Source organism: Mustela nigripes, chromosome 3, assembly GCF_022355385.1.
Source record: "Mustela nigripes isolate SB6536 chromosome 3, MUSNIG.SB6536, whole genome shotgun sequence".
NCBI classification, from domain to species: domain Eukaryota; kingdom Metazoa; phylum Chordata; class Mammalia; order Carnivora; family Mustelidae; genus Mustela; species Mustela nigripes.
Window position 1 is genome coordinate 102891316 of NC_081559.1, and position 142269 is coordinate 103033584.

At 47.4% G+C, this 142269-nt stretch overlaps 4 protein-coding genes across 7 annotated transcripts in view; 3 read left to right on the forward strand and 1 right to left on the reverse strand.

The window, feature by feature from the left end:
• The window catches only part of EPB41L5 (erythrocyte membrane protein band 4.1 like 5), a 141261-nt gene extending 134388 nt beyond the window's left edge, over positions 1–6873 (forward strand). For all 4 annotated transcript variants that reach the window (XM_059394462.1, XM_059394464.1, XM_059394466.1 and 1 more), the window contains one exon: positions 2072–6873. In XM_059394462.1, coding sequence (XP_059250445.1) covers positions 2072–2138 — 67 coding nt within the window. In that variant the 3' untranslated portion in view covers positions 2139–6873. The remainder of the gene's footprint in view (positions 1–2071) is intronic.
• A 20564-nt stretch (positions 6874–27437) lies between these two features.
• Positions 27438–29306, reverse strand: TMEM185B (transmembrane protein 185B). The gene has a single exon (XM_059394469.1). The coding sequence runs from the start codon at positions 29211–29213 to the stop codon at positions 28161–28163; it is 1053 nt and encodes a 350-aa protein (XP_059250452.1). The 5' UTR covers positions 29214–29306; the 3' UTR covers positions 27438–28160.
• LOC132014506 (uncharacterized) lies at positions 29218–38381 on the forward strand. The gene is made up of 4 exons (XM_059395499.1): positions 29218–29338; positions 29481–29710; positions 30638–30774; positions 36731–38381. Exons 1-4 carry the CDS (start codon positions 29218–29220, stop codon positions 36912–36914), a joined length of 672 nt encoding a protein of 223 aa, XP_059251482.1. The 3' UTR covers positions 36915–38381.
• Positions 38382–54494: 16113 nt separating this feature from the next.
• On the forward strand, positions 54495–98064 carry RALB (RAS like proto-oncogene B). Its single transcript, XM_059394470.1, has 5 exons — positions 54495–54687; positions 77806–77971; positions 86590–86798; positions 90580–90757; positions 96502–98064. Exons 2-5 carry the CDS (start codon positions 77858–77860, stop codon positions 96619–96621), a joined length of 621 nt encoding a protein of 206 aa, XP_059250453.1. The 5' UTR covers positions 54495–54687; positions 77806–77857; the 3' UTR covers positions 96622–98064.
• The last annotated feature ends 44205 nt before the right edge of the window (positions 98065–142269 follow it).

A 142269-nucleotide genomic window follows, 5' to 3' on the forward strand; every position in this document is an offset into this window, starting at 1 on the left:
ACACTTAAACGACTGAGGTACCCAGGCACCAAAAAGTACTTGAGTTTTTAGATTGAGTGGGCCTGAGTACCTAGCACAAAGAATGAAAATAGCCAACGCCAAGGACCATCATAAAATTTCAGAATATCAGAGTTAAGAAAGGATATGCAAGTCTTCAGAGAGGGAGGTAAAAAAGATTACATGAAAGGATTGGTAATCAGAATGAACGCATACTTCTCTGAAAGCAGGAAGTTAATGGAACAATGCCTTCAGAATTCTGGAGGAAAATTATTTTTTATCTAGATGTCCAGACTGTCAGGTAAGTGTGAGATTAGAATGAGTAGACCTGGAGTTTCTCTAAAATATATACTTCCCATGCGGTTTTACTCAGGCATTTACCTACTAGAGGATGTGTTTCATTAAAACAAGGTGATTATCCAAGGAGGAAGACACAGGAAACAGGTATAGGAACTGACCAGGAGGAAGGTAGAAGAAAGTTTTGAGGCAGCAGCTTCCCCACCGGTCTAGGAACAATTCTGTACAGATTTGAAGAAGGGGTACATAGTTCTAAGAAGGATATTGCCAAGAAAAAAACACAAATATGTGGTCTACCCCAGTTTTTGAAAAGTTAAATTACACATCTGAATGTACTATGGTGAGGTCCATGGTTCTAGCTGCAAGCTTAAGGACAAATTAGAAATAAGTACAGAAAATGGAACAAACAGTGAAAAAAAGGAAGCAGTTCTTCAATCCAGGAAGAGCGAATTATATAAGAAAAACTATAATATGCTTATATCAGTTGTGAAAATATTTGCATAATTACAACAAACACTGAATATTAACATCTTGAAAATTGTTCATTTAACTGTGTTGAAAAGGTAGGAAGGAAGGATTGGGGAGCTGGTAAGTGGGTTCTAAGAATGGTAAGCTTTTATAGTCCATGGCAGGAAGTCACTAGGAAATAGGCCCCTGGACTTTTGCTAGTTGTACATCAGAATCACCTGGAGGGCTTGTTAAAACACAGCTTAGGGGGTCCTGGGTGGTGCAGTTGGTTGAGGATCCAACTCTTGGTTTCAGCTCAGGTCGTGATCTCAGAATTATGAGCCTGAGCCCAGTGTTGGGCTCCACACTTAGCACTCAGTGGCTGAGTCTTCTTGAGATTCTTTCTCCCTCTCCCTCTGCCTCTCTCACTCATGCACATGCACTGTGCATGCGCTTTCTTAAATAAATAAATCTTTAAAACAAACACAGCTTACTGGGTCCCATCCTCAGAGCCTACTATTCAGTTTGTCTGGGATGGTGCCTAAGAATTTGCATTTATAACAAATCCCAGAGACAACACTTGAAGAAACAGAGATACAGAAAAGTGAAAGAAAATGCCGGAAACAAAAACAAAAACAAAAAACAACTGTTGAAAAAGTATTTGTCTCTATGTAGTAGAAATGGAGAGGGCTGTTACACATGACGGCTGTTTCAACTATCAAGCTTGTTCGTAGTTTTGACATGTTAAATTCTGTCCTTTGTATTACATATTTTGATATTAAGTTTTAATGAAACCAAGATAGATGATATTACATCTTTGCCTCCGTTCATGCTCTTCAGCTATGGCAGAGACTCTTGGGTGCTCATGCAAAGCCCACATCCTTTTATTTTTCACATAACTCTGACAAAGCAGATTAACTAGGTGGGAACTCAGCCACAGCCATCTGGGACTATCTGTGTAAAGCACAGAACAGTGTTCCCACTGACCTTGGTATATCTTGAGCAGATTTACTGTCATGCTCACCACAGTACTGTTCTTGCCATTCATAATAATAACCCTGACATTAGGAAATGATTAAGTGTTTGGTATGTTTTATTCAAGGCAGTAGGGGAAATTGATATCTTTTAGATTTCATTGCAAGATGAAATAAGTATCATTTATCTAGAAAATTCCCTTCTGTAAATATCTCATTGGTAAATTAGGTGTTGCATAGTCATTTAGGTCTGTAATTTACTCTCAACGTGCTCCACTTAGCACTGGTGAAGAAATGCACATTGCTCCCACCCCAGTGGTTTCACTGAATAATTATTCCTTCTTTCTTCCTTTCAGCTCTCTTCCAACATTGGCGGAAGAAACAGTCTTGAAGCAAAAGTGTTTACTGACAACTGAGCTCTGAGGGACTGGCTCCTTCTCACCTGTAACTGGAATATTCAGCGCTCTGCAGCTGTCCGTCCTTGAATCCATTTCTGTTGGAATGTTCAAATTCAGGAGCTTGTCCTTAGTTGTGAGTAAAAAAGCTCACCCAAATTTGACTTCAATTCAATGAAAATCATTTTCCGTCCAGCTGGAAGGGTTAAATTACACTACATATTTGCCCAAATGAGGGCATCTGGTCTTTACTTTCTATAATTGTATTTAAGTTGTATATTCTGAAACAAGGCAATTATTTTTCCCTGTTGTTTCTTCGAACTCTTGGCTCCATCTAGTGGTTATAATTGTTCATAACCCCTCCATAACCAGGCTGTCTCTGGTAGTCAGTAATAGCCTTTTGAATGTTATTTCTCTCTCTAGTATCAGGATGAGTATCCTTGATCTGAATGCCTGTAAGCGAAGTTCCCCTTATCCATGCAGTACTGGAAATCAGGAGTTTAGGAAATTAATGAGGACACCTTGTAGGTAGTTTGAGGCCTCAGTGTTTATAATTACTACAGTACTAAGAGAAGTTTAGAGTACAGAAGGTTTTCAGGTGTCTCCTATACTTTTGGCTTCTTACTGGCTATCTTAGTACTCCTAAGTTTACATTAAGGTAAGCTAAACCTTGAGAAGAATACAGAGAAATCAGTTGTGCATATTTTGCATCCTGGTTTGTTGGTTTTTTTTTTTGTTTTTTTTTTTTTTTTTTAAGCCTTGCTTCCCCACAGGAAGCCCTCACATGCACCACACACATACTCTCTAACTTTTCAGCTGGATGGAGACAACAGTCACTTCTCCACACTGGCACTGATTTGGATATAGACTTCATTTCCTTTTAATATAAGCTGAATCAGTTTAGAATTTATAAACTAAACTAAACTAAACAAAACCAAAATACCAAGACAGAAATAGGCAATTGGGAGTTGAGGGGGTTTTGTTTCTTGAACACCTATTCTGAAACTGTACTTAGCATACTGTAAGAACTGGTATCTCACCTTACATTAGGAATTTTGTGTTAATTTTAAAAGGTCTCTAATTCCTAATCACTTCGGGTATAAAAAAAAAATCTGTATGTATGTAAAAGTAGCACATTTGCATATAAAAAATGAAGAAGAGTATAAAAATAACCTCCTGCCATCCTGACTTCCAGAAGAACACTTGTTTTAGCTTTAAAAATTCAGAATGCAGGAGGTAAACTGCAGTTGCTGTTGGAAATGAGGATGAGGTAGAAACCATATTGGTATCATTGTTGTTAATCCCTGTGATCAAGGATTGGTGTCAAACCATACCACCTCGAATTTGATGTTTAGTTTTATGCCCTGTATTATGTATATAACTGGGTGTTAATTTATGTTGCTCAGCACAAGAGAACATCCAGTTGTGTGATACTTAAAACTCCATGGTTTGGACTGTCCTGTGTTCCCTGTAGCATAGTCATGTGCTAGGCAAACACACATTAGTGTCTGGAAAGCTCAGGAATTTTAATCTTGTGCTGTTTCCCAGGGAGCTGTAGAGTTTGGAAACCACTTTTGCACAGAACAACTTTGCTGAAGGAAAGAAAATTGGCACTTCTTGCTGGCTGCTTCCCCTTAGCCATTGTGCCGAGCTTGTGAATTTCATTGGTGGAACTCTTGCCAATTCTTAATTGTAAAACAAATTTTCTCACAGCTGTAAGTGACACGCAGAACCAAGGACTTGACCAGGGGCCTGACCCAAAACATGCGGGACTGGACATCTAAATTTTCAGGGTGCTGACAATTGTAGATGTACTGGAAGGTTGAAGTTGTGCATCTAACCACAGAGCAGCTAAGGTATTACTAGCTTGGAAGGCCTAAACTTCCCGTCCAGTTTAGGAGGCAGCACCATCCTTATTTTAAACTTTTTACAACTTAAGAATAAGTTCCTGAATATATTCTATAATCTTTGTGTCTTTGGGTACCCATATTCTTGCCAGTTGGCATATTGAAAAGGACTTTCTTAAAATTTACTTTAATCTCAGGCTAAAAGGAGGAAATTTTGTCTTTTGTCCTGACACAAACTGGTGAACATGGAAATTAATATTTTAATGATGAATTAGCCCTCGCAGTTTAGATACCGGTCATGTATAACTTCCCTGTCATGACTGCTGCTGGTGCCTTCCCCAGAGCTGCTGTCACACTGATCCTGTTCTTGCTCATCTGAGAGTGGAGGGGAGAGAGTGGCAAGGCTCAGGATATCTGGTGAATGTGTCTGAGAGGGATGGGAAAAGTCTGTCCCTGTGATGAGAGAGAAGTTGATATATGTGCGTCAGTAAAGAATGTGAGCAGAGTGAGATTTGAGATAATAGTGCATAAGAAGGCAGGTCGGTTACATCAAAGTGGGAGGAGGGACAGCTCTGGTGGCATGACCAGCTGTTGACCTTCAGGGCATAGTCCTCCCCTACAAAGATTAAAACCCACCTGCACATCCGAGAATCATCTGATTAACTAAAGTTCTGATCCTCAGATGAGATGAAAGAACCTTACTGGCTGTTGAAAACGACAGCTAGTTGGACAGGAAGTTTTTCTCTACAGTGAGGTTCCCATGCACCTTAGTAAGTGTAGCTAAAAAGAAATATTGGCAACATTTAATTGAGTCAGAAATAATGAGAACTCGTTTGAAAAGAGAACAAGAACAATAGTTGATTTGAGGGCTCCAGCTAGAAAGCTGTTCGCATTCTTCCGTTTGAAGGTAGTTTGGAGGTGATTTATAGCTGAGATAACTGAGCCAGATTGGCAACAAATAACAGAAGGCTTTTAGCCACAGGTTCAGCTGCTCTGTGGTTACTTTCTTCCCAGATTTTCCAGTACCAGATTTGCCTGTGGTAACTCATTAGGATCAGTGATGATGGAACTTGTGACTGGGAGCAGATTCGAGGCTGGTGCTGAGAGAGTGGCAGGGCTTCTTTTGTTGTCTTGCCAGGCCTTGTGGGTCTGTGGGGCTTGCAAGGACTAGGTTGGTGCTGCTGCCCCTGTGTCACGGCTCCCCGTGTGCTCTGCCCCAGGAACACTTAGTACAGTGCCACGTGGTCAGCATCTGCTACAGGCCTTGGGGGCGCGGAAAGGAGAGGAACCTCAAATCAGGCTGTTTGATAGCCTGGGTAGGGGAAGGAACAATTGGCATGATGGTTTAAAATAAGAGTGGTAGGTTTCAGCTCTCTGCCCTTGACTCTTCTTTTAAACTTGTGAAATGATAAATGAGATCCTACTTCTTAACTGTTGTTGGTAGTATCACCTTCGTATACTCTGGAGGGGCTCATTGTTCTTCCATGCCTGCCCTTTGAGAAACACTGCTGAACAAAGCAATAACTGGGTTCCTTTGGTCTTGATAAATTTAGACATACCATTAACAGCTTTCCTAAAAAGTTTATATTGTTTTAAGAAAAATTCTGTTTAAAAATATTTCTTACAGCCTACTGTTTATCTTCACCTTTATCTGTTTTTGCACAATCACAGATGCTCTGTGGGCAGTTAAGGGTGAAAGCTCTTGGGTGGTTGCTTGCATCTTGACTGCTTGTTCTCTTATGCTTCCCAATTCTGGCTAAAACCAGCACCCCTGTCTTCTCTTGCAAAAGCTCCAGAATGAAAGCTCAGGGGTCACATCAGAGACTCTGTTAGAGCAGAATTATTTGGCATCACTTACACTGAGAAAAATCTTCCATTTTTTTTCTGTAAGTAAGGGTCTTGAGAAGCAAAGCTCTTGTCTTCTCACTTAGAGCAGGGATGAGCAAAGGTTTTCTGTGAAGAGTAGAGACAGTTAGTACTTCATGGCTCAGCTGCACTGCCGAAGCATACAAGTGGACAGACAATAGTACACGCATGGGCTGGCTGTGCTCCACTCGGTGCATTTACAAAGACAGGTGCCAACTCCCAAGTCCACACTTGGTGGTGTGGCAGCGTGGCTCCCTGGGAGGCAGAGGAGTACTCACATAGGTTCTGCAACAGCAGCTGTCACGTGGAGGCACCTGACATTTCTAGACGTTGCCATCCTCATTTGCACATGGACAAGGTACAGTCCTGGGTCTCCCAGCTCTGAGAGTGTTTGGGAGGCCTCACCAATTTCTAATCAGTCTTGCCCTCAGCCTTTCAGTTGCTTCGAAGCCTGGAATCTTCTGCAGACCAAAGAAGGTGTATTTCTTTATTATTTGTCCCTATTTCCTCTCAAAAATGTAAACACTCTGGGTTTTCAATGATCAGAAGAAAGTTGGAATCTTTTCCTATCTGTCAGCCTTCAGTGAGATGAAGAAGTTTGTTTGGATTATAGAAATTTGTCCTGAGCCAAACTCTGTCTGCTGTGTTAGCATATTGGTAGAGCTGTAATTATTTCCAGTTCTAAGGTAGGATACGCGAGTCTCTTCATCATGCTGCTTGAAACAATGATTCAGTCACTTCCCAGAATTTCTTTTTATCAGGGAGGTGTTTTAGTACAGACCCCTTGCTCTTCTTATTTTTGTGAGTGTATTTTCTTTTCTGGATATGATAGTTGAAAGGACCTCACTAACTATTTTGTTTACTTTTTATATGTGTGACGCTTTGCAGTAGCTTTTAAAGTGTAATTTATTTTTATATCAAGTGCACTATTCTTCATTGTGTTCCACAGTTTTATATGACTTATATTAGAAGCACTGCACTGAACTGACTGTCTATATACTGACATGAGAACTGTAGATGCAACCACAAATAAAGCTTTTGTGAAACATTTATGTTCTTATGAACTGTTTTCAGTTTCTTGGAAGTGTAATACCTGCACTTTTGTTAGGTCAGGGTTGCTATTAATAAGAACACAAGAGACCAAGTGGAAGCCATGATCAGAAGCAGCACCAGTTTTCAGTGTCCGTTTTGGTATGTGTGGTACAAATTTGGAAGTAGAGGCATTTTCAAGGTTTAAAAAACCTCATTGGTCATTCCCAGCATATCCTAGAAGGCAGAGTGGTTGTTCCCAGGAGCAGCGTGGCACAGCAGAAACATAGCTCTACTACTCAGTACCAGGAGACCTTGAATAAATTGCTTAACAAACCTGCACCTCCGTTTCTTTGTCTGGGATGGGATGGTGTATTGCCTGTGGTGCAGTGTCTGGTAGAGAGCAGTAGCTGTCCTCCGTCATACCATCCCTGTGAAGAACATTGCTTCTGGACAGAGTCATACACAACACAGGAGGTCAGCAAGGTTTCTGAGAACAGCCTGTTTCCTGCTCCCCTTCCCCTCCCACCTGGAAAATAGATGGCAATGGGCTTCGAAAACCAAAGAGCTTTTCTTCAGCTCTAATGCATGTACAGGGTGAGGCAGGAACCTGGGCTCTGTCAGCTATGCTGGAAGTTCTCCTCAAAGAGATTTAGCATTAAGCAACCAAAGCACTCTAACTTGAGCACAGTGACTCACTGGAAAGATATGGGAGCTCTCTGAACAGAGAGGATGGATGCAAGTGTGGACTTTTTCTCTGGCACCAGCAGGAATGGTCTGGCTGTTCCCTGCTGCTCACACTGACTGTTATTTTGAGTTGGAGAGGGCAGGACACCTGAGAAGGCTGTGGGTTCCCAAAGGGAGGGGAATGGTTAATGGGCTACCAAGACAATCACAGATTTCGGAGAAGATACTATATATTACAGTTGTTAAAATCTGAAGAAAAAGAACAGAAAATCCAGGAAAGTGGACTGTAGTTGGGTAATTGTTCTTTAAGCCTTGGGAGATAGGGCTTGCACTTTTTTTTTTTTTTTTAAAGATTTCACTTATTTGAGAAAGAAAGCACAAGCAAGGGGAAGCCACAGAGGGAGAGGGAGAAGTAAGCTCCCTGCCAAGCAAGGAGCTGGATGCAGAACTCAATCCCAGGACCCTGGGGTCACAGCCTGAGCCGAAGGCAGACGCCTAACTGACTGGGCCACCCAGGTACCCCAGGGCTTGCACTTAAAAAAAAAAAAAAAAAGTATGTTGGGGCACCTGGTTGACTCAGATGGTTAAGCACCTTCCTTCAGTTCAGATCATGATCTCAGGGTCCTGGGATTGAGCCCCATGTCAGGCTCCCAGCTCAGCGGGGAGTCTGCTTCTCTTTCTCCCCCTGCTTGTACTCTCTCTGTCTCTCTCTCAAATGGATAAATAAAATATTTTTTAAAAAATGTATGTTGATACTCCACAAACATTTATTTTAATGTTATTTCTGTTCTTAAAATATTAAATATTTAAAAAATGAACCCTAAGAAAGGGCTTTTGTGGTCAGCACCAAGAAAAGGCAGGAGGGGCAAAAAGGGAGCTCATGTCAGTAAGGCCCAAGAAAATTTGCTCATTGTTGGTTTGAGAGCAGTGTAGTGGGCTTAGGGTGATTTGTCCCAGTAGACATTCAGCCCCACTGTGCGTTGGTTCCAAGATTCATCCCCAGAGCAGAGAGCCAGAGGGGTGCAAAGGGACTTTCTCTCCACAGCAGAGTTGCCAGTACCCATGTGGGCCCTGGCGGCCACTCCCTAGCCCTCTGTAGTTCACCCCTCATACCTCCAAGTGCATCATGCAAAGATCAGAGCTAGTTCATGCTCTCAAGCTAGGAAATTAGGATGTTAGGGTGGGAACTAGAATTTTAAGATGACCTAATCCCAGGTCCTCAGTTCCTAGATCACAAAAGAGGTCCAGAAAGGGAAAGGAACTGGCCCTAGTCATACGGCGGGGGTAGGAATTCATCCCTTTCCTCTCTCACTTATTTTCCTCAGCACTGCTAGTCTTGGATCCCTCAGTCACAGTTGCCACAGATCATACATAGTCTTACTTTTCCTGCAGCACCCTTGAGGTCCTTCCTCCCTGGGTCTAGACTTCCTATGGGAGAAGCTTACCCATTTCAAATCTCTGGCTCTAAGCAAAGCCTCCTCAGAAGGAAACCACAACATGGAGCTCCGGTCAGTCCTTAACAACTACCATTCTACTCTTCCTGAGTTAGCCTTTTTAAGATTCTACTATTAAGTGGTAGAATTCAGTATGTGTCTTCCCTGTCTGACTTATGTCACTTAGCATAATGTGGGTAGTTTTGCATACAATTCCGCATGCTCTGTGATCCCTTAGGGATCCTCAGGTTGGGAGTTGGGTTAATGATGGGACTGTCTGGCCAGGGGAGGTATTAGGGGTGGAGGGGGTTCTCCTGGGCAACTGCTGGCTCCTCTCACCACTGTCAGCAGCACTGGCCAGCAGCACAAGCTCAACAGATGCTTGTCTAACCAGGGCCTGAAGGCTCACAACGTTCTTAACCTAGAGTAGTTAAGAGCACAGAACTTTAGGCCAACTGTTGAATTGTAAGTATATAAGTATAAATACTTATATAAGTAAAAATATATAAGTATATATAATATAAATATATAAATATAAGTATAAAATATACCTTTCCAGAGTCCTGTCCATCAGCCTGTCTGCCTTGGGCTTGAATGTGGGCGTGAGACCATGCCTACCTCACAGTGTGGTGAAGGTGGTGAAGGTTCTGTGAGTTAATATCAGAACCCCTCTGTGTGCTGAAACCCCCCGGGTCTCTATCTCCAAGCCAAATCCTTGCCTGCACTTCCTCCTGCCTCCATATGGGTATTATATAAGCACCTGAGGCTCAGCGTATCATAAGCCAGACTCCTGGTCCAACACCCACTTCCAGCCAGACTTCCTGGTTCTTTGGGAGACCACAGAAGTTGCGGTAAGGAGTAAAAGTGAAAACCTAAATTAAGGACATGATGGGGTCTGTGGAACACAGTGGGTGCTTAATCAGTTCAGCGTACATTCAACAAATACATATTTACACTGTGTAGCCAGAAGGCCTGAAACCAGGTTCTCTCCTTCAGTTCACAGTCTTCTGAGTTGCTGTCGTCACTAAAAAACCAATGACTGAGTATCCTGTTAGTGATGTCTGGGGGTGTGTGTGTGTGTATGTGTGCGCGCGTGCGTGCGCGTTGGGGGTGTTGGTAAGCAGTGTGTCTGGGCCATAGATGGTACACTTGTCACAATCAGGATACGAACCCAGGTCTGCCATGGCCTGTCTCAGGCAGAACCAGAACGCAGGCCCAGGTCCTTACCAAGACCTGGTTCATTTGGGCTAGCCTTGGAACCATCTGTTGGCTCCCTTCCCAATCAGAGTGCTGAGAGCTTATGCCTTGAGCCTTTTCACCTCTGCCTTGACACTTCTAGTCATCCAAGAGCTGCCTGCAGTCTAACTGGCCCTCCACACAGGTCCCATCCCTGGAACAGGGTGGAGGGCCCTACTGGGTGAAAATCACTCAAAGCTAACCCATTTGCAGCTCAGCATCAATGTGAATGCATGTAGGTTTGCAGTGTTCTCTGACTTCTGAGCGGAGCTGGGTTTAGAGTGAGGTGGGTGGGGGTGCCTACTCTCAGGATCACGAAAGTGCCCACCCAGCACTTGCACAAACTGGCAAGGAAGTCTCTCCTTACATTTTACATCTTGTACACCTCACTCATTTCCCCCCAGTTCGGCTCTGCTTCTGAGGACTGGATGCTGGGCTTTGGATCTTAAGAAGCATCTGAGGATGGGCTTGGGTTATGAGCTCCAAAGGCAGCCCCTTTCAGCACTGCCATGCCAGTCTCTGAATCTGACTGCAGAGCCTGGAAGTTGGGGTGAGTATACTGACCGGCACAGAGCCCCTCTCAACAGTCACAGCAGCTGTTGTTCAGAGCAGAGCAGAAGCCCAGAGATGCTTAGACGGCCATCAGAACAGGCTGGCCCTTGTGAGCAGCGGCCACAACCAGGGAAATCCCCGCAACCACTGGGCCGTGATGTCCTCATTGACCACAGGGGGGCGCTGCAGCACCGCAATCAAGAAATAGAACTCTGGCCGCCCTAGCTGGTTCCCCTGGTCGTTCCCAGCCTCTTGCACAAGCCCAAAGGTAACACAGTTCTATATATCCCTGAACAACAGAGTCTAGATTTGCCAGCTTTTGACCCTCACGTAAACAGAATCATACTGGATGAGTTCCACCTGTGTTCATCAACTCATTCCACAATTATCGATGGAGCATATACTATGTGCCAGGTTCTCTATTAGGTGTTCAGGACACCTCAGTGAGCATCCTCCCCAACAGTCCCGTCTGCACAGAGATTCCACACCACCAGTGCCCTCCCAAGTGGTCCCCGAGGCCATGCTGACCTGATGGGGCTGACAGTTCTGCCTTCACATATTCTGGAACTGCCTTCTTGGTTCTGCTCAGAATTTTGGAGCTCCTTTCTCCATTGCCCCCAGATAAAGATATCACAAGAAAAGACAGTTACAGTCCAATGTCCCTTATAAATATAGGTGCAAAAATCTTTATCAAAATATTAACTGAATCCAACAGCATATTAAAGGATTATATACCATAACCAGGTGAGTTTTATCTCAGGGGTGCAAGGGGGTTCAGCCCCCAAAAATCAATGTAATGCAAAACATTAATAAAATGAAAGAAAAAACCACGATCATCTCCATTAACACAGAAAAAGCATTTGACAAAATCTAAGACCCTTTCATGATAAAAAACACTCGGGAAACTAGAAGTTCGGAGAATTGTCCCAACATGTTAAAGGCCATATAGGAAATAACCACAGCTCACACCATACTGAGTGGCAAAGCACTGAAAGATTTCCTTCAGAGATCAGGAACAAGGTAAGGATGCCCTGTTTCACTACTACTATCCAACACATGCTGGAAGTCCTAGCCCAAGAAATTAGAGAAGAAAAAGAAACAAAAGCCATAAAATTGAATTGGAAGAAGTAAAAAACCATCTCTATTTGCAAAGGACATAATCTCATATAGAAAATCCCAAACTAGCCACAAGAAAGCTGCTAGAGCTAATAAGTGAATTCCTCAAAGTTGCAGGGTACAGGCTCAACACACAAAAATGTATTGTGATTCTGTACACTTGAAAAAGCAACCCCCAGAAAGATACTAACAAGACAATTCCATTTACAATAGCATTTAAAAAATTAAATAACTAGGAATAAATTTAACCAAGAAGAATAAAAATTTCTACACTGAAAACAACAAAACAATTGTTGAATGATAAAGAAGACCTAAATAAGTGGAACAAGATAGGTTGACAGATAGGGAGACAATATTGTTAAAATGTCAAAACCACCCCCAAAAGATCTACAAATTCAGTACAATCCCCAAGATCCTAGCAGGCATTCTTGCAGACATGGAAAAGCCTATCCTCAAATTCATGAGGAATTTCAGACTTCCTTGAGTAGCCAAAACAGTCTTGAAAAAGAAGGACAGAGTCATTTAACTGATTTTGAAACTTACTACAGAGTGGCAATAATCAAATAGTGTGGTACTGGCCTAGATAGTAGACATGTAGACTAATCAAATAGAACTGAGAGTCCAGAAATAAACCATATGTCTATGACCAATTTTTAATATTTTATTTACTTATTTCTTTGACAGAGAGTACAAGCAGGGGGAGCAAAAGAAGTAGAGGGAGAAGTAGGCTCCCCCACTGAGCAGGGAGCCCGACTCAGGTCTCTGTCCCAGGACCCTAGGATCCTGACTGGAGCTGAAGGCAGATGCTTAACCAACTGCCACCCAGGTGCCCTGACGAACTGATATTTGATGAGTATACAAGACCATTCAGTAGGGAACGGACAATCTCTTAAATGATGCTGGGACAACTGAATTTCCACTTGCAAAAGAATGATGTTGGATCTCTACCTCATGACGTACACAAAAACTAACTCAAGTGTATCAATGACCTAAATATAAGAATTAAACTATACAACTTCTAAAAGAAAACTTAGGTATATATTTTTCATGACCTTGGATTTTGCAATGGAGTTTTAGATATGATTCCAAAAGCATGAGCACCAAAAGGAAAATGGATAAATTAAACTTCATCAAAATTAAGAACGTTTGTGCATCAAAGAATATTAACAAAAAAGTGGAAAGATAACCCAGAGAATGGGCAAAAACATTTGCAAATCGCATACCTAATAAGGAATTAATACCCAGAATGTATGAAGAACTAAAATTCAGCAATATCAGGGTGAGCAACCCAATTAGAAACTTGGCAAAGGACTTGAATAGACATTTCTCCAAGGAAAATATACGTATGTCCAATAAGCATAGGAAAAGCTGCTCAATACAGCTGTCATTAGGGAAGCAACCAAAACCACAGTAAGATACCATCTACTGGGACGGCTATCATAAAAAAAAAATAAATGCATTGATAAGGATGTGGAGAAGTTGGAAGCCTTGCTTGTGGGAATGTACAATGGCACAAATATTGTGGGAAATAGTCTGGCAATGCCTCAAAAAGCTAAAGAGAGTTATCATATGATCCAGCCATTTTCCTTCTAGGTATACACTCCAAAAAAATGAAAATAATGACTTGAAGAGATCATGTGTGTTGCTGTTTGTTGCAGCATTATTCACAATGGCTAAAAGGTGGACACAGCCTAAATGTCCATGAGGATACATGGATAGACAAATGTGGTCTACCCATACGATGGACTATTACTCAGCCACAAAAAAGAAGTGAAATTCTGATAGAAGTTATAACATGGATGAACCTTGAAATAATGCTAAATGAAATAAGCCAGACACAAAAGGATACATATCCTGTGATTCCACAGGATACCTGAACTATCTAGAATTGGTAAATTCATAGAGACAAGAGGTAGAATCAAGGTTCTGGGGGAGTAGTGGAGAGAAGAGAATGGGGAATTGTTGTTTGATGACTGTAGAATTTGTGTTTGGGACGATGAAAATGTTTTGGAAATGGATAGAATTGATGGTTGCACTACCGTGTAAAAGTAAGGAATGCTACTGAAGTGAATACTTAAAAATGGTAAAACTGGCAAATTTTTGTTCTGTTTATTTTACTACAATAGAAAGGAAAGAAGGAAGGAGGGATGGAAGGAAGGAAGGATGGAATGTAGGGAGGAGAAAGAAATAAAGAGGGCGCCTGGGTGGCTCAGTTGGTTAAGCATCTGCCTTCAGCTCAGGTCATGATCCCAGGGTGCTGGAATTGAGTCCTACAGGGAGCCTCTTCCTCTCACAAAAATAAATTTTAAAATATATTTTTTTAAATGGGCATGTTGCCCAATTCAGGCTAATAATGTGGAAGGAGAAACCTGCTGGAGGAATTCTGGAGAAGGTTTGGGGGCAAGCCAACAGATAAGATGCTCTCTTTCTTTTCTCCGGATCTGCTATTGGCCATCTTGCTTTCCAGGCTGAAGGGTGAAGCCACTAGGAGAGCAGTGACAGATGGAAAGATGTAGGTCCTGAATGATGTCATTAAGCAACTGAACCAATGGGCCATGGAGTCGATCCTCTCTTGGGATTCATAGTTATGTAGGATAAAAACTTTCTTCTTGTTAGAAGAGGAAACACCAACCCTCAAGACAATAAATAGGTAAAAAATGCCAACTCTTTACTAGAGCTTAAAATAGGGAATTTTGGGGGTTGCCTGGGTGGTGCTGTAGGCTAAGCGTCTGACTCTTCTTTCAGCTCAGGTGAAGATCTCAGGGTGGTGGGATCGAACCCCATGTCGGATTCCATGCTCATCGAGGAGTCTTCTTGAGAGTCTTTCTCCCTCTACCCCTCCCCACCCCCCTCTCTCTCTCAAATAAATAAATCTTGATTATTTTTAAAAAGATGTTATTTATTTATTTGGCAGAGCACAGGCAGGGGGAGAAAAAGGCAGAGGGAGAAGCAGGCTCCCCGCTGAGCAGGGAGGCTGACCCGGGATACAATCCTAAGATCCTGGGATCATGACCTGAGCCGAAGGCAGATGCTTAACCGACTGAGCTATCCAGGCACTCCAATAAAGAAAATTAAAAAACAAAAATAGGGAATTTCCCAAAAGACCTGAAAGATGAGAGATGGAGATATTCAGTTAAGTTGGAGTGACCGCTTAGCTCTACCTAAAAGATTAAGAAAATGGAAGATAACACATCACCTTTCAAATAGCTACAACTAGAACAGCCCTCACAGTCCATGGAAGGAAAGAACAACTGTAGAGGACAGTAGAAGATGTTTTGGAGGACAGTTGCCCCTTTGGGGAAGCAGAAGGAGCCACAGGATGGAGAGGATAGGAGCAAACTTGGGACCCAGGAGGGTGAGGTGGTGGGAACCTGGGTGCTACTATGGAGACCACCAGGAAGTTGAAGCAAATGCAGTTTTAGAGAAATGAGTCTATGCAGCTGGGTTCAATTCTTATTTGAAAACTGCTGAAAGAAGAAAAAAATGAAAAATATAGTTGTCACACCAAATTAACTGAAGAAGGTAAAACGGTGGCTTCCCTTCAAGATCACAGTAAAAATCTCCAAGCTAAGAAATCTGCCCTGCCATCAGGAAACTCACAGTTCAAAAGGGAGAAGCAGAAAAGGCTCTTGCAGAAACTTAAGTCCTTCCTGAACTCACCCAGAAAAAGATGAATTTAAACGCAGAACCCGTCTTTCTCAGGCAGCGGTGCCTGCCTTCCCAGAGCCACTGTGGGGGAAGTGGGAAACCAAAAGTGCTTATGGTCATTGTGGGGAGTCTTTCATAGCGGAGCTCAGGGGCACATCGAGGTAGGGGAGGGAAAAGGCCCTCCCTCTTGGAACTGCCAGCTACAGTGGGGATTGAAGAGACATCAAGGTCATGGGCGATTACAGGGACTGGGCACTCAGATGGGGCTGGAGTGGGAGGGTTGGCACCGGGCCCGCCCCCATGCAGAACTTGCAGGGACGGGAAGTCACAGGGGCAGTGAGAGCTGTACACTGACCTGCCGCACTTCCTGCCTGGGCCTGCGTTTCAGGGTGGGCTGGCCTCTCCTTCCCCTTCAAGGTGCCGGCCATCACTTTCCCACGCTCTTCCTGGGCCTTTGACCTGAGTCTAGCTGGCATGTATAAACCCGGCAGGAGGGAGCCTGAGCCACAAGAGGTGCACTGGGTCTCCTTGGGGTAGCATGGAGGGGTGATAGGGAGGACTGCGCGGCTGGTCCAGCTTCCCACACTCCTGCACAGAGACTGGGCACATGGCAGCACTCTGCTAAGCTCAACCTCTCCATGCTGCTGGGATGAGAGGGCCGCTGAGAAGTGAAGGCGCTGGGCCTGCCGGGGTGCCCCTGGGTGTCTGCTGGTGTCCACTATGGAGAAGGAGGAGGGCAGACAGACCCCTCCCACCCCCCCGCTGAAGGCCGCTGAGGAGCCCTGGGTCTGGCTTGTCCAGAGGGTCTCAGCCATGGCCCGTGGATGGGACAAGTATTTGGGAGGAGCGGGCTGCCACTCCAGATGGGCTCACGGGCTCGGGCAGATGTACACTGTGGTCAGAGCCCTCTGGGAAAGGCTCTGTGTCCCTGTGGTGGGAGCTGCTCAGTCCAGGGACCTGAAGGTCCAGGACACTCGGAAGGGGCACAGGACTTTGTTGGGCTGCTGGGGCCTGCAAGAGAGCTTGCAGTCTCTGGCTGGCCTCTCGGGAGTGGCAGCGGCAGGTGCAGGGGTCCAGGCCCACACCTCCTACGGCTCGGGGCTGCCCTCCCACCTTAGGGTTGAGCACGAGCCGGGGGCCACACGCATCCTGGCCCCGTACATGTTGCTGGGTCAAGTCTGGCCTTCGCCTGGCTCTCCCGTCATCACTCCTCCTTTCCCTTGGTGGCCCTGTCCTGGCTGGTGGCCCTGGCCTGGCTGCTGGCCACCCTCTCTGCCTAGTGGCTTGGGGTACTTCCCACCTCTGCTCCCCCTTCCCTCCACTTCCCTTCTCTCGGGTCCAGCTTCTCACTCTTTCTGCCTTCAGACCATCCAGTCACCCCGGCACAGATACTCTCATTCACTCCTGTGTTTATTCTTCTGCTCTTTGGTTTTGTGTTCTGCGTTGCAGCCCCATGGCCATACCCTGTTTATTTTATAACTGAAAATGTGTACATTTTGATGCCCTTCGCCCATTTCGCTCAACCCTACCCCACCTCCCAATATCTGGCAGCTACCAGTCTGTTCTCTGTATCTGTGAGTTTGCTTTCGTGTTTTTCATTTTCCTCTGATTCCATCTATAAGCAAGATCATGCGGTCTTTGTCTTTCTCTGTCTGACTTACTTCACTTAGCATGATGCCCTCTAGGTCTGGTTTATTCTTAAACTGACAATGTGCAGGCCCCTTAGAGATCCAGGGATGACTAACGATGGTTCAGGACCTGAGGAGATCCCTTTCCTGGAAAGAGTCAGATACAGGAACTGACTGGGCTCTTATTCATGTAGCGGTCAGTGGGGCAAGCATGTCCAGGAAAACTTCCTGGAGGAGGTGGCGAGCTGAGGCTAAGACATGAAAGAAGAGAGGGAATTTTACCACTGGCTGACCTTCAATGGCCCTAGGCAGATTGTGCCATATGTGAGGACAGCCTGTTGGGCCAGATTCTGAGAGTGGCCAGCAAAATTAGCATCACCATGAATGATAATACAGAGAAAGAGCTCTGAGGGTCCCTCCTCCCTCTGCCTGGCCAACGGAATGATGGAGATTCTGCGTAGCAGAAGGGCCCCAGTATGGTAGGACAAGCAACACAGGCCTGTCTCTTACCCCACCCCCCTTCCCATGCCAGGGAGAGACATGCTGAAAGAGGATCCAGAGGCTCCCCAGACAGGGAAGGAGGGAGGCTCTTCTGGTTGAAAAAGTCTCCCCCAGGTGGCAGAGAACTTGCTGCTTACCATTCGGGCTCCCTCACCCTGCAAAGAGGAGAGGCCACCTACTCCTGTGACCTTTCCTAGGGTTGAATTGTGTCCCCCACCCCCCCAAAAAAAGACGTGTTCAAGTCTTACCCCCCTACACCTGTGATTGAGACCGTATTTGGAAATGAAGTCTTTTCAGATGTAATCGAGTTTAGGTGAGGTCCTATGGGATATAGGGTTGGCCCTGATCCAGTGATGGAGGTCCTTATAAAGGAAAGCAGAGGGCGATGCAGACACAGAAATGAAGACACACAAGAATAAGGTCACATGATGACAGAGACAGAGATTGGGGTGATGCACTCACAAGCCAAAGAATGCCAACGATGGCTTGAGGCCACTGGAAGTAAGGAGAGCACCAAGGACAAATTCTTCCCTAGAAACTTCAGAGGAAGCATGGCCATGTGGACACCTTGACTTTGGATTTCTAGCCTCCAGAGCTGTGAAGGAGGCCATCCGGTTTGGGGCACTTTGTTACAGCTGCCGGAAGGAACTAATACACACTCACGTCTGGAGTGAGCCACCTCTGGCTTCTGCCTCTACTATTGGACCTGAAAGCCAGTTTGGGGTGCGTCTGTTGCTGAGTCACATAGGGAGACAAGCTGGGGCCCCACCCCTAAAGTTTCCTCCTCTCTCTCAAGAACCATTTGTTGATCACCTGTAAGGCTCCAGGCCCAGTGGGGTACAGACGGGGGGTGGGGGAGAAGAGCGTGGGAAAGCCTGTGAAGTTCCTGGCCCAGGCCATAGCCAGCCATGTGGGGTTCCTATGAGTGGAGCAGGAGTATTCTGATCCAAGGTGGGAGGGACCACTCGAGCAGCTGCAGGCAGAAGGCCAGCAAGCCTTGGGGGTGGGGGGCATCCCAGAGCTGGTGAGGGTTGTGCATGGGAAACTTGCTGGGCATTCCAGCCCCATTCAGGGACACAAGAGTCAAGCTGGCTCCTTGTGCCTCAGGCCACTGGTCCTCACCACTGGTCAGTGGTGACCAGCATGGTTACATGTGGCACCCAGAGGCTCAGAGGGGGAGGTGGCTCTCCTGGGGGATTTAAGTCCAGGTCTCTGACCCCTTCTTTTCCTCAGAGACTTTGTGTTTTGTGTCTGGCTCTGGGATGGTGGAAATGAGTTCTGGTAGCTGCACTTGGGTGAATACACAGTGCCAAAGCGAAGGGAGGCAAACCAGTCAGTGTGCTGGAGAAGCTTTCCACCCTGGATTCTTGCTGATGCCTGGAAACTTCTCAGAACCATCGGGGCCCCTTCCTCCAGAGCCTAAACAGACCCTGATCCGGGGACTCAGGGTCAGTGTCTTTTGGGGTGGGATTGCCATCAGAGTGGCCTGGAAGATTTCGGGCTGCTCAGGGTGGGCTGGACTTGGGGTCCAGGAAGTGATGGGGCCGAGGGGAAGACCCTCTCTCCTTAGTACTTAACATGGACTGCACTGGGAGGCTGGCCGTCTCGGGTACAGTGCAGGTGACTCAGTGGAAGGAAGGCTTGGCGGGGAGCGGGAGTGGAGGCCCGATCCAGGGACCCATGGCCTGGGGCTCTGGGCAGCGGCGGCTGCTGCCCTCCACCCTGCATGAGGAGGCCGCTGCCAGAAGACCCCTTTGCTTCCCACACCAGGAAGGGGTTCTGAATTGTGTTCCCGCCTCACCACTGGGGTCACATCTCAGACTCAGCATGCCCTCCATCCGTCCCAAAATTCTTAGCAGAGTTTGCTCATTAATGCCTCTCATACCTTTTCCTTCCCCTTTACTCATTGTCCCTAGAACAGTTATACTTTGTCAAAACGCAAAATGACTCCCAAAGGATTCCCCTCTCTGAATATCTAAGTTAAACATGTTCACTGTAGGAAAATGATTACATAGGGAAAAATAGAAAAAAGCACCTGTACCACTTGGGTTCATTTCCTTTCAGTCTTTTTTTCTATGGATATTTTAACATTGTTTTTATCTTCAATTTCCCTCCCTGCCCTCCCCCAACTTAGTATAATACTATATTTTCATGGACTCTGAAAATTCCTTATATTTATTTTATAAAATATTTCTATATAAGATATTTGTTTTATGACATTTCTTTATGAAGTATGTATTTAAGAGACTGCTTAAGGGCTGCCTGGGTGGCTCAGTCAATTAAGCAACGCCTTCAGTTCAGGTCATGATCCTGGAGTCCTCGGATCAAGTCCTGAATCAAGATCTCTGCTTCGTGTGGAGTCTGCTTCTCCCTCCGACCCTCCCCACCCCCTGCTCTCTCTCTCTCTTTCTCCCATTCTCTCTCTCTCTCAAATAAATAAAATCTTTAAAAAAGAGAGAGAGAGAGAGACTGCTTAAGATTTCAGTGTTTGGGGATGCCTGGGTGGCTCAGTCTGTTAAGTGTCTGCCTTCAGCTCAGGTCATGATCCCAGGGTCCTGGGATTGAGTCTTGCATTAGGTTCCCTGCTCAGCGGGAGCCTGCTGCTCCCCCTGCTTGTGCTCTCTCTCTTTCTCTCCCTCTGACAAATAAATAAATTAAAAAAAAAAAAGATTCCAACCTTTGTAACCACGAAGTATTTAACTAATCCACAGTTCTTGGGCATTTAGGTTCTTTTCAGGTTTATTTATTTATTTATTTATTTGCTGTGATAGAATGATCTTTTAAAACATAAATCTGCTTAAATCCTTTGGCAGTCTCCATGATCTTCTGGGTATTAAAATTCACCATTCAGCTCTCAAGGCTAGTGATGACCTGAGACCCGCTTCCCTTCCTCTCCTGGATCCCTCCCTCACCTCCTGTATCCCTCCTAGCAGACTCTGGACATCTGGTTCCCTGAGTGCTCCTCTCCTGGTGGCTTTCTCTAGAACTAAGAGCAGCCTAGGGTACTGCTGGGATTCTGGCCTCAGGCCTCTCTCCATATTGTGGCAGCGATGCTATTTGCCCTCCACAGCCCTTCTGAAGGGCAGTTGTGTTGGCTGTGCGTGGTGATCATGACCTCCAGGGGACTGTCCCCAGGCTCACCTCCACAGCGCAGATGGTGATCCTCCACCCCCTGTCAGGATGGGGATCAGGGCAGGTCTATGCCCTCACAGGGTCTACATCCTAATCCCTGCCTCTTGGAAGGAAGGAAGGGTCTTGGGACTCTGGGGAAGCTTTCCACTCTGATGAAAAGAGACCTTCGGGAGAACTACCATTTTTCTGGGGTGACCATAACTTCACATGACCGTGACACCTGCAGCTGTGCCTGCTGACCAGGAGGCAGATGTCCCCCGGAGCTGAGGCTGCGAACGGCACAGCAGCAAGATGGAAGGCCAGCCTTCCTTGATGAAATGTGGAGCAGGGCACCTGAGACACGCTCGTTCTGCCTCTGGATTTCCTGTGATGTTCCTTATTGTTTAAGTCACCATCAATTATCGCCAGGGCATCCTGACTGAGCTTTCCTCCTTCTTGCCGCGGCCCTGGGCCTGCCTGTGCTAAGAGACCTCCACATCAGCAGCGGGTGGGCCCCAGTCACACTCCAGCACTGCCCCACTCCTCTCTCCTGGTGCTGCCGTCCCAAGGACCCACTGGGCATCAGTGTCACTCACCTGGACACTCTCAGGCCTTGGGTGACTGGCCATGTCTCATTTGCGGTGAGCCCCCTATGCTTGGTACACAGTAGGTCCTCATGAAATGGGAGCTGAGTGAATGTTAGACTTGGTTCCCTGCCTTTGGGCCTTTTGGGCTTAGTGTGCATTGTGGACTGACTCGTGTCCCCCCAGTGCCCCCCAAATTCACACACCGAACCTCCCAGTGGGACAGTATTTGGAGCTGGGGTATTTGTTAGATCCTTAGGCTCTGATGAGGTCCTGAGGGTAGTGTCCTTTTAGGAAGAGATAGGTGGGACTTTCTTTCTCTCTCTCTCTGCCATGTGAGGACCCAGCGAGAAGGTAGCCATCTGCAGGCTGCAGAGAGAGTTCTCCCAAGAATCTGATCACGCTGGCTCCCCAGGCTTGGACTTCCAGCCTCCAGAACTATGAGAAATACATCTGTGTTAGGTCATCCGGTTTATAGTGTTTGGTTATGCAGCCTGAGCTAAGACTGTGTTTTTGGCCATGGCCAATCTTGCTTGACCTTGTGGTGTGGGAGTATGCCGTCCTCCTCAGGGTGAAGGCTGCATCTTCTTCCTTTCTGGGCCTCTCCCTCCCATGGACCTATGGGGCTGGCCCAGGCCACCAGTGGGCCACAGGATGGCCCCCATGGTCTCCTCTGACATGGCCCTTTCCCCGCTGCTAAGGGTCCTCCACTGGGGTGTGTGGGTAAGACAGGGCCTCAGTGACACCCCAGGTCAGCCCCCTTCTCCCCACTTGTGATTTCTGCCTGAAGTCTCTTGGGAGGACAGTTACCATCAGAGACAATCCCAGATGGTCCCTGTTTGGACTCCCGAGGACTGGGCCTGGGCCAAGGTGGTCACAGCCCTGATCTCCCAGCTCTTGGGCAAGTGCCCAATGTTGTTAGAGTCCCTGTGAGTCACAGTGAGCACCCCCGGACTGGGAAGAGCCTGGCCTGGTCCTCAAGGTGAGCCGGAAGTCCAGGCTCAGGTGTCCTGTGCAAAGGGACAAGGATCTCTCAGGGACCAAGGACAGAGTGGGAGGCTAAGTGAAGGTGGACTGAGGAGAAGGACAAGCCAGGCCTTAAGCGATGTTCAGATGATCAGGACAGCAAGGCCCCCCTCCTGCCGGTATGTCATTAAATATGCTGCACAGTGGGAAGTGGAGGTGCAGGGCAGCCTGAGGGGCAAGTCGGGGCTGCCCCAGCTAGACATCGGCACAGGCCTGGGGCACCTGCCACCAAGAGTACGGGGGCCCAGACTTTGTTCTCATTGGTGGCAGGTTACCCAGGGTGCATGGGGGAGGGGGCTGGGGCTGACTTCCTGGAATGGAGAGGCCAGCTGGCAAGTCTTTGAACTTCCCACCCTACCCACTGCCGATGGGTAAAGACTGGAAGGGCAATGTGGAAAGGTCAGGGTGGCTACAAGGGGTGGAACTTTGGCCGCCTGTGGCTGGTCACGTTCCAGCTCTAGAGAGTGTCTTGGGCCAAGGGGAGGCCAGAGGGAGGAGGTCATGGTTTGGAGAAGAGAAAGGAGGGCTGGTGTCACCCCAGGGAGGCACCTGTCCGGGAGGGCAGGAGTAGGGGTTTGGGTGAAGCAAGAGATGGGATGGACACAGGGCCCAAAATTTGGCACAAGAGTGTCGCTTATGTCCCAGTACAGTGCTCCAGACCCTGGGTGGCTGTGTTTGAGGCCTGGTGCAGGGGTGAGAGGCGGGAGACACACACACAGGGCAGGGAGGAGGCAGAGCTGCGGTGGAGAAAGGCTTCAAAAGCCACTTCCCCTGCCCCGCCCTTCCGCTGGCTGTTTAACAAACAGGATATCCTGCAAACGCAGACGGAAGGTGACCTGCGAACCCTGGGGGGTGGCCGTCCATCTCCACTTCTTCCTGGAGGTCATTATCAGCCACCCCAGCCAACACAACTGCCCTTCAGAAGGACTATTGAGGGCAAATAGTGTCGCTGCCACAATATGGAGAGAGGCCTGTGGCCAGAATCCGGGCAGTCCCCTAGGCTCCTCTTAGTTCTAGAGAAATGAAAGCCACCAGCAGGACCAGCAAATGGCTCAGGCCCTGCAGGGGCAAATGTGAGTTACCCCACTGGGCTATATAACCCAACTAAACCAGAGGCCTGCCGAGGACAAAGCGAGCATGGAGAATTGCAGAGGGAGGAAGCCATCCTGTGATCCACTGCAGAAAGGACATTTAGGGGCGCCTGGGTGGTGGCTCTGTCAGTTGTCTGACTCAGTTTTGGCTCAGGTCCTGATGGCAGGGTTGTGAGATGGAGCCCTGGGCCGGACTCTTGGTTCAGGAGTTCAGGACAGTCAGCTTGAGATGCTCTCTCCCTCTGCACTTTCCCCTGCAGAGGGGAAATTTTTAATTTTAATTTTTAATTTCTCTAAAATTAAAATATGTGTATATATATATACATAGGTACATACATATGTATATATATTTTTTAAAGGACAGTGTGTTTTCTTTTGCAACCCTGCTGTGTTGTGCTGATTTTAATATATTTCATCCAGTTTTAATTTTTTTCCCTCTTTTCCCCACTGTAACATAAGGCAGCTGTTCTCAAAGTTTGTGCTCACAGAATCCCTTTCACACTCTTAAAAATGGTTGAGGACCCAAGAAGATTTGGTTTAAGTGAGTTATATCAATATTTAGCATGAAAGAAATCAAAGCCAGTAGGTTTGAAAATATTAATTCATGTAAAAACAACTAAGTCCATTATATTAACTTCTTTTAATGCAAAATAACTGTATTTTCCAGGACAAAAAAAAAAATGTAGATGAGCAGGGGGGTGATATTGATTTTGCATTTTGCAAACCTTTCCTGTTTGGTTGTGTGGAAAGAAGGCAGCTGCTCTCCCACATCTGCTCCTGTGCTCCGTCTGTGGGTGCCATGATGGCTGGGTGGGAGAGAGGAGATGGGCTTCTTCCAGAGGTACCGTTGGGAAAGGGGGGACGCTGTCGTGGTCATTAACTTCAATCCACACCTTCTAGAACAGATGGAATCATGACAAACTAGAGGATGGCGAGATGGCTCCCTGTATCCTAGATGAAGGCTTGGAAGAAGAGATGGGTGAAGCAGCTGGGGATCGGGGATTGGGATCGGGGACCGCCTCTCATCTCACAGGGAAGGGGGAGCCACTGCTTTGCTGGGGGACACAGACAGAGCAGGCTAGGTGGAGGCTAGGTGGGGCTGGGAGTCCTGCAGTGTAAACATGGGGGAGGGTGTATGTCACCCCCCACCCCAAGGGATTGGTGGATTTTGGTCCTCATCTTTGGTGACCCAGCATCTGAGCCCCTCCCTTCTTGGGCAAACCCTCTACTGCATGAGTTCTGGCAGAGGCCTCCCTCCTACTAAAGCTAAAGGGGCCAGAGAGTCGCTGAAGGAGAGGAAAGCCATCACCTCCCTCCTGGCATTTTCATCTTGAGATCCCGACAGACAGCCGAGGATTACTTGTGGCAGTGAGGAGGTGGCGGGGGGAGGTTGGTGACAAGTACTGTGTTGGTGGCCATGTCAGGTGGCCCACACTGGGGCATCCCCACCAAATAAGCCCCATGTGCACCCCGGCCTGGGTTTGGGGCAGCACAGCTTCTCTTGACCCCCATGCACTGGCTGACTGGATCCCGAGCCTCCAGGCGGTGTGGAACTACTGCATGCTCTTGAGAGTACCCTTCCCAGAGTCTGTCCTGTCGCTGTTTGCCACCCAGAACTCAGGAGCGGGCCAGTGGGGAGGCCCATCTAGACTCTGCTTCTTCCTCGTTTCCTAGCACCTCCCGCCTGGCCCCTTCCAAATCACCTTCCAGGAGCCCCAGGGCTGTCCTCCGAGGACAGCGAGGTCACCAACCCGTCCTGGAGGGAGCTTCCAGGACCTCGCCCTAGTTTCCGGGCAGGTCTGCACAGGGTCTTCTTGTGGCCCCTCAAATCCCTTGTCACCCCCCTCTCCGAACAGATTCCCTCATTCTTATTAGAAACCACGAGCTTTTGGATATTATAGGGATGTTTGTAAAACAGCGGAGGAAAATCATTCATGATCAACTACAGGTGTTGATTCCTTTCCAGTCTTGAAAATCGATCTTTCGATAGCAGGGCAGCCTGTCCTGCTTCCACTGGCATGTTGCCAGCCCACCCCGCCAAGGGTCGGGCTTGGCTTTGTGCTTCGGCTGCGGAACGAGTATCCCTGACAGACACCATGCGTGGGCAGGGGCCATGCGGTGCTGGCAGGGGTTGGCCTGGCCTCTTGTACTTCTGCCAGGAGAAAGAAGAATGGGCCACAGGGAACACTCGACGACCACCCACGAAGCAGCACGGAATCCCAGATGCACTGTGGAGCTGACACCTGCCATCAGACCCACACCCTGCACTGTCACCACTGCAGCGGACTCATAGGCTGGTGAGCAGCAGTCTGAACTAGGAAGCCACCGAGATTTCCAAGCAAGAGTGAATCCATCATTCTGTAGAAGAAACTGCCCTTACAGTACTGGACACATGCGGTGTTATTGTGGCTAGTCCACATTACAAGGCAATTAGCAAGTCCACAGGCACAGCTGAGAGATTTGTTTTTTTTTCCAAACTTTCCACACCTGTCATTCCCACTGGTTTTAGCTAAAGCTTTTGAGGCCAGCATGACAGGGGATGGCCCACCTTGGGGTGAGGGGTGCTGATCACTTTCAGACCCTGGCTCTCTAAGGCTGGGTGGGGCAGGGCGGTGGGAGTGTGGAGAGGACACATCACTGTCTGGAGGGACAAGCCTCTAGCCTGAGTCCGGAGCCAGGAGGGGCTGGGATCCCCCAAGCCCTAACCTGGATTCCTCCAGCATCCTGCTCCTCCACTCCCAATCTTACTTGGGTCTTCTAGCTAGTGCCTGGCAGTGGAGGGGTGATCAGAGGCTCTAGGCTCCTGGAAAACAAGAGGGGCCTGAAGTTCCCAGGGGCATTTTGCATATCCTGTTCTTGGCTTGTTCCCTCCCACAGATAGGGTGCTGAGATGACCCTGTTTTTTCATGGTCCCTTTTGACTGTGTACTTTGTGGGTACGCAGAGGGCCTGCATTTGGATCATGGCTGGCTCAGTTAGGTCCTCAATAAATATTTGAGAAATGAATGAATCCTTGTTGATGAAATTTACTGTTGCTCAGGCTGCTTCCCACATTCTGAGGGCTGGTGTCATCTCAGAGGGTGTCTGTGTGCGTGTGCGTGAGCATAGCTAGCACAGTCCTAGGTGACCGAACTGAGCTGTGGCGTCCTCAGGATTTCAGGAAGCCAGGCTCTCAGGACGAGCTTTTGGTGCTGGCACGGTCTCTCACTGGGTAAATCAAGTTACTGACTTGCAGTCCTGGACTAGCAATTCAGATCATTTTTACTAAGTTGGTAATGATAAAAATGGATTCCCTCCTTCCTTTCCTCCAGTAATAGTATCATTACACTTTTCTATTTCAACCTTTTTTTGAAAGTATTTATTTGTTCTCAGAAGAGTATTATTCTCCCAGAATGTGGCTTCTACCTTTCTGATTCCCTGGTGTACCTCTAGTACCTAAATAAAGACCCTGCACTTAACTTTACAATCAACCTCAACTCTTCTTTCCTTGTGGCTGACAGATCAAAAAGTCTGGACCTTAAAATAATAACTGATCTTGTCAGCTGTGCTTTGTTTAAGGCTATTCCTTCCAGCATTCAGATGACAAGTAACTTTTTTTTTATTATAACCAAGTAATATTCTAAGACTCTTAGCAATGAACAAATCACTTGTTGCTTATTTTGGTTGTTTCTGAAGAGATGTTATTACCTGTGTTGGAAAAGTCTAGGTGCTAAATGAACAGTATCACTTTATGGCCTGGTTATCACACTAGAGCATGTCACCTGTTCCCAAAGGACGGTGGCTCCTCCCTCTACTAACAGAGACCTTAAAACTGTGTAGATTGAGTCATTTAACACCTAAATATTAAGAGCCATGGGATTTTCAATCCCTATATTTATGCCTGGTACTTTGAGAAGATCCTATACTGCATACATATTAATGTTTTAAGGGCAGCCACAACAAACACATATCTTCACGTACAAACTGAAAAAAATACTGTAACGTAATACATTGTAATGCACAGAACTAGAATCCAACAAAATATGCTGCTAAAATAGTCACATAAATATCGTATATGCATGGATCCATTTCATTAGAAAAATTCACTTTTTATGATATTAAAGACAAGTATCAGCAAAGCCCAAAGAAAAACTATTTCAGCAGGAGGAACACTAAAAATAACAACTCTAAGGCTTATGAACAAGTGGAGGGAAAGAGAATTCTTTACATTTGCTATTATGTCACAACAAGTACAATCTGAAATACTTTACACTAGCACTGTATAAAAATACTTTTAAACGATACTTTCCATAGGCATAGTACCATTTAAAAAAAAACAAACTCAGCTGTGTATTTATTTCGTTTGAGGACCTACTATTCAACTGAACGCTCCCAAGCTAGCTTTTAAAACACTAGCCTGGAGTACAAGTTCTCTCACATGTATACACCACACACACACACACACACACACACACACATCCCACACACGCATGTACGCACACGCAGAGCCATGTATTAAAATGACCTCCTACATCTACCATGCATACTGATGAATGACTGACAGGCATCAATCTCAAACGAGGCATGAGATGATGGTGTTTGGCGCCTATTTTCAGTTCCAAGTTTGGGACAGATGAACAAAGAGGCAAAAGTAAGGTGGATTTTGCGTGTGTATATGGTTCCCGACCCACAGATGGGTGCTCTCCAGAAGAGGAGTTTAATCCGGCATATCGATATTTAATTTGGGAGGCGGGGGAACGTATTTCCCAGGACTCTGGGTTATAACTACCCTGGCCTTCTTTCCAAACATTGGAGCAATTTTAGGAGCATCTGGGACTGATGTTTCTTCAGCATCTTCACTGTCTTCATGATGTAGATCATAGGAAATGTTCCCATATTCTCTTAAAAACGGGAAAATTTCAAGCAGAAACTGACAGAAATCTCTGCGAATACCAAACCACCAATGGTTGCCTCCTTTTCGCCTAAATGTCGTGGCCATTAAAGTTATTAGAGAAAGCCAAAGGGGGACAAATATGGAGATGTGAGAGAATGTATTGTGGCCATCTAATCTGTGAACCAGCAGAACCTCAAAAGTGAGCAGGGGCACGACGATCGTTATCCAGCTGATGGCCATGGTCACATGGGTCCTCCGCTGTTCCGCGACCACATCTAAGGAACGCAGGAACAGGAGGGACCAGACGATGTAATAGAGGACGACTAGGCAGAGGAATGACATGAGAATCCACAGGGGCACGAACACCACAAGCCACGGCCAATGGATAATCCTGTCCAGCCTCAGGGCGATGAAGATGAACTGCAGGATGTTGACTGAGCACAGGATCTCCAGCTCTAGCGACCTGTCGTGTCGGAAGCCCCAGACGCAGGCGGCCACGGACACTGGGGATACGAAGAACAGTGGCATGAAGACCAGCAGCCAGAAGTGGGTCCCCCTCTCCACCCGGTCGCAGACCAGGACTTCGAACATGAGCAGCAGCAGGTGGATGGCCACGGCGATCAACATGGCTTTGAACTCCACGCAGGCCTCCCCCTCGGTGCGGTAGCGAGGGTTGCGGGCCCAAACGCCCGCACCCACTGAGGCGCCGGCGATGACCAGCAGCTTCCACAGCCATATGGGGGCGAAGACGGCCCAGTAGCTCCACTGTATGATGCCGTCCAGGCGGAGGGGCAGCAGCACGGAGAAGAGCAGCAGGCAGGCGTAGATGAGGAACTTACTCGGGTTGAAGTCCTGGAACAGGCCCCTGGGGTTCATGGCGATGCCGCCGTCAGCGCCGCCGCCAGCCCCCCACCCCCCGGCCCGTTGCTCCGCCGGACTCGGCAGGCGCCGAGTCTCCGCCGCTTCCCGGGCCCGCCGCCTCCCCGCCCCGCCTGCCACAGGTTTAGCTGGGCAGTGGCCCCGACTGACAGGGAGGAGGTTCCGACCCGCGGCGCGGAGCGGCCGGAACACGTGCGCGCGCGGTCACGTGGCCCGGCCGGAAGCGCGGCGGGGGTGGGCGTGCGCGTGCGCGCCCGCGCCCAGCCCGCGCGACCCGGGGGTCCCGGACGGCGCGGCGTCTAGGAGTGTGGCCCTGCCTCGGCCCCGCCGCCCGCCTTCATTCCGTACCCATCCGGAAAACGGCTACTGCGTGTGGCGCCGGGAGCGAAGGGGCCGGGCGCGCCGGGGCCGGGCGCGCCGCTGACACCCCGGCCGGCTGGTCGGCTGACTTCGGGCGGACGCTTCCTGGCGGCGCCGGCAGAAGGGAGGCGGGAGTGAGCTCATATCCTCTCGGCCGGCCCAGGGGCCGGGCCAGGCGGGGCGGGGCCGGGGGCGGGGCGGGGCTCGCCGGCGTACCTCTCTTTGCCGGCAACCGACCCCGAGGCTGGGGAGCTGTCCTGAGGTCCAGTGTCGGGAGCGCCCAGGGGCAACGGCGTGGGCACGAGCGAAGGCGCGTGGCCAACGGGTGTGGGAGTGTGGGAGTTTGGGAGCAGGGGGCGGGTGGGTGCCGGTAAGTATGAATGCACATGGCGGGGCGTGCCTATGTGGAGTGTGTGCGCGCGCGCGGGTGCGTGCAGAGAGGGGCTAGTTTGTTTACCCAGTGCCGACCGAGGGGGGCCCGGGCGGGGTGGGGTGGGGAGCTTTACCTGGACAAGATGACCTCCAGGGCTGGATTCTGCCTGGAAGGGCAATGGCAGTCCTCGCTGCATGAGGAATGGCTGAGGCACAGTGCCCAGGCGACGGCGGCGGGGACCTCCTATTACCCCCTTCACTCCAGAGGTGGAGGGCAGGTGCTGGGGGGGGGGGGGGGGGGGTGTTAGAACCCTGTGGGGGCCACCGGGCAAAGTACCCGCGAGCAGGTGCTTCCTGCCCCAGGTCACCCGACAGTTTCAGAACAGAACGAAACTCGGATTGAGGGCTCTGGGCTTTTAAGTCCTGAATCCTCAGGTTTACTTTTTGAGCCTGCCTAAATGTGAGCCTCTCAGAATCAGACTGGGAAAGGGCACTGGAGCAGAGAGGTCAAGAAATTTGGGTACTAGTTTAGGCCTTGCTACCCAGCAGCTGAGAGACCTCAGCAGATTCACCCTGGTCTATCCCGGCCTCAGTTTCCTGGGCTGTTTCCAAGGTGGTTTCCAAGGGCCAGCCCTGTTGCAGCAGGTCTGTGATTTGAAGTACTCCTCTCTCTCTTGCCCACTGGACAGACCCTGGAGTACTCCTTCCTGTCTTCTCCACTTGTCCCCTACCCAGCGGAGTCCCGGTTGCTCATCCTGCCTGTCTTTCAGATCCCTGCCCGTCCCATGCAGTCCATCTGCAATGGGAATGGAAAGTCGATGCTAAGGTACGGGACTCCGAGGAACATGCCTAGTGTCAGTCAGGGTCTCTGTGGGGTAACAAGGAAGGGCTTCCCGAGAGAGGTAGGGGCCACGGTCCACTGCAGGAGCTGGCTTTTCCAGGTCAGCATTAACAGGATGCTCGTGAAGCATGGTGTGATGTGGACAATCCTAGCTCTCAGAGATCTCTCTACAACTTCCCCCACACCTCAGCTAGGAGAAAATGGGTGGTCCTGGGGAAGGGACTTACAACCAAGTGAGCCCTGCCAGGCCTTCTAGATGTGTCTTCAGGGCCCCTGGTTTCTAAAGAACCCCTTGGGAATCATTGTTTGGCGGGAGGATGTTAGTTAAGTGGGGCTCTAGCCTTTGTCCCATCCAGAGTTGCTCTGCTCTGTTTTTTCATGTTGGTTTGTCTTTTACTATTTCCTTCCAAGAAGGGATTTGCTGGTTAAAACAATTTAAAATGCAAAACCTTGGTACTGGTCCCAACTCTGAAATGGGCTAAGAAAAACATGGGTGATTGTTTTGAGGATCGCATGAATCGAACATGGAAAGCACTTTGCATTTAAAGAAATGGGAGCTGTTAATATTACCACGCTGGGGAGTGTAAAGCCTGAGGAGGGGACGGCTTGCCAGCAGCTGGCCAGGAAGTCCTGCTAGAGCCACTGCCTCTGGACCCCTTTAGAGCAGTCAGAAATCCTCCTCAGCCCACTCCCTGTAGCTAGATGACCTCAGGGCCTCTGCAGCCCGCTCTGTGGCAGACAGGAGCTGGGAATGTTTCCCATCTCTAGAGCGCCTCCTTTAGGACAAGCACCTGGTTTTCATCCAGGAAGGGAGTTTGGAGGTGGCCCTGCCACATGTGGCCACTGCCCCGTTCCTGGTGGACGTCAGGGCCTGCTTCCCGCTCTGTGCCAGAGCCGCAGGTGGAGGGCTGCTGCCTGCTGTCCCTTCAGCTGGCTTTCCTGGGCACTCAGGCCCAGACTCCCAGTGCTGCTGTTTTCCCTGATGTGGTCAGTCTCTCAGAGGCTTGCCCTTGTCTTTAGGTTCACCTCGAAAGATAACATGGCTTGTCATGTGCCAGGTACTCATAGCATAGCCACCTGGGAGGCTGGTACACAAAGCAAAGTGTACATTCATTCATTTACAGAGGGCACATGGGTGCTTTAGTCCATCCGCTCAGGCCTGCCTATCCCAAGTCTGGGTGAATGGAGTCCTGAGATGTGTGGTCCTCCCCTGCCCCTGCCATGGTCTTCTCCCTGCTTAGCATCCTCAGTCCAACTTCCCTTTTTGACCTCGGGGCCCTCCTGTGCTGCAGCCCACCTCTTGGCCAATTCCTTTTCCCGTGGCCTGCCACATCCCCGGTCCTTCCCGAGTGTGCCCGGCATGACCTCTCCATCCCGTGGCCTTGCTCTTCTTTTCTCAGGGCGGTCCACCCCCACCTAACCTCTTACCCTCCTGACCGCCAAGACCCAAGAGGGCTTCAGGACTTGGGAAAACTTGTCAGCCCCTGGGGGACTGGTGATTCTTCTCTGATCTCCCACAGCATCGGGAACTTTGTTCCTGCCACAGGACTCATTTCAGTGGCTTGAGTCTGGTGGGCCATCTTTCCCCTCGTGAGAGTTCCAGACACCCGGCCAGTTCATAGGTCATAGCATGGGCTTGAGAAAGGCGAGCTGAGTGAATGAGTGAATGGCCCTCCTGGTGACCGTGCCTCCCCTGGCCCAGATCCGGTGGTTCCCTTCTTCTCTTTCCTCAGAGCAGTGTGGAGGTGACAGCTGTAGCCCGCCCGTCATTGCCTGCATGCCGGGCCCTGTGCCATCCACTCCTGGGCCTGGGCGGTCTGTCCTCAGATAGCTCCTGTATTTATTAGTCCTTGGTTTCCATTGCTGTCGAAAGAAATTGCCACAAATTTAGCAGCTTACAAAGTGCCCATTATCTCACAGTTTCTGTCAGTCAGAAGCTGGGGCATAGGGTGGCCTGGCAGGCTCTTTGCCAGAGTCTCACAAGGCCCAAGGCAGGATATCAGCAGAGTGACATTCCCTTCTGGAGGCTTCGGGGGTGAATCTGCTCCCACGTTCATTAGGCTTGTTGGCAGAATTTGTTCCTATGGAGTTGTGGGACTGAGGCTCCCATGCGCTCGCTAGCTCACGGCCGGGGACATTGTCAGCCACCTGCATTTCCCAGCGTGTGTCCCCCTTCAGAGACACTGACGGTGAATGGAGTTCTCATGCTTTCTGGTCTCTGACTGGACCTCCGGCTGTATCGCTCTTCTGCCTCCTTTTTCTGTTTTTAAGAGCTCATGTGATTACGCTGGGCACCACCAGATACTCCGGAATAATCTCTCTATTTTAAGGTCGCCGTAGTAGTAAACTTGATTCCATCGGCAAAGTCCTCTCACAGCAGCACCCCGGTTAGTGTTTGCATGAGCAGAGGACCCACGGGAAAGCTGGGGGGGTTCTTAATTTTTTTTTATTTTTACTTTTTTTCAAGTAGGCTCCACACCCCATGACTTGAACTCACAACTTTGAGATCAAGAGTCACATGCTCCACTGACGGAGCCAGCCAGGGCCATCTTTGGAATTCCATTCAGGCCAGCGTGGCTCTTCCTCCTCCGAGCTCCAGGAAGGGTCCCGCAGCACACACAGACCAGGAGACGATGCTGCGCTCCCGGGTTGCCCTTGGCGACACCTAGGTGTGCTCCCTGGCCCACTAGGCCAGTTCCCCCTGAGCATCTGGAACAGGGGTAGGATTCAGGATTTGGCCACTTGCTGAATATCCTCTGAGTGGGCCGCTTAGGGCAGGGGGGCGACCTCTACAGAAAGCCCAGGGGGCATTTCACTTTCAGACCCCTTTGTGAGTTTGCTCTCATCAGCCCTTTCACGAGAAAGCCACGGCACACCTGACCCTCCATGTCCCTCCAGTGCCCGCCATTGCCCCTTGGCCTTTGGTCCCTAAATGTGGCAGGGTCTCCCCTCGGCCTGCAGCAGCCTCCTGCCCCCTTCTGCCTCCTGCCCCCGCCACCACCCCGGCAATACACATGTGCACACACACTCGTCAGCATGCTAGTGGGCTAGGGGCCCAGACTCTAGAATCCCGCCGGCCAAGACAGGAGTTTTTGCTGGGCTGGTTCCAAGCTCCAGGACCTTGACAACTAACCAGTAGAGCCTCTGGCCCCCATCTGTGAAATGGTGATAACCTCATAGCTTGGTGACGACAAAATGAAAATGTACAAAAACCTAGAGTATGCTCAATTCTTGCTCCCTCCCCCCAAATGTCTGCTATTGTTTTTACCTGAGCAGCAGGTGCAGGGAGCCTCCTTTGGCTTGTTTTCCCAGCTGCACTGTCGGTCACATGCCAGGGGATCATGATCCCCACTCATCTGGTGGCCCCAGGTGCGCTGTGCCTCTCCCAAGGGCAGGGCCCCATCTCTCATCTCTGGATCTGCAGCATCCAGCTGGGCTGGCACAGAGTAAATGCATCCAGGAAAGCACAGGCGGACAGGAAGGCTGGAGCTGATGTGGCATCTTTTACCCCCTGACCACGGAGCAAGGTTAGCTGTGTGCAGCAGAGCAGCTGCCGGGAGGTGTCACTGGGCTCTTGCGAAGACCTAGAACATGGCAGCCCCTCGTGCTTGCACTGGGCTCAATATTTCAAAGACCTGTGTCAGCTGAAGCTGACTTTGAGCCCCCGTGGCAGCAAAGGCACTCACCTCATTTCGTAGGTGAGGAAACAGGCCCAGTGCCATGACTTCAGTTCTCTGCTGAGCTTTGCCCTTGGTCTCGTTGGTATCGTGGCCCTGTTCGTCAGCTCAGTCTGGTGAGAATGGCCCCACTGAAGAGACTGCAGACACTGGTGGGGACCCCTTGAGAGTCAGCAACTATTCCTTAATTCCTGTATTCATTTAACAAATGTGTTTCAGGCATCTGCCCTGTGATCCAAGCCCCATTCTGATATGGGAGGCGGTGGTGAGCAGTTCCTACAGCTTCTCCCATGCTGCCCCCTTCGTTCAGTGTCACCTCCTCCAAGGTGCTCTCCATGACACCCCACCTAAAGTCACCCCCTCCCTCCTTCTATCACCCTGATTTATTTCTCTTATGTTTCCTATGTGGTCACTTAAACACGTGGTTTCTTCAGGAAAATGTCATTTAAAGAAAAAGAAAGTTCTAGTCTTACAGCTACAGAAAACCACAGTTAACATTTTAGTGTATTTCCTTCTAGTTGGTCACCTCTGCAAAGACATATCATTGCCCACGTGCCATTTTATTCTGCTCTTTAGCTTAATGTTAATTCTAAGACTGGCTGATCTTCCCATTCTAACATCACAGCTGATGGCTTTCCAGCTGCCGTCAGCCTCTCGAAATTCACCTCTTCCAAACCGGGTTCCTACTGCTTCTGACAGTCACCTGGGGGCACTGCCAACTTGAGAAGACTTTACATTAAATTTAAATTCAGTTTCAGCCTTTGCTGGAGGTGTTTGGAGACCATGTCTGTAGTGCAAATTCAGACTCGGACTGTGTGAGTATGGGTTTCCTGTTCTCAAGTGATCATGTTCCCTCTCTGCACCCAGGGACAGGATGAGACATACTTTCTGCCCAAAAGGGCTGTTTTTCATCCTCCTTGCATTTAGGGACTAGCCCTTCAAGGTCCTAGCTACTTAGATGCCTCTTGTTAGATCACCCATCCTGGATATGTTTTTTTCCTTCCTGATACATGAAATTGTGATATGTCATATAATCAATGGTGTCTTAAATGTGATGATACACCGTCATACACCATCACTAGAAACATTCCTCAGATTACCATTAATGCATTGTGAGCATCTTTTTTTTTTTTTTTTTTAAGATTTTATTTATTTGGGAGAAAGCATGAGCAGTGGGGAAAAGGGGAAGCAGGCTTCCTGTGGACGTGGAGCTCGCTCCTAGAACCCTGGGATCACAACCTGAGCTGAAAGCAGAGGCTTAACTGACCGAGCTATCCAGGAGCCTCCTATGAGCCTCTTTTGAATGGCTCTATGATACTACATCACAGTGCTGCCCAACATTCCCCTCACCCATTCGTTTGCTGCGTATTGGGGTTATTTCTGTTCTTCTCAGAGATAAGGAGCTCCATGGTCTTTTCCACTACACACAGCTGCTTTCTCATCCACAGGATTTCTTTAGGGTAATTCCCAGAAATCAAATTGCCGGGTTGAAAGAATGAATATGCTATACATAAAGCCTAGTGTTTTTAGATGTAGATTATTTTTTCTTTTTTCTGTATTCCCTTCACACACACGGGGTCGGTGCCTTCGCAAGCAGGGAGTATGAGTCCACTTCTGCTGACAGTGGCTGGTCTAGTGCTTTTGGTCTGGAAAACTCTGTAAGGGTGAAGAATTAACGTTAAACGAGGTAAAGAGGCTGAATTTAGAAGCTTACTCAGGTATAGGGCGGCACCAAATTGAAAGCCAACTAAAAACCAGGACTGGTTTTGGATGTGCGAGTGTGCCCATGTGGGGTTAGGGGTCTCTTTGGGTTCGATCATGGTAACCTCCAGATGTTACCAATTGATAAGCTGAGTGCTTATCTGAGTTTAATCTGAGACATTCAGATAGAGTTAAGTATCACTAATTCAAACTGATTTTGTGTATGTGTGGGTATGCATGGGAAACTTCGGAATTAGGGAATACTGTTGAACACATAGGTAGTTCAGTTATCCATTCCTGGCATTTACATTGGTTCCACTTAACTGTTTAAGCAGTTTGCCTGTGTGATGTGAACTTTCTTCTCCAGCGTCATTTGCGCGATTATTTACTCAGCGAAAGATCTCTTTGTTTTACAATGGTGATCCTCAGTCCTGCTCTCACCCAGACTTCCTGTAAATTCGTAGCAATGTGTCTGGATGAGTGATGTGGTTACTGGGGGCAGGAGCGGACATTTGTAACACTATAATCCCAATTTCACCGTGGATTGTCTTTTACTCTTTCAGAGACTGGTGCCAAGCAGCCAGTAATCACCAAAAAATACATGCCTGTGGGGATCATTCAGAGCCAGTCCCCGGAGTTACCCTGCACAGAGTTTGGGGCTCTTGCCTCGAAGGGGCTGTCAGTCCTGTCCACAGGACACAGACAGCACAACAATGTGCCCTCCTCCCTGCCCAAAACCTTCAGTGACTTCTTGTTTCTTGGGAAGAATCCACATGCTTTACCATGCCCTCCAAGGCTCTGGTTGACCAGCTTCAGATTATCTCTCTGATCTCACCTCACCACTTGCTGGACTGCTGAGGCCACACCAGCATGAGCCAAAGAAGGACCACCTGGATTCACACCCCAACTCTGTCATTTAATCAACTGTGTGTCGTCGACCCAATGACTCAGCCTCTCTGAGCCTAGGTTTTCTCATCTGCAAAGTGGGAATAATAACATCTGCTTCACAGGACAGAGGGAAGATAGTAGAGACATAGGGCCTGGCACGTTTAGGAAATGATCAACATCTGGGGTGCCTGGGTGGCTCAGCGAGTTAAAGCCTCTGCCTTCAGCTCAGATCATGATCTCAGGGTCCTGGGATTGAGCGCCGCATGGGGCTCTCTGCTCTGCAGGGAGCCTGCTTCCTTCTCTCTCTCTGCCTTGCCTCTGGCTACTTGTGATCTCTGACTGTTAAATAAATAAATAGATAAATAAATCTTTCAAAAAAAAAAAAAGGAAATAACATCTGAGCACCATCCCCTGCCCTCTGCCCTTCTTCCAACCCTCATGCTGCTGCTGGAGAGCAGAATGCCTGGCAGGGGGTGGGGCCACTCTCAGAGATCCCAGGTAGAGTCAGGTGGCTTGTAACTGAAGGTGAACTGGGGTCCTGGCTGGCTCAGTCAGAGGAGTGTGTGACTCTTGATCTTGGGGTCATGAGTTCAAGCCCCAAGCTGGCTGTACAGATTACTTAATTTTTTTTTAATAAATAAAAAATAAAGGTGAACTTATATAACTAAAATAAATAACCTTGGCACCTGATTCACTTCTCCCTGAGCTCAGTTCTGCTCTATAGATTATGGGGGTCAGGTGGGTCCAGGGTCTCCAAATGCAGATCCCCGGGGCCTCCACCCAGACTCACCAAATCAGATGGCTGGAGGGTGGGCCCCAGCATCCAAATTTCTTTAAAGCTCTCCCAAGATCCCAGTGTGCAACCAGGTCTCAGAACTATCAGCCAGGTGCTCCCCGAAAAGCCTTTTCCAACCCTTAAGAGTCTGTGTTTCCAACCCCATCAAACACCATATGCCGCCTGGGGGGTCTCATGTCAGTATCTGGGCCAGAGCTCATCTGCTTTCATCAGACATGGGGAGGTTCGCTGGTGTTGCTCAAGCCACAAAACCATAATTCAGGACCAGTGTAGAAATAAATCTTGAGCCCCATCCGGTACCTTGTCAGCGAGGGGAGGAGATTAAGTTCATCTCGGAGACCTGGGATGCTTCTCACCACCAGTCAGCTGAATACATCGTGGAAATACATCTCCGAGGCTGGAAATACATCACAGGTTAAAACCTAGGCCAAGCGGGTGCCTGGGTGGCTCAGTCGGTTTAAGTGCCTGCCTTTGGCTCAGGTCATGATCTCATGGTTCCCCCCCCCCTGGGATCAAATACCCTGCTTAGCAGGGAGACTGCTTCTCCCTCTGCCTGCTGCTCCCCCTGCTTGTGCTCTCTCTCAAATAAAATCTTTAAAAAACAAAACAGAACAACCTAGACTGAACATCCTTTTCTTCTCATGGAGCAACAGCTCCCTCCCCAAGAAAGAAAATGAAATTCTGTGCAGTTCCTGCTGGTCTTCGATTTTTCTCCTGTAAGAACATAAACATGTTTACCATGGCTGAGGATCTTTCCAAATTGCCCGAAGTGGCTGTAAACTTTCCAGCTTTATCCATGGAGCCTTTGCAGTGGTGAGATACTGTTCATGTGATGAATTCCTATTGCAGATCCAGCCTTACCAGATTTCCCCCCAGGCAGACAGGTGATTCGTTGAAGTGCTTTTACAGAGCACAGGGGGCTGGGGTGGGGGTGGTTAAAGAAAGAGGTTTTACTTTACAGTTTCTAAGGAAGTAATTTAAAAAAACTCAGCAAAAATGGGTAATGACTATTAGTACCATAATGGCAGATGTACCAGCAAAAGGGAATGTCATAAATTATATGGGGGGGGGGGTGGTTTGGGGCATGTGGGGAGCAGAGAGGTACAAAGAACATCTAGGATTTTTTTTTAATTGCCAAAAAAACCAAGAACACATTTTGAGGTAAAGGAAGGGTCTAATTTCCCCTTTCTGGCAAAAAGGGGCTTCAAAAGGAGAAGGCAAGAACTATTTTCACTGTTGCGTAGAATAATGATGACAACGGCTTCTAAATGCGGCAAGGTGTATGGGTGTGCTGGCTGCCCACATTATAGGAAGGAGGCTCAGGCCAGTGGAGACCCAGCACACAAGTCAAGATGTGAACCCAGGCCCCTGCACCCCACCAGCTGGTCTCTGCAGCGGTGCCGGAACAAACAGCTGGTTCCAAGTTGTTTTTCAAGATTTATTTCTAACCACGAAGAAATGTGTGTGTTGATATTGGATGAACAGAGGGGTGAGTGAGTAAGAACCCATTTTCTGAGGTAATAATTTAGTCAGTGCCCAGGATTTCGCAGACGTGCCAGGAAGGGACTTCGTCTCACCCCCAGAGCCTGGGGTCTCGGTGAGGCCCTGCTTGGCCCATCACAGGTCACAGCCACCCAGAGCAGCAAGATGGGTGAGGCCAGTGCCTCACTGGGAGGTGAGGAGGTGAAGAGATGACACACTCCCAAGCAGTTGGTTTTTCTCCCTTCCTTGCGGCCTTGGTCAGAGCATTGAAATCCCCGTTTCTGTCGCAGAGAGCATGAATCTAACCAGCAAACCCTGTGTACTTCCTGGGAGCAAGGGGCTCTAGTCACCACTGTCTTGTCCAGTCTGTCAGCGTGGAAATGTGGACATAATCATCAGTTCGTTTCTTTCCTTCATCCCCCCACCTGAACATGGGGACTGAAAGGGAGAGGACAGGGACATTGGACCGGATGGGTCCCATCAAGTCTGGCTTCAAAACACACATGGCGAGTGGTGGCCTCTGGCTTCATTTCCTTCTCCCTAGACACAAACAGCCCAGCAGAACTGGCAAAAGGGCATAGTTCTGGGCCGTTCTTCCAGCGCCTGGGTACAGGGCTGTGTGGCCCCAGTTTTCCTGTCCTGCTTTCTGTCCGCTGGCCTCGAGCCCTTGTGTGTAGATTCCCACCTCTAACTCTGGCGTAGAGTTGTGGTTTCTTTCTTTTTTTTTTTTTTTTTTTTTAAAGATTTTATTTCTTTATTTGAGAGACAGGGATAGCAAGAGAGAGCAAGATCAAGGAGGAGAGGGAGAAGCAGGCTCCTCACTGAGCACAGTGTGGGACTCCATCCCAGGACCCTGGGATCGTGACCTGACCTGAAGGTAGACGCTTAACCCCCTGAGCCACCCAGGCACCCCTACAGTTGTGATTTAAAGCCTGGGTTTTAGGCAAGGCAGGCCTGGTCTGGATCCCAACTCTGCTTCCTTGCTACAAGATCTTGGGCAAACAGCTTAGTCATGGCACCCATCTTTTCCCTTCCTGCAAAGGGGGGTGTGGATCGAGCCCACCCTGGGGGGCTGCTGCGGGATTGGCCGAGTGCAGGCTCGGCAAGGCCCAGCCCCATGACTGTCAGCTGCTCTCCTGTTTAGAAAGGTGGTTATTTTTATAGTAGTTTTGCCGTCTTCAATCTTTATCCAGTGATTCCTTTGAAGGATTCCGGAGAATGCTGTCTACCAGCTGCAAGGCTTCCTTACCAACTGGATCCTTCCATCTCTTGGATGAGAAGGAGCTCTTCCAGAAGCTGTCTTCTAACCTCTGTCAAGATCAGCATTTTGTGTATAGCTTTGGAGAAGCGAGTCTGGTTGTATTGCCTCCTCTTCCGTGGGAAAAGTTACTTTCTACTTGGTTTATGCTGAAAGCCAGCCCCCACCGTGGGACAGAGGTGTTTCCTGCATGGTCCACAAGTGGGGTGGTGGTGGGGCTAACACACAGATTGTCTATGACTTCTCAGAGCCTGGAGCCCACCTCTAGATGGGATATGTGAGGAAGAGGCATTGCTCAGGGTAGGGACGCAGCCGTTACCCTGTATGACTGGATTCGAGCTTTTGTTTCATTTCAGGCTCTCGTTTGGACACAGCTGGATTCTTCTTCTAAGATAAATATTATCAGGGGCTCCTGGGTGGCTCAGTCGGTTGAGCATCTGCCTTCAGCTCAGGTCATGATCCCGGGAATCTGGGATGGAGCCCTGCATCCGGCTCCCTGCTCATTGGAGAGTGTTTCTTCCTCTGCTCCCGCTTCCCCCTGCTTGTGTATGTGTGCTCTCTCTCTCAAATAAATTAATACAATCTTTAAAAAAAGATAAACAATATCAAATGTGTATATGGCACAAACCCTGGGCCTGGCACCCTTGCAATCCATGCTCATGGTGAGTGGTGACTTGTTCAAGCTCAGATCTCTAGAAAGCGCGGGCTGGAGTGCACCCTCGGTCTGACTCCAGAGCTCAGCTCTGAACCATTGGTGTGTGGCCTCTCATCCCCCCACGGAGGAGAGAGTAGTATTTATTGAACACCTACTATGTTCCAAGCATGATGTAGGAATAACAAAGATCTCTGGTCACCTCCTTCTTCCCAAGGAACATTAAAGAGGGAGGGAGGGAGAAGGGGTAGCAGGCGGCTTTGCCATCCTTGGCTGGGTTCTGCCAGGCTGGAGCCGAAAAGGATAGGTTGCCCACGAGGCCAGGCTGAGCTGGATCATCCTGGGAGGAGTGCAGAGGCTGCGAAGCAGGCAGCTTCCAGCTCTCCCCACCCAGGTGCAGCTGCCCCCAGGGAGACAACCCAGTACATACAACCCAGAACACAGTCACCAGGGTAGCTGGCCTGTGCCAAGGAACTTGGAAGCCCACCAGCCGGGGCACCTCAGAGCCAGCCCCCAAAGCTGCTTTCCCCGGGCTCGCTGTACGGGCAAGCAGAGCCCAGGTGTCCGCCAGTTTTGGCTTTGAGTCATGGCCCCCACCTTGACACCCAGAAGCTCCAGCTCAGCAGTGTGGGTTGTAGAATCCAAAACCCAATTAATGCGGGGCTTGGGGGAAAATCTGTCTGACCAGTGGTTTGGCCAAATCTTCAATCGCTGAAGACAGAAGGGCCAGCCAGATTGTGTGCCATGACTACCGTTCAGGGCTGGCCACTGCTAAGCAGGACCGGGATCCCCTCCGATGCTTCTTGCCCCACTTAACCATGTCCTCCCTCCTGAGTGCAGTGAAGGCATCTCCAGGGCTAGGGGCTCTTCAGGCAGCTCTGTCTTCATCACCAGACCCACTTTCCTTGCACATCAAGCAACAGCCCCCACTGAGCCAACAGGCAGTTCCAAGGATGACTTATTACATGGTCCATTCAAGGGCTGAGGTGTCGGTCAGGGTCAGAGCCAAGCACCTGGAAGAGCCTTGAGGGGCAGAGGCAGCAGGGGGCTTTCTGCCTGGCCACCTTACAGACGAAGGGTCTGATGTACACAGGATCCCTGGGGCTGATTTGGGAGGTTAGAGCACCAACCCTATTGCCACTCTGATCATTCTGGAACAAGTGCAGGGAGCATGAGCTAGGGGTTCCCCCAGAGTGTAACCATCTGGGACCTTCCTCCTTCTGTTAGGAGTTTTTCCTTTAAGTGGAGTTGGCAGCCTGCCTGAGTCAGGTGCCCTCATCCGTCCCTAGGTTCATGGTCCCGGTTTCCTTGATGACTCCCATGCTGTTCTCCAGATCCAGCAGGCGCATGCACTCCCCCGTGCCAGCTGCTGGTGTTCTGGGTGCTTTTGCTGCAGCCGCTGGGGAAGCCCAGCTGACTGGGAACCCGAACAGTGTGCAGAGGTTGGGTGGGTCTCAGGGAAGGAGGCAGACAGGCCCCACCTTCAGTTTGTTGGAGCAGGAGCGCGTGTTCACAGGTGTACCCACACACGAGTACAACACGCAACTCACTTCCTAAGGAAGACTGACCTCAGTCACGCAGTAACCTGAGCCAGGGCTGAGGGGAAGTGGAGGTAAGGACGGCCCTGCAGGGGAGGGTCCCTGGGAGGAGGAGAAATGAGGCATGGAAGGTGGGGACTGGGACAGCGGGTTTGCCTACAGAGTCATTTCTGCAGGCTGAGATTTGAGAGTCTCTGAACCTCTCAGGAAGGACGTTTTACCTGGGGGGAGTCAACCAGGATTCCCTGTCTTGAAAGCACTGCCGGCCCTTACTCAGAAGGTCCCCTGTTTCCATGACAAGCGGGTGCTCTTCCTGTCGTTCCCGGCTTCCTGCTCCTGATTTCTCTAACTCTATCCCCGATGTAGTGGAACAGCCCCATGTTGCCTTGCCAAGTCACTTCTCAGGCTTCCCCACCTCAGGGCCTTTGTTTCTCTCTTGGCCCCTGCCTTGAAAGCATCCCTCTTCTCTCCCTCCCTCCTTTGGGTTTGCCAGAATCCTCTTTTTTTTTTTTTTTTTTTTTTTTTTTAGCCCAATTCAAGCTCTACCTCCCTCTGGACATAGCCAGCTGCCTGCTTTTCTCTCTACTGTGATGACTCTTTGCTCTGAAACCCTCTCTTCTTCTGAGGTCTTGGTGTCCTTCTCCATAAACTGGAATGGTACCACGCCATGGATTTGTTGAGAATGTTCTTTGAGATGGCCTTTGTAGACATAGCCTGCATACCGTAGGTACTCAATAAATGCTTCCATCTTTTCCTGCTCTGTGCCAGGTACCAGGACAGACAGAAGACTGTGGACCGCAGCCTTTCAGGGGTCAGGGCACAGAAGGCCGGAAGAGGGGCACCTTACTTCTCCAGGGAGGGGTGGAGTGGGAGGGGAGTTGAGTTTGGAGGAGGAGCAGAGCTGCTGGAGAGCGGCAGGGAAGAGGGAGTGAGGGAAGGCCCTGGGACCGAAGAGGGAGGGTGTGAATGATTGCGGTTGGGGGGGGGGGGGGGGGGGTTGAAGGGGGTAGGGGTGGGAGAAGAGAAGGGAGGAAGGAGGCTTTGTGGCCTTTGTGGCAGAGAGCCTGGACTTCATAGGAGGCAGAGGCCCGGAAGTCTCGCTAAAGGCGCTGAGGGACCACGCCCATCCTGACTGTGCAGGGAGTGAGTCTGGGAGAGGCAGACCCAGAGGGTAAAAGGTGGAGGGAGGCTGCGGACCCCAGGGGAGGCCGCAAGCGGGCAGCCCTGACTCAGGTGTCGTCAGAGACCCTGGGCCTGGCCCTGTAGCCTCATGTCCCCCTTCCTGGCGTAAAAAGTGGATAATTTGGATGTGCTTTTCGGGGTTGTCTTGAGCTTGACCTGGGTAAGGAAGATGGATGGGTCCTTCCTTAGGATGGCCAGCTTTCATTTCCTGTGCATTCCGACTTCCTTGCATTCATGGTTGTAATCGCTTTGTGCACTGAAGGCCTTGTTTGTCTTTGGCTGGGCGGTTTCTCGTTCTTGGACTTTGCTCTTTGGTTGGGGTTCCCACTGTCTTCTCTGCTCCCTCAGTGGAGGAGGTTTCCAGTAGGCAGAGTGTGCAGAAGTTTTGAACACCAGTGACATGGGGGTGGGGCGGGGAGGCTTCCATCCTTGGGCCTAAAGGGTCTGTTTGGCTCACTCATGTGCCCTAATACCCAGGACAGTGTCCGGCACCTGGTTTGTGGTCCATAAATAATGGCTAAATGGATGCTTATCGAATGCCTGAATCTCTGTCCTTCCAAGTCCCGGGTGTGTTGTGGGGGGTCCAGTACACTCCGCACCTCCACCATAGCCTGAATGTCCAGGATTTGGGGACAGGGGCAGGAGCGACCAACCATGGAGGAGATGATCATCTTAGCCCTCCTCGGGGTTGACCTGTCATGTCTTTGGTGCATTCCAGGAGGTCTTGTGCTGTGGCGAGTGTGGCCAGGTGACCTGTGACTGTGTACATGGGGAGTTGGGGTGGGGTGGGGTGGGGTGGGGGTGCTGGAGAGGCGTTGCCTCCGTTCCACATCTGAAATGTGCTGGCCTCTGTCTGAAAATTGCTCACTTTTCTTATCAGTGGGCTTGGCAGCCGTTGGGGAATTTCTGGAGGGAGGGGGTCCTGGAAGGAAACCACCGGCAGAATTCCGTTTCCCTAGAAGCCCAAACACAAAGGGCGGTATGGAGCTGGAGCCGCAGAAGGGCTGTTTTTTCCCTTAAGAACAAGCCAGATCATGTCAGAAAAAGAAAGGCTGTTGTCCTTGAATTTCATGTGTTGCTCTGATCGATGGTCTCAATGGGTATGGGATCATAGCAGTTGGGGGTGGACAGAGCAGAGGGTCTGCATTCATTAGTGGCAGTCCAGTGGCTGTGATCCCCCTGGGGGGCAGTTAGGAGGACCCAGATTGCTCTGAAAAGCCATAGGGCAACCCTGGGATTCGGGTGTTACGTCCTCATGTGCCTAGCAATACTCAGAGAGGTTAGGAGCCTGTGTGAGGTCACACAGCATGTGCTGACGGAGCTGTGATTTGAACCCAGCCAGGTCTCTGGCTCCAAAGCCACGTTAAAGCCTCTGCCTTGAAGAGAGGGACAGCAGGCTATCCACAGTTCTGCCATCCTCAGTCTTGTTCTAGATCATTCCAGAGATCTGAGCTTACCATTTCTCATCGGAGTTCACTGTTTTCACATCCCAGCGTCCTCGGGGGTGCCTTCTCCTGTGTGTGCTGCTGAGTCTGTGAGAGGTCGTCTTCCCCCATGGAGATGGGGTCCTCCTGGTGGGGTTTCAGGGTACCACCCATTCTGCCTTTGGGTAGAGCAGTGAGAACCGGGGGCTCCAGCGGAGGAGAGAAGGCCTCTCTGCTGGGATCTGGGAAGAGGAGCAAACTCAGTACCAAAAGCTGGAAAGAAATCAACAGCCAGAGGACACAGACGGCTTCAGTCACGGGGCTGTGTTTGTCCTTGGCTGTGTCAGAGCTGACCAGGCATGTTGTCTCTGGGCTGCACCAGCACACAGAGCCACAATGCTGTGCTTGCCCCGTGCTGAGGACCCTGCCAGGCACTTGCCCTACCTCCACCCCCCCTCAGTGCCTGCCTCAGAAAGCAGACTGAGGTGGTGGCTCTAGCTAGGGCCTGAGGTCCCCCACAGGCTGAGAAACAGTCCCTGTTTGCCTCCCAGGGAGGCAGAGAAAGCTTTTTACAGAGAAAGCTTAGGACAGAATCCAGTTCACAGGACGAACATCTGTGGAGTGAGTGCCTGCTGAGAACCAAGTCCCCAGACAGAGGAAATGGCCACTTCACCCCCATGGGTGGTGGGAGTTACTATCAGAGAACGGAAAGCAAGTGTTAGGGAGGATACGGAGAAATGGAAACTCTGTGCCCAATGGATGGGAAGGTAAAACGGTATGGCGACTCCTCAAAAAATTAAAAGTAGGACTACCGTAAGATCCAGCAGCTCCACTTCTGGTAGGTGCCCACCGGCATGGGAAGCAGGGGCTCCAGGAGACATTCACACCCTTGTGTTCACAGCAGCGTTATTCCCAGAGCCAGAAGTTGGAAGCAGCCCAAGCGTCCACCAACGGATGAATGGAGAGGCAAAACGTGGTGTAGGCACACAATGGCGTATTATTCATCCTTAAAAAAAGGAAGGAAATTCTGACACCTGCTACGACATGGTTGAACCTTGAGGACATCATGCTACGTGAAATGAGCCAGTTGCCACAACAATGAAAATACTGTGCGCTTGCACTTAGAGGAGGTACTTAGAGTGGTCAAAGTTATGGAAGCAGAAAGGGGAACGGCGGTTGCCAGTGGCCGGGGGAGGGGAAGAGGGGCCAGTGTTTAATGAGAGCAGGTTTCGGTTTTATAGGATGAAGAGAGCTCCGGGGATGGCTGGTGGTTGTGCAGCAACGTGAACGAGCTTCATGCCACTGAACTGTATGCTTAAACACGGTCGGGATGGCGAACTTGAAATTCTGCGTATTTTACCGCAATTAAAGGTGATGATAATAAGCCAACTCAAAGCAAAGGGAGATACAGGAACCCCAGGGGCTCCTACAGGCCAGACCGGCACCAAGAGCTGTGCGTCGTATTCTTGAATCCCCCACCAACCTCCATGGGACAGCTCTCTCCTTGCAGACAAGGAAACTGAGCTTAGAGGTGTGACAAGTCTTGCCTGAAGGCCCCCAGCCGGGGGGGGGGGGGGGGGTAGCAGGCCAGGATATAAAGCAGCTTTCTGTTCGAGGCAATAGCTATGTCATACTGTAGCACTAGGGGCCGGGGGCTGAGAATTTCGGTTGGGGCCCGTCACACTCATCAGACAGCAGAATGGAAGGAGTGGTGTGATTAGTTGTGGAAATGTACGGAGAGATCAGAGAGGCCCAAGACACTGAAGAGGCTTTGTGAAGGATGGGGAAGATTGGATAAAACGGGAGGTCCTGGCTGATCTGCCATGGTCACCCCCACACCTAAGAGAAACTGAGTCTTTCTACACTGGGGGCGGGGATGAACGGGAGCGCAGGTTGGGGATGGGGCTTCCTTAGGAGAAAGGGTGGAGGAAATGATGGGGAAGGAGGTGGTCTCAGAGGGGCAGCCCTCTCCCCATCCTCCTCCCTGAGGCTTAGCACTGCCACACACCCTTTCATTCGAGTCCCCCAGCTGTCCTCACTGGGGAGATGTTATCATGTGCCCTGTCGGGGGAGTCCTTCTCTCCTTCCTCCCCTCTCAGCAAGCACTGCAGCTGGGCTTTGACAATGCTGGTGGGTGGGGAGCACTGAGATTTGCCCACCCAGAGATCCCTGGGCGTGGGGAGGGTTGTCAGATTTTCTAAATAAAAATACAGTATGCCCAGTTAAATTTGCATTTCAGGCCAACAATGAATGATTTGTAGTGTAAGTCTGTCTGTCCTCCTTATTGCATCTATACTTGATGTGACAATGCCTTGTGGCAGCCAGGTGGACACGCTGGGTGTCCCAGGTCAGGGGTCAGGAGGTGTCCCAGGTCAGGACCACAGATATTGGTCCTTGAGTCCAAACGCAGCCTGTCACAGCTCTGCTGAGACGTGTGAGGCAGCCTCAGCTGGGCCTCCACCCAGTGTGAGTGACCAGGCGGACAGCAGGGGGGCCCTAACTGGCAGGTGTGAGAAACACCTGCGGTGCTGCCGACACTGCTCTGTGTGCCAAGCAGAGCCGGCTGTGGGAGACTGGCCCTGTCAACATGTTGGGGTCTGTGTTCCAGATTGGGCATGCTGTTCTCTGTGTGTGCCTTTCCCATCGCCTACCTATATTGCCCAGATCCTCAGGTAGCCCTCTAGCTCCCAAGTTCCCTCTCCTATATCTACCATCCCATGCCTGCCTTACCAGGGCACCCCCAGGTCATGAAAAGCATGCTCTTGTCTTTGAGCCTCCCAATCAATCTTTCTCCAGCTGTTCCCTCAGCCATCCATCCATCCATCCATCCATCCATCCATCCATCTATCAACTCACCCATCAATCCATTTAAACATAGATCCATTCATCCATCCATCCATCCACCCACTCACCCACCCACCCACCCATCCATTCACAACAAATATGTGTTGAGGCTTGCTATGGGCCACTGTAGCAGGCATTTTGATGTATAACACCTCAGCTGCTAGGAGGCATTAAAAAATTTTTAAAATGTGAGTGGCTGACAATAGCCATCAGCTATAATTCTTGGTTAAGTGTAGGTCCTGATCTCGTATGTTTAAGCATCAGGTGATTTTTAGCCTTGCCCTTTACATTCCAGGCACTCCTCTGGGGAATTACCTGGAGGTGACTTCAGACTGTGAGGAAAAGGGGGTAGGAATGCGGAGGAAGCCAGGAGACCCGTGGAACCTCAACAGTCAGGAGCTAAGCTGGTTCTGTCAAGGTGTGGCCTCTACCTTATCCAGGTGCTCACTCAGGAGGACTTACATATCTTAGAGGTCCCAGACCTCTGGTGCCTGGCCCAGCTCCTGCCCATTGCAGGTGCTCAGTGCAGACTTGAAACTGACCATCAGAGAAGACTGAGGTCAGAGAGGGGAGGTATCTTGTCTAATGTCATGCAGCTTGCAACTATCGGTGGGGAGTAGTAGAGACTGTGTAAAGAGTATGGATTTTGTTGTCAGGCTCACCTGGTTTGAGGCCCCATCTGCCTATCAACCTCACTGCCCTATCTGTAGAAAGGAACTCACAGCTCCCTCTCAGACTATGTAGCCATAAATGATGCCGTGATGACGTTATAAAGGGCTGGGCACAGGACCTGGCACCATGCCAGCCTGAGATGCTCAGAGGGAGGGTGGACCTTGGTCTCAGCTGAGAGGCTCTCCACAGCCTCCCCTGCCCCAAACATGTCCGTTCCGAGCTCTGGGCCTCTCCGCCTCCCTGTGGGAGGCGAGGACAGGCAGGAGTGGGACCAGAGGGGCAGAGAGCAGAATTCCGACCTCTGGCCGACCGGCCCTTCCCTTACAACTTCCAGGTCTGGTCTGCACAGCTATCTGGAAGGTAAATTGCTTCCTACAATTTATGGCCCTAAGTGCCAAGACCGGGGTTGTCACCTGCTCAGATTGTGCAAGGGGGCTTTGTGCACACCCTTACCCCTGTGCGGACTTTGATCTCGGTCCCAGGAGGGCACTACCAGAACTGTGGCTGTTGATTGGTTGATCACAGTGCATCTCCACGGAGATGAAAGGGAGGGGAGAACATGCGCTGACAAGTAGTGGGGATTAGCGATAATGAGGAAGACTTAGTATTTAATGACAAGACAGATTTGACTTCATTTCTAGGAGATCTTTTTTTGTGAGTGATGGTGGCAGAAAGATAAATCTAGTTAATTCAATAATTTAGAATAGAAATGAATCATTTTTTTTAAACGTGTTTCCCAAGTAGATGAATTTCTTTTAGAAGACGAAAGCTCATCCTCTAGCTAATTATTGGGCCTCTGCCTTTCCAGAAGAGTCATTCACAGGAACATCTGGTTAGCTCCTAGAGCTGGCTGGGGCTACAGTGACCACAGAGATGGATGATCATGAGGAAAAGAGGATCTCAGTAAGACGTGTAGCAAAAAGTGGTTTTTAAACCCCTAGTAAGTCTTTTATAGTGAGGATACCTAGAGTGAGCAGCAAAGTCAAGGGTTTGAGCATGTTTGGGAATAAGTAAACACCAGGGACTTGGTAGCTGCCAGCGAACAGCTACAAAAAAGGAAGGCTTGGGGAGGGTACCCAGGCTTTGGAGAGGAGTCCAATCTGTGTTACCCTTACCTGGCGCCTTGGGTGAGGACTTGGGGGTCTGACCCTTTTCCTGAGGAGTGGTAAACCATGCCGTTCTAGTGGTTGTGAATTAAAGATCTCCAGTCCTCCCCTGAAGACTTCCCCTGGCCTTAGGTTTTTACCAACTACATGATCCAAAAGTCTAGGAAGAAGTAGGCACCTACTGAACTGTCATTAGTTATTTAGTCCTGAGTGTGAATGAGGTTATGAGACCCACTCCTGAGAATAGGATGAGATCGCAGGGAGTGGGGAGAGAACACATGGGCACAGAAGGGTGAAAACCTGGAATAGAAAGATGACCCAAGGGACGCCTGGGTGGCTCAGTCAGTTGAGTATCTGCCTTTGGCTCAGGTTGTGTTCCTGGGGTCCTGGGGTCGAGTCCCACATTGGGCACCTTGGTTAGTGGGGGGCCTACTTTTCCCTCTGCCTGCTGCTCCTCCTGTTTGTGCTCTTTTTCTCTCTCTCTGACAAATGAATAAATAAAATCTTTAAAAAAAAAAAAAAAGAAAGATGACCCAAGTGCTGAAGGTGAACTCTATCTAGTGTTATTATTTTTTAAAAAGATTTATTTATTTATTTGAGAGAGAGAAAGAGAAAGCAGGGACGTGACTGGGGGTAGGGGCAGAGGGAGAGAGAGAATCTCAAGAATGCTCCCCATTGAGTGCCAAGCCTGACGTGGGGCTCAATCCCATGACCCTGAGATCATGACCTGAGCTGAAATCAAGAGTGAGACACTTAACTGACTGAGCCACCGGGATGCCCCTAGTTTTGCTATTTACACTAGATTCATTAACACTGAGTAGGCAATAATGGGTTTGTTTTTCCATCTATAGATGGGTAGCACCCTTTCTTTTCCAGTCCAGGTGGACCCCAAGCACCAAATGCCCACGGGGATGTGGGAGCTTGTCAGACTCTGTCTTGCAGTACCATCAGTTTAGGTAACACTGCAGCCTCCCAGGAACACGTCTCTGATTCGAGTCCATGTCCCAGGAAATTGGTCAGCTCTCTGCTCCACACACTTCCTTGTTCCTGCATGGCTTTTGAGCCCTATCTTCCTGGGGACAAAGCACGGTGTGTGTGTGTGTGTGTGTGTGTGTGTGTGTGTGTGTGTGTGTGTCTGGCTTGCAACTTGCCCCTGCTTCCTTTGAGAGTTTGGCAGGAGAAAACCCTGGTTTTAGTCATCAGCTCTCTTGCTCACCCCCTCCTGCAGTCTCCCCACATCTCCTGTTATTGGAAGGCAGATTACCCTTCTAGCCTCTGCTCCTGTGGACCCCACTTCGGCTTGGACTCCTGCAGCAGCCTCCTGACCTCCATTCCCACATCTGCCCCTTGAAGCCCATTTGTCACACAATAGCCAGAGCCGTTGTTTCAAAACCTGGATCAAACACGTCACCCTCCTGGCTTGAACCTCCTCAGTCACTCCCCATCACACCTGGAGTAAATTCCAATCTCCTAATCATCACCTAGAATCCCCCACCCCGGCTGGCTCCCACCTTCCTCTTTGTCCTTGTGTGGCCTCATCCCCCCCCCCCTTACTGCATTCCACCAGGGTCTCTCGGCTCATCTTAAGAGGACCAAGCCTTCTTCTGCTGTAGGAGTTTGCACATGCTTCTTCCTCTGCCCGAGATACTCCCCTCTCCTTCTCCTCTCCCTCAGCCTTTTTCAAGATGGAGTCCCTTTCCCCCCTCAGGGCATAGCTTAACAGTCACCTCCTAACAGAGACCTTTTTTCACTACACAGTCCCAAGCAATTTGTAAGGACACCATTCTTATTTGTCTACTGGTTTGTCATCTACTGGTTTATTATTCTCTTCTCTGAGCTGTTCAGCACTGCGTCCCCAGCTTAGCACACCTGAGGTCAGTCAGAGCAGGCAAGGCTATGCGGCAATAACAGACAACTTGCAAGTCTTAGTGCCTTCAAACCACAGAAGTTGTTTCTCAGTCATGCTAAATGTCCACCATGGGTTGGCAGGGGGAGCGCTGTGCACTGGGGGGTCCCAGCTACCACCCAAACATTCCCAGTGGCCATACCATAGAGACAAGGGCTACGGAGGGTCTCACGTTGGCAAATAAGTTCTCCACCCCCCAGCCCCAACCCCCAAATGATTTATGTGTCCCTTCCACTCACAAGTCATTGTTTGGAGCCAATCACACAGCCTCATCCCACACAGGGAGCTAGAAAGTTCCATCCTATCCAGTGCCCAGGAGACAGAAGTGCAAATATTAAACAGCCCTAAAGACTCACACAATACTCAGTAAATACTTTTGAAGGAGGGAGTGTCTAGAATGTTCTTTCCACAGCTGCCAAGGGTTAGAGGAACCTTGCAGGACCTGCTGGGGATCTTGTATTCCTATTTCTCAGGCCGTTGGTTCTGCTGGGAGGCAGAGTTCCCTCAAGAGCTGAGAGCCCAGTAGACAAGAGCATCCTGAGGACTGACAGGAGCAATCCTAGAGGCAGCCACAGCCGGGGTCTGCCAATGCTCTTTCTCTGGTAGGACGTGTTCCTGTGCTGGGAGACAGCCTCTCCAAAAGATTCCTGCCATTGTCCTCTGAACCTACCATACTCAGCTAGCGCCTGGCATCCCCAAGAGTTGAGCAGATGCTCCTACTGAGGCTGAGGCAGGTAGACAGGTGGTTAGGGGTTGAGAGACCGTCCATCCTGCATCACACCCCTTTACTAATCCAAAAGAATGGCAGTTATACATCCCAGGAAAGGTGAGAAAATCTCCCGTGATTGCTGTCAGTGTAGGAATGGGAAAATCCTGATTTGTCCATGACCCTGAACAACTCATTTCACTCGGGCAGGATGCTGCAGGCAGCTCTCTTATTTAAACTTCCACTGGATAAAATGGCATCACGACAGCAGCTCCTTTCCACCATGCAGCAAACATCTTTGGCGGCACGATGGTGGTGTCCCACGCTCCCCGATATCATGGGCCTTGGGAGGAAATGTTTTCCCTGGGTTGAGTATACTTCGTGGCCTCTGGTGGCAATCGCTCTTTAAGCTAACATTTTTGGCCACTCTCCAAGATCGTAGCACTCCCCAGTTCCTAGTAGACGTACTGTTCCTGTTGGCAGCTGGGGATACTGAGGCCCACAGAGGTTAAGTAACTTCCTAAAACAACTGCTAGTTCTATGGCAGAGTCCTCCTTTGACCCTCGGCTTCCTGATTCCAAACCTGTGCACTTAAATCATTACTCCGTAAGAAGAGGTTTGCGTCTGATTCTTCTTCTAGGCTCTAATAAATACTGGAGAACTTCCGTTTTAAGACACCTCTTCCCTTTCTCCCTTACAGTACCTAGCAGTGTTTCTGCCATATACAATAAGTCTTTAATATGTATGAGAAAGATAAAACAGAAAGTTTAAGGTGGTCTAACACTAGGATACTTTCCCAGTCACACGTTCTTTTGTTAAGCCTCCTGTTGAAAACTAAGGTAAAGGTCTGTGCTTTTTGGTACAGCTCTTGGTGGAGGGCCTAGGTCTGCTAATTGCTTTTACATAGCAATTTAATCAAGGCACAAAGCCTCTCATTAAAACACACACGCATCTTAACGTGTAATTTTTAACAAGGAGAGAATTAGCTAGCTGCTGTGGATATGAACTTGAACAAGAGAGTTTCCATCCCTAGAGATTATAGAGGCGGGCCTTTAGACAATTATGATACAGTGTGACAGGCCATGTGGTTTGTGTAAGGGTCAGTGGGGCCACAAATTCTGCTGAAGGGGGTTGGAGAGGATTCAGCTCTAAGGAGGGGCGGGGAGTTAGGAAAATCAACCCAAGGTGAAACCCTATTTGGATAGAAAATGACAAGTTCCCTGGATTTGGAGGACAATGACGGGGTGGGGGGGGGGCAGGTTGTGGGAGAAAAACCTGTCCGTGAGCTTGCCTACTGCACTTCCTGCCTCAAGGAACCTGGGGTTAGGATTCTCCCCCGCGTATGTGATCTGGGTCAGTATCTATTGCTAGGCACTGGTCAAGTAACTCCGTTACTGCTAATGGGATGTCATGTAGCCAGGCCAGTCGTGGCGGCAGGCGGAAGTCCCGCTGCCTCAGGTGCCCCCGGCGGGCGTCCGACAGCCTCCTGGATCCGGAGACACGCCCGCGCCGCATCGTAATTTTGGTTTTTCTATATCGGTCTGCTGTTCCCTTTTGCTTTCCACTAGTCTGACCTCGCTCTGACCCAAATCCACGACTGGAGCGCTGTCCATCCGCCCACGCCCAGAGTCCCCAGCCCAACTCTACTGCTCCACTGCAGCAGCGGTCACGCGCAGCAAGTCCGGCCGCGGGAAGGAGGAGGAAGGGGAGGTGGGCGGGGCAGGCGTGCAGAGCCCGCCCCTCCCGCCCGCGGCGGCTTCTCACTGGCAGAGCCTTCGCCCCAGTCTCCCAGTCCCACTTCGGACTGGCTAATAGGCTCTCAGTAGGCGTGGCCCCCAGGGGGAGGGCGGGAGCGGAAGGAAAGCGCGCTCTCTCGGGAGGCGGGGTTGCCTAGGCGACGCCGGGGGCGCGCTCCGGGGTGGGGAAGCGAACCAGGGCTGCTCAATGACAAATCGGCAGGGGACTGCTGGGGTCCGGTCCCGGGAGGAGGCGAAGGAGAGGGCGGGGCAGGTTTAAGAGCCACGGGACCGGAGCGGACGGCGGAGGCTGCGCGGGACGGGTCCCAGGTAAGGGTGCCCGCGCCTCAACAGGCCCGCTCCGGGAGGAGTGGAGCGCGGGCTGGGGAGGTGGGGTGCACCGCCCGGCCCTCCGTGGACGCCTGGCCCAGCGCTAAGCGTGCAGGCTGTGGACGGCGGCGGAGGGTGACGCGGGGTTGCCGGCCGCTTTCGGTCCCGCAGGTCCCCTGGAGAAAGCCTCGGAGAGCGGCCCCGGGGCTGAGGAAATGGGGGCGGCGCCCCAGCCTCTCCCTTTTCGCCGCTCCTTCCCTTTTCCCACAAATGGCCTCTGCTTCCACTTCCTGCACTTTCGGGCCTCCAGCCCGAGGATAGTCCACTTCCTCAGTTCCTTAGCTGCCGCTGTGGGCAGGGTGAGAGCTATAATCGTGTTGCAAAAACTTATTAGTACCTTAAGAACTTGGACTGAACCGGGGCCGTGTTCCAAAAGTTGTTTGGTCTGTTTGTTTTTGGTCCTGTCTTGCAAGTGAGCCTTAAGTTGTTTCTTTGCTCCCCCTCCATTCCCCACCCTTTAGTTCCTTTCTGATAGAGGCTGACACCCGATGTAGCTTCTAATAGGAAGCACCACGGACTTGAACTGTTTGGCTGGACCAGGCTCCCCACCCCTCTTTTCTTGCCCTCGTGTATAAGGTTATCCTGGTCGTGGTTGGTTCGGAACTGCTAGTGGCAGAGATAGGTGTGCCCAGACTGCTTGTTTGAGCTGTGTCCTTTCTGGGCTAATTTACAGATGGATATTGGAAAGGTTGGAGCTCTGATATTTTTATCAGGTGAGTCTTTGGGGGAGAAGTTCTTGGGGCTGGGGGACTCCTTTGGAATTGCCCCTGGAAGAGACTTGGCTGATTCTTCATTTATTTTCCCTGCAAGGTGGTTTCAACCTTTGTAGATCAGGAAACTTTCTGCTTTGACCTAGCTTTCTAACTTCATTTCTTTGTAAGTTTTGGGGATGGATGGTGGGCACTGATTGTCAAAGACTGCAGCGTATCTTTCATTAGGTGTGTAAATGACCCACGCGCTACAGCTGAGCAGCGAGGTTCTTGGATGTCAAAGCCCAAAACAGGTGAAGGCAATGTTCTTTAAATCTGGAGCAATAGAATTAGAACATGGAAGTCCTCAGAAATAGAGTGACTGTGGAAGCGGCATGGAATATTGGGAAGAAAAGGAGGTCGGGTTGTGAAGACCTAGGTTTGATCCTGGTTTTGAAACTTTATTAAGGGTGGGATCTTGAGCGTGACTTTTTACCTGTCTTAGCTATTTTCACCTGTCTTAGCTATCTTAGTCTACAGCAGTGAGAAGGTGGCAATAGTTGTCCCTGCCTGTTAGGATTACATGAAATTAGGAATGTTGAAGGTGTTCTTTGTGGTAGTGGGGGTGGAGGTAGGGGTAGGAATAAAGCCAGGGATACACATTCCTTGTGCGCGGTTTTACTCCTGTCCACTCGTCTGCTTTCTTCTGGCTATATCTGGGTCTTTCCTTCCTTTTCTTTTCATGGTATTTCCCATTGGAAACAATGGAGATCTGAGATCTCACTCAGCAAGATTTCCCTTGCGGTAGAAACTTTCCCAGGACTTTGTGAACATGGGACCAAGACACATAGGTAGGAAGACAAGAATTTGAATGTCAGATGGGATCTAGATGGGTGTTGGTGGAAAGTGGAAGTAGAAAAGTTCTGAATTCTTGGCTTAATTCTTAAAGGTAATCTTGCCTTGGCTGGAGATGGCTCGAGCCTCTGGAAACTTGTAAGCCAGAGAGTTGAGGTAATCCGTTGTGCCACATTCACCCAATCCCACAATGCCTGTTGGCATTCAGTTACTAAATTCCTCTTCACTCATGGAATTTATGGAAGTTAGAAACATTGGTGGAGATGTTTTCTGAGAGCTAAATTTGTAGACAGTGTAAGAAGAGCGTTGGAAGAGATCTTGGTGAACTCTTCTAATGTTCCCAGTGTAACTTGTCTCGAGATGATAGGCAAGAGTCCCACTTTTCATTGGCTCCAATCAGTTCCAAACACACAGCCCCTGCTGTTAGATATGGAAGATACTTGAGATTTTTTTTTTTTTTCAAGTGACTATGTGTTGTTGAGAAGCTTGGATCAGAGAGACCAGAGTACCAGAGAAAATGGAACTCTTTCCTAATCACGGGGGAGGTGGGTAAGGAAGAGAAGGGAAATGAATATTTTATTGAGCATCTGCTATCTATTGGCACAGACCCACCGATCTAGCTAATACCAGATACATATCTGGCCTGGAGATTTGGTCACCAAATCTTGTTTGGCTCCTCAGTTCTTTTGATTACTTAGGAATACAAACATGGGCGTATATGTCTACACATTCTTACAGATATCAAAAAGGAGAGGGGCCAGTGGGCAAGAGGGTGTATGAGCTTTTGGATGGGTGAGAGTGGGAAGAAGGATGAAAAGAATGTGGAAGTGGGAAGTCAAAGAGGGAAGGCATTTCAAGTTTGTGTTACTCTTAAAAAAAGGAACTGCTTATAATTTGTGTTAGTGTTCTCTGTGATGGGTGTCAGTGAATCTTTGGGGAGTTTATGCTATTTAAAAAAAAAAAACCTGAAATCTAAATGCAGGAAATAGTGCTGTTAACCAATAATTGCTAATATATTGTGATTGCTTTTGCATACTAATTGCTAATTGCTAATATATTGTGATTGCTTTTGTATACTTGAGGCCCACCAGATTGGGAATTGACATAAAACAATTTCAAATGAGGTCTGATCCAAATGAAAACATGTCAAACTACGTAATTTTACTTAGTATATGGCACGAGTTGAAGGAAATATATAAAAAGTTTGGTCCGTGTAGTTGGCCACATCTGTAGTCTGTCTTGAATGAATTTTCTACTGCATACTTTATTAGCTCACATGTAATAGCTTCAAGCAACAGACATGTATCATCTCCTACAGTTTCAGAAGTTCAGGAATCTGGAAACAGCTTGGCAGGTGCTTCTGGCTTAGAGTCTCTTCTGAGGTTGTTGTTATCTGAAGGCTAGACCGGGGTTGGAGAATCTGCTTCCAGATTCTGGCTTACTCACATGGCTGCTGGTGGGAATCTTCAGTACCCCATGGTGTGGGCCACTCCGTAGGACCCTTCACAACATGGTCACCGAGTTTCTCCCCAGAACAAGTGATCTGAGAGAGGGAGAGATAGAAAGCAGACCATCAAGATGGAAAGTATGATATTTTTGTATCTAATCTTGGAGGTGACATACCATCCCTTCTACTGGGACATAGACCAGACATGGCACAATGTGGGAGGGACTGCATGAGGGGAGCTTGAGGACCCTTGACATTGTCTGAGGCCACCAGATTTCCTTTCGAAGGTTTAGACAGACATTACTGAGAAAAATCTTTGTTTCACATGCATACTAAAGTATGTACTCCAGGAGAATAAAATGCAGCTGGAGTTTTTACCATTTTAGAAACTTTTAATATTAGACTTTTAACTTTATGTTCTTTCTTCTAGTTCTTCTTTGTCATATGCTCGAATTAATTAGCCAAATATGCAGTAGCTTTGGAAATTAGAAATTTAAATCTTGCTGATCCCTAAAGCAAATGGAACAGCTGAGTTTTTTTTAAACCCTAAAACAAATTGGTAAAAAAAATTATTGCCAAATGAGCTCCTTGATGAACAGCTTAAAATTAGTCATTAATCATCTGTGTATTTTTAAAAATAAAACTCATTGGCAAAGTAGCTACAAAAAAAAAATCTTGGAGAACCTTGCTCACCTCCCCCCCACCAATTATTTTAAATCTTTGGACAATATTTATTTGGCCAGCACTTTTTCATTTCTCTTTTGAAAACCTAATACTTTTTAATTATCCACCTGGCTGCAAGGACTTTATTCTTTTAGCTTCTAGATGAAATCTCCCTGAAGGTGGAGAGAGGAGGCATCCTGAGCCTGAAGCCTGATTAATTGACCTCTGAGTTCCCTTCCATCTCTGAAACTTCTGTGATTGTAGTATTTTCATTTAACAAATATCCTTGGAATGATGCATATTTAGAATGAGAGCGTTCATAAATCATATTAAAATGTAACTTCAGAAAGCGAAGGCTGGTGAGAATGGCTTTTGTTCATCCCAGCCCAGTTGAAGTTTGCTCGAGTCATTGTGGGGCAGACTGGACACTCAGCACAGCTTGTGTTTCCTTTCCTCCCATTTCTGGCTTTTGTCACATTTGCTGCCCTCATTTGTGAGCTAGTATTTTTCTTTTCTTTCATCCTGCCTCCCTATCGTCCCTCTCCTTCCTCCCACCCCACTCTGCCAGTAAAACAGGAAAGGATCCGTGTGGGTGGTCATAGAGTGTGGATTGGCTGGTCCTCTTCTTAGTAGTGGATTTAGTTAAGGTGGTATCTCTACTCATACTTGCGTGTTAAGCCTTTTTACAATCTAAAATTATATGTGCTCATTCATTAATTTCTGCCATTTTTTTTTCACGTCTAAAGGGTTTCTGTACCCAGTTCCAAGGTGGGGTGTATGTGTGTGGTTTTTCCAGCCCCACCACACAATCCTCTGCTGACACGAGCTGGGTCTCTACATTTCAACTCAATTCTGACACTACCTGGTCACAGCATCGGAGTCCACAGATTAAGGACTCAGTCCCACAAGACCACACTCCACTTTCAGATGCCAGTTGCAAGCCCCAATTGTTACCTTTGCTTTTTGACTGACTCATTATAAATCAGAGGTTTTCCTAACCCCCTGCTTGGGTTTGATTAATGTTCTAGAGCGCCTCTCAGAACTCGGGAAACCCATTTATTCACTCGATTACTGCTTTATTATGAGGGATCTTAAAGGATATGAACAGCCAGATGAAGAGATACATAGGGTCAGGTCTTGAACAAAGGAGTTGGTGGCCCACCATGGTGGCATATGGAAGTATTCTGTCTGGTTCCCCTACCTGGAAGCTCTCAAACATCCTTTTGGGTTTTTATGGGGGCTTCATTACCTAGACCTGATTGGTGAAATCGTTGCCATTGGGGATTGATTCACCCTTCAGTCCTTCTCCCTTCCCCAGAGGTCAGGGGGTAGGACTGGAAGTTCTAAACCCCTCTTCTTAGTAGTGGATTTAGTTAAGGTGGTATCTCTACTCATACTTGCATGTTAAGCCTTTTTACAATCTAAAATTATATGTGCTCATTCATTAATTTCTGCCATTTTTTTTTCACGTCTAAAGGTTGGTTCAAGGTTGGTTCCTCTGGCAGCCAGCCCCTGTCCTAGGTGGTCTAAACGTCCCCTCATTAGCAGGAACCCAGTTGTGGTAGAAAGGACTTGTTATGAATAATAACCCCCTCCTTTCATCTTTAAGGCTCTGAAGCTTTTCAGGAGCTGAGGACAAGAGACTGCATATAATAACAAAAGGTGCTCCCTTTGGGTTTGGGACACCCATGTGGGGAGGGGTGGCTGTCAGGCAGAGGGAAAGGAGACTGGAGGTCAGGAGAAGGCTCTGGGTTGCGTTTGAAAGGTTTGGGAGCTGCTTGTAGAGCCACCAGAGCGGCTGAGGCCACTAAAGGGGGGTGTAGGAATGGGAAAGGTGTAAGACGGAGCTCCGAGGGGTCTGACACTTAGATGCCAGGGGGAGGAGGAAGGGCTGGCCAGCGATGCTGGATGCTGCCAGAGAAGCTGCAAGGCCCATGGGGGAGTGCGGTGCTCTCAAGGCCGGGCCAGACCCTCTCCGGAGGGAGATGCCAAAGAGAGGGGTTTGAACTGGCCTCCTATGGGCTTTCCCCTTTCCAAACAGTGTTCACTCATGGTTATTACAAGCTCCTTTGTAAAAGAGGGGGAGTGAATGGGCGAGGAGAAAGAGAACAGTTTTTACTGGAGTTTGCAATGTGGAGTTTATTGGCAATCCTGACCAGCCCAGTTTCAGGGAAGTTTTGTTGGTGGAGGGAGCCACACTAGAAGGGATTTTGTGAGTAAAGGAAACCCAGCGCCTTGTTATGCAGAGTGGGGTCCTTGCCCACCCCCCCACCCCCAGTCATCTAGGAGTTGGTTAGTTGGTTGGCAGTGCTGACCACCTTTGGGCTCTACCCCAAAGGTAGAGCCCAACCTACTGTAGCCCAAGACCTACTGAATCAGAATACACACTTGAAGGAGCTTCCCAGGTAATTCAAGTTTGAGAAGCCTTGGTATAGATAACTAGGGCTGGGGGAGACTGTGTCACTAGCTAGAGGGCCTATGGCCATCAGAGGGGGGGATGTGTCTTTAGGATGGAGATTAAGTAGAAAGTGTCTGTGCTGGGGAGGGGGAGATGATCCCCTACTGAGGTAAAGACTGACTCATGATGCAGGAAAAGGGGATAATGGCAGGAATGACGCTCCTGGGCATAGAGGTAGGGCAGATTGAGTCTCTTAGAGCCCGTGTGGCGTGCTTGGTTGTTGCTAAGAGCAGTACTGCGCTATCCCTGTAGCAGGAGATGGAAGGACATAGATCCGCATGCTGGGAGGTTTGTAGAGTTTGTCCCTGATGACTTGTGTTTGGGAAAAATGAGGCAGGGTTATCTGTCCAGAGTGAGCTTGGGAGGGCATGGGGGGAAATCACTGTAAGATTTCTAGGCAGTGGAGAGTGAATTGCCCATTCCTGGTTTAGGGTCATAAATGTGTTTCATATGAAGCTTCAGGAGGCCAGCTGCAAGACTCTTTCCCTCTCCAGCAACGCTCCTTGGCTTGCCAGGTACTGGGGCTGGCAGGCAGTGAGAGGGGCGAATGCAGGTTTGTCAGCAAGAGGGCTTTCATATTGTGAGACCTAAGCTTCTGAGGACGGGGTGGGGCCCGGAGAGAAAGTGCTAGAGGGCCTCTCCTAGAGGTCTGTGCTCGCATGTGACCAGCAGGCAGGGAACTGTGGCAGTGGTAGGGTATTTAAGCAAGAGAGCTAAAAGGAAGGAGGCCGAGGCTGGAGGAGACAGCGTTTCTGATGGCGATGCTCAGGGCCTGAACACAACCGTGTTACAGAAAGAAGGAATTGGTTTTCAGAGAAGAGGCCAAGGACTTGGGAGAGGTGGAGCCCTGTGATGGGTCATCCCTATGAACGTAGGAGTCCCTGAGGAGGATGACAGGAGATGGAGTAGAAAGGAAGTCTGTGAACCGGAAGCAAATACCAGCAATAGATGAGGGAGGTGACGAGGTCCAGAGATACCCGAGGGCAGCAGGGTGGTGGTGGTGGCAGCGGGGGAGTGGATTGCCCATGCCTTGAAGCTGCAGGCTTTTTGCAAGAAGAAGGAGAATATTTTTCTGAAGGAAGTCTTCTGTTAGAAGTGATAGTGGGAGGGAGGAAGGACACTTTCTTCCTGGCCCTGAGGCACGTGGTGAGAGAGGAAGATAGTATCTGCTTAAGATAGGTGTCCCAGGGCACACCCAAGTCTCCAGGAAGCTAAAAGACAGAAGAGCGTTCTTGGAAGAGGTGAGGGTCTTAAAGAATTGGCTGGTGCTTGCCGGGGTGGGTGGGTTGGAAGGTGGAATGAGTCATTTCAGAGGATGGCGACAGTCCTGTTGGGAAGGGAGTTCTAGTAATGAGGGAAGGAGGGTGACATCTGCACTTCTGGTGGGGACTGGATGTTCTGTATGCTGCCCCCAGAGAGAAGGTGGACCCTTTTCTGGCACTGTAGCTCCCTAGTCACAGCTGGCTAGATGGCAGCTTCCTTAGGTTCCCTATCCCTTCATACACAGCCTAGCAGCAAAGAGAATGAAGGACTGTTAGAGAAATTTCCAGAGCTACGGGAGGAGATTTGGGGTAGGTCTGGAGATGCCCACTAGCAATGCCTCTGAGGGTGAGTGATACTGTCTTTTGGGTGATGGAGAAGAAAGCAAGCTCTGAAGGGCCTCTGGTGATAACACTCCTTGTTTCTATATCGAAAATGCTGCCGAGGCCCCAAAGCCTTTTGTACGAATTTTCCCATTTGTTCCTTCCCAGTTACCCTGAAAGATAGATGGGGTGACTGTGGAGGCCGAGTGTAGTGAAGTCATACAGTGAGTGAGGGGCTGAACAAGGTCTAGAAGCCAGACCTCTTCCTTCGCAGTGTGGTCTGGACTGGTGTCATCTGTGCTCTCCGAGGACTGAGTCTCAGGAAAAGAATCCCCCGGGCCTATTCTAAGGACTGGCAACTCATCCTGCCTTCAAGTTGTTTGGCTACTTGACCAATTTCTTTCTCAGGACTTTCTAGAATATCAGAATGATGTCCAAAAACCAGGTAAGAGATTACTCTGAGCCAGGTATTACGATAGGTGGTTTCTTATTTAGTGTCCATAATAACCTGAAGGTACATGTGCCCTGTGCATAGACACCGAGCTGAGGAAAGCGACTTCACTGAGGGAACTAAGGGCATTAGCTGCCTGGTGGCAGACTCTGGTCTTCAAACCGAATGTTTCTCCTCCTGTCTCACACTGTAGTTGGTACAGAACTACTGAAAAATATTGTGGTAAAATATACATAGCATAAGATTGGTCATTTTAGCATCTTTTTAAAAAGTCAGCTCTACACCCAATGTGGGGCTTGAACTCATGACCCTGAGATCAAGATTTGTCCCATGTCTCTCTGTCTTTTTAGTGATTTTTAAGCGTGAATTAAGTACATTCACGGCATTGGGCAATCACCCACCTCCATCTATCTCCAAAACATTGTCAATCATCCCCATTTTGCAGCTCTGTGCTCCTTAACCACAAACTCCCATCCTCTCCTCCCTGGCCCCTGGCAATTACTAGTCAACTTTCCATCTCTATGAATCGACTTTTCTGTGAAATCGTGTAGTCTTTGTCCTTTTGTGTCTGGCTTATTGCACTTAGCCTCATGTCCTCAAGGTTCATCCGTGTTGGAGCTTCTGTTAGAATTTCATTCCCTTTTCAGACTGGATAATATTCCATTTTATGGATAGACCACGTTTTGTTTTCCATTCATTCTTCAGTGGACACTTGGGTTGCTTTCACTTTCGACCGATGTGAACAGTGCTGCCATGAACATGAGTGGACCCATCTTTTCAAATCTCTGTTTTCGGTTCTTTAGGCTGAATGGGAACTGCTTTTTGTGGTTTCTTTCCTCCTAGAACTTGTCCCTTAGTTGCCTATGTCTTTCTCTCTGTCTCTCTGTCTCTCTCTCTCTTTTTTTTTTTAAAAGATTTTATTTATTTGTCAGAGAGAGAGAGGGAGAGAGAGTGAGCACAGGCAGACAGAATGGCAGGCAGAGAGAGAGGGAGTAGCAGGCTCCCCGCTGAGCAAGGAGCCCAGTGTGGGACTTGATCCCAGGACACTGGGATCATGACCTAAGCCAAAGGCAGCTGTTTAACCAACTGAGCCACCCAGGCGTCCCTGTCTTTCTCTCTTTAACGAACTTTCTGCTCCACAGTTCTGTGTCATTGCTAAAAATTTCACTATTTCACAACATGTTTGAAGGTCTTCCCTGCCCCACCCCAGTCCACTAATGAGCAGCTCTGTGTCATGGCTCCTAAGCTAGACTGCTGGAGTTCTAGGCCTTCCCAAGACTAGTTAAGTGACCTTACAAGTTCTCCAAGCTCTGTTTGAGTGCTACGATATACTAGTAGATGCCGTAGAAGTGAAAATAATAGTAGTACATTTCTAAACTGGACTGTGTTTGGATGAGTAATTTAGAACAGGGCCATGTGTGCTAGTTCCAGATTTGACCTGCAGCTACTGAGAGAGAAAGTAGTTCTATTTTGTTTTTAAAGATTTATTTATTTATTTTTGAGGGAGCGCGAACACAGGGGTTGGGGGCAGAGGGAGCAGCAGACTCCCTACAGAACTCAGTCCCAGGACCTTGGGATCATGACCTGAGCCGAAGGCAGGCACTTAACCTAATGAGCCATCCAGGCACCCAAGACAAAGTGGATCTTTGAGGCTGCCTCTGCAGGTGGAAGGAACTGAAGTCTGTATACATTGGTAGACCTCTCCAAGACCAGTGAAATCCTGGATTCCACTGGGGGTGAGCATATGGTGGAAGAGGACTTTATTTCCAAAATACCGTATACTTAAAAAAAAAAAAAAAAGCTAGAGCTTGCAAATTACCTCCCACTGTAGTTCAGTTGCTTTGTAGTTCAGGAAAGTCATCATAGAAATAAATTAACTTTTTAAAGTTTACCAGTTACCAGATATCCTCTTGAGACCAGACCTCTCAACCCAGATGGAGAACTCGGTTATTTTTGCCAAGTACTGAGTATCTCCTAAGTACCAGGCATGCTGAGCACACAAAGACGAATGGGCAGCCCTCAGTATGGTGGGAGAAATAGACCTCATCTAAGAGGAAATTATTGGTTTATCTCAGTAGGCTTATCGGCAGGCAGGGGGTCCACTTATGGGAGGGTCAGCCATGCTCCGGGAGATTTAGGAAAGTGGCAGAGGAAGTATTTAGACGAAGTATTAAATTACAGGTGATCCTCCATCAGGACGAAGGACAATCCTGGCAGAGGGAATCACATATGCATAAGGGTACAAACTAGAAGCTGAGTGCTTCTGACGGTGACCTCAGAACTTTCTGGTTTTTGTTTTAGTTAATTTAGCTTTTGTTCAGTTAGGTGTGTGTGTGTTTTGGCAGGGGAACATCTAAAGAGATACTCATTAGGGATCAGAAAGACCTAAAACAAATTGCCTTAGGCACTCAGGGGCACTTACTGAAGTTGTTTTGTAGCTTGAGTTTCAGAAAAAAAACAGCAAAAGACTGGAAAGGAACTTAGATCATTTAATTCAACTTCCTTGTTTTTATAGACATGGAAACTGAGTCATATGTGGATGACTATAAAAATATTCTATCCACTGGTGCTAATGACAATAGCAGTTGGACAAGGGAAGGGAAAATTGAGTTTCCTTCTTTAAGTAAGTATGCATAGGCAAGGCTGAGCATGCAGAAAGAGAAACACCAAGAACTCTGATGACTTAAGATGTGTCTTCCTGGGACTGTCACTGCTGGTGTGCCCTAGTCCGTGAAAAGCAGTAAAAAAATACAAATTTACCAAATAGGAAAGTCAAGACTTGAGTGTTTTCATTTACTAGAAAGATTTAGCAGAGGTTTAGCAGCCACCCTAGTGAGTTTGTGTCCGTGGAGAGATTGTTAGCTAACTGATACACGTTCTTTGCCCGGCGACTAGTAGTACCCTGAGCTGAGGGGCTGTGAGCCACGTCCCCTGTGATTCCGGTCGCTTACCCCATCATGGTGTGCTTGTGCCTGCAAGGGCCTGTGCCCCTTTCTCAGAATGCAAAGTCCTAGGAGAAGATGGTCAATCCGAAAAGGCACTGCCAATTGAGTAACAATTAATGTTCAAAAATCCTCTTGGAAATCCTTACTTAAATCAGTGGGTGAAATGATGAGATTCTTATGAATACTAGGTTGCTCTAATTTTTATTTTATTAATAACCATGGAAGTTGGCCTGTTGTTTTGAAATACCAGACCCTAAGGCAATGATTTTTTTGTTTACTCCGAAACTTGTTTGATAAATAAACTTACTTAACATGGTGATCTGGAAGTCTCTGTGGTAAGGGCCTGTGTTAATCATCAATACTGACAACCCCATAATAAGTTCAAATACATACTTAAATAACAACCTTAAGGGAGTCCGAGTCTTTAGTGATAAATTCATTATATTAAAAAAATAGAAATTCATGTCATCCATTTGCCCAAGTTGGCTTCTGAAACACGGAAATGATGACTTAAACTTTTTAGGCTTTTGGCTGTGAGTAGTAGAAATAAGATCTGCATGAATCCACCCAAGTGTTAAGTGTACACAGCCTTCTAGATCTTTATGATGACTCTAATTTGGGTAAACTTTATGTTCTTTAGACTGCAGCACGGTTTATGTGATAACAGGGAAATATTCCTACCGTACAGGAGTATAAGAGGGCAAAGGGCGGACCTGGATCCCGGTCTCATGAAGCCCTAATAGTAGTGGAAGAAATCAGCGAAAAGCTAGTACACAGAAAAAGAAAGGAATTGCAAGTTGTGATCAGTGCAGTGAAAGAAACCAAAGGATGAGAGGGTCTACCTGAGGTGCAGGGGCCCTAGAAAGCCTCTCCGAGAAAGTGACATTGTCTTTCATTGTAGATAAGAGTCCTCATCCCATAAGGGGGCCAGAATATTTGAATTCCCTGGAAGCACCTTCAGCTGGAGTTGCTATTTGTAGAGCTCATGCTTTATTCATGCAGAATGAAGTATTTGTGTGTCATTATCTTTTCCCCCCTGGCTCTGCCTGGGTCCGAGTCTCTGGACTTGGATTGTATGTGTATTTTCAAAGCCATTCCATGCAGTCAGTTGGGACTCCGTTGGCTGGAAGTGATAGAAATGTAAGGCACATGAGCTCACATCACAAAGCGGGATTTATTGGGTGGACCCCAACGCATGTCACTGACTCAGCAAAGATATGAAAAAGCAAGCCAAAAAAGGGGCCAAGGATGCGGCAGGGACTCGGGAGCAGCTGGAACCAGCCTCCTGAAGGCTGCCAAGACTGTCCCCATGTTTCCTCCCCATGTGTTGGCTTTGTCTCTCCTTCTTGCTCTAGATCGGCTTTCTCTTCTTGGCAAAAGAACATAGCTGCCAGTTTGCAAAAAGGAGTGGCCTGAGGACATGCATTGTTTGCTCACAGGGGTTTTAAAATGGATTTAATTATTAACATTTTTTAAAAAGGGTGATTTCACATAAAATTCCACATTTTTGGCATCTCTTCAAGAATCAGAAATTTAACATTCCTAAGTCCCTGGGATCAGCAGGTTCTTCTTTTGGGAAGGGCCATACATTGTGCAGAGGGCCACAGGAAGGTTCCTGCTCTTTTCATCATGGGTCTACCAGCTCAGTTTTGTCCCATTCCCTAGCTTGGATCTGGTGCCCTCCTTGGGATCAGTCGGTTTGTCCCAGGGGATTGTGAAAATCTAAGAACTCATTTTCAAATCAGAATCACTTTTTGTTTCTTTGAATGTATTTCATTACTTGAACTGAGTCTATCATTTAAGTGTTCATCATTTTGTCCTATCCTTGGTAAAATTCTGTGCTTTCCTAAGACAGACAATCGTTGAAAAAAATATCTTTCTCATTTACTTGGGGCTCCCCTATTTCTGAAGACTTTAGAACCATAGAGTAAAGTTATGGAAGTTGTTGTACTTGAGTTTGAAGAACAGGAGATCAATAGAAAACCATAGTGTGAAGAAGGGTCTGTTGTTAGGGAAATAGGAAGAGGAAAACATTCACTTGTAGACTGATTAAGACTAAATAAATGCCTCTATGGGCAACATTAGATTACATTTTGTCATCACCAACCAGATACTAGAAAACTCACATGAAAAAATTATTTTTTTGAAAACTCACAAAAATTTTGAAATCAGATTGTGAAAAGTGAATCAGTTTTCTTAAAATGGTAACATAGCACGGTCCTTGCAAAAACAAAGGTGGTCGGAGAGTTGGTTGTAGAGACAGCCGACCAACAGAAAATAAGAATTTCATTTGAAGGTAGGTTCATGGTGCCATCCCAACGCATGTTCTACTCACAGAACTAAGATGAGAAAATGGCTCTGACTTTAGTGAATTCGATTCATCTTTAAGTATGTTTTCTCTCATAGGTCATGAGTGAAACATTGCTTAGGAAAGATAGAATCTGGTCTCAAAGAGCATCGGCCCCAGTGGAATGGTTTTCAAAGCTGGGTATGAGCTGGAGTCATCTGGAGAGGCTTAGAACATGGGTGTCAGAATGACCTGCTCCCACATTAGAATCCCTCTGGGAGTGGGACACAGGCATTTAAATTTCTGTCATTATTTTTTTTTTAAAAGATTTTATTTATTTGACAGAGAGAGATCACAAGTAGACAGAGAGGCAGGCAGAGAGAGAGAGGGAAGCAGGCTCCCCGCTGAGCAGAGAGCCCGATGCTGGACTCAATCTCAGGACCCTGAGATCATGACCCGAGCCGAAGGCAGTGGCTTAACCCACTGAGCCACCCAGGCGCCCCTCTGTCATTATTTTTTATAAATTTTAAAGTATGGATATTTTCAAATGTGTGTGAAAGTACAGAGAACAATGTAACCAACTTTATATAACCAACATTATATCCATCTGTCTGGTTTGATAATTAGCAATTCATGGCCAGTCTTAACATCATCTGTATCCCAAGCCCCTTCCTTCTTGATAACTGATGCAAATCCTGTATATCATGCCACTTCATTTGTACTGAGGTTACATTAAGTTACTTGAGATTTTTAAAAAATAATATTTCCTTAATATTAGCAAATCCTGTCAACATTCAGGTTTCCCCAGTTTTCTTACACGTTTAGGATCCAAATTGAAGTCCGTATGTTTCGCTCACTTCATGTCTCTTAGTTCTCGTAATTTATGGGTTCCCTCTCCATCTCTTTTTCTTCTTGCAATTTATTTGTTGAAGAAACTGGGTGGCTTATTCCATAGAGCTTCCTTGGTTTTTATGTTGCTGATGGTGTGTCTATGTGGTAATGCTCACCATATTCCTGTCTCCTGTATTTCCCATAAATTGGCACTTAGAAGCTTTCTTCACAAGACTTGTTGATGGTTATTTGTCTTTTTCAAGGTGCTCATAATGTCAAGTTGTCTTTTTTTTTTTTTTCTTTTTTTTTGTAATGTTAGCAGCCTTTGATGCTCAGGGCCTAGATTTCCTTAATCTGTGATGAAGTGCAAAATGGTGATAGCCCAAATTCTATTATTCTTTAATTTGTTAGAAGATTTTGTGAAGGGAAATGTTACTTCATATGTTACAGTTGACTCCTGAACAACATGCATCTGAACTGGACAGGTCCACTTGTATGTGGATTTTTCTTGATAAATACATTACAGTATTTTCTCCTCCTAATGATTTTCTTAACATTTTCTCTATCTTTATTGTAAGAATACAGTATAGAATACATAAAACATATGAAATATGTGTTACTTGAGTGTTTGTGTTATTGATAAGGCTTCTAGTCAACAGTAGGCTCTTAGTAGTAAAGTTTTTGGGGAGTCAAAAGTTATACGTGGGGTTTTGACTGTGTGGGAGGGTCGGCGCCCCAACGCCGTTATGTTGTTCAAGAATCCGCTGTATTTAGTCACCCAGTAGTACAGTGTATAGGAGAAGCACGATGCATTTTTAATTCTTTCCCTGTATTTACCAGTTTTCAAAATAATGAGTTGTTTTCCTAGTCCTCCAACGGTGACCAATAAGGTGTGCTTAAAAGTATTATTGTGAAAAATTTGATGTATTTCAATCCATTGCGGTTACTGCCTTTATTGATCTTTAATTGTCCATCTTTGACTAGTATCTTCACCTTGGCCTCCTGAGTGTGTGTTTGCATGTGCACAGATGTATTTTTTAAAATACTATTACTTTTGTAGTTCACGGCTTTATTATTAAGCCATACAAAGGGCCTCTAGTTTAATGATGTACCTTCTAGAATCAATGTTCACAGTAGAACACTCAAGACACTATTTCCTTCATGGAACATTGATGAGAAAATGTGGTATAGTATGTGTCATGGAAAATAATTTAAAAGGCATCCTTGTTTCCCTGGGGTGCTTGGGTGGTTCAGTTGTTAAACAGCTGCCTTCAGTTCACATCGTCATCCCAGGGTCCTGGGATCAAGCCCTGCCCAGTGGGAAGCCTGTTTCTCCCTTTCGCACTCCCCCTGCTTGTGTTCCCTCTCTCACTGTATCTCTCTCTGTCAAATAAATAAATAAATAAATAGATAAATAAAATCTTTAAAAAAAAAAAAGATGTATCTGTGTTTTCCTTTCTTAAAACTCTTAAAACTCTTGGGGTGCCTGGGTGGCTCAGTGGGTTAAGCCTCTGCCTTCGGCTCAGGTCATGATCTCAGGGTCCTGGGATCAAGCCCTGCATCTGGCTCTCTGCTCAGCAGGGGGCCTGTTCTCGTCCAAATCCCCCACCTCTGTCTGCTGTTCTACATACTTGTGGTCTCTCTCTCTGTCAGATAAATACATAAAAATCTTTAAAAACAAAAAACAAAACACTCTTAAAAGTCTTAAAACTCATTATTCATTCATCCCTTTATTTATCCTCTAGGCGGTTCCAGGAGTTCTAGGAGGCCAGAGTTCTAGATCCTGGTGACATACATAGGAATAAGCCACTATCTCTCCCCTCAAGGTGTGCCTGTGAGACTCTTGAGCAATAACCACAAGTTTGTGTGTCATTAAGATGACAATGATATAGGGATTCAATGTAGGAAGGGAGGTGCTGTCACCACACACCCATGCACTTGTGTCCAGCCCTCAGCTTGTTTATTTGGTTACTACTATTGGATAAATTTGGTGTTAGATGCTAAGAAATAAGATTCCATGTCTATTTTCAATACTAGTGGAAATGACGTCTACTGAGTAGACTGTATCATTGCGTTTTACTTTTTCATTACAATCCCTGCAATCCATCTGTTTCCTGTGTGACTTCATATTTGAAAGCGCTGTTTTTTTTGGTAGGGGGAGGGTGCTTCATGACCCTAATTTAGATCAGATTGTTCCGAATTTGGATTGTAACAGGAAGTGGTATGAATAAATTGGGATTTGCCTTGACACTTAAACAGTGCTGCTTGTTAAAATGCAGATTGTGATTCATAAGTAATGTATGGAGACACTTTGAGACCATGCAAATACCCTGTTCGTCATCCAGATCTCCCCTTTAGATTTAGCATCTATTAATGATTCTTGCGGGAACGAGTCTTTACTATGATAGTTACAAAATGTTGATTTCCCAACTCAGATGCGCCCTCTACATTTATCTTGCCTTTGGTGTTCTACTGGAAGCAAGAGCCCTGCCTCTTCCCTTGTTTATAAAAATACTTATTCTAGGTACGGATTCACAAATTTCTAATTTTTCAGTGGTCTGTTTTTATTACTATCCTTAGTTACTTTGGTGCTTAAATTGTCCCATATTTAGGACTGTTCTCCTTTTTGATTGTTATTTAATGGATTAAATACATGAGGCAAACCATGAGACACTCTTGACTCTGGGAAACAGGATTGTGAAAGGGAGTTGGGGGGTATGGGGTAACTGGGGTGATGGGCGTTAAGGAGGGCACGTGAAGTGATGAGCACTGGGTGTTATAGGCAACTAATGAATCATTGAACATTATATCAGAAACTAATGATGTACTAATTGAATTTAATCATGAGAGACTATGGACTCTGAAAAACAATCTGAGGGGTTTGAAGTGGCGGGGGGGTGGGAGGTTGGGGTACCAGGTGGTGGGTATTATAGAGGGCATGGATTGCATGGAGCACTGGGTGTGGTGAAAAAATAATGAATACTGTTATGCTGAAAATAAATTAATTAATTTAAAAAATGGATAATATTTTGGGAGACTGAAGTATATATCCAAGTTACCTTCGAGTTATAGTATGTGGAAAAAAGTGCCAAGTGCAATTCTTCGCACATGTAGTGTTTGAGAGTTTCCCATGTGCTTCGTATACCTAGGACACTTGAATTTTATGAGGGAGACTGGAGGAGTTAGTTTTCCTTTGCATTTTCAAATTCTCATTTGATTTTCTTGACAACCCTGTGATACAGACATGGTGGCATGTCGACTCTACCTACCAACTCATTTTCTGCTAGACTCAGTTTAACAGAAGACTGATGATTATATTAGCCTCTGGGACTAAGGTTCACTAGAAACCACTCCTTCCTCCTAACATGCATTTGCTTGGTTTATATATTGTGATTTGCTATAAAAACTTTACTTCACAAGTGAGTGCATTCTGGTCTTTGAATTAATGCTGAGTGATAGAGAGAGCCGTACTTCATATAAATGTATCATACAACATGACACAAAGAAAGCATTTCCCAAACCTTGCCTCCCTGCCCAACCATCTGAATGAAGCATTTTTTTAAAGTTTGGAATGGCTCATTTTTCTGTATGGGAATATGTGTGTTTCTTCTTATTGATCCAATGACTTACACGCTGTTGGGGGTGAAGGACACACTTTGCAATGGCTTCTCATTTCCTCTAAGACAGGTCTTAGGTCCATTTGTAGATGAACATGTCTCTATTTGGAGACTCCTCCCCCAATCACTTCCCTACCCCATACCTGGTACCCACTGTGATGTTTCATGCCTTTGTTCCTAACTGTGTATTCTCATTTATGCATGGAAAGCTCCCTTCTCTCACGCCTATCTGCTGAGTCAATTCTTCCTCAGTTCTGAAGCCTTTGCTGATTGTCTTCCCCAGAGTTCATTATTCCTTTCATTATACCTTGTACATTTTCATCATTGCATGTGGGAAATTATATTAAAATGCTTTAGTTGTATGTCTAACCTTAAGGAATTAAGTTTTCTAAGGACAGAGACCCACAATTTGGCACAAAGTAGCACTTAAATATTTTTTGGACAAAACGAATTTTCCTGTTAGTTAAGTAGAGACCTATTAAAGGTTCCCTGGCATGTTTCTCAAGTCTCCTGTAAAAGAGTTACGACCGAGAGAGAGTCATGCCAGGACTTGGTGAGACAGACCCAAATTCCCCTTATGGTAGGTCTGTGTTGTGGCTTCATGTGTTGGTCACAAACCCAAATAGTTTTTTGAAGTGATTTAGGAGGATTGCTAACTTCTTACAGTTCTGAAATTGTAAGTGAAGGCAGTGGGGGAGAATATGATTGCTTTGTAAAACCTGATGTCTCTGCCGAAGTCAGGGATGAAGTGTACCGCTGTCTATGGCTTACATGGAAATGTATAAAGAAATAATGGGTGGGGAGAGGGATGCCAAATGGCAGGGATTGTGGTAAAGCAAATGGAGCAAAACACTCGTTGGAAAATCCAGGTGGTGGGTATACAGACTTGCCCTGCTGTTTATTCAGCTTTGCTGAAAGTTTGAAACTTTTCATAACAACATGTTGAGAAAAAAAGGATACTTGTATTATTTTTTAAGACTGTATTTATTGGCTAGGCATGTCAATTAAAAACATTAAATCATCAACATGTACTTCCTAAACCACGCTGATTTGTTTTCTTCCTGTTATTTCTTTTCCTCTCTTTATCAAGTCAGGGCTTTCAAATCCCAGTTCCTATGTTGCTTCCTTTAGGAAAATTTCCCTGACCTTCCAGTCTGATTTGGACGTCTCTCCCCTCTGTTCCCAGAGCACCCCTTGTATCATTCTTCTGCCACAGAATTTATTATCCTGCACTGTGGTCGTTTACTAATCTGTCTGAATCACTAGACTTGGAGTTTCTCAAGTCAAAACCTAGAGAGGTTTCTGGAACACTTTCGGTACAAGTAAGAAAACAACAACAACAACGAGTGGACTAACAGTGGCTTAAACAAATAAGGGTTTATTATTTCCGATAAGAGTTTATATCTCCAGCATCAGGAGCCTGGAGGTCAGCATTTCGTTTCCAGGATTGGTTTGGTCATGGGCTTGGCTGGCCCTTCTGCCTTTCACCTCTCTTTTCCTTCATCAGGTCAAGTTGACCAAAGCAGTTATGTGGGTTGAAAATACCCACTGTAGTTATTTCAGTTTTTGAGCTTTGGGCACAGATATTTTGGCAGATATCTTTAGACTTGCTGAATAGTCTACAGTTCATTTATTATGGTTTCTTCTAGAGAAATTGACTTTGCTTTTGGAAAGTAACAGCTCAGAATTAGATAGATGTCTACCTGGATTTGAAAGCCTCCTGACCCCAACATGGAAGATTATTTCTCCATTTTCATAGAACTGTAGTAATTCATAGGAGCAAGGCTGCTTCAGAGAAATTGTGTGATGGTCTGGAAGTTCCAACCTCATGAATCAACCTGAGCTCTCTGGGAAACATTTGTGGACTAGAAATTAGGCCAAAAGCCATTTCACTTTCCTAAAGTGAAGTCTTCTGGGGAGGCCCACGCCTTATCCCATTTATTCTATTTTAGTCACAATTCAGATGTGCTTAATTACCTAGTTAATTGCTTAGAACACTTATTAAAAAGCACATAATTGGAAAAGGAGCAGTGGAAAGAAGACCTGGCACAGGTAAGTCAGTAAGCTGAGGTTCCATGGAAGGGGGCCGAATGAGCGTACATCTGAATCTACTCACATCAGCCCAAGGCTACTCACATAACTGATCTCATGCTGAGGATGGTCCTTAAATCGTCAGGAAAGATTTAATTATGTTCAGCCTGCTCTAAGAAGACAGATGGATATAATACATGAGAGATAACGTGCCAAACTTCACAAATATGATCTCAAATAGGTTTTAAATATAGAAATATATAGATTAGAATACTGGCAGGAAATCTGTTAATAGTGAATATCTCTGGGTGGCAGAATCATAAGTGATTTTTTTTCTCTTTTAAAGATAGTTATTTCCTAAATTTTCTTTATTTTTTTAAAGATTTTAAAGTAATCTCTGCATCTAATGTGGGGCTCAAACTCATAGGCCCAAGATCAAGAGTCATGCTTTCCACTGACTGAACCAGCCAGAAGCCCCTATTTTCTAAACTTTCTATTGAGGATTGAAAGGGTTCAGAGCATGCTATCCCAAAATATGCTGCTTTGACATAGGATTATTTTGAGCTGAAGGCAATTGAAAAGTAAGAGACCAAAAGAAAATTCTGTGCCTCCCCTCTCTACCAGGAAGAGCAGGGCTATTCTGAATTACTTGAGAGCTCTGGACTCTTAACCAGCCCAGAGAAGGCACCAGTGGAACCTGCATAACACTCTGTACTCACCAGCTCTTATTGTCCGTCAGTTTCCCTTATATAGTATTTGTCTTCCCACAACTTGTTGCCCCTAGAAGTGCAAAATTCTTTGTTTTTGGTCTTGTCACTTCTGCATGAAATTTATTATTATTATTTTTATGATGCTAGGTAAGCTGAAGTTCTAACTGCCCCTTTGAGTTACTCATCACTGAGTTTGTGTATGTGAGATGCACACAGTAATAAACTCCTGTTTGTTTTTCTCTGTGAATCTGGTTTTTTTGTCAGTTAAATCTGCAGGGCCCCAGCCAATTAGCCAAAGTTAGATAGAGAAAAACCATGGGTTTTTTTTCTCCCTCTCTATAGTATTATAATTTTTGTTTTAATATTTAAAAACACATTTTAGATGTTGAAAGCAGATCTTGTTCACCTCCTGGTCTTTTGACAAAGTCATTTTTCTAACGTTTTGATTTTGGCTTTGTTAAAGATGCTCAGAATGTACATTTTATAGTATTTGTTTGAAAAATCCTACTTGTTATGGATGTGGACTCCCTTGTATGGCGATTTTCTTAGGTTTGTCATAGGTTGGAATTGTGGACTCCTTATTTTAGCTCTGACTATCCTGATCTGTCTTACTGCATGTTGTCCTCCCAGAGAGGTTTTGTTTATTACTCTGCCTTGTGCTCCAGCATCATGACTAGACAGGGAATGCTTTTTATGTTAATTTGGAGAAATGCTATGGTTACAGATTTTCTGGGTACACTTCCATGTAGCTGGGGCCCAGTCAGACAAACTTCCTTGTCATTGCCCCCTGTTGGTCAACAAATGTTTTTGTAGTCCTTTTTTTTTTTTTTTAATTTTACCTTGTAGGTGTGTTCCCCCAAGGGCCTTGGCTTCTCAGTTCTCAACTGAGAAGAGATCTCAGTTCTAACTCCCTCCGGGCCTGGGCAGCTGGTCTTCTAGCCCTGTGTGTTTGTTTAATCCGAAGTTACCAAGAACAGCAGCTATTCAGGATTGTAGGAATAGTGGCTATTACTGCCCTGATTGTTTTTACCCTACCATGAGGATTTCTTACTTTTCTTTTGAGCTCAGCTGTGCATGTAAGAGAACTTTTCAACCTTGGATGTCTGCTATAATCATCTGGGAAGCTTTTAGAAGTCCCCATGGCCAGGCTGCATGCAAGGCCAATTCCACCAGAAGCTCTGGGGTGGGACCCATGCATCAGCATGTTTTTAAAGCTCCACAGGTGATTTCCATTGTGCAGCCAAGGATGGAAACCACTGATCTAAAGCAATGTTGTTTTATTTTGCCTGGATGATTTATGTGTGTGCTGTGTGTATTAATTTATTGTTCTAGCACTGATGCTTTCAAGTTACCTGGTCAACAGCAATAGAAATAGGAGCCTATTATTTTGTAATTAGAAAAAAAAATTAAAAATTTTAAAAAGCTAGAATTTGCTAGGAAGGAAATCAACCTTTATTAAGTTCCTCCTGGATTCTAGGCACTGTAGTCATTCACATATGTTGTCTCATTTAATCCTCAGGAGAATTCTGCAAGGTAGGGGGTGGTTCGTTTTGGCAGGTAAGAAAACTGGCTTGGAGAAATCAAATAGTTCTAAGTCTCACAGCTCACAAATGACAGACTCAGGCTCAAGCCCATGAGATGCCCAGCCCCATATCCTTTTCCTTACCCTGTGGTATATGTGAAATGGTTTTTCCATACACATTAGTTAAAATAAAAAATGGTACTGGGGTTAAAATAAGTTCCAGATATTTGTTAAATTTACTTATTTGGAAAATTTTATCTTCTCACTAATACCAGAGATTCTTGTCTCTTTGTATCTCACATCTGATGTTAAACTGATTTTGACTTATCAATTGTTAGTATAGGAAAGTTTAACTCATTTTAATTTACCACCTTAAATACACTTGGAAAAAATAATTTAGTTCCTTCTCTTAACTCTGTCATGGGCCACAAAGAGATACTTACTATAATAACTGCATTTACTCATCCCCTTCCCAAGCACCTCCTTAACCCATGTGGAGGTTTCTTTGAGTGTCTGTGCTCGGAGGTAGAGGTCCAGGGTGGGGGTGAGGAGTAGAATAAAGAGGTGGAGGCTGAGGTTCCTGAGTGCTGGTGTTCTGTGGGGTACCAGATGACTTGAGGTAGGGGTGGAAAGTGGGAGCTCTCTGGTCACTCCACTTCAGTGAAACACTTTTGAGGATATATGGATTTCTGGTGGCAGGCTGTCCTTTCCTACCCGCCCCAGCGATACAGGCATTGGATGTGCATACCTATTTTTTCCCAATTTCTGTCCTGCTTTCTCTCTGGCTCTGCTGTGCTATGTTACTTGCAGAGTTGTTGAAGGGGTTGTTTCATCTCTGTTTGTAACCTAGAAGATTTATTTCTCTGTTGGAATGTCTGGGTTAGGCTTTTCTGGGGCATGTGGATTTCATTTAATTTTTAGTTGGTAGAAATCAAACTGCTTCTAAGTCTTTGTCTTCTTCATTGGCAGCTCTTCAACTAGCAGCTCTCTTCGTGTGTTGCAACCTTAGAAAACCAGCAGGATGGCCACAAACAAGAGTAAGGGCCAGAGCTCCTTGGCCCTTCACAAGGTGATCATGGTTGGCAGTGGAGGGGTTGGCAAGTCGGCCCTGACGCTTCAGTTCATGTATGATGAGGTAAGACATACCAGGCACAGATGGCTTTCATCATCGAGTCTGCTGTAACATGTGTCCATGTGCTCATTACCCCACACGCATGGAGGGTCATGGGCAAATTTGTGTTAACTTGGTTTCTGAATAGCTTCCTGGGGGAGTCTAACCAGCATAAGACCTGGGTTCCTGATTGTTGGTAAGTAATTTCAAATGTGGCAGGGATGTGAGGGGTCCCTGCTTGCATGATTTCCATCATCCTTTATGATTTCTTTCTGACACAAGGGAGGAGGCTGTTTCTAAAGAACAGATCAGATACTTAGTTTTTTAACAGTCAATTTGGGGAGATATTAAAGGGAGCTAAGTTGTTATAAGACAGTCTTTCCCCAGGTGATAGACATCCAATTCTCTCTAGTTCTCCCACACAGCAAAGGGAAGCTTGAACCATCCTTGCCTTAAATTGATATCACTTAATGTAGATAATAGAGCTGGTACCAGTGTGGCAGCAGTTTTGATTTCTGCGGCAACAAACATCCCTGCCTGATGGCCATTGGCTGGTATTACAGGCAGAGTGTTCTGACAAGAGCTTGCATTCTGTTCACAAGGGTGTGTGCTTTACAAGATTTGCAAACAGAAGGGACTTGTAGCCACAGTTAGTTAAGATTGTTATCTGCTTTCCCTAGACTTGCCCTCCGTCCAGTTTCCGCTGATGTTGGATCGTATTGGTGTGGCAATGACCATTTTTGGTATCTAGCTTAGGGAAGTGGAGTAGGGATACTGTTAGCTGGGAATTAGTGGAATATATTTATGTGGTTTGGAGTTACTTTGGCATGTGGTTGTTACCAGCTGTCCCACTGTCAGCATGGCTTCCAGGAATATGGCCACCACCTAGTCTGCTAACTCACCTGGCACTGTGACATGAGATACAGAACCAGGAGTATACTGTGGTGTGGATGTTGTCCTGTGGTACCTGACTCTGAAAATGTGTGGGCCGAGGAGGACACGCAAGCGTCGAGACATAAAGAGCTGGTCTGGAAATTGGTCTGGAAGGTTCTTCCAGGTCTTACAGCTTCTTATAGGGAAATTCAGTAGAGGTTTCCTAAATTTGACAATAGTCCTACAGCTTTTATGACTAGTGATGTCAAGTCATAGTGAAGCTGCAAAAAACCCTTCTAAACTTTCAAGAAAAGAGAAATTTGGACTGATTATGCTGGAGGACAGACTAAATTGTTTTTTATTCATTATAGGAAGTAGTACAGAATCACTGGCATGTCTGGTGAGATCATCAGAGTATATGGCAAACAAACCAACCAAGAGGAAGGTATGTTAGACAGATGCCAGGCAGTTAATTAGCCAAAATGTTTTTTTGATGGATTTTGTGATATAAGTAGTATTTGTATTGTTTTTCTTTTTTTTCCTTAAAGATTTTATTTATTTATTTGACCGAGAAAGAGAGAGTACAAGCAGGGGGAGTGGCAGGCAGAGGGAGAGGGAGAAGCAGAGTTTGATCCCAGGACACTGGGATCATGACCTGAGCCAAAGGCAGATGCTTTTACTGAATGAGCCACCCAGGAGCCCCTTGTATTGATTTTCTGTTGCCATGTAACAAATTCCTACAAATGTAGCAGCCTCAAACAGCCTCAAACAACACACATTTATTATCTAGTTTCCAGGGGTCTGGCATGGCTTAGCTGGGTGCTGTTCTCCGGGTCCCACAAGGCTGCAGCAGTGTCAGCTGTGGCTCTGAGCGCAGCTGAGGCTCGGGTCCTCTTCCACGCTCTGGGTGCAGACAGAGTACGGTTTCTTGCAAACATGGGTTGGAGGACCATAGGTCCTTGCTACCAGGCCCTTTCCATAGGTAGTTCATACGATGGCAGCTGCCACTTCAGGGCCAGTAGGAATGTCTCTCTGGTTAGCTAAGACAGATTCTTATATAAGCAGATGAAATCACAGGGTGATCTTGTGGCTATTGCCACAGTCCCTTGGTTAGAAGCCAGTCACAGATTCCTCTGTATTTAAGGGGAGAGCATCTTACCAAGGCATGACTTACTGAGGGTCCCCTGAGGGTATATTTGCCGTAGTAGTTGTCCATTTAAAAAAATTTATAATGGATTATGATTTCTTTTCCCACTCTAGATATTCACTTTTGTATCCAATATTATATGAGTCATTTTATATTCTGTCCTTAAAAAAGATGAATAAACTTCAGACCAAATTTCCTCCTTGAATGAATAAACTTCAGACCTTGATTTCCTCCTGGGTCATTCCTTCCCTATATCTCACAATGAGAAACCTTTGTCTTTTGATGTTTGCTTCTCTTTATCTTGTACTAGGGGCCAAAGTGGGGAAGTCTCGTGGAATCTGCTTGATTTACTCAGAATGTTTTTTTGCATTAAAGAGGTGGGGCATGTCTTGAAGATGGCTTTGGAAGTCTTTGTTTCTGCTTGATAACATAATTTGCTTACTAAAAATTCCTTAATTTTTCTTCTGTGGAGTCTGGGAGGAAGAGAGAGTGAGGAGGAGAGTTAAGATGGAGACAGGATTAGAGGAGTAGCTTGTTAATCAAGATGAAGAAGGGAATTTTGTCCCCCCAGGGAATCACTGACAATGTCTGGAGATATTTATGGGTGTCCCAAGGAGAGGACCGGTGCTACTAGCACCTACTGGGTAGAGGCCAGGGATGGTGCTAAGCAACCTGTGGCACACAGGAGAGATCCCACAACAACGAATTCTCCAGTGCAGATAACCTTGTCAATAGCAGAGCTGCCGACACTCTACCAGATGAAGTAGGAGCCTCAGATCGGGATTTATGTTTTTGTTATATATGTTTGTGTGTGCGTATGGTAAGAGGGAGGGGAAAAGATGCACGCAGAAGGCTTTTGCTCCCCTTTTCCAGTATCTTCAGAGAAAATACGGAAAGCTGGGCTTGATCTTAGTCTGTTTTTTTCTTGGGCTATCATATTTGAGGACTGGAGAGCAGCAGTTGTTGAAAAAATGATAACATAAAATTAGAGCAAGCAAAGCGTAGAGATGAAGCGATGTATGTTTGGAGAAGTCTTTAATTGATTTTCTAAAATAGTGCTGTCTTCTAGAACCTTCTACCATGGTAAAAATGTTCTGTCTTATTCTGCCCACACGTGTGGCTCCTGAGCTCCATGACGTGAACTTAGTGGCTATTATATTGGGCAGTAGAGATCCAGAATCATAATTTTGGAGCTTGAAGAAACCTTCGCAGTGATTCCCAAACTTAGCTGATCGCAGAATCTTCTTGGGGGGGGGGGGGAGCTTTGTAAAAAAACACCTTCTGGATACTATTTCTAGATTTGAAAATGGGAATCTTTCTTTTTAAGAAGCTCTCTTGGAGTTTTCAACATATGGCCAAGTGTGGCGACTTCTGCCTGAGACATGAGCTAGTCAAGCCTGATTTCGCAAATGAGGAAACTAGGTCCTGCGCTCGGGGATGCCAGTTATCTAAAGTCTCACGGGCTACCCATGTTCTTTGTTCTTGGTCCTGTGCTTTACCCCAAGTTAAAAAAAAAAATCAAGATTATCGCAAAAATTTCTGTGAAAATTAGATTATGTGAGGAATGGTGGTTCCAGAAGTGTGTATTTTTGGCTAAGTTCGGACTTTGAGAAAAATTGGAGGGAGATCTTAACTTTTTTATCTTTGATCTCTTATACTCTTTAGACTGTCAGCAGCTAGCTCAGTGGCTGGCTAAGTCATGCTCAGTAAGAAGGGGGTCTCCATGAAGGTTGTCTTAGTTTTGTGTGTCTTGGGCATATGAAACTGAATCACACACAGCCTTTCAAGGCCTGGATCATCTTAGCAGATACCAAGACTGTAGGGATTTCCTGTTTCTAGTGGAAAAAAGAAAACATCAAGATTGCAATCTGTGTTCTAATAATCTGCACACCTTTCATGGCATAGAGGTATGCTGTCGTATCAGGACATCTGATTTCCCGCGTTCCGGGAGTCCCTGGAACCCTTGCTGTTTTGACCTTGAAAGCTCAGAAATGAACAATTGAGATGCTTATGATGATATTCAGAGATTTGCAGAGGGTGGTGGGCTTTTTTGGGGTCATGGATTTGTCTCTTTGGAAAGGACTTAAAAGGACACTGTGTGAAGCATAGGTCAATTTTCACATATTATATATTTTAAGATACTGTTAGTACAAACTTAAGAACCTAATACTAAAAATTGTTTTGAAATTTAAAATCACTTGAAGAACCAGTGGCTTTTAATTGGCAGCATGAAGCTATTTTTTAAAAAATTTATTTTGGAGAGAGGATGTGTGCAAGTGGGGGGAGGGGTTGGGGGGAGTGAGAGAGAGAGAGAGAGAGAGAGAAGCAGACTCCCTGCTGAGCACAGAGCCCCATGCAGAACTTGATCTCACAACCCTGAGATCATGACCTGAGCTGAAATCAAGAGTTGGAGTCAACCAACTGAGCCATCTGGGTGCCCCAGTATGAGGCTCTTTTTTCTTTCCCTAAAGATTTTATTTACTTATTTGACAGAGAGAGATCACAAGTAGGCAGAGAGGCAGGCAGAGAGAGAGAGGGTGAAGCAGGCTCCCTGCTGAGCAGAGAGCCCGCTGCGGGGCTCGATCCCAGGACCCTGAGATCATGACCCAAGCAGAAGGCAGAGGCTTAACCCACTGAGCCACCCAGCCATGAGGCTCTTTTTAAGGGTATTCTTCAAAGGGTCCATAAGTTCAAATTGGTAATTTCAGTTAAATTTTTAAATTTTTAAAATTTAGAGTCACCTGGGTGGCTTAGTGGGTTAAGTGGGTTAAGTGTCTGCCTTTGGCTCAGGTCATGATCTCAGGGTCCTGGGATCAAGTTCCACATTGGGGTCCCTGCTCAGTGGGGAACCTGCTTCTCCGTCTCCTGCTTCCCCTGCTTGTGTTCCCTCCCTTGCTTTCTCTCTCTGTCAAATAAATAAAAACCTTTAAAAAAACAAATTTTAAAAACTTAAATTATAGTTTATTAAGGTATAATTCACATGCCATGATATTCACCCTTTTCAAGTGTGAATTCACAAGTCAATTCAATGACTTTAATATATTCACACAGAAGTGCAACCATCATTATATAATTTTAGAACAATTTTCTCAAAAAAAGAAAAAAAAGAAAAGAAACACTCTACATATTAACATCTTTCCTCATTACTGCCTCCCTGCTTCCACTCCTCGTCCTTGATAACCACTTTCTATTCTTACGGATTTGCCTATCTAGACATTTCATATAAATCGAATCATATAACATATAATCTTTATATCTGGCTTCTTTCACTTTGCATAATGTCTTGAAAGCTCACCATATTGTAACTTGTATCTGTGCTTTGTTCCTTTTTTTTTTTTTTAAGATTTTTATTTATTTGAGAGAGTGAGCGAACATGGAGTGGGGCATGGCAGGACAGGGAGAGGGAGAAGCAGACTCCCCACTGAGCAGGGAGCCTGATGTGGGACTTGATCTCAGGACCCTGAGATCATGATTTGAGCCGAAGGCAGATGCTCAACTGACTGAGCCACCCAGGCGCCCTTCCCTTTTTTTGGATTCTTATTTATTTACTTGAGATAAGAGCACATGTGCATGCATGCTCTCAAGTGGGGGGAAGGGCAGAGGGAGAGAGAGAATCTTTTTTTTTTTAAATATTTTATTTGTTTATTTATAGACAGAGGTCACAAGTAGGCAGAGAGGCAGGCAGGGGGGCGGGACGCAGGCTCCCCGCTGAGCAGAGAGCCTGATATGAGGCTTGATCCCAGGACCCTGAGATCATGACCCGAGCTGAAATAAGGGGTTGGACACTTAACTGACTGAACCACCAGGTGCCCCAGTACTTCATTCCTTTTTATCATGGAATAATATTCCATTGTCTGGACATGGTATATTTTGTTTATGCCTTCATCAATTGATAGGTAATTGGATTGTGTCTGCTTCTTTGGCTATTTTGAATAACACTGCTATGAACATTTGTGTATAAATTTTTGTGTAGACCTATGTCTTAAATTCTCTTGCATAAATATATTGAGGCATGAAACTTGTTGAGTCTTATGGTAACTGTACGTATAACTTTTTGGGAATGGCAAAGCTATTTTCCATAGCATGTGCACCATTTTATAATCCTATAAGCAATGTATGAGGGTTTCAATTTCTCCATATCCTTGCCAACACTTATCATTGTCTCTTTTTGATTATACATCCTAGTAGGTATGAAGTGGTATCTCACTGTGGTTCTGATTTACATTTCTCCGATGACTAATGATGTTGGGCCTTGTTTGATGTACTTATTGCCATTTGTATATCATCTTTGGAGAACTGTTTATTTGGGTCCTTTCTGTATTTTCAAATTGGGTTATTTGTCTTTTTATTGTTAAATTTTAAGAGTATTTTATGTTTTTGGAATATAAGTCCCTTATTAGATGTATGATTAATAAATTTTTTCTCTCATTTTATGGGTTATCTTTTCACTTTCTTTTTTTTTTAAGATTTTATTTATTTATTTGACAGAGATCACAAGTAGGCAGAGAGGCAGACAGAAAGAGAGAGGGGGGAAGCAGGCTCCCTGCTGAGCAGAGAGCCCGATGTGGGGCTCGATTCCAGAACCCTGGGATCAGGACCCGAGCCAAAGGCAGAGGCTTTAACTTACTGAGCCACCCAGGCGCCCCTCTTTTCACTTTCTTGATGCTGTCTTTTGAAGCATGAAAGTTTTAAATTTTGATGAAGTCCATTTGTGCTTTTGATGTCTTATCTGAGAACACATTGCCAAATCCAAGGTCATAAAGATTTACACCAATGTTTTCCTCTTAGAGTTTTGGGGTTTTAGCTCTTACTTTTCAGCCTTGACTCATTTTGAGTTAATTTTTGTATGTGATGTGTAGTATGGGTCTAACTTCATTCTTTTGCATGTGGGAATCTGCCTAAACCAGCACTAATTCAATTTTGATAGTACATTGCTGTCATTAATTTAGTTTTTTCCTAAACATCTATACTTCCGACATCATTAAGATAATAACTTACTTGATGTCTACCACAATGAAAAGAGCTTTGAAATATTAATATCATTATTACTCAGTAATACAAGCACCGAGGGAACTTTAGCATTTATTTGAAATTCTTTTGTCCTTAGTCTCTTTTTGTGTGACATAAAATCAAAATACTCTGTACTAAAGTCTCTTGAATTAATTCTTTCTCTGTTCGGCTCTATTACCAATTTAATATTTGTTTAGGTTTATTTGCTTCAGTCTCTGTTTCACAGCTTTTAAATTTGTTTTATTTGTCCTTCCAGGGTATCTTTTTGGCAAATGCCTAACAACATACATATGCATATATGTACCTATTAAGATATGTATACACATACACAACCACTATATGCACACACACGTTTCTTTTTTTTTTTATTCTCCCTACTTTACTTCTTTACTTGTGCACAAGGTAGACTGTTCTAATCTGGAGATCTTTCTGTATCTGTACATAGTTCTCTTGTCATTTCTTATAGCTGCATAGTATTCCATTGGCGGGCGCCTGTTGCTGGGCGTTTGGGTGCTTATTAATCATTTGCTGTCACACACGGTGCCACAGGGATCACCTTGTATGTTGCTGTAGGTTAGATTCCTAGAAGCCGGGTGGCTGGGACCCAGGGTGAGTGCTACTCCAGTGCTCTTAGATTTTGCCAAATTCATCCCCATAAAGACTGCACTGTTCTCTCCTCCCACCAGCCGTGTACAAGAGGGCCTTTTCCCCAGAGTGTGTTGTCCGACGGTGGGGTTTTGCCAGTCTGGTAGGTGACAAATGGTGTCTCCACGTAGTTAACAACTTCCATTCTCTATTAAGTGAGGATGAACATCTTTTCGTATGTTTGACATCATATGTATTTATTTTTCTGTGAATTGTTTATGTCTGTTGCCACTTTTTCCCATTGGATTGTTGATCTTTTTTTCTCTCTGTTTCTAAGAACCGTTTAAACATAGCTCTTTGTGATGTGGGTTCAAATACTTTCCCTCCGTGTGTTATTTGTCTTTTTTTATAGTGTGTTGTGCCATACAGAAGTTTTAAACATTTTTTATGTAGTCTAATTTATTGATTTTTTCTTACATGGCTTCTGGATTTTGAGTCATAGTTAAAAAGGCCTTCCCTACTTCAAGGTAATGAAAGGATTTCACCCATGTTTTCTTCTGGTGCTTGAGGGGTTTACTTTTATATTTCATTATGTGTATATTTAATCTTCTTAGTCCCTTTTGCCAAAACTACTTTTCAGATGAGTTTTATACTTCTGTTGAGTATGTATAAGAGCTTCTGTTTCTCACCCTTGCCCATGTTTGTATAATTTTATACTGAGAATAATATTGCCAAGTGTTCTTTCTGCCCTGTGCTTGGACTCCTCATCTACAAAATGGGAATTTCTGCTCCTGTTTAAAAACAAAATAAGAAGAGGCAGAGCTGAGAGCAATAAAGAACAGAAGGGGTATATGAGGAGTGATTTTTAATTTCATAATGCTTTGTACATAGTGTGGTAATGACAGGCACTCGGTAAATATGCAGTTGATTGGAGGCAAAGTGCCCATATATTGAAATGTATGTTTTTGGCAGATCTTCTTTCCCTTAAAACTTTATTCATTACTGATAATGCTGCTTATTTCCTCAGTTTGTAGAAGACTATGAACCTACAAAAGCTGACAGTTACAGGAAGAAAGTGGTTCTTGATGGAGAAGAAGTCCAGATAGATATTCTGGACACGGCGGGACAAGAGGACTACGCAGCCATTCGAGATAACTACTTCCGCAGCGGGGAAGGTTTCCTCCTCGTGTTCTCAATCACAGAACACGAATCATTTACAGCAACTGCTGAATTCAGGTATGTTTCAAGTGAAAGAGACTCCAGACTCTGGGAGGCTTTTTGCCTTTCTTTCTCACAGGTTCAACTCGGCAGGACTTTGGGGCTGAGCACAGTAGTAGAGGGTTGAACTCATTATTAGGGAAAATTCTGCTAAAGAATTTCTGTGACTTTTTGAATCTTGGCACATTATAGTCCACCAGTTGTTATAGTCTCTTGGGGTTGCCATGTTTTATAATTTCTGAATATAAATTATCTGAAGAATCTGTTGTCCCTAGAGAGGACAATGCCATTCCATATTCTCAAGAACCTATAATTTTGTTTTCATATAAATCCTAAGGGACAAGGATTGATGCATTCACTTTTTTTTTAAGATTTTTTTTTTAATGTATTGAGAGAGAAAGCAAGTGAGACAGCAAGCAAGTAAGACCGTGCACACTCGGAGGGGAGAGAATCTCAAGCAGACTCTCTGCTGAGCACGGAACCTAATGCAGGGCTCGAGGCCATAATCTGCCTCTTAGCAGATTATGACCTGAGCTGAAATGAAGAGTCAGATGCTTAACTCACTGAGCCACCCAGGTGCCCCAACTGTTCATATCTTTTTTATAATTTTGCCAGAAAAGTAATCATTTTGCTCTATTTTGAGGTTGATGAAACACTGTCAAGAGACTGCAAGCTTTGGGTCCGCATGGCCATTTGCTGCAACTGTAAGGACTGTTAGCCTAGGCGAATGGAAAAGAGCCCAGCCTTAGAATCTGATGGATCTGGGTTTGAATCCTTGCTCTGCCCCTTAGCACTTTTGTGACCCTGGGCAAGTTTACTCAGCGTTGGAGATTCTATTTCTCTATCTGAAAATTCACTTGTTAGTTGATAGGATGAAATGTAATGATGCTTTAGGCTATAAATCCTTCAGGGCAGACACGGTGGCCACCTGCACCATGTGCTGTCCCCAGGTCTTCTCACAGGGTGTGTGGGGGCTGCTTACACAGTGAGTAGAATATTAACTGCTGTAATTCATTTCAAATGCAGGTTAAAGGTTAAAGATACCTTAAGTTCATTTCATTATAAAGAAACAGTGAGCTGTTAGGCATTATCCTAAGAGGAATTCCAATGGGAAGGACATCTTTCTCTTTTTACCCCATACGCTTTTTGTTTCTCTTACACAATTACAGTTTTTTTGACGACTCACCTTATAAACATATCTGCCCATTTGACTTTTGATTTTAAGAACCAGATCTAGAGTCTAACAGGAAACTAAGAAAGGGGGAAAGATTTTTTTTTCCCACTCTTTAGCAAGTTCTGGTCAAAAATCGAGGAATCAACCAAAAATAAGAATGAGGAAACTAAATATCCCTCTAAGATTTGGGGGAGGCATCAATGAGCCTGGAAGGCCTCACTCAGCTAAACCAGCAGAGTGAGTGGAAGGTAAACAAAGTCGATATCTATTACCGTGCTGCCTAGTGTCAAGTCTTCAAGGGTGGAACATCCCAATTCTCTGATACTATAGTGTGTGAGTCGTGGTGATCAGTTAAATGACCAGGACTCTTCTGAGTGGTCCTATTAATTTTCAGACTTCCCAACATACCTAGAGTTTTCTCTATGTGGGAATAGCCCCTGTATTCATAAAACTGTGTTTGCAGCTACAGAATCCTGTTTTTATCTGTCCTTGAAGATAAAACATGACAGATGCACACACTTCCTCATTTTCCTGCATATTCTGAGCCTTTTGATTTCCCATCACCTGCATGACTCACCAAGAAAGGAAATGATAGGCAGTGGAAGAGTCCTGATCCGAGAACAGACATCCTGTCTCCCCATGCCATCCCACATGCATGCGTACACACACACACACACACACACACACACGCCATTCGTGCATTCCCAGAGATTTGGAGCAGGGTCTCATCTCATCTTGGGAGATGGGTTTCGGTCATTATGTGAGAACAGGGATCCTTAGAAGAAAAAGGACAGATGACTACCTAAAAGAAAAACAAGGGCAAGTTAGTTCTTCTGACTTGAACTCTGGACATTCAGATAAAAGTCACAGGGCTGTCCAGGTTTCTTACAGCATTGGAAGCAGAAGAATGGAGGTAGAGTATCTGACCCTTTGTGCTTAAACTCACGTTATGCCTCTTAGCAGTTTTCAAACGTAGCATGTCTGTATTTATGGGAAGATCCTGACATAAAACGTTAATATGCTCTATCTTCCTTGAAACTTTCCCTGGATAATACTAAATAAGCTAGAAAAATCAGTTTGTAATAAGAGACCAGACTTGGTACCCCAATTTTTTATATAACATATTTATTAATGAGGTAATTTTACAAACCTGTGCATGACTAATGAGTCAGAGAGCTGTCAGTTTTTCTTGTTCATAGTTTTGCTGATCATTTAACTTATAAATGTAGTATGTTCTTTGACCACTGTTGACATGTAGCCCATAGTAAAGCTATCTAAAGGCAATTTTCAAACATCCACTTTTCTTCCTTTTTGTTTTTCTTAAAATATTTGCTTATACTTAAATGGACTCTAATGGAAAAAATTTAAAATATTTTTATTTTTATGAAATGTTACCCTTTATCATATAAAACCAATGCAGAGCTCCACAAAATGCACTTTTGAAGGGATCTTTTTTGGAATATTTTAAAATGTAGAAGTAGAATTGTCTTTACTGGACCAAAATAATGGAAGTGGAATGTTTAATTTGTGTAATTAATTTTGATTTTGATTAATAATTTTAGATAGCTGATAGTTTTAGTAGAGGTAAAATTTAATTGGATTCTTTTCTTTTCCTTTTTTTTTTTTTTTTTACTTTGTAGTTGAAACATAATATGCACTAAAATCTGATTATTCCTTAACATAACTACCCCTGTTCTCTTGGCTGTAACATTTACTGTATCTAAATGCAAACTATCTTTGGGGGAGCAGAGGCATACATAGATACAGATTTGGTTGAAACAGAAGTTCCCAAAACCATACTTTTATACTCAAGAGTCCTTCTTATGGTTCCATTCTTTTTTTTTTTTTTTTAAAGATTTTATTTATTTATTTGACAGACAGAAATCACAAGTAGGCAGAGAGGCAGGCAGAGGGAGATGGGGAGGCAGGCTCCCTGCTGAGCAGAGAGCCCGATGCAGGGCTCGATCCCAGGACCCTGGGATCATGACCTGAGCTGAAGGCAGAGGCTTAACCCACTGAGCCACCCAGGCACCCCTGATGGTTCCATTCTATTCTATAATATTCTGTTTCACTAAGGAAAAAATTTACGGTTGTGACTCATGAAACTGATTTCATGATCTAATGAACCACCGCCTTCCTTATAAAAAACACTGATTTTGTGGCTGTTATTCTCACAAAGTAATTATACCATTTTTAAAGGGGAATTATTAAGCATTTTATGTATGAAGATACTTCTCTTACCTTGTTTTTATCCCAGAGGTTCCCAAGTTGTTTTTTTCCTTAAAAGAAAAGTGCCTAAGTGTAAATGGGGGACCCTGTTGAAATGCAGAGTCCTGGGCTCCTAATCAGACATCATTTCTGTGGGACTCCTGTTGGCCCCAGAAATCTGTGTTTGTGATGAGCGTCCCACATCCTTCTGATACAGGCAAACTGAGAACCAGGCTTTTAAAACACTTGTCTCGTTTATGGCAGGATCTAGGGAGTGCGTTCTTGGAACATGCCCTGAGCGTAATAAGCTTTTCTGCCCGAGGAAAGCCTTTCATTTGAGAAGCATCAATGAAGTTGATTCTTATTCTAGCTGTCTTAGCTGTGTTATTTGGTTTGTTTGTTTGGATGCTATCTCAGGGAACAGATCCTCCGCGTTAAGGCTGAAGAAGATAAAATTCCATTGCTTGTCGTGGGAAACAAGTCTGACCTAGAGGAGCGGAGGCAAGTGCCCATCGAAGAGGCTAGGAGTAAAGCAGAGGAGTGGGGCGTGCAGTACGTGGAGACATCGGCTAAAACACGGGCCAATGTGGACAAGGTAGGTGTGCACTTTGTGCGTGTTTCTTAGAAACAGCAGAACGTAGACATCTCGTCTGTTTGGTTTGGAGGGAACTGTTTATGCAAAGTAGGGGAGGACTGCCTTTTCCAGATGTCTCAGCCAGTACGGTGAGAAGCCCTGGGAGGGTTTGACCCTGGAGTTAAAAAAACACAGGGTCCTCTCACTTTGTCGGGAGACTTTGTGGGGTATGCTTAGTGCTGACACGGCCCTCGGGAGTCTAGCAAGATGAGACCCTGGCTTTGTGCAGACTGTGTGGGTGGACACGAGTAGTTCCCTGTGCTCTTATTGCCATGGCTTCCTGTTCTTCAGGGTCAAGTTCTTCAGCAGGTTCTCAGGGACTTCCTCCAAGACACACGGCATATCTTGATTTGCTGTCAGAATCATTCTTTTCACCTTGCTGGCCACTGGCGGGGCCAAAGTGTTCTGTCTTTATAACTTAACTTCTCAGAAGCATTTACTCTCAGGAATCAACTCTCCAGGGATCTCTCTTCTCTCTCTTATCCATCCCCTGCATATTTTCTCATTCAGATCTCTGACGCCAATGAAAGGGCGACCTTGACAATGATGAATGTTGACAATTTTTGAAAATCCACCTACCAGTGATTGCTATCGTTAGGTTTTGGGGTGTGTTTTTGGTTTTGTTTTGCTTTCTTGTTTTTAAGAATTAAGGTGCAGAGTGGTTGCCACACAGTTCAAGTAGACAGCCTTAGACATATGGCTTTTCCTTCGCCTTCACCTTGTTTGTTAGCTTTTACTTCACGATCCCTGCTCCTGGAACATCCAAACCCATTTCACTTTGGCCTCCTTGCAGTGGCTAAATATGCTTTGTTCTATCTGCGACAGCATCTGAATCCCCCAAAGTGCCTCTTATGCTTTCTTAGGGGGAAGTAATTCTCCTTTACTTCTTCCCTGATGAGGGACAGATTGGTAATCAAGCTTACTTTACCTTGAAGTGATGCTAGAAGAACATTGGCATTGAGAATTTGGCATTAGAAGGGACTCATTTTATTAAAAAAAAAAAAAGTTATTCAAGTATGATTGACATACAGTGTCATATTCATTTCAGGTGTACAACAAATTGACTTAACAATTCTGTGTATTACTCAGTGCTTACTATGATAAGTGTGGTCACCATCTGTCACCGTACAGTATTATTACAGTATTACTGACTAAATGCCCTATGCTGTCACTGTGACTTATTTGTTTCATAACTGATGGTTTGGACCTCTTAATCCCTGTCACCTAATTCACCCATCATCCCACCCTCCTTCCCTTTGGCAACCACCAGTTTGTTCTCTGTATTTAAGAGTCTGTTTTGGTTTGTTTGTTTCTTAAGATTTCACATACAAGTGAAATCATATGGTATTTGTCTTTCTCTGTCTTATTTCACTTAGCATGGTACCCTGTAGGTCCATCCATGTTGTTACAAATGGCAAGAGCCCATTCTTTTTTCATGGCTGAGTAATATTCCTCTGTGTGTGTGTGTACACCACATCTTCCTTATCCATCCATCTGTTGATGGACTCCTTTGTTGCTTCCATAATTTGGCTATTGTAAATCATGCTACTATAAAAATATAAAAACCAGGTACATATATCTTTTTGAATTAGTGTTTTCATTTTCTTTGGATGACTACCCAGTGGTACAATTACTAGATCATATAGTAGTTCTATTTTTAATTTTTTAAGGGACCTCCATACTGTTTTCCACAGTGGCTGCACCATTTTACATTTCCACCCATAGTGCACAAGCATTCCCCTTTCTCCACATCCTCATCAACACTTACTTTCTTGTCTTTTTGTTACTAGCCTGACAGGTGTGAGAGGTGATCTCTCATTGTGGTTTTGATCTGCATTTCCCTGGGGCTGAGTGATGCATCTTTTCATATGCCTGTCACTTGTCTCTACGTCTTCCTTGGAAAAATGTTTATTTGGGTCCTTTGTGCATTTTAGTGAGATTATTTGGTTTTTAGCTGTTGAGTTGTGTAAGTTCTTTATATATTTTGGACATTAACCCCTTATCGACTATATGATTCATAAATATCTTCTCCCATTCAGTGGTTGTCTTATTCTTTTGCTGATGGTTTCCTTCCTTGTGCAAAAACTTTTTCTTTTGGGGTAGTCCTGATAGTTTATTTTTCTTTTGTTTCTCTTGCCCGAGGAGACAGATCCATAAATATGTGGTTAAGGCTGATGTACAAGAAATTACTGCCTATGTTTTTTTTCCTCAAATTTTTATTTAAATTCCAGTGTAGTTAACATGCAGTGTAACATTAGTTTCAGGTGTACAAACACAGTGACTCAGCACTTCCATACATCACCCAGTGCTCTTGCCTATGTTCTTCCTTTTATGAGTTTTAAGGTTTCTGGTTTCAGATTTAGGTCTTTAGTCTATTTCAAGTTTATTTTTGTGTATGGTGTAAGAAAGTGGTCTGGTTTCATTCTTTTGCATGTGGCTGTTCAGTTTTCCCAACATCATTTATTGAGAAGATGGGGTTTTTTCCCCATTATGTATTCTTGCCTCCTTTGTCTTAGATTAATTGGCCATATAATCATGGTTTAGTTCTGTGCCCTCTGTCTTGTTCCATTCATTTGTGTGTCTGTTTTTGAGCCAGGTCATACTGTTTGGATTACTAACACTTTGGGAGTATATCTTGAAATCTGGGATTGTGATACCTCCAGCTGTATTCTTCTTTCTCCAGATTAATTTGTCTTTTCAAAGTCTTTTGTGGTTCCATACAAATTTTATGATTATTTGTTCAGTTCTGTGAAAAATGCTATTGGTATTTTGATAGGGATCGCACTGAATCTATAAATTGCTTTGGTAAATATGGACATTTAAACAATATTAATTCTTCCAGTCTGTGAGCACGAAATACCTCTCTATTTGTTTTTGTCATCTTCAATTTCTTTTATCAATGTCTTATGGTTTTTAGAGTATAGGTCTTTTACCTCCTTGATAAAATTTATTCTCAGGTATTTTATTCTTTTTGGTATAATTGTAAATGGGATTGGTTTCTTAATTCTTGTTTCTGCTGCTTCAGTTTTGGTGTATAGAAACACAACAGATTTCTGTGTTTTAATTTTGTAACCTATAACTTTACTGAATTTATTTATACATTCTAATAGGGTATTTTTGCAGTATCTTTAGGGTTTTCTATACATAGTATCATGTCATCTGTAGATAGTGACCATTTTACTTCTTCTTTTTAAATTTGTATGCCTTTTATTTTTGTTTCTTGTACTGGATTTCCAGTACTATTTTGAATAAAAGTGATGACAGTGGACATTCTTGTTCCTGATCATAAAGGAAAAGCTCTCAGTTTCTCACCATTGAGTATGATGTTAGCTGTGGGTTTTTCATATATGGCCTTTATCATATTGAGGTATGTTCCCTCTAAATCCATTTTGTTGGCAGTTTTTATCATGAACAGTTGTTGTATTTTGTCACATGATTTTTTTCTGGGTCTTTCGAGATGATCATGTGGTTTTTATCCTTTCTCTTTTTAATGTGATGTATCACAGTGATTGATTTGCAAATATTGAACCACTCTTACATCTCTGGAATAAATCCCACTTGATTGTGGTGAATGGTCCTTTAAATGTATTGTCGAATTCAGTTTGCTAATATTTTTGTTGAGGATTTTTGCACCTATGTTTATCAGATATTGGCATGTAGTTTTCTTTTTAAGATTTATTTATTTATTTGAGAGAGAACATGGGGGGCGCAGAGGGAAGAGAGAGAGCATCTCAAGGAGACTCCCCACTAAATGCCGAGCTCGATGGAGCCGGAAGCGATGGAACCCTATGTGGGCTCCCGGTCACGACCCTGAGATCATGACTTGAGTCTAAATCAAGAGCGGGATACTTAACTGACTGAGCCACCCAAGTGCTCCTGTAGTATTCTTTTTTTGTGGTGTCTTTGTCCGGTTTTGGTATTAGGGCAATGTTGGCCTCATAGAATGAATTTGGAAATTTTCCTTCCTTTTCATTTTTCTGGGGGAGTAGTTTGAGAAGAATAGGTATTAACTGTTCTTTAATGTTTGGTGCAATTCACCTGTGAGGCCATCTGGTCCTTAACTTTTGTTTGTTGGGAGTTTTTTGGTTACCAGTTCAGTTTTGTTACTAGTGATCAGTCTGTTCAGATTTTTCTTTTTCTTCCTGATTCTGTTTTGGAATATTGTATGTTTCTAGGCATTTATTCATCTCTTTCAGGTTGTCTAATTGGTTGGCATAGCATTTTTTTAATATTCTCTTGTAATTCTTTGTATCTTCTGGTGTCCGTTATTTCTCCTCAGAAAGTTCACTTTAGAAGCACTTTGGCAGCATCTACAATAAAAAACTGTCTGTGACATGAAGTATGTTTACTTGTTAGCTATTTTTTCTTCATATTATTTCTCAATTCTGATGTTGATTCCTCTGCTATTCCAAACCTCTTTCTATCAAATTGTGTCCTAGTCGTAGGAACACACAGGAAATCCAGACATTGTATTTTATTTAAAAAAAAAAAAAATCAGTAAGACTTTCTCAGCATGTAACCATGGATATGTAGTTTTTTGACAGGGTGCTGGTGGTTGGGGCTGTTGCCAGGCACCATCCATCGCCCCTTCCTCCACTGGACCAGCCTGACCTGCCAAACAGGACCCAGGAGAAACTTATGACTGGCAGCATTGTATTCACTCGTAAACAATTTACACTAAAGGATGGGAGGCTGTTGATAAGATCGGCCCATGAACAACTTCGTCATCATTTTGAATTGGACACATTCCATTCCCCTCCTGCCTTTGCTGTTAGAACAAAAAGAAAAAGCTGTAACATCTGAAGCCATTCACTGCTGCCCTGGTGGGTGGGCTGCTTAGGTCACTTTGGGAGGAAGGTCTTTTTCTGTGCCCAGAGCTGGTGGTAGATGCACAAGGAGTCCCCCACTCAGAAAGTTGGTCTCCTTTTCATCAAGAAGATATGTCTATGAAAATAAAAGGAGCTTGTAGTTTTGTGTGAACATCCAAAGATTAAAGCCTACACTCAGTCTCACACTTTTAGTCTCTGTCATTCCCTCCAAGAAATCTGAAATGTTTCTTTGTAGGAAGCATATTTTGTCTGCTTGGGTTATCATTGGCACTTTGGCATGATTGCTGGTAGCAGAGGGCAAAACCCAAACTATTGTGACCAATGATAATTTGTATCTGAATAACATGCTGGCATTCAAAGGACAAGCCTTCTATCAGTTCTTGATAAAGTTCCTTTCGGTGAACATCACAAGGAATGGAACAAGTGACTGTTCCTGAGAATGAGGGCAGGGGCATGGGCGTGGGAGGGTGTGGGACAGCATGTTTCTCCTCCCCATATCCCCAGTTTCCTGGTGCAGGAGACTGAGTTTGTTTATGCTTTATCCCCCTTCTCCCCACCCCCTCCATGTTCTGAGTCTTCTAGTTTTGCCCGGGAAGTTGTCAGGCATAATGATGTTCCTACCTTCATAAGGTCACGATAAGGATGACATGGTAGTATCTAAGAAAGTACCTAGTGGCAGGCACTCCTATTCTTAACCTTGGCTGGTGGCTGGAGATGCTAGAAAGTCTGATGCAAATTTTGGCACAGAGTTGATAAAAATAAGTTTGCTTTATGCTTTAAAATGTAAGTACATAGCCTACTTAGTGGAAATACTTCATGAAATCATTAAATGGCTTTTTCCTCCCTATTCTTTTCACTCCTTCCTTCCCAACCCAGGTGTTCTTTGATCTAATGAGAGAAATCAGAGCCAAAAAGATGTCTGAGAACAAAGACAAGAATGGCAAGAAAAGCAGCAAGAACAAGAAAAGTTTTAAAGAAAGGTGTTGCTTACTGTGAAAACCAAGATGGCGGATGAAGTCGATCGCCGCTAAGGACATGGGGTGGGCTCATTAAGAGAAGAGTATAGTCGACTTCCTGGTGTGTTCCCTGCTCTTCCAAACCTCATTTACACATACTTCTTTAAATGGGGGAAATGTTTGTGAACCAGTAGCTGGCAGAAGAAATAAGCCCTTGTCCATGCATTGGAACAGCTACTTTGTCAGGAGGTTTGGGAGTTTCCTTCTCCCTCCCAAATGTTTAATCACATATGTAGTGTATAGGTAAGAAATAAGTGTTTTGTTAAACAGAAATGTACTGTCATAGCATCTTACTTCCCTCCCTAGTTTTATAACATCACTGTATTCCATTTTGAAATGAAAAGGTCTTATTAAGTTTTGGGCAGAGGGTAAGATAAGAACCTTCCTAACTCTCATCAGCTTAACAGAAGTACTCAAAAAAATCCATTAAGCTCTAATAAAAATTCAGAGATTTTTTGGGATAAGTTTCTTGGCACTACCCTGTGGATCTGAAGCACAGCAAAAAAAAAAATAAATAAATAAATATGAGTCAGGCCAAATAGGTCAGTAACAAGCTCATAAACCCTTCACCCATATGAAAAATGAAAGTTGAATTCTTCATATTTAAACAGCCAAGTATAGCCTGTGTTGTCTATTTTTCTCCTGTAGCATCCTTATTTTTATGCAGAAGCTTCTTTTTCGCAGATCAAGTGAGGACTCAAGACTGGTATACTTTATAAATGACACACTTTTCTAATTAGATTAAGAATATATCTTGGGATACATCCTTTCCTAATGGCCAGACATGGTTAGGCTCTTCCTCCTCTGCTGGTAACCAATATCTCCTTCTGGTCAACCTCTCTGCATTCAGAGGTCAAGAGAGCCTCTTCTTTTATTTCTTTTCAGTATCATGAGTTCTTCTGAAGAATGTGATGAGTTGAAATTGTATTCTCAAATCATGAAGCTGGAGCCTGTGCCAGACATTCTGCTACCTCTCATAGAATTTCTCTGTAATTCTAAATTTAAATTTAGGAGAAGAGGGAAAGGATAAGATAAGCCATTGCCCTTGTACCTCTGAGAATTGGCTGCTACTTCTAACATAATTTTCTTCTGAGATGACCTTAGAGTTGGTTAGAAAAAGGCTTTTATTGAGATATTGTTATGCTTTCTTGTATCAATATTCTCAATTTAGCAATCTGAACATTTTTCCTCAGGAAAGGAGTACTTAGACCCAGTATTCAGCACATTTTCCCCCATTTCTCAGAAGTGATATTCCACATATAGGTGCCAAAAGTGAACTGGGGTGGGGAGAGTGGGAACCATTCAAATTTATAGTTAGTACAGAAATTGTGGAAATTATGATCTGAAAGGAAAGCAATCTTGTATCACCTCCTAAAGAAACATGGTCTTTTTTAATAATAATAAAAAAAGCAGACAAATAACACTTTTTTCAAGTTTTCAGCCTTTTTATTTTCTCCTCTTGTCATACAGGTAAAATGCAAGTATTAGAGAAACTGACAGTAATTTACTCATTATTGATCTTGTTAAGTGTTCTGTATTATCAGACAAATTTTGTTTCAATTAATACTTTGAACTTGGTTGTGGGAAATATAATTTAAGTATGAACAGTAATTTTAACTTCATCTTTCCTTTGGGAGAGAAGACTACTCTTTCTTTGTAAAATTTGAAAGCTTGAAGCGAATCACACCCAAAGTTTTTGAAACAATCTTTTTCTTTTCATTATAGTTTGCTACCTGTTTGATATCAGTTTTGGTCAATAGTGGGTAGATTATTAATATTAATATTATTAATATATTAAAATTATAATATTATAATTTTAATATTATAATTTATAATATAATTTAAATATTATAAATTATATAATTTATATAATTATATATATAATAAATATAATAATATATAAATATATATATAAATATAATAAAATATTATATAAATTATATAATATTTATATAATTATATAAATTATATAAATTATATAATTCATATAATTATATAATTTATAATATATATTATATATAATATAATTTATAATATTATAATTTTAATTTTATATTATAATTTTAATATTATAATTATAATAATTATAATATTAATTATTAATATTATTAATATATTAAAGATGGTATGAATTATTTCATGCAATGGAGATTATTCTTGGTGTATGCTATTAGTGTATCTCTAAAATTATATTTAACTTGATAGCAATCAGAAATGCATCTTTCTAACAGAAGAATTTATACATATGAGGTCCTTTTACATGGAAAATAAGGATGCGATGTTATTTATAAATTTGAAACACTGTTACTAGCTAAATGATGAACTATTGTGTCCAAGAGCCCACCATTGTTTTCCTAAAGCATTCGTTCTAGAAATATTTGAGGACCTATTTGGTGTCAGGCTCGGTTCTAGGTGCTGGGATATGGTATTGAACAAGGTAGGCAAGAGCTCTGTTCTCCTGGAGCTTATCCTCCAGTGAGGTAGGAGACAAATAAATGAAAATGACGGGGTAAGCATTTTGATGAAAATAAAACCGGGTAATACAATAGCAAGCGTTTCTGGGCAGTAGAGCTGATTTTGACCACATGGTCAACAGACTTCTTGTTGGGGGTTGACATTTAAGCTGAGAGTGCCTGCCCTTGAAGCCAGGTGCCCAGCCTTGCAAACAGCAGGTCCAAAGGCCCAACGGTGTTCAGGACAAAACCCCAAAGATCATATGGCTGGATTGGAATGAGGGAGGGGCCGAGTAGTAGAAAAGATGTAGCAGTTTATGGTTTCATAACATGACGTAGGGGAAAAACACCTAGACATGTAATTTGCTACAAGTATCCTGTTTCATCAAATGCAAGACGCCATTAATTGCAAAATGCCACCATAATTTATATACCACTAAGAAAAAGAGCATACCAATTAAGTGAGCCCATCCTGACTCCGGTGACATAAAGGTGTGGGAAAAACTGCATGTTTGAGTTAAGGGAATTATAGAATGTAAACTTCAATGGCAGTTGAAATACAGAATTCACCTCTGTTAGTCTAGAAGCTTACAATACAATAGAAGCTGAACAACGGTAAGTAGTAACAGTGGGGAAAATACACATATATACAGTTTATGTTATAGTAGTAAACTTGATGTAGATATTTTTATTTTAAAAATATGTTAAAATTATTTAATCAAAATTGTAACTGCATGTGCTTCAAAATTCTATTGGTCTGGAAGTGTTTGTGATGGAAGCTCTGGTCCCAGTCTTCCTATTCCAGCCCTCTGCCCCAAAAGTCAGGTTCCACACCATTTCTATTCTCAAATCATTCCGTAGGTACTCCCGAGTTTCTCAATACTGTTCTTAGGCCATGATTTCTCGGTTTTTGACCTTAGCGTTTCCCGGAGATGACTTGCTGTGGTAGATGAGGGCGTGGCTCCCTTGGGTCCCTTCCCCCTACTCCATTTTTGACATTCATAGGATTCTTTTAGTTCTTCTCTTGGTGACAGTTACACCTTTTAAGACTATGTTATTTGTTTTAATAAATATAAATATTTTTAATTTTAATTTTATATTTTAATAAATATAAAAAACCATAATATTTATTATTCACTCAACACTTGACAGCATCTCTTGGCTCCCCACTCTGAAAGGTGAGGGTATTCACATGTCTGCCCTTTATCTCTTGACCCCCTCCTACCTCTTCCTTCTCTGTGACACCTTTCACTTTTGTATTGTCAAGGTCGATGACATGAACATTCCGTTCTGTGACCATCACTCAAGGTTCCTGGCTTTATCTGTAGATTACTTTTAAAAGTTGAATACCAGTCAACAACAATTTGATTACGGTGTACGTAGATATGACTCATTGCTGGGCCAAACACCATGTGGTGATGGCCTCTCCTTCAGGCTAAGCAGTTCTGGTGGCACCACACAAAGGAGAGCGGCCTTAGTGTCCAGTCATGTGGTCACCCCCCTCAGTTGCCTGACTCACTCCACATTCTAGCTCACTTCCTCTTTGGAGTGTCCCCTGCCTGCAACTCATTTTTCCTGAAGTTTGGTTGTTTTTTTCCTGGTGGAGAGGATAATAATATAGGCTTTCCCCAGTGCTACTGTCTTTTGTTGCTTGGGATCTGATTCCATTGTTCTTTGGAAGACCTTACATGTAGAGCGTGCGGATTGCCCTGTTTAATGTGGACCCACGACTTTCTAGGTCCTCCACACAACTGGTGCATGGAGGCTGGTTTTCACAGACACTTGGGTCCATTCCAGGTTCCTGAGTCTCCCATAGCTTCCATTATTGGTTTTTAACTCATTGTGGGGGAGGACATTTTCAGAAAGGGTGCATTAGAGGTAAGCCTTCGGAGTGTCTCACTGTATAGAAGTCTTGTTACCTTTGCCCTTTATTTAATTGCTAGTTTGGCTTGGCATGGAATTCTCAGCTCAATATAATTTTCCCTTGGAACTTGGAGGCTTTGCCTCATTGTCTTTGAGCACCTATGGTTCCTGTTAAAACTGGTCTTGTTCTGCTTGTCATTCTTTGTACTGGGCACTCTGCTCCCCCCTCCTCTGGAATTGTAGAGGATCCTCTCTTTATCTGTAGTGTCCAAACAGCACCATGATGGATCTGAACATGGGTCTTTCCTGTTCATCCCGTCTGGCACTCAGCATCTTTCAGTGGACACTCACTTCTCTTCAGCTCTAGAAATGGATTTCTGAAATTTCTTTGAATAACCCTTCTCTTCTGTTTTTCTGTGATTGCTTTTGCTTTTTATTTAATTTATTTATTTGAGAGAGGGAGAAAGAGCAGGAGAGCACAAGCTAGGTGAGGCAGAGAGAGAAGCAGGCTCCCTGCTCAGCAGGGAGCCTGATGCAGGGCTTGATCCCAGGACCCTGAGATACAACCTGAGCCGAAGGCAGATGCTTAACTGACTGAGCTACCCAGGCACCCCTCTGTTTTCTGTGCATTCTTTCTAGAACTCTTGTTCTCTGCTTTGGACCACCTAGATGCTTATCTGCACCATCTCTTCCTGGGTGTTCCAGGTTTATTTTCTCCTAACGCCGCCCGCCCTCTCCCTCTCTTTTCATCACCTGTGATTTGCCAAACACTGTTGGAGGTTCTCAAGATTCAGCAGTGACCAGACACGAAATCCTTTGCCCTCTTACACCGGAGCAATCAGCTTTTCTTTTCTAACTCATTATTTGTGTGTTTGTGTGAACAAAAGCTTTCTTTGTCTCTAATTGTTCCTTTTTCATAGCAACTGTTCTTGGCCTCGTGGATGCAATAGCATGACTTAAAAAAAAAAAGATTTTTAATTAATTAAGGCTGGGATGTGGGGTGTGAGTGGGGAGAGAGAGAGAGGGTCTCAAGCAGGCTCCACAGTGGGCGGGGTCCGATCTCACAACCCGGAGATCATGACCTGCACTGAAACTGACAGAAAGATGCTCAACTGACTGAGCCACCCAGACAACCCTGTAGTATGACTTTCTGAGGATGTTAGATGTTAGTTCTATTCCTAGAGTTACCTTTGTTTAATTTTTACCCAGTTTTTCTCTCTCTTCTGTTCTTTCTCTTTCTTTTAAATTTTATTTATCTGACAGAGAGAGAGAGAGCACAAGTAAGCAGAGTGGCAGGCAGAGGGAGAAAGGGAGAAGGGGGCTCCCCACTGAGCAGGGAGAGGCTATGTCGCCTGCAGGAGCAGGGTGGACTGTTGCCAGCATACCTCCGAGTAAACTCACTGTTCCCAGCCACGCTCCATATGCCCGCTGCTCAGTCTGCAGATTCGGGGCTCCAGCTGGGCAGTCAGCCCCTTCTCTCCATAGCCCCATCTTTCCTCCTTTTCCATCTATCAGTGCCCTTCTGGAGTGCAGCTTCCAGAAGTTGGTCAAACTTCTGCATCACTTAGTGTCCCTCTCTCATTCTCTTAGCCATTGGAGTCTTTCTTGACTAGGACTTGAAGGTAGGTGTCAGGAAACAGAGGGGACTGACATTTGACCTCACTCTTCCATTTTGACCTATTCTCATTTTCACAAGTATTTACTATTTCCTTTTTTTGGCAGATCAGCGTTGCACGAGGGATAGAGTGAAATCATTGATCTGAGCCTCTGTAGAATTCATCCTCAATGAGGGGGTCTGTGGCAATCCCTGTTCTACAGAGGTGTGGACTTCATCATGTGGGGTCAGACCTGGGTCTGGCGGGTTGTCTTCTGCCCCCAACTTTATTAATTTTTTTAAAGATTTTATTTATTCATTTGACAGAGATCACAAGTAGGCAGAGGCAGGCAGAGAGAGAGGAGGAAGCAGGCTCTCCACTGAGCAGAGACCCCCAACGTAGGGCTCGATCCCAGGACCCCGGCATCATGACCTGAGCCAAAAGCAGAGGCTTTAACCCACTGAGACACCCAGGCTCCCCCCAACTTTATTTTGTTTTATTTTTATTTCATATTTATTTCCTTTTTTTGTCATCCAGTTTTAAAGTGAGGGAATCATGGATTTTCCCTAAGCCTGCCCTGATTTTATTCAGTTTTTTGTCTTTCATTTCTTGGGTGTGAACAGATAAAACTGCTGAATGAAGCAGTGATTTCTAGTTTGTCGCATCTTTTTAGAAATGTGGTTGGCTTTGTTCTCTTAGTTAATCTGGTCTAGAAATCTGAGTGGATTTACTCCTGCTGTTAGTGGATCGTGTAGATCTGTTTTGTTGTCAGGCTTAGGTGTATCCTGTTGGCCAATTTACAGTCTGTCCGCTGTCTTGCTCCCAGGCAATGCTGGTTTGAAAAATGCATATTGCTGATACCAACTACCCAACTTCTTTTTTATGAGTAACTACCTAAGTTTCACTTCTTGAGGATTTTGGAAAGAATGTAAAAAAAAAATATTTTTGTAAGATTTTATTTATTTGAGAGAGAGAGTGAGGGAGACCACAAGCAGGGGGAGGGGCAGAGGGAGAAGCAGACTCTCCACTGAGCAGGGAGCCAGATGCGGAGCTTGATCCTAGGACCCTGAAATTATGACCTGAGCCCAAGGCAGATGCTCAACTGACTGAACCACCCAGGTGCCCCAAGAACGTAAAAAAAATTTTAAAACTGATTTGGGCCCTTGGGTTTATGGCGAAGCTTCTCTCTGAAGAAAGATACTTCCTCTGATACCACTCGTCTTCCTCCTGTTTTTGTCTAATTTCAAAGCTAGAGCGTGTTCTGACGTAGTGTCGCTAACTGTTCATTTCTACTCACTCACACGTGTGCCACCAAGCTAGATATTCTGTTGTACCGGTAGTAGTGTCCTCAGTACCGTCATGTGTTCATTGGCAGTAGAACACAGCCCTTGGCTGTGTCTGAGGAACTCAGTAGCATGGCCCATCTGAGGAGAATTCCCCACCCACGCTAAAAAGCGTCCACATGGTTAGGCCTGAGCAGGAATGAAGCCCCCAATGAATGTCCTCCCAGGAGGACAGAATTGCTTTTGTGCAACATCTCGTCTCTTACTCTCTTGCTGCAATCTTCTCCTGACACATGGAGGAAGGACCAGGCATCTGAATGATTTTGGAGTCCCCAAATCCTTAGGAAAGTTGGCTTCTGTCAACTTTATATTTTAAAACAAGCTTGATGGGGTGCTTGCGTGGCTCGTTCGGTTAAGTGACTGCCTTTGGCTAAGGTCAGGATCCCAGCATCCTGGGATTAGAGTCGTGCATCAGGCTCCCTGCTCATCGGGAAGCCTGCTTTGCCCTCTGCTCCCCCCACCCCCATCTGTGCTCTCTCACCCTCTCTCTCTCAGATGAATAAATAAAATCTTAAAAAAAGCTTCATTATTTCGAGTACTTAAACCAAATGCATCTCAAGGTGAGTGTGCCACAGCAATCAAAAGGGTAACCTGATTAACTTCTTACGGGCTAAGTCACCACATAATCCCTGTGTATTTTCAGGAGGTGTGACCGGAAAAGCTTTCCTAAAATCTGATTGGCCCAGTGAAAGCAAATGTGCAGTATCCTTATTTTAAACCTGTGGTAAAATATGTAAATGACGGCTGGTCCTGACATTGCTGAGTCACCTGCTGCCTTTGGTGAGCGGGCCAAGGGAGGGCTACGCTAGGGCCCAGGAAGCTTCCTCAGCTCAGCACAGCTAAACACCCAGCTGCGGCCTGGTTCTCCGCTTTGCAGAGGTGGGCAGGTCCCGCAGAGGTGGGCAGCCTGTACGGTGCTGGGGACTGTGTCCCGATCATGGAAGCGCTGGGGTGCAGCTTCCTAAAGGGCTCTGATAAATGGCAGCACCCCCAGATGTGACTGGCCATCTCTCAACTCCTGCTGTGTGGATTGTGCCCTTTACTAGGGGTAAATTGCCTTTGGTGTGTGGATAGGTTTTGTTTTCTTTTCTGTAGAGATGCTTGGATTGTGTAGGTATAGGAAAACATTACCCATTTTTTTCTTTTCATCTTCAATGGTAAAACCTGTTATTATTATTATTATTATTATTATTATTACTTACTTACTTACTTACTTACTTCATGCCCAGGAGAGGAGAGCCTCGTGTTCTAGAAATGCGAAAAATGCTCTATCATCATCTCCATTTCTGCCAGGCTGTCTGGGGCAAAGTCACCAGTGACTTCCTCTCAAAAATAGGAGTTTCTGATTTCCTGTAAAATCAGAGGCCTTTTTCAAGTTTTGCTCATGTGTTCCTGTCTTCGCTTTCTCCTGGTTTTCCCCGAGCCTCGGAATGTTCTGGGTCTCATTCCTTTCCTGGCTTCACTCTTGTCCATTCTCATTCTTCTCCTCTGCCTCCCCCTCCCCCCCCTCTTCCCCCTTCCCCCCTCCTCCTTGTCTTCTTATAAAAAAAAAAAAATTCAGATTTGTTGATGAATAATAAATTATCTTTCTAAAGTCCAGATCTGATCATCTCTTCACCCCGAATGTCCTGAAGTTGCAGGATTAGGCCTGGACCCAGGCCTACCTTCTGCCTACCTTCAGCCTCCGCACTATCGTCCCCAGGACTTTCCTGCCTCCACACCTCCCACCTGCCCACTAGTCCCAAAACATGCCAAGGGATCCACTTCCTGGTGGCTTTCCTGGGTATTCCTTACCAGCCCTCCACATAGGTACCTGCTGCTTCTCTGTGTGCTCTTTGGAAGGTACAGCAAGTCCTGGGAGCACACAGACCCCGGGCTCTTCAGCTCAGTCTCCAGGCCTCCTACTGTTTTCAGCCCATTGCAGGATCTCAAGTGTTGGCTAAACTGAGTTAAAAAGCACAAATATAAAGTCATGTCGACTTGATGAAGTACTTAATTAAAGTTCCTTTATCAAGTGGTGGCCCTCTCTCTTTTTTAAGATTTTATTTCTTAAAAAAAAATTATTTCTTTGACAGAGAGAGACACAGCGAGAGAGGGAACACAAGCAGGGGGAGTGGGAGCAGGAGAAGCAGGCTTCCCGCTGAGCAGGGAGCCCAATGTGGGACTTGATCCCAGGACTCTAGGAGCCGAAGGCAGATGCTTAACAACTGAGCCACCCAGACGCCCCTAAAAATTTTTCTTAAAATAATTTATTTATTAGAACATGAGAGAGAGAGAGAGAGAGAACACAAGTTGGGGGAGGGGCAGAGGCAGAGGCAGAGGGAGAAGCAGACTTCTCCAGACTCCATCACAGGCCCCGGGGGTCATGACCAGAGCTGAAGGCAGACGTTCAATAGACTGAGCCACTCAGGCGCCCCTCCATTTGAATTTTGGCTCTGCCCCATGTTAGCTTTGTGAATGGGCCACATCCATAACACAGAGATGGCTGCCGTGACTTCCTCAGGAGACTGTGAAGAGTCGGTACACGGCTCATAAAGTTCCAGGCATCCTCGCAGGACCACCACTCTGAAAAGGTACTCCTCCCTCTGAGGGGACACAGCAGCCTCACCCCTTCTCGGCCTCCCATGTGCTCACCTCAGAAGGCCTCTCCTGTCCCCTGCTCTGGATACCATCTCTCTTTCCTTGGCATCCTGTCAGTAACTCCTTGCCCCCTGCCTTCACTGTCTCTGCTCCTTTTTCCCACAGATCACCCTCTCAGGCGGGGCTAGGGTCCCCCCCAGCCCCGCTTCCCTGTGTCACTTGGCTCAGCACATTTCATGGAGCTGCCCTGCCAGCCTTTGTCTTTGGATGGGGACACCAGTGCCGTAGGTTGTTTCATAGGAAATTGACAAAAACTGTGACAGATTGCCGTGGCTTCCATCACCAGGCTGCTTTTTATAAAGAACTTTCTAGAAATCTTTCCAGCTTCTGGGATGAAGAAACTTAAATATCAAAGAGGGAAGGGACTGGAAAGCCATTTTAAACATGGACATTTCCTTCAGGTCCTTCCTGGAACATTACGTGTATAATGTACGTGCTGAACTGTCAAGGTAACCAGCAGAGGGCCTGCCCTAAAAGGTTTGCAAGGAGGCCGTGCTGAGTATGTGGAAGCCTGACACTTAGAGAGTTCTTCCTGGAGCTCGGCAGGCTTTCTTGCTTTGCTGATGGTGTAGACTTTGTGGGCACCTAATCCAGAGGGAGGGAGGGTTTGCTCTGCAGAAGACTCAGGGCACCTTCCCTGAATTTTACATCTGGCGGGTCCAGGGTTAAGTCATGGGCGAAGTATGCTGGGGAGCAGCTAGGCCAGGGTGGCCCCACATGTGTGAGCACTTGAACTGGAGTGCCTAGGTCTTGGGAAGACAATGTTTCAGTCTGTTTCAGAGGCCCTCGGACCGACTAACATGTTACTGTTACCACGAAAGATCGCTATAAACTTTCTTTCTGAGCTAATTCAGGGAGAAAATTCTGGTGGAATTTCTGTTTCACAAAAGGAACTAAGGTATTTTTTTTGTTGTTTGTTTCTTTTCCTACTCTGCGTGTCCATCAGAAAAAGAAGGGCCACCCTCTTTCTACCAAAGCAAACAAAGACAATCAAATGAGAAAACGAACATAATAAGACCCAGTTGGTCAGTTCTGGATTTCTGCTCTAACCAATGTCAGGGGGCACAAGGGAGGAAGTTCTGAGCGTGGATCAAGAGAGGACGTATGCTGGCCAAGCAGACCTGCGGGATGGTTTTTGTAAAGCCGGAGCCCTGGTTTGAGGACATTTCTTGCAAATTCTCTTATTGCAAAATACTGGTGATTCTAGGGGAGGACTTTTTTTTCTTTTTTTAAAGATAGGTGTCATTTTAAAACATGCCTTTTAAGAAATATACCGATGATATACACATTGTCTGTATACATCATTTGGAATGTTCGTCAGAGCTTCTCAAGGCATTTTTAAATTTTTATTTTTTAAAAGACTTTATTTATTTGAGAAAGCATGAGAGAAAGACAGAATGCACAAGCGGGAGGAGGGGCAGAGGGAGAGGGAGAAGCAGGCTTCCCACAGAGCGGGGAGCCTGATGCGGGGCTCGATCCCAGGACCCCGAGATCATGACCTGAGCTGAAGGCAGACGCTTCACCAACTGAACCCCTTAAGGCATTTTTTAAATTGAAAATTTCATAGACTTTAAAACATTGATGAAATATGTTCTAGTCCCTGCTGCCTTAGATGTGTACTTTAACAATAACAAAGAGGTTACTACTATTCACTTGCCTTTCTGTAGCTGTTTATTCTGCTGTGATCATCAGAATCCTCAGATGTCATTCAGCTCTCTTTCTCAATGATAGAGTCTTTAAATGTCCACATCTTTCCTGACTGAACATGTTCTCCTGTGTCCTGGTGCTTTACACTTGAACAAAGCCAGCGAGGACCACTAGGGGTCATTCTCTTGCCTCTGTCTGGTATACTCCGAATGCTCCCAGACATGCTTGTTGGCATCCAGGGGCTTCTAGATGTCCCCTAGGAGGTACGGCCCCATGGTCCACGTGGATGGGGATGACTGTTGGACTTTCCTTCCCGGAAGGAGGGCGGGAGTCCAGCAGGCTCATGGGTAGGCTGGGGAGAGCCCGTTATGCGACAGGTGTTTGTCCAGTAGCTAACTGTATAAACTCCTGTGCCAGGTGTGGGTTGAAGTGGGTGATGGTAGGGCTGCAACGTGAATGAATGGAGAGTCCCGGGGCTGTGGCACTGAGGGCTGCTGCTGCATTTCCTGGACTGAACACATCACTTCAACTAACACCCTACTCTGTCCCGAGCTCTGGACTAAGCACTGGGGATGGAATAGAAAAACAATGCTGCCCTCAAGGGGTTTTCAGGTTGTTGGGGCGGGGGGCATGGACACCAATTAGAGTCTGGTTGTAAGCTGCGGTGTGCACACGGCCACCATGCTATTGTGTAATCAACCACATGATCACGCGTGCTAGTGGTGTGCAGTCCGTGTTTTGCAGAATGACAGGAGAATAAATAACGTGGTCTGGGAGGGGAAGGAAAGCTGCTCGGAAGAGGTAGAGATGAGATGAGTCTTGATGGATGAAAAAGGAGAGAGCCAACCAGGCAAAGAAAAGAGGAAGTTTAAGACAAATGGAGAATAGGAACAAAATCAGAAGGAACAGGGATATGACCAGCTGCATATAGGGAACTCCAAAATGTTCTACCTTCCTGATGGGAAAACGGAGAGGTCAGGTGGTGGCAAGCGTCTGGAGGTCACAGCATGGCAAAGGGCTCTTTGGGGAGGGACCTGTCAGATCGGTTTGGAGTGGATCACGCTGATGCTGGTGCCAGACAAGGGTGTCCAGGAAACACCAGACCAAATCCGTCCTTCCTCTCCTCTGCCTGTGGGACCCCATCCTTGAGGACAGGACCACAGAAGCTTCCAGGCCCAGCCATAAGGATTGTTTATAGCTCGAGCGTGGCTAGGGAAAGAAGGATTTGAATGGAGCAGCTTCCTGTCTTGGCTTAGCAATGAATTTCTGTGCCCGTTGATATGTTATTAAATATTTCCAGGCATCATTTTCTCATCTCTAAAATGGGGATAATGGCACTTTTCTTTTTAGGGTCTTTGGAAAGATTTTGTGAGTGTGTATGTATAAATCTGTGAGCCATGCTTAGGTTATCATAGATGCAGAGTATGATGGTACACGATGGATCCTTCTCTCCCACGTGTCGGGTTTTACAAGGGGTGTAACACTGGAGAGAGTGGGATCGATTAGCCTCTTGCTGTTGACTGAGATCTTTCTGTGAACTGGAGAGTGGCCAAGGAGAAACAGAGAAGGGTTTGCAGTTGAGATCATTTTCAGAGGTAAAATCAGAACCACTTGGGGATGGGTTGGGGGCTGAGGGGGTGCGGAATCCGTAATGACTTCTGGCGTTCTGCTTGTGAGGGCACCTAGAGGCTGTGGGGGCACCATCTGAGACATGAACCACAGGTTGGTGAGCAGGTTTGGGGAGAGACAGGAGGACGTCAGCAGGAGAGGTGTACGTGGAGAGCCAGCCCCATGCAGAATTGGAGTCCTCCTCACTCTGGGAAACGCGCTGTTGTGACCGACCGCTGGTGCTCCCCTCCTGCCCACAGCCCCTCTCTGTGCTACATCTGCTGCATCTCTTCTGTCCCCACCAGCGCTGACTGGCTCTTTGTGCAGCTCAGCTTCAGCTTCTAATGCTGGACACCCTTGATGGGTGGGTCTATGAGTTGTCTGGTGCGGCACAAACCAAGTGGCTTGGAAAGCATACATTTATTACCTCACAAATCCCATGGGTTAGGGCACGGGGACAGCTCAGCTGGGGCCTCTGTTCAGGATGTCACAGGCTTGCTGTCCAGGGGCCAGCTGGGCTGCGTTTTCATCTGGAGGCTCAACAGTGGACGCCCCCCCCCCCCCCCGATCTCCTATAGGTCATTGGCGGAACTTGTTTCCTTGAGGCCACAGAAGTGAGTTTCATTTCCTCGGTGGCTGTTGGCTGGAGGCTGTCCTCAGTTCCCCAGGCCTCCTGTGATTCCCTGCCATGTGGTCCCCTCCATTAGCATTCACATGACAGCTAGCTTCTTCAAGACCAGCAAGCCATAGGTTGTGGCGATCACAATGTCCGGTCATCACAGGAATGATAGCCATACTGGGTTGTGTAGAAGAAAGTCACAGCACCTATCCGCTCTGGAGGGGAGGTGTGAGCAGCAGGAGGTGGGGATCCTAGGGGCCCCCCTCAGGCTTCACAACCTCAGTGGGCTAGTTACCCTTAGTGCAGAGCAGACCTCACAACAGGTCAGCAGGGCTTCTTTTGGGCCAGTTCTCCACCCATCTGGGAGCAGAAGTGGGCAAGCTTACCCAGCTTAGAGCTGGTGGCCTCTACAGGCTAATTGCCTCTGGTCTTGCTCCAGAGCCTCATCAACATTGCGGACTTAAGGCACCAAGGTTGTAGCCCGATACTCAGAGAAGGGCAGGGACTTGCTTGACCTCACACAGCAGCAAAAATTGTAGCAGTAAAACCTGTAAGCTACTCATAAGATTCACTTTCCCTAGTTAAATAGGTACTTTGGAACCTTCGTTTTATGGTTTATTTTGCATTTTTTAAAAGATTTTCTTTTTAACTTGGGAGAGAAAGAGAGAGAGAGAAAGAGAGGGAGAGAGCATGAGCAGTGGGAGGGGCAGAGGGAGAGGGCAGGGAGCCTGATGTGGGACTCGATCCCAGGACCCTGGGATCATGATCTGAGCCAAAGGCAGATGTTTAACGACTGAAGGGCCAGGTACTCCTGTTTCATGATTTACATTGACATTCTTTGGATGCTCTTTAAGCTTTTTTTCATGTTCCATCCCCTCAGAATCGGAAATAGCACACTTCACTGACTTTTCTATACTGATTTTAACACTTACATTAAATCCATTTTCAGTAGCTTGCTCTTAAATACCCAGAACTCTGTTTTCTGCAGCTATAAAAAGTTTTGACATATATAGTTAAAAATAGTTTGATAAGAATAGTGAACATGCTGGGGTGCCTGGGTGGCTCAGTCGGTTAAGCTACTGCCTTAGGCTCAGGTCAAGACCTCAGGGTCCTGGGATCGAGCCCCGCATGGGGCTCCCTGCTTAGTGGGGAGTCTGCTTCTCCCTCTCCTGTTCCCCCTGCTTGATTTCTCTCTCTCTGTCAAATAAAAAAAAAAATCAAATTAAAAAAAAAAAGAAATGAGTTTGATCAGAGAGAAGCTATGTTAAAAAGCAGCAGATAACCCGAGTTTGCAAGATGACTTGTCTTGCATCTGCCATTGCCATATGCCCCCTCTTCAGCTTACCAGTCTGTTTTCTGATAATAACTAACAAGATAATAGTATATGTTGGAGGCATGTTCTATCTTTTCAGGGTGCTTTCACATTCTTGGGGTTGTTGGGTCTTCCCAACAGTCCAATTCGCGGGCCAGGCCGAGGTCAGCCCCGTTTCTTGGTACTTGGGATCATGGCCACAGCGACCCAGGGAGAGCAGACAGCACAGTTAGTGGGCAGAGCAGGGGCTGGTCCTCAGCCTGAGACTCCCAGGGCACAGGGACCCGCTGGCAGGCGCGGGTCTGAAGGGGCTCTCCTACAACTCCTCCTTCCTGGTTCCTCAAATACAGCAGGGATGGAGTCCTTTCCGGCCACATGGGGTAGTTTTATTCCTCGGAATAAAACTTCCGGCTGCTTCTCACAGAATGGTCCTCTCCCTCCCGTGTGTATTTCCGCGCACAAAAGAACGACACTTCCCTGCTTCCCGAGGGGCGCCCAGGCTACAGCCGCCCGCTTTGGTAAACAGGTAGCGCCACCTAGTGGCCACGGAAAAGTCTGTTTTACCAAGAAAACACCGCGGAGCTGGTCTTCGCCGGCTTTTCAGTGGAGGGTAGCATCTGATAACACCCCGAATGTAAACTGATTCCGTGAGGAAAGCGCTTGCCTGAATCACTCCCTTGAAAAAGGTCCAAATGCAGTTGTTTGGTTTAATGACCTGCATTATTATAGGCTTTGGATTTTGTGTGTGTGCCAAGAAAAAGGGTGAACAATACACAAATTCTTAAGGGCAATGTTCCTTCAGGGAGCTGAGCAGACAACATAAGCCCCACTGTTTGCAAGGGCCGGTGGTTTCAGTCACATTTTTATGGCATTAATCAATTTGTATTGTAATTTATAGCACAACTCTTCCCACAGTCAGTTTTGTTGACAGAGAAGAGATCTGGAGTGGAAAGGGCAGCCCACACCCCTCCGCGTAGTCTTCCTCCTTGGAGAAACAGGAGCAGTGCTCCAAGGGGGCCCGAGGGGCAGGAATGGGTGCCCTCCTGCCTGGTCCCAAAGGGCACCCAGACCTTGAGTTTAAGAAACATCCCAGCCCCACTTGGGTGGCTGCTGCCGTGTACCCCGGTGGCCGTGCTCACACAGGATGGCCTTTCCTTCAAGGACTGCTCCTCCTAGCCCAAACAAGCTGACCTCAGAGGCCTGAGACAGCCGGGCGGTGGACGCATGACTGGCGGGCGCTCGGGCTGTTGGAGGCAGTTCTGGCCATGACCATGACCGATGAGCTGGACCCCACGGCTGTTTTCGTACCTTCTGCTCGGGTGGGTGGGAGGTCATGGGAAACCACCCGCACTCAGTGTTTTGTCCTTGTACCACAGTAGAACCACATGGGCGTGGCTTCTTGGGGGCTGCCTGTGGCCACCCCTGACCATGACGGCTGGGCAGGGGGCCCACCTTCCAGGCCCTGCCGCCCCCTAGCCTGGCCTTGGGTAGTTCAGGAGTGAGCAGGCAGAGGAAACCTGTTTGCACACAACGATGCTGTGACCATATGCTGCTTAAAATTTCAAAGCAGACTTTTAGTACAGTCTCTTGTTACCTAGCTAAAAGTAGCTGTGTGCTTCCTGTTGTATACTTTCACACCTCTTCTCCCTTGCTCCCCGACCACTCCTTCTGTGCGCCCTAAATTACAGATCCTCGCTGCGTCTGAGCACTGAAAGACATCCTTTGGCTTCTCCTGTTCATTAATAGGGATGCTTATGTCAGCCAGATCACCTGCCCCAGCCTTCGGTAGCCCCCTCCGCCCGCTTCCCCTCAATCATCTCTGGCCCTCCTCAATCCCCACCTGTACGCAGCGGTTCCCTGGCCTGGCTCCAAAGCACTTTCTTTCATCCCTTGATTGGGGTTTTATTTTTAAGAAGAAAGCCAAGCACATTTTTAACAGCCACGACCAGATGGAGTGAGCTCTTCTGGGGCAATGTAAAGGTAATAAAACAGAGCAAGATGGTGTGGCCTGGGGCTTCCTGCAAGCTCTCACTAACCTTGGAGAATACCTTGGTTGTGTAGGAGGCAAATACCCCAGGGCAGTGTTTTCCTAACTTTTTCTGTCCTGAAACAACTGACCTGAGTCTGCCCCTTTCCTTATCCTCGAGCCTTTTCCAGCTCTGTCTCGGACACTCTTCATTCCTCATGCTTCGTGGGAATTTTTACTTCTTGGTGTCCTTCATCGCTGGTACCTGCCGTCTGTCCCCATCCCCCACCCCCCAGCAGAGGCACATGTCCTAACACGGCTCGTTTCTCCATCGTGAAGTCATTTCCTCTGAACCATAAGCCTTTTCTTCCGGTCCTTCAGCACTGCTTCTGGAGGGGGCCCTCACTCCCTGTCTGTCTGTCTCCCCTACCTCCTCTCTCTGACTAGCTTAGACTAGACTAAACTCTGGTCTGAGAACCACCGGATCAGGGCTAGCCTGGCTGACCAGTCCCGAATCGCGCTATGCTTCCTGGTCGTCTCGCAATGTGTCCCTGTTGGGTGGCCTCCACTCTCCTCCCCGCCCCCAGTCCTGGCTTACACGACTTCACCCCTAGTCCCTGCCTCGGCCTTTGCACTGATGCCTTGCTGCACTCCCTCAAGCACAGCCCCAGTCAGGTCACTCTCCCGGTTAGTGGTCTTCAAAGACAGAAGGGCACCCATGACTGCATAGTCCCCACAGCCTGCAGCCCAGGATTGGGCGGAGTCTCTGACCCCTTCTCCCAGCAGCAGGAGGTGGGTGCACGGTCTGTGTCCCTGGGGGTCACCCACGTGGCATCGTTCTTGGAGTCTGTGGCAGGGAAGGTGGGATAGCTCCACGTCCAGCCGGAGAGACCCTTCAGTGCCTTGCCTTGGAACCATGTGCCCTGTGGTCCGTCGCACCAGCAGGTTCCCTTCTGTGGGTGTGTGCGCACTGTGCTTCACAGAGCCAGAAGCGTGCTTCTCCTTGTTAGGTCCCCCCAAAAATGGGTCCGTGACTAAAGGAGCGAGACTGATATAAAGCGAAGGTCAAGCAAAGCTTTATTCCACGCCAAGCATCAAGAATCAGATCAAACGTTCGGGGACGCACCTCTTATAAGAGAGGGCGACCTTTCTGTTTCACAGACTAGCTTAAAGGGCAAAGGCCATGCGGTTGGGTCTGGCCACGCACAGGTGGCCAATGAAATTGTAACACACAGAGAAAGCTGCACAGTGATGCTAGGTGACCAATTGAATTACAATTTACCCTATAGTAGACGTTTGACCCAGCCTATCACCCTCGTTAGAATTGGCGCCCAAAAGGCTCCCAAAGGGCCGGGCCCATACTCCTTGGTAACTAGGGAGACAGTATGCAACCCCCCACTGATCGGATGTCTCCACCTGGCCTGACCCCCCCACCGTTGTATCTGGGCTCTGCTACCTGGGGCTGGTTTCCGGGACTTGTTTTAAGTAAGGGGAGCAGCGATAGTTTACTACGGGTTAAACAACATTATTGTTTTAACCTTGATAGAAGCCTCTGGCTAAATAGGTCGTTACACTCCTCACGGGATGTATACTTCCCTGCAATGCCCCTTCTCTTTTCCTCAGGTGGAACGAGATCCCAAACGCCCTGCCGTGTTCTTATCACCGCGTGAGGTGACCATCACTTAGCTCAAGTTCCTTCTCCACCTGAGTCCCTGCTGGGCTCGCTTGCTTGCTCAGCTGTGCCTTAGCAGAAGGGAACCCGAGGGAATGCAGGGCTATGAGGGAAGAGGGAGGGGACATTTCCAGTACTGGGGACCCCCTGCACACCCTTCAGTCCTCACAACACTGGCTGCACCATCACCGTTTCGGAGATGGGTCAACTGAGGCCCCGAGAGGTGGGACAATTTGCCTGGGTTCACACGGCTGTCATGTGGGAGAGCCAGGTCTGGCCCCCTTGACCCCATGCCTCCTCTGGAACATTCTGCAGAAAATGGACGCAGTAGAAGAGGTGAGGGAGGGGTGGCCTAACTGCCAAGGTTGGGAAGCAGAGGCTGTCGTGGGGAGTGGGGCAGCTGGGGCTGGAGGGGTTTAGAGGGGCTTGGAAGGGCTTGGAGAGTGGCTGACATGAGGTGGGGGAGGAGAAGGAGATGTCTGGAGGCTGGTGCTTCTAGTTGGGGGATTGGGTGGATGGGTCCCCTCACCAGGGTTGGGGAACAGGAGACTGGTCCCTTCTGGGGTGGGTGGTAAGGGGGTGCTGCGGGCTAAGGAGGTTTGCTGGAGGTGAGGGGACTGCGGGGTCCTGACGGGATGGTCGGATGGCAGGGGTTGTGTGGCCATGACATCTGGGTCCCGGGTCCATTGTCTCTCCTCTGCCATCTCCCTTCCTTTCAGCCTGTCTCCCAGACCTGAGAGGGGGAGGGCTTGGCGCCAAGCCCTGATCTTGGCACTTGCCCTCCACTCCGCCCTGGAGGAGCTTGTCCTTAATGTGCTCAGAAGTAGGCTGAGAAATCAGCACAAAGATGGGACACTTTATTTTCATGTACAATGAGAGGGCTGTGTGGACTGAACAAACAAGGGCTGATTGAGTTTTATTCCTCATGGAAGTGCAGAGATGGGGCATCCGCAGGTAGGCAGGGCACATGGGGGAGGGGGGATGCACTGATTTCCCCAAGTGGCAGGACAACCGTCTCAGGAGCCAACTTGAGTCTGCAGCCCCTCCCGCCCCAGCCCAGCCCTGTGGGGAGGCTCCCTGGCCTCTCCTGGCTGCTCCCTTTGTGCCCCTCGAGGCCGGGGAATCGTCCCCTCATGTCTGCATGCTGGTGACAGGGCATAGTGGGCATGCGGGTGGGTTGGAGTTGGCAGGAGGGATGGAACAGGGTTTAGACAGGTAAGAGCCATGCCTGGGACTTGACTCTGAAGTCACCATGTGACGCCTGGGAGCCCCAATGCTTGAAGTACTTTGTATGCATTGTCATCTCCCCAAACCACAGACAAGTATGTCTCCCAGAGTCACAGACACAGTGAGTGGCAGAGCGAGGTTGGGGGCTGGTGACCACACAGCCAGCCCCCCCCCCCCCATCCAGCATGTGGCCTCCTGGGAGACAGGAGCTTGGCCCGGCGCAGTGTCCAGCTTCCGCTGGGGGCTGAGTGAATGTCCACCAGCGATGGCAAGGCCGGCGGGGCCAGAACTCTCTCCCGCTGTGCTTACTGATCACAGTGAAGAAGAGGCATTAGGGTTTCAATGCATCGGCCGGCTTCTGACAGACTCACGGAGGTCAGCACCACCGTCAAGGGGGAAGGGTTAGCCTTTGGGGCAAATGGGGAATGAATGAGCTTCTGTTCTCTGACCGCATGTGTTGGAGGCAAACAGACACCTCGCTCTGCTCCTGTAAACACACCTTGTGCAGGTAGACGCTTGTCGGCTCACCTCTTGCATGGGAGAGATGCCCTTCTCATGCCCTGGCACCGCTGGCTCTTTGCTGCTCAAAGGACATGGCAACCTTGAACCAGCTCCCTGTGTTCCTTCCAGCGGGGATGAGATGAGCCGTCAGCACGGCCTGCTCCTTCCCCAGAGCCTGGCAAGGCCCCTGGGAAGGCAGCTTTCCATTGAGCAACACCCAGACACAGTCTCCCATTCATTTCCAGATGCCTCTGGGCGTTGATGGTTTTCTTCCTCCCTTCCCATAGCTACAGATTTTGCAAGATCCGCTTGACATGTGTCCGTGGATCCGTCTCTCCTGGGCCGTTTAGATCTATCAGTCCGGTCCTGCTTCTGCTCTCTTTCATGCCGAAGGGTTTCAGCAGCTAAGTCTGACAAAGCTTGTGGCTTAAAGGAACAGGTTATTCACAGTGCTCACGCGGCCGCCCCTGTGGGGCAAGTAAAAACCTCTTGTTTCCCAGAGCCGGGTAGGACGCAGCCTCACAGGCTTCCCTGAGCAGGCCTGGGAAGGTGGTGGTGGTTTCCTTTCTAAACGGAGGACAATATCTTTGGCTGTGTTGGAGGGAATACTAAGGGGGGGGGGGGTGCTATGGAAAAATCCAATTCCTAGTAAAAGAATCAAAGGGAAAACACTGAGATCACCCAGAGTTATCTGGATCTTTGGAAGGCCTTCTTGACCACTGTAGCTTTCCTGTCTGTGTTGGCTGGAACGGGACAGTCCAGTGGGATGAGAATGGGGTCAGGCCCATCTGAAGAAGTCTGGGCCCAAAGGAACTCTCCAAGCTACCAGCATGAGGGTTTCGTTCCTCAGAATAGCGAGAGACACCTCGCTGCAGATACCACACATTCAGGAGGCTGGCGGTTGACCACCGGCGAGAGGCAGCAGGCCGTCTTATAGCAGAGATGTGTACAAAAGTCTGTGTCCATGTGTTGGAGTGGAGAATGGGTCCGGGAAGATGATACTCCGGGTATTTTCAGAGTCTGGCCCAAGTGTGAGGGCCTGGTCGTGTCCCCTCACTTACGGCTCCTGTTCAAGACCCCAGACCACTGGAATATTCTCTTTTTTATTGGAACCCTCACCCGGTGGCAGACACAGTCATGTTTCCATCAAAACCTGTTTCCTTCCTGTCCTGGGCACCCAGCTAGACGGCTTTTGGAGGCTCCTGTTGGGTGTGGCTGTGCGATTAGGCCTGACTGGAGCAGTGTAGGCGGAAGTGGTGTGGGCCGTTTCCAGGCCCGCCGGGGAAGCTTCCCACACCGCGCCCCACGTGCTGGCTCGTCTCTGCAGGACGGAGAGCACGCCAGAGGGGACCCATCCGGGCTGCTGAATGACTGTGCTGAGGCCTGTTACTGCCCACCCAGGCCATGGGGCTTCGTGTGAATGAGAAATCCGCCCTCCCTGGCTCTCGGCCGGCGCCCCTCCGTCTTGTTTTCCAGATGATTCTGTGGCATCCTGGTGAGGGTCAGCCCCTTCCCCTTGGCATTTCTGCTTCACCAGCTCTCTTCTCTGCCTCCTCTCCCATCCCAGAGGATAAAGTGCCTTTTTGCTTTGGAATCTAATCTCGTCTGTCTGTCCGAGCGCCCTCCATTCTGACTGCACCTATCTAAGTCCCTCTTCAGCTTTGCCCCAGGAGTCCTTCCTTCTCCCAACGTGTTCCAGCCTTATTCTCTCTCGTGGGCTCCGTCCCTTCTCGTCCCTACCTTTAACCCCCACTCATCTTGCTCCTCGTGCCGCTAGTTCTCATCACCGTCAGACTCTGTGAGAAGTCCTCTCCCCTCGGCCCCCCACTTTCAGACCTCCTCCTCCTTGCTCAAGCTGTGCAGTCTGGCTTCTGTTCCCACGGCCGCTGGTTGGTGACCTGCTCTGAGGCCCCACTGGTGGCTACATTTTCAGTGTCTCCACTGTTCCCAGGCCTTAACCTCTCCGTGATGCCTTTTGCCAGGCCCTCCCTGCTGATCCGGCTGGCCTTGGTCGCTGTGCTTTGCTGGTTCTCTGACAGCTCGTCCCTCTCCACCCCTGCCTGGTGTCCACGCAGGGATGGAAGGGAAGGGTATTCCTGGGGTTCTGGCCTGTGCCTCATCTCCTTTCCTGCAATCTTGCCTGTCGTCTTCTGTATTATTAACTCCCTTATCTTCAGCTGCCAGCTTCCCACTTGGGGATACCTAGGTCACAACCCTCCATCAGGATGCCACAATCCTCTGTCCCAATGGTGGGCCTCTCCCAGGACCTCCCATTGCACACACACACGGTACACGCCAGCCGGGATGCCACCGTCTTGCACCCCCCATAGCTACCCCCGCCCGTCCCTCACCTCCAGCTCTGCTCACTATACCCCTGTCTCCCTGGCCTGCTGTTTTCTGGGGGTTGCTGGGGATGACAGGTCAACATCAGCCAGCTGCCCAACCCCAGTGGTTCCGAGTGCACCCTCCTATGTTTACCTGTCCACCCCATTTCTCGTTCCTGGATCCCGGCCTTCAGAGCCAGCTGGCTAGGGTGGGGAGCTGCGCGTGCATGCGGCGCTCCCGACGTAGCGTCCAGAGTGGGAAGAGCGTGGGCCGTGGGCTTGGGCAGACCTGGATTCCTGTCCTGGCCCTGCCAGCTAGTTGCTGTTGATTTTGGCATTTACTTAATCTTTGCGAGTCTCAGTTTTTGCCTGTAAAATGGTGATAACACCTAGTTTAACAGGGTTGCTTTAAAGATTAAATATGGGAGGTACATGAAACCTCCGGGGCACACAGCAGGTGTCCAGTGATCCTCCTTAGGAGCGCCCCTGGGGACTGCTGTGGGGAATGCCGGCCGGGCGCCTGTCTGTACTGCATGCAGGGAAGGCAGAAAAGCACCGTGACTTTATTAGTCCTCAGGTCAACTGTAGTTTCTGCTCCAGTGTCTTGCTGATCCGACGAAGAATCTCAAGCCACTAAAGCCATTTAAAAAAAAAAAAAAAAAGACTTTATTTACTTATTTGACAGAGAGAGAGACAGCAAGAGAGAAGGAACACAAGCAGGGGAAATGGGAGAGGCAGAGCAGGCTTCCCGCTGAGCAGGAAGCCAGACACAGGACTCGATCCACGACCCTAGGATTATGACCCGAGCCAAAGGCAGATGCCTAACTGAGGGAGCAACCCAGGCCATTCTTTTCATATCTCATTTTTAAGCTGTTTTACAAATTGCAAACTCTTCCTCCAACACTTGCTTTACTCTCTGGGAGAAGATTAGGCCACTGGAAACTCATTTCATCTGCTGCAGTGGGGGAGGCCAGCAGGAGCCTTGATGAGTGGGATGAGCCTCTCCAAGGAATGCTGTTGGGGCCGGGGGGCAACGCCAGGGGCCGCAGCAGGCGGTGGTGGGGGGGTGGCGGCATGTTGCTGGTGCCAGAGGAAGGGTGACCACCCAGAGCGGGGTCCAGACGCAGGATACGAGAGGGGGATATCCCATGCAGCTTTTATATCTTCGGCAACTAAACCGAATTGGCCCCACTAGCCTTCGGTCTGAAGGGCGAGTCCTCATGTGACCCCGCAGGCCAGGGCTGGCCCCCTCGTCACTCTGCCACCAGTGCGGGTTGGGTTAGTGGGTTATATATCTCTAACGTGTTTCCAATGCTTAATGAAGGCCTTATGCTCTGAGGCCAGGTCCACTGAAAAGATAGAATGACAAGTATAAGAAATCATCCAGGTGCCTCCCGAGGAAGGGAGTCAGCTTTTGCAGAAAGTTCTATCTCCGTCCGAGGGCCTTCCACTGACCAGCTGTGAAGGCCGGGTCTGGATGAGGACGTGGCCCTCTGCAGCTGGGGCAACCAGACCACCAAAGCCCAGATTCTCCAGCTGACTATTGCCGCTCCTGCCGGCAGGCTGTGTGTGGCGTGCTTTGCCATCCGGTCCTCACAACAGACCTGTACAGGCCCTTGGCAGGCCAGTGAGCAAACCGAGGCCCAGGAGTAACCCATAGGCAGGCTGTGTCAACTCAGGCAGGCCCCCTGTGCCGAATGCCTGGGCTGCCCTCCTCCTCCCCATCTTTCCGAGGGTGGGTGAGGCTTGACGATATAATTGATGTTAATCCCTGTGTTACTGGGCGGAGGGGACACAGCCCTGTCTGCCAGGAACACCCCTTGTTCCTCCCAGCTTTGTTTCTGTGAAAAACTCTAGAAAAATTTTAAGAACAAAACAAAACTAAACTAAAAAAAACCCACCCATGGATGACAGAAAGTGGAGGGGCCATTGCTCAGGCGAAATATTTGCTCTTTGCTGGGCTTTCATCCTTTCTTCACACAGACCAAATATCTCTCCTACCTAAACTCAACGTCTTGGAGACCCTGGGTTCTGAAAACATGCTTCCTCGTGGACTGGACCCAAACTTGGGACCTGTCGCAAGTGACAGCCGCACGAGCATCCTCATGGCTGGGGACGAGGGCATGGAGAGAACACCTTCACAAAATGAAAGCACAGAAGCTTTAAAAGCCACTTGTTTCAGTGGAAAAGGCTCCGTACAGGCAGCAGGAGAGAGAAATTCACTTGCTGTGACCAAGTACTCAAGGTCGTCGGCACCTTGTTAATTACTGACTTAAAAAAACCCTGTAAGTTTGGTGTCCCCTGTAGCTAGTTTGTGCCACTCCCCTGACATCACCATTTCTGTTAAGGCAAAGAGCCACAGCTGTGGGGACAGGCTGGCGCTTGTGGGGGAGAAGCCTCCCAACCTGGTCGTCGTCTTCAGCCACAGCCTCTGGAACCTTCGGCAGCAGCACGGAGGAGAAATTATACCTTAATACTTCTTTTACATGAGCTCCTTTGAAAAACGTTTTACAAACAGGTATATTAGAGTAGTGGGTGTGGTTAATGTTACATCAGGAACAAGTCTGAACACAGACCTCTGTCATGGTTTTGGGTCTTGCTTTTCATTTTTATGTGAGGACAAAGTGAAGTAAGGGACTCGTGTTAAATTACCTGGAAATGAGTTGGTCAGGCTGGTGTCATCATGGGAACTCCTGACAACTCTTTCCTTCTTTGGATTCCTGGGCTTGCAAGCCTCAGGGCTATGTGAGGGATGTGAGGGGGGCTGCGGGACCCTCCCTGTGTGAGGGTCTCCTGAGGCCCAGGTGTGCTGACATTGTCATACTGTCGTGGCAGCCTCGGAGCTTCAGGCATGTAACTGGTTACCCAGCCCCTGCCACACTTGGTTTCTTGGGCAGAGGGCAAGAGGCGAGTAGGAGCAGGAGGGAAGGAGTTGAGGCTAGCTAAGGCAAGCTTAGCCAAGAGGACCTGTGAGGGGTCCGTGCACCTGGTCTGGGCAGGGCACTGATGGGGGAAAAGCCGTGCCGGGACCAGTGTGCAGGGTGGACAAGGGCAGGGCTCTGCAGGTGGCTCTCTGGGCTCTACTGGGCTTTGGCACCAAGTGGAGTAACCTCAGGCAGGATGCTTGCCTGCTCTGAGCCTGCTTCTCCTGCTTGAGAATGAGGACTCTAGTGGCTTCCTTGTAAGGCAGATGTAAGGACTCACAGGGTCAGCACAAGGGAAACACTTGGCGTGCTCTGGCACACCAGAGCAGTGAGCTACATTTGCTCTACTGTTATGACGGCTGCCAGCGGTTGCCCACGAGGAGCCCCGAGACAGTTCGGGGGATGGCAGTGGTGCAGACAAGTGCCGGGGAGCGGGTGGAGAAGGGAAGGAGAGCCTTTGCTGAGCACTTGACATTGAACCTGGTCTGGACAAATGAGTAGAAATGTATCAGGAGTGAAGGACATGCCAGGCAGAGGGACCAACAAAAGCATGAGGTCGGAAAGGGTGTGATGTGTTTGGGGAAGAGCAGGACTTTTGGCGGGCCTGGGTGCTGGATGGTGTTGATGGGTCTCCAAGGGGGGCAAGGCTGGCCTGGCAGTCAATTTGGCTGTATAAGCCTTAGATTGTATCTTAAAGGCAGTGGGATATGGGGGAGATTTGAAAATGTACAGACTGGGTGGACTGCAGAATCTGTTAACAGGGCTGGTTTTCTTATAAGAGTGTCGAGTTGAATACTTAAGCCAATATGCGTGCAAAGCCCGGAGAACACCTTTTCTTCAAGGACAAGACTGCCTGGGTAGGAAGAGAGTTTTTGTTGTTTGTTTTTGTAATTTTATTTTACTTAAAAAATTTTTTAATAAAAGATTTTATTTATTTCTTTGAGAGAGGTAGTGAGCAAGAGAGAGAGAGAGAGAGAGAGAGAGAGAGAGCACAGCATGCCCTCCTGAGGGGCAGAGGGAGAGAAGCAGGGTCCCCACTGAGCTGGGAGCCCAACACAGGCACCCGATCCCAGGACCCTGGAATGTGACCTGAGCTGAAGGTAGACGCTTAACAGACTGAGCCCACCCAGGCGCCCCGTTTCATAATTTTAAACACGTAGAAGAGTGTGCATGTGTCCATCGGCCAACTTTGACAACGGCCCACTTGAACATGCATTTTTGGTGGTGGAAGAGGTGCCATTAGATGTGCTTTAGGAAGTTGACTGGGCACTTAGGGGCCTCTAAGCAAGAGGCTGCATTGGTGACAAAGAGAAATATCTGGGCTTGTAGCCCTGTTCAGGTGAGTAATGCTGAGAACCTAAACTAAGACGGGGGTGGGGGTGTGAGGTTTTGAAGTAGAATCAGTTGGCTTTGGTGGCCAACCAAATGTGAAAGGGGAAGGCAGGGGGGAGGCTTCATGTGATTAATTACTCATGAGCGGTCATGGTAAAGGAAAGGGTTCGAGGCAGGACAGAAATCCAACTACAATCTCCCAAAGGCCTGTGTGAACCTGGATCACCATGCTCCAGTTCCCTGGGGTGTCTCCCAGTTCCTTGACTGCTTCAAACTCTTTATACCCCAGGACTTTTGCATGTGCTACTCCCTTTCTCTGGGTCACTTCTGTCCTCACATGTCACATCCACAACTCCCACTCATCCTTCCAGTCTCAGATCTCATTTGTTCTTATTCTCTCTATCTTGTTGGTTTCCTTCCTGATCCATATTGATCACAACACGCAATCTTTTTGCCTCTTTGATTACAGTCATACCTCAGTTGTATTCTGAATTGGGTTCCAGAACACCACAATAAAGCAAACATCACAATCAAGTGAGTCAAATGAATTTTGAGGGGTTTCCCCATATGTAGAAGTCACATTAAATGTGAGTGACTGTAACACTCTACTATAATCTGTTAAGTGTGTAATTGTATCATGTCTTAAAAAAAATGCCTATTTCTTAATGAAAAAACTTTATTGCTCAAAAATTCTAACCATCCTCTGGGCTTTCAGCAATTCATAATCACCGATCACCTATGATCACAACAAATACAATAATCATTTAAAAGTTTTGAAATATTATGAGAATTACCAAAATGTGACACAGGGACACAAAATGAGCAGATGCTGTTGGGAAAATGGCGCTGAGGCAGCATTGCCACAAACTTTCCATTTGCAAAAAAACGCAGTATCTTGGACGCCCCATACAATGAGGTGAACGTACTTAACAAAAGTTTATTTTCCATTTGCCTCCACATACTGTAAGCACCATGTGGGCCCACAGGGAGGACCCGGATCCTGCTCGGGGGGGGCGGGTGCATGAGTAACTCTGGGTGTAGACGTTGGTGGAGGGGCCAGGGCTCAGGGCTGTGATAGGCAGGGAGCCACAGATGGTTTCTGAGCAGAGGAGCGTACGATGAAAGGCAGACAGCAAGATCAGACAGCGACAGGAAACCAAAGCAACCTGGGTCTCTCTTGGCCAAACCCCCCATGTGCTGTGGGAAGAATGTATGGAAGGACCAACAATGCAACAATTAATTGTGGATACAGAGATCTTTCTGAGAAGCTGATTTCCAGCCTTTGATTTTTAAATATATGGCTTATAAGTCAAGTCAATTAATAGAGCCTTGCGTCTGTCATTTACTGTGTGTGTGTGTATGTGTGTGTGATGAATGTGCTGAGAAATTTCCAGGCACCAAATAAAGGGAGAGGTGTAGATTTTGAGGGAATCTATCTGGGGCCCTCAGGGCTGAGGTGCTGTAGAAACACTGTGCAAATGCTGGCAGTGTCAGAAGGACCCCATCGATGTCACTCTCAGCACTGTGACAGGTAGGTGGGTGGTGAGCACACTGGGGGAAGCCTTATTCCGTGCTGGGGAACAACACACACAGTCTGGCTACAAGCCACAGCCCCTATACAAAGACGGTCGGGAAGTTCTCTTCTGGACAGAGACCTGCCCTAGCTCACAGCTCACCACGGCATCCAACCCCGCTCCCCTTTGTGGGCTTGGGGGTCTGCCCCCTACCTCGCAGACCTGTGTCCCACTGGAGGCTCTTGGCACTTGACTCTGCCACACCCTTGTTTGTAGGTCACTTGGCCTAGAATGTCTTTTGTCTCCAACATGCCAAAATCCAAGGCTTCCTCAAGGTCTTGCATGTGTTCCACCTCTTCCATGAAGCCCTCCCTGACTGCCCTCCCCTGAGTATCCAGCTTGCTTCCAGCCCCTTATTATGTGCTATCTTCTCAAGCCTCTAGTTGTTTCTCTTGTATTCATCTTGTGTTCCCGATGCTAAGCTCTTTAAAAGAAAGTATTATCCTTTCCACGTGGTCTGGGTTCTTAAGCGTGGACTTTTAAAAATGCATGTGCATTGATTAGTTGATGGACTGATTGATAAGGTTAGTTGGTGAGAAAATGCAACCATACACCAGGCTTAAAAAAACAAACAAACAAACAAACAAAAAAACACCCATCTGATTTTAAAGGTGGCTAGAACACAAGTTCCTTAGAAAGACCTGGGGAACATGGCACTGGATTTAGGGCAACTTTGATGTGACCTTGACCCTCTCTTCGTGGTTCTTGTCTTTCAAGAGGAAATCCAGAGGATCTCCCCAGCCCTTTGCTTCGGAAGGGATGTGCCAGGGGAAATAAGGAGCTGTCGGGTTTGGGGGCTGTGATTCTTCTCAGGCCTTTCGGGTTGGAGAGGAGAGACATCCCAGGCAAGCCTTCCCATTGCATTTGAGCAAATGCCTTCTGTGTACGTGTGTGCCTGTGACACCGGTGTGGGCCCACACCTGCGCCGTGCTGCTGCTTCCTCAGAAACGGAGCAGCCTCAGCCACAGCTCCTTGCTCTGTCAAGTGGGTAATCCTGGCAGCTGTCAGACTTGTTGCTCTTTGCAACTCTACCAGTTGGTTAGCTCTGGGTGGATTGCTCAGACCGGGCCACCCTGTTACTGTTGGCTTTAGGCCACTGGGATCTCTCAGCTCCTGTCACTCTTCAGATGTTAATGTCCGCCTAAAATCCCAGGGCAGGAAGGGACCCAAAGAGGTCACCTGGTTCTCCCTCCTGCCTTGAGGCAAGACCACATGTAAATTTATCCCCATGGTCAGGCTTGTGGAGAGCTGACAGAGAAGTCTCCCCCAGGTCACACCCTGTGGCATTTAACAAGCCCTTCCGACAGGAAACGAGGAGCGTCAGATGTGCCCCCGCTTCAAGTCCTGCCCATCTCGTCCTCAGAGGGATTTCAGAGATGCTCACCTCATGAACCCCTGCTGGTGTGTTTGCAAACCCAGCTCTGCATTCTGGCTGCAAGGGCACAGATAGGCAGTGACCCAGAGTGTTGGGTCACTGGGGCCTTAGTGGTTTGGCCGCCCGCCTGGGAGCTGGCTGATGCCCCCTGGGGTAAGCTCCAGCTCTGGAGTGCTCAGTCCCGCTGGTGGGCAGTGGGGGCTGCTCCAGAACTTGAGCGAAGTTTCCACGGGAGAGAAACAAAGGCAGACCAGCAGGACGCCATCCATCAGCTCTAACTCTGGTTTATTCAGTCACTCATTTCAGCCAGTTCTTGTGGAACCCACACCACCCGCTCTGCCTTGTGCAGGGAGGAAGCAGAACTGGTGGCCCCCCAGTTCCTTTGTTGAGCTGAGCGAGGTGCCCCCCTCCCAAGGCTGCAGAATGCTAGGAGGGTGTGCAATTGGTGGATGTGTCTGGAACGTATTTGCCCAGCCTCCCGAGCATGCTGTCTGCTCTCTAGGATGACCCAGTGGCCTGCTGGGAACATCCGCCCCTTGCGTTGCTCACACAGTGGTGTCCAGGCCCATCTCACACCCAGCAGGCACTCAGTAAACACCGATGATGGGTCCTAGGGCTGACCACTCCTGGTGCTCATCACTGCCCTGAGGGAGCTCCGCTGGGGGCCCTCTGCTGCTGCAAGCACGTCACGCACGTCCTCCCCTCTGCTATGAGCTGAGTTGTGTCCTCCCCATATTCATAACTTAGAGCCCTACCCCCTCCCCTGTGCGTCAGAATGGGATTGCATTTGGAGATAGGGCCTTTAAGGAGGTAAAGTAAAATGCGGTTGTGGGGTAAACTGTAATCCCAAATGACTGCTGTCCTTGCAAGCAGAGGGGAGTAGGACACAGACACCCATAGAGGGAAGGCCAATGAAGATAGACAAAGGAAGAAGGAGTCATCTACAAGCCAAGGGGAGAGGCCTCAGAAGGAACCAACGCTGCTCACATCTTGATCTTAGACCTCCTGCCTCCAGAACTGTGAGACAAGGAATGTGTGCCGTGGGGGGCACCTCGTCATGGGTCCTTTGCTATGGCAGCCCAAGCAAGCAAACGTTCGTCTGGGGAGCAGGCCCCCATTCCCCTCTGGTAGATGAGGCCTAAAGCACTCCCAGACCCCACACATGAAATGCCTGGCCAGTTCGTGAACCTGCCTGAGCCTCTGTTTCCTTATCTGCAAAATGGGAATAATGACAGATTTGTGGTAGGGATTCCCTGAGATACGACACAATGAGTGTTTGTCCCCATGAGTGCCTCAGCCTGATTTGGCTAAGGAGCCCCCGGGCCCAGGGTGGAGGCTGGCTCTGAGTTCTGCAAGGGGTTGGCAGTTGACGTTGATGACTGGTATGTAAAGGCAAAACAAAACAAAAAAACCTGAAAAACCAACCCCCAAAATACCCCCAAACCAAAAACGTTTGCATTCTAGGTAGAATCTGGAGTTGGAAGGTTCCAGGCTCCTCTGGTTGCCTGATTTCTCTGACTTGGAAACTTGACCGGACACCCTTGGCATTGGCTTTTCCCACAGGTGTGGATGGGTGGTGCCTACACAGGGAAGGCTCAAGTTAGACAGCTGCTCACTGTGGCTGGGGAGCTTGTGACATGGTGACCTCTCCAAGGAAGCAGACTGAGTGTTGGCACCGGGACCTATGACTCTTTATGTCCAAGTCCTTCTACATCAGCCTCCGACCCAGGGGTCGTGGGGACAGAAAGGCACGCCTTTCAGGCACTGTCTGCCCAGCCAGAACCCAGTGAAGATGTAGGAGGGACCAAGCCCTCCAGGACTGAGGGCAGGAGAGCGTGAGCTTGGGGACCGTGGGCCTAAGTGGGTGCAGAGAGGACCACAAGGGGACCATGCTTGTTTAGCACGTGTCCCGCTCAGCCTGGCTTGGCTGCAGGAGCCAACCTTGTCAGCTTCTAAAGACGCCCTGAGTGTCCGCAGATACCTTCCTGGGGCAGGGCGCCCCTTCCTTTTTTATTTGGAAGCTGTCTCCCTGGGTAAAGTAGCCTTGAGCAATCATGACCTTTCTCCACCCCTTGAACCGTGACCTCCTGGAGGGCCACCAGAATCCTACAATGTCACCCTGTGAGAAGCTGAGTCTGGGAGGGGCTCCGGAGGTGGGGCAGACAGATCATTCTGGAACTCTGGGTTGGTCCAAGGACTTGCTCTGCACCCCTCAATTATATTTTAATATCTATCTATACTCTTTCGCACCACAATTACTAAAACATCATCAATTAGGTTACACACACACATACACACACCCAGCTTAACAATGACAGAAAATGCCAAATTCCAGTCGGCAAGGAGCCAGCAGGCCAGGCTCTCCTCTGGCTGAACAGAGGGACCCATTATGTTGGAATATTATTTTCTCATGGTTTGGAGCCATTACATCAGCCTTGATGTAATAACATTGTTGAACCTCAGAGGTGTATTTATTTTGGTTTGGAGTTCAGATAGTTTAGCCGTTAGCCCGGGATTGAGCAAAACCCTGGGTAAAGCCACTCAAGTTGGAAATGAACCATTTTGCCCTGCTCCTTCTCCCCACCCCGTCCCCACAAGCACACATGTAGAGGTTTTTGCATCTCAGGGCACAGGTGGTGGTGCATTTGGGGAGGAATTTTGCCTTTTTTTTTTTTTCCCCTAAGGTGTCTGGTCAAGGCAGGATGGACTGGCAGGGTGCTGAGTGGGTACACAAGCCCCAGGGCCATGGGACTTGGGAAGTCCACCAGCAGCCTTTCTGAAGAGAGACAGGGAGGGGGCCACCGCTCTTCTCCTGAAATAAGTGGGTGTAGGTGAAATTCCCCAATCTGCCAGGCACACAGAGTGGGGGGTGATCCATATGCCACCCCAGTGAGTGTCTCAGACCAGGCGGCAGGTGTCCATGTAAGAGCCCTTAGTGTCCCAGGGGGATAACTAGAAGCTCCGAATTGTTTCCTTTGGAATTCAGTTCTTGGGGGATTGCGTGTGGGGGGAAAGAGCTGTGATGTTGGGGTGGTCGTGTCCTCCCCGTAGGAAACTAAGCAGACCAGGACCACTGAAGCTGGGTGAGGGGCGCATGGGGGCTCATTGTGCTCTTCTCTGCATTCTTGTGTGTATTTCGACATTTTTCTTAAAGATTTTATTTGAGAGAGAGAGAGAGAGAGGGAGGAGTGAGTGGGGGCAGGTAGGAGCAGAGGAAGAGGGAGGAGCAGACTCCCCACTAAGCAGGAAGCCCTACACACGCGCCTTGATCCCAGGACTCTTCGATCATGACCTGAGCCAAAAACAGACACTTACCTGACTGAGCCACTCAGGTGCCCTGTGTATGGACATTTCTACAAGCAAGTTAAAATCAAACCGATTCTTGGTCCTGGTGGTCTTCACATAGCCCCCTTTCTCCTGTAATAGGGAGAGGGAAACAGGACAGACACCCAAAGGAGAGGGAAGGGGCAGGAGTGCGTGGGGAGGGAGCAGACTTCTGAAGAACACACATCGCCTGTAGACGTGAAAGACGTGTCCAATGCAAATGTATGTCGTGTTCGAGCAAGGTCAGGGAAGTGTGGTTGTTGGAAGCTAGCTCCCTGCTGATCTCTGCCCAGAGCCCACATGCTAGAGGGGTTTCTTCACTCCAAAGAATGCCTTTGTGGGAGAGCCTGGGTGGTGCAGTGGGTTAAGCGTCTGACTCTCGGTTTTGGCTCAGGTCAAGGTCCCAGAGTGGTGGGACTGACCTTCACATCGGGCTCGAACTAGGGGCAGAGTCTGCTTGTGGTTCTTTCTCTCCCTCCGCCCCTCCCTGTCCCTGCTCTCTTTCTCTCTTAAAAAAGAACAAAACAGTGCTTTAGGGTTTCTGGGACATGAGGCGGAGAGGACTGAACAACCAACCCAAATGGGAGCTCCTGGAGGGTTTGCTGGGCCTACACACCACCTTGTGCCACACCCAGGGGGCACCAGCCGCTTTGGACACTGAAGCCACAGAGCACACCAGTCCGGCAGCAGAAGGTGGGGGCGGGGCAGGGGGGCAGCCTTTGGTGAGCCGGAAGTGCCTACCTCCTGCTCTGCCCATGGTTCTCCCTCAAGCCCTGCATTATAATTAGCACTGAAGCCTCCCGGTACCCCAGGCAGCATCCCTTCCCGATTACGCAGGGACTTTGGGAGTGAGGCTGGCCAGCTGCTTCTAGCCTGTGTCCAGGTTGAGGACCACGGGTCTGGCCACTAGATGGATCTCAGCCATTCCGTTGTATTTGGTTGCATTAACTGTAGCTCCAGACAACGGCAGATCGGATAACCACAGCCTGGATCTACTATTTCTCCAACATGCTGCCCGTGGCACACGATTCCCGCTAGAGAAAACCAGCAGCCCCCTCCTGGGAGTGATGCCTACCCGTCCAGTCTGTGGTCCTGAACATGTTCACTGCTGGGGCGAGGGGGTCGGGGGAAGGAGATGTCCTAGAGGCTGGTGGTTTTCACCCTCTTTTAACTTTAAACTCAATGTAGCAAATCGGTTTGCTGTCACCACCAAGAACCCACATGCATGCCTACAAATATATAAACATAGATGCCGAAAACAAGTGTCAGGAAATGGTATTCACCTTTGTGTGTGTAGTGTTTTCCTATGATTTTCTTTTGCATTCCTTTTCCTTGCATTAAATGAGGGTCCTAAGCCAGTAACTTTGGAATTCGTGACCTGGTTTTATTTGACATAAAATACTGGGAACCTACAGTCCATTGGCAAAACGGACTCTGGGGCCACAGGATCATCTTCCTCCTCCTCCCACTGCTCCCTGTGGTCAGCTTGATACTTTTCTCTCTACTCTTGTCTGTGTTTGAGAATTTCTATAAGCAACTGAAGAAAAAATAAAGTCCTGGTCCCAATCCCCTTAGCAGGGCTGCTGTTTTCCTCTAAGACCCAGAGAGAGGGGCACAGGACAGGCAGCAGAAGGAAGTAGAAGATGACCCAGGGAAACCCAGGGGAAGATGGGACATAGCAGCATCTGGTCAACCTCCCAATTCAGGGGGACCTGACTGTGAGCCACAAAGAGGCAAGGGGGGTGCAAATTCTCCACCCCCCACCCCCACACACAGTGAGCAGCCCTGGAAGAACTGACATGGCTTTTGGTGTAAACCGGGGTACCTACAACCCCCCCCCCCCTTGCCAAACCCCAGGGTGAATTCTCTGCTGTGCTCAGCCACTCGTTATTCCTCCTCCGGCCACCACTCTGGTCTGCTTTCTCCCCCTGCTCCCCCCACCACGCCAGCTCTGGGGCTCCTTTATGCCCTCTCTGCTGCCTCTCCCAGCTCTAAAGGCAAAGCACCCCAAGGTCCAACCTTGGACCTCTTCTCTTCTCCATCGACACCTTTCACTGCATGAACTCATCTCGCTCTGGCTTTCAGTACTGCGTATATGCCTGCGGCTCCCAAATTTGTTTCCCCTCTGCCCTGAACCCCAAACATAAGGGGAGTCCAACTACCTACTAAGCAGACCCTTACCAGTGTCCTCCAAAATCAATATATTCAAGCAGAACATTTTATTGCCCCCTCCTCCTCTCCTCATCTCTCCACCCCCATTAAGGGTACCGTTATCTTATTGGTTGCTCAGCCCCCGAACCTGGGAACCGTCCAAGTTCTCTTCCTTTCACACCCCATACCCATCCACTGGCAAGTCCTGGCAGCACTAGCCCCCAAATGGAGGCCTGGTCCAGCCGCTTCTCACCACCTCCTGCAGAAACACTAGCCTCAGCTCTATCATCTCTCACCCGGATGATTGCAACCATGCCTAACTCATCTTCCTGATCCCCCCTCCCTGCTGGCAGTTTCTGCTCCACCTGCAGCCAGAGTACTTCTCATTGGGCAAATCTCATCAACACTGACAAAAACCCTCTAAAACCTTCCCTCACACTTAGAACAAACCCCAGGCTCCTTGACACATGCTGTGTGTTCATTCAGTATTTATTCTGCATTTCTTATTTTCTGATTGAAACCTTGTTTAATTTGGAGCAGTGTGGTACCCAGCTAAGGGTCTGGGTTTTTCAGCCACCTTTATATCTAGGGGTGTCCTAGGAGATAAAAGCAGAGTTGTCAAATGGGGCTTTGGGGAATATTCTTTAAAAAAAAAAAAAGGCTTTTTTAAAAAAAATGTATTTGACAGAGAGAGATCACAAGTAGGCAGAGAGGCAGGCAGAAAGAAGTGGGGGGGGGGGACAGGCTCCCCGCTGAGCAGAGAGCCCTATGTGGGGCTTGATCCCAGGACCCTGAGATCATGACCTGAACTGAAGGCAGAGGTTTTAACCCACTGAGCCACCCAGGCTCCTGGGGATTATCCTTTTAACAGAACTGGCCCAGACAAGAGGATGCATGGCTCTGCTCTTCCACCTTCTTCCTTCCCACTGAAACAGAGTGAGTGATGGTTGTGCTTGAAACAGAAGTGTGATGGGTGGTGCTCCAGCAGCCATCTTGTAGTTGTGAGGTAACTTTCATGGAAAACTTATGGAAACTTCATGATAAAGGAGAAGGAACATGAGCTCCAAATGACCATGGAGCCATCATAACTGGCTTGGGATTTCCAAATCTGAGCTTTTCCTATATGAGATATACCTTGCATTAGCCATTGAGGTGAAATCTAATCCTAAGGAGTAGAACTTGCAAAGTGCAATGTGACCCGGCCTCTCCTACTTCCTTCAAGGCTTCTCCTCTTGCTTTGCCATGCTCCCATCACACTGGCTTTCTTTCTGGTCCTTGAACATTCTAAGTTTAGTCTCATTTTGGAGCCCCTCCCCCAGATCTCTGCAACAGCCTCCTCCTTATCTTTTGTTCACTCCTCAGAGAGGCCTTTCTTGACTTAGGTTGCCCCCTCACCAGTGTGCTTCCCATTAACCTCCTTTATTAAAATTCATGACACTTTCCTCTTTTGACATTAGTTACTTTAAAAACATATTGGTTGGGGCGCCTGGGTGGCTCAGTGGGTTAAAGCCTCTGCCTTCGGCTCAGGTCATGATTCTTGCGTCCGGGGATTGAGCCCCGTGTCCAGCTCTCTGCTCCGCAGGGAGCCTGCTTCCTCCTCTCTGTCTGCCTGCCTCTCTGCCTACTTGTGATCTCTGTCTGTCAAATAAATGAATAAAATCTTTAAAAAAACATATTGGTTATCTATTTCTCCCCTACATGGTAGGTTCTATGAGGATAGAGATTTTGACTCCTGTTCGCTGTTCTATCCCCTGTGCTGGGCATATAGTATATGTGCTGCCGAAGCGAGCACCCCTGTGCTGGGCATATAATAGGTGCTTAATAAGTGTTTGTTAAATGAATCAGGGGAATACAATTATTTTTCAGAATTTTTGAAGGAAATTTATCTTGGCACGTTGGCATACATCACAGTATCCCTCCCTACATATTTTGGCAAAATAGTTCAGCAAACATCTATGGCTTGCCTGTGACGGCTGGGCTTAGAGACAATCACAGAGACATGAAGACGGCATTGTTGACCTTCAGAAGCTCAAGTCTAGGACTGATTTTTCAGCTCCTACAATAGCAGAGTACTGTGTTGGACCCTTCAGCCTCCCAGGAGGGCACTGAGGACAACATTGTTGTCTGGTTTCGATGGAGATGGATTCTTGGGTTTTCAGGGAGACAGAAGCTGACTAAGAGAAGCTTCCTAGAGGCAGTGGCCCAGTGTGGATAGAATGTTTCCTGGCAGCAAGGCTCTGCAGGCTGGGCTAATGACATAAGTAAAGATAAGAAGGGGTGAGGCATGCAATGTGACCAACTGTCCTGGTTTGTCTGGGACAGTCCCGGTTTTACCACGGAAAGTCCCACGTCCCGGGAGACGCCTTGGCCCAGGGGAAAGCCAAGATGAGTGGTTATCCCAGAGAGACACATGGCCTGTCCTGGTCACTAGAAGTCACTCTTAGGGGCTGGAGGAGGGAGAGGGGAAGTGAGGGGCTAGGGCCGAGAAAGGGGGTTCTTCATAGAAAGCTAGAGAGGTCAAGAGCTCGATGAGAAGCCCCCATCATCTTCAGGCAGGATTCGAACTTTCCCTCGGCAGTGGCAGATCATGAGACAAGACTGCAGGATAGAAGTGCGCGGTCATAGGAAAGAGTTAACTCTTCCTTGGTTGAAGAACGATTCTTCCTACAGGAACACACAAGGAACTACAGCTCAACAGCCTGCATGTTCCGTGTGGCGGGCTTGGCTGCCTCTGCTCTGTCTCCAGAAGCAGCATGTCTCGTACCCCGAGGCAGACGGGGACAGGCTCCTGCTTGAAGCAGCGGCCCACACACTGACCCCTGGCTCTGGAGTAGCCAGCCTGGAGCTGTGTCTGCCAACCAACTGGCACCCTCCCCACCTTGCCCAGAGCCAGTGTTCATGGGCAGTTCTGGGAGTCACCCTGCTTCTTCTCAGCTGCTGCTCTGGAAACTTTGGTGGAGAAGTGGGCTGCCTCCTTCCTCCTGGCCAGTCTCATTCTGCAGACCATGCTTTCTGGATGCTTCCAGGGAAAGTCATTCCAGGGGAATTTGGGGAATGTTTTCTTTTTGTGGCTGTGGTAATGTGGGAGAAGCAAGTGTGCCTGGGCAAGCAGCTTTCTAGTCCAATGGGTCCATGGGTGGGGTGGTGGCCATGCCGCCAAGGCTAAGAACCTGTCTTAACGTCTGACATGCCCAGGGTTAGAGAGGGGGAAGCAGGTCCCCAGGGCGAGATGCCTGCCATTCTGGAATCTTCCTTCTCCCTTTCTTTCTCATGCAACCACAAACTCCCATGAGTTCTGCCTTCTAAGTCTCTCTTGGGGTCAGCTAAAGTTTTATAGAGCAGGAAATGTCCTTAATGTGGTTTTCCTTCCTGTTCCACTTTTTTAAAAATAAAGATTTTTAAAAATTCATTTGACAGAGAGAGAGAGAGCACGTACACAAGCGGGGGAGCAGCAGAAGGAGAGGGAGAAGCAGACTCTCCACTGAGCAGGGGGCCCAATGCAGAGCTTGATCCCAGAACCCTGGGATCATGACTTGACCTGAAGGCAGACGCTTAACTGACTGAGCCACCCAGGGCACTCCCTTGCTCTTCCTCTTATTGGCAAAATCATCCTGAGACTGGTGCATACATGCTCCCACCACCAGCACCTGCCACATCAGCACATACACATGCCAACACACTCTCCCCACAATACCGATAGACACGTATCATGACACACATTCCAATACCAGACCCCTGGACACACTATACACAACACACATGTCTTGACAGGCACATACCCCAAATCACGTAACACGTACACACCAATGCAAACACTAACGCACAGATCCCAACACACACACACACATGCACCGGCACACACACACGCACACCCCATCCAGTCCTTTGAATTCTGCTCCTGCGTTGACCTTCTCGGGCTTACCACCATCCCATCATCCAAACTCAAGGACCAGTTTGGCTCCCTATTTCCAGCTCTCCGTCAAAGATGCCCCAGGTAATCCTTTCCCCCAGAGGATGTCCCCCTGCAGATCTCCCCCTACAGTCTGCTTGCCTCAGCTTCTGCCTGTCAGCCAGCCCTGTCTCCCACCTGGGGGGGCTGCCCTTCTGCAGAGACTGCCCAACTTCCAGCCTTAAAGCTCTGGGTCCCCCTGGCCTGGATCACGAGGGAACATGGTATCCTTTGGGTCCAGCTCTCTTCCTTCCCCTGAGCAGTTTGCTCATTCAGAGACTACCCACCTGCTGGTTCCACTTGCTAACTGCTGCACCTTCCCCAGGTCTCCTTGGGGACCCCTTGCCACAATTGGCCTGTTTGGTCACCTCTGCTCTTATAGGCCCCTGGCTGGGTGATACCACCTTCTCCTGGCTTTTCTTCTGCCTACCCCCCAACTGCTCCTTTTCTGCTTCCTTTCTTTTTTTTTTCCCTCCTACTCCCTACCGGGGGTGGGGGGGGGGGTCACCTCATCTCAGTGCTTAAGACCCTTCGCTGAATTAACATTAGGTTAGGCTGCAAATAACAGAATCCCCCCAGCACTGGTGGTTTAAGCTCCCAAGGTTTTCTTCTTCTGTGTAAGAGAAGAGCAGAAAAGGCAACACAGGGCTGGTGTAGCTGGTGTGGCCCCAGAAAGTCACCATGACCCCTCTCCGGTCCTTCTGTTCTGCCATCCTCAATTTGTGACGAGTCTGCTGTCTGGAAGGCCCTTGCCAGACCCCCTCCCTGACCCTGACTGGCTCTGCCCTGCCTTGGCCAGGGTCGCTCCAACCCTCAGCACCCAGCCCCCGTGAAATTCTCCAAGCTCCCCTCTTCCCTCCTCCCTCTGCAAGTCCCACAGCGCCAGACCTCTCCCACCCCTTTGGTCCTTACACTCCTTCTGTGTGGCCCCGGGGGACCAGGCCCTCCCTGCCACGTGGCCCAAGGCAGGCCAGTGCCATAGTCCTCTCTTTGCCTGGCACCATGCTCCATTTCTCTAGGTTCTCCGAACAAACGCATTGCACAATGAATAAAAGAACACTTTCTCCACAATAGATGGAAGGGCTCAGAAAAGGGCTGGAGATGATGCTGAGAGGCCCTGTACCCAGATTATGCCCTCGTGGCTGGGAGGGTTAGCTCTCCCCTGTACGTGCAAGACAAGTGAGTGTGTCAGAGTGTGTCCCGGTTTAATTTACAGAGGATACTTGGTTAGCTGTGCTCAGGTAGATGACGCTTTGACATTATTTACAGGTACAAATAATGTCATGAAGCGATTTTATAATAATGCATATTCTTAGCTTCTTCTGATGAGTGATAGTGAATGTCAGTTGATGAGTATTTTAGTATCTGTGTCCCTGATGAAAGCCAAGGCACTGGCAGCTTCTTCTTTTTATTTTTAATTAAGTTCCTTGCTCTGTGCTGTTATTTCTGAATCAGTAGGAAGTTGTGGGGGTATGAGAAGCGTTAGGCACTCTCAGGGAGATGAAGGTCAAATGGAAGTTTAACGGTTTGGATTTCTTCATCTTAAAGATGCTTTTTCCTTATTGATCTCATCTATCTGTCTATCTATCTATCATCTATCATCTAGCTATATATGTCTATAACCCTCTATCATCTGTATCTATATTGTTATATCTTTCTTTCCTTTTTTGGAAAGGTGGAGAAGGGCAAATCTTCTCAAATCCCTGGCTTAAGACCAACTTGCATGAAAAAAACTCTGGGCAGACAGGCTCCACTGGCAAGGGGAGCCCCGGGGACGCTGCCTGTTAGCCTGAGCTCTGCTCATGGTACTATTGGCACCACTAATGGGGACTGACTCTGGGCATCTTCTACCAACTTGGAGAATGAGTGCTACCTAGGTATTTGTCCTTCTGTAGGCAGAGCTAAAACACTGTACCCCCTTCACAGTGAAGTCTCCTAATTAGATATAAATACATTTATCCATGAACAAAAATCTGATCATTCTCTTTATATTCATTTTTGTTTTTCCAGCATTTCAATCATAATGTGATGTATGGGAAAGGAAATGTAGGGAAAGAGCTGAGTGTGTTTGAGCCCAGGGGGTGGATGAGAGATCCCTCCTTTCTTGGATTAGACCTGACTCTGGCGGTAGTAGGGGGGAGAAAGGGGGAAGGGGGTTGTGGAACACAGAAGCGAAAACTGGGGAGAGCAGCACAGATGAGTGTGTGTCGAGTGAGAATGCTGCCCAGTGCCGGGAGGGAGAGAAAGGGCTCAGTTTGGAGCGCTTGAAATTAACACAGCTTTATGAGCCAGCAATAGGCCTGGGCTGGGCCGGGGATTGAGCTGGTATGATCCTATTTTTTTTCTTCTTCTACAACCACAGTGGTTCCCCCTGCAGAATTCCCTTCAATGGCAAGACAGAGACCCTTTTACTAGCACCAAGAATTCAATCAGAGTCTTATGTAAGGAAGGTGTGATCTTTCGTGAAATGTAACGTCATGGTGGCTCTCTTTCTAAACTACTTCACCGTGAGAGCCTGGCAGGTCTGGATTGGTGTGACTACCGAGTACCAAGGTGCACTGGGGTCGGGCGGTGGGAGGGGGGGTGGGGGCGGGTTGGTGCATACTGACTATTGGACATAAAGGTTTTCAGTTTTTAGATACATAATGAATTAATCTGTTCGTTGCTTTTTAGCAGAAAGGATGTCTTATCTATACCCATCTACAAGAATCATTTCCCTGTTTTTTTCTGTCACCTGTGAGAACCTAAGAAATGCTATGTTGGGTTGGCTGTACCTGATTGGTTTTTTGCTGGAGGCTCATTGGACAGGTGGGTGACTTCTCATTTTCCAAGGTATGGATGCAAGGGTCAGCTCTGAAGTTCAAGAGCAGCTAAGAACTGTGGAGTGCTATTTAAGGAGAATTTCGTGCTTGGACTTGAGTGTTCCTGAAGTAGACATGGTTGGACTTGGGGACCCAAAGCAAGGAGACCTTTGAAATGCTCCATTTTGCTTTTGTTAGTTGCAAAATAACTAGCTCACTGGGTTTTCGTCGTACACAGGTACATGGGACATGGTACCAGGTCCTGTCAAGCAAGCTTCTTCCCAGCACCTTGGTCATACTGAGAATGGGTCCGGGGACACAATGATTTCTAGGATTCTTGCTAACACATGATAGATGTTAGGGGACTGGTTGCTGAATGAGTCCACTGAGAAGAAATGACTGGGTGAGGGAGCCCTACACCCAGGTTTTGCATGACAACCTGGTTTAGGGATTGGCTGGGTCAGCATGCTTATGCCTGGGTGGGAAAGAGGAGGGAAGCCTGTGTGCTGTGCCCCATGTGCAGGCCAACTGGAACTTGGGAGTTGTTGTGTGAACTCCAGACCCACTGATCAGACGACATTTCCTGCGCCTCAGCGCCTTCCTCAGTTATGCGGGAAGAACTGGCTAGTTTGTCAGCAGTCCCAGAGTTGGGCTGTGCTGGGTGCCGGGCAGCTACAGATGAAGGGCACAGATGGCCTCAGTCCTGGAGCTCATGTTTCAGAGGTGACAAGCATTCCTCCCCAGGCCACAGCAGAATGTAAGGGGGTGTATACCTGGTGGGGTTCCCCAAAGGTGGGCGCCATCCAGTGGCTCTGGTGAGAAGTACAGGGCTGTCACCTCAAAATCACCTTTCCCCACACTCTCTCTTGTCAGGGACTTGCTTCTGTGACTTTGAAAGCATGAGGTAGCCTCAGTGGTGTGGGGAGAGGAGGGAGGGAGGGTATTCTGAGGGGCACCACGCTGGTGTCTGAGTTTTTCCGAAGGTCAGCTTGGCTCCTGTCCCTTTGGGGGGCCCCATGGCAGTGTCCTGCTTCGACCCCCGCCTCCAGGTTTGTTCCACGCCCGTGTTTTGAACTGCCAGGTGGACAGAACATCTTGTCTGGTCCAGCCCTGCGGCTCCTTCCATTCAGACACTGAGCCACTCTGGAGAGGTGTGATGTGGGACAGTGACATCTGTCCACAGGGGCTCCCCGGCCAGCGCTGGAAAAGTGACCAGCATGTCCCCCAGCCCAACTGTGCCAAAGGCCTCTTTTCAGCCCATGTCCCCAGTGCCATCGGTGTGAGGGCTTTCTCTTCATCCCACACGCTGCGGGGGCCATGCAAGGGCTGCACCTGGGTTCCCTTTTAGCAAACGTGCTCTGAGGCTCATTTATGGTTTCCTTTGTCACTTGTGAACATTTTCAGTATCCCTCAATTGACACTTAACTGTGACTTATGCAAAATAACTAACCCAAACAGACTCATGAGAGCACATGCCTGTGCCTCCTAGAGGAAGCCCTCTCAGGTTTTGTGTGCCCTGCTCCATGACGCTGCCATGTTTTCTTCCTGCCTTCCCCATGGGGCCCGAGCTCCTCCTTGGTGGCAGGGAGCCAGCATTCTGTGGTAGTGTGTATGTTGGGGGGGGGTGACCTGATCCTGCAGGAGGGCACTGGCTGCAACACTGATGTGCGTTATTGCATTCAAAACTGACAGGCATGGTCACACCTCTGGCTGGGACTGAAGGCTGAGGTCACCGTTCAAGGAGGACAGAGCCCAGTGCTAAAAGAGGCCTTAAAGCAACAGAAACAGGTCCTTGCCCCTCAGTAGGAGATGGGGGGCTCCTCCCCCCACAAGCACAAGGTGATCTGGAAGAACTCAATTTACACCCTTGGCTCCTGTGGGCTGGGGGATCAGCAGAGGGCGGGATAATCCCAGCTTCTCGAGCAGATGGTTTCTGACTACCGCTTGACCCAGTTCCCTCCCAGCAGATGACTGACAGCGGGGCTGACAGCTCTCCACCAGGCCAGCAAAGTGTGGACCCTCCTCTCAACCTCCTCTTCCCTCCTCTTACTAGCAAGGATGAGGTGACTTCTGCCCCTCCCAGAGCCCACTCAATGAGTAGGACGTTGGGATCTTCCCAAAGATGTGGAGCCCCCCCCCCCCAACTCAGTCCTATCCAGCCCCGGTGAGGCTCACAGTGAGAACGGTGGGAGCCAGACAGGCAAGGACGGCTGTTGTGAGGCTACTGGGGAGTGCGGGGTGCTCAATTCTTCACTGGCTTAAGGACTTATTCCTTCGTTCATTCATTCATTCACTCATTCAATCAACCAAGCATTAGTTCAATAAACTGCCCTTGATTTGGCATCAGAGGCAACCCATGAGACCTGGTTCTTGTCATCCAGGAGTCCAGGTCCCACAAAAGAGACAGAGAGGCAAAGGGATAACAGCCAGGCACTGGGGCGAGGAGCCTAATACGGCAAATAACTCTTCAGGGCACAAGAGGGCCATGGTGAGCTTCACCAAGGAGGAGAGATGGGGCTGGGTCTCCAAGACAGAAGGAGTGCGCCAAGTGGTTGGTGGCTGTGGTGATGGAAAGACCCAGAGAACCAGAGCTTGTGTGCCTGGTGGAGAGGCAAGCAAAGCCGCAGAGGTGGATGCAGCCTGGTTCAGAGTCCTGCGGTGCCAAAGCACCTCCTTCCTGCCCAGAGACCACAGCCTCCATGGGCTGGGGGGATTGTGAAGGAGATGGAACCAGAGGCCAGAGCATGCTGTGTGGATGGGAATAGCAGAGAGCTGGGCTCTGGAAACAGCTCCAAGGAGGCAGAAGGGCTGCCATCGTGGGGACCCTCCTGGGCCCCTGCTTCTGACTTCCTGTATCAGGTCCAATGTTGTCCCACACCGCCAAGCACCTTCAGGTCGGTTCCTCGGGTTGGGAGGGAGGGGGCGCTCGGCCTCCAGACTTGCGGGCCTCAGCGGGACTGCAGTCCTGGCTGAGCTCCGCAGAGGCAGGAGCCAGCCTGAAGCAGCTGCCTGAAGCTTCTCAGCTCAGGGAGTGTGGGGAACGCTAAGCTGGATGCCACGTTCCAGCTTAAGTTCCCCCAGGTCCTGGGAAAGCCAGAATGACCTCCCATCCTGCTCCCTCCTCACAGTCTTGCCTGTGGAGTGGGTGGGGGTCTGGGCAGTAAGGGGATGGGACAGGGTGGTGTTCCTTGGCCTCGGGGTGCTGCACCCTGTGGACACTGTTGTGCTACTCTGTGCCCAGGTGGGGGCGTAAGGAAGGACAGAAGGAACGGCAGCACTTGGGGTTCTGGATAGTTTGGGTGTTCCGTGTTCACTGACACCGCCGCTTGGTATGGGCCACACAAGAAACTATGCCTTAGAATCACAGTGTACAGGATTCTGTGAGGAGCGTGACCAAGATACCTTGTCTGGAGTTCCCAAGGTGTGAC

Bases quoted from the DNA above. Each gene is read 5' to 3' on its own strand.
- TMEM185B (XM_059394469.1), bottom strand. From the start codon at position 29,213: ATGAACCCCAGGGGCCTGTTCCAGGACTTCAACCCGAGTAAGTTCCTC.
- LOC132014506 (XM_059395499.1), top strand. From the start codon at position 29,218: ATGCCGCCGTCAGCGCCGCCGCCAGCCCCCCACCCCCCGGCCCGTTGC. The intron at 29,339-29,480 runs GTTTAGCTGGGC...GCCCGCGCCCAG, and splicing joins CCCCGCCCCGCCTGCCACAG to CCCGCGCGACCCGGGGGTCC. The intron at 29,711-30,637 runs GTGAGCTCATAT...CCCACTGGACAG, and splicing joins CCGGCAGAAGGGAGGCGGGA to ACCCTGGAGTACTCCTTCCT.
- RALB (XM_059394470.1), top strand. From the start codon at position 77,858: ATGGCCACAAACAAGAGTAAGGGCCAGAGCTCCTTGGCCCTTCACAAG. The intron at 86,799-90,579 runs GTATGTTTCAAG...ATGCTATCTCAG, and splicing joins ACAGCAACTGCTGAATTCAG to GGAACAGATCCTCCGCGTTA. The intron at 90,758-96,501 runs GTAGGTGTGCAC...TTCCCAACCCAG, and splicing joins CACGGGCCAATGTGGACAAG to GTGTTCTTTGATCTAATGAG.